The sequence below is a fragment of the Schistocerca nitens genome, chromosome 8 (assembly GCF_023898315.1).
Source record: "Schistocerca nitens isolate TAMUIC-IGC-003100 chromosome 8, iqSchNite1.1, whole genome shotgun sequence".
Lineage (NCBI taxonomy): Eukaryota > Metazoa > Arthropoda > Insecta > Orthoptera > Acrididae > Schistocerca > Schistocerca nitens.
The window spans coordinates 136,731,318-136,875,496 of record NC_064621.1 but is presented as its reverse complement, the minus strand read 5'-3'; the positions used below and the strand labels follow the sequence as shown (position 1 = coordinate 136,875,496).

Here is a 144,179-nt window from a genome sequence, read left to right as displayed (position 1 = left end):
GACTAAAAGTAGCAATTGTATCTTGCGCTTCCATCAGTTTTGAGGAATAATGTTTTTAGTGGTCAATTTCCTCTTAAACTCTTCGTTTTTTGCTGAAGAAAGCCCGTATATTTACCGCGGAATCGATCAGTCATCAGTTCACGGCAATAAATGAACTATTGTGTCGTTAACTGACCGAAACACTGTCCTACACTGCACTAACACCACAGACAAATATCCTCTGATTTTCTTGTTTTAGTCTAAAAGGGGAATCCCTGCACCATACGTTTGCAATAAGGGCACAGCTCCCAAAAATATTTCAGATGTCATCTATGGGCAGAATAAAGAATTATTGTATATGATACTGACAAACCGTAGTTAATTCGGAATTGTTTAGATGTCGCAACGCTGGTAGTAAATTATTATTTTGTTCATTGTATCATTCTATGAATAAACAACTTACTTTGCATATTTTCGTAGTTGATGGTATTTTCTAAGGTAGAGCATTGGTGTTTTAAGTTAGGGCACTGCCCCACAATGTCTCTCTACCTCAGTCCGTGATTATCTTCCGCTTTTCGATTTCAGTATTATTTTAGAGTCGTACAATGTAATTTCGTTGTTAATCAATAATAGAATATTGAGACGTTACAAAGAATGAATATGATTATGAGGTGAATCTGATTATAAGGTAAATGTTTCAACTACTGTGGGAAGAATAGAAATAAGCTACTATCGGTTTCCCGAAGACAGCAACTGCTTCACAGAAATTACGATGATCTCCCATCCCATGAAATTACCATTAGTTTATTTTGGTTTCATGGTATCCAACGAAAGTGCTGAAGAAATTTAATACTCCTTGTGTTATTTGTGTTTCCAAAAACTTTCAAATCCTTTATCATTCTGGTTCGATATTCTTCATTCGTAGCCCTTATTTACTTTCTTAAAAATCAAATTTGTGTTAGAAACATTAGAACAGAAAAATGCTTTTTTCAATGTCTTATATTTTACAGTTACACTCCTGGAAATTGAAATAAGAACACCGTGAATTCATTGTCCCAGGAAGGGGAAACTTTATTGACACATTCCTGGGGTCAGATACATCACATGATCACACTGACAGAACCACAGGCACATAGACACAGGCAACAGAGCATGCACAATGTCGGCACTAGTACAGTGTATATCCACCTTTCGCAGCAATGCAGGCTGCTATTCTCCCATGGAGACGATCGTAGAGATGCTGGATGTAGTCCTGTGGAACGGCTTGCCATGCCATTTCCACCTGGCGCCTCAGTTGGACCAGCGTTCGTGCTGGACGTGCAGACCGCGTGAGACGACGCTTCATCCAGTCCCAAACATGCTCAATGGGGGACAGATCCGGAGATCTTGCTGGCCAGGGTAGTTGACTTACACCTTCTAGAGCACGTTGGGTGGCACGCGATACATGCGGACGTGCATTGTCCTGTTGGAACAGCAAGTTCCCTTGCCGGTCTAGGAATGGTAGAACGATGGGTTCGATGACGGTTTGGATGTATCGTGCACTATTCAGTGTCCCCTCGACGATCACCAGTGGTGTACGGCCAGTGTAGGAGATCGCTCCCCACACCATGATGCCGGGTGTTGGCCCTGTGTGCCTCGGTCGTATGCAGTCCTGATTGTGGCGCTCACCTGCACGGCGCCAAACACGCATACGACCATCATTGGCACCAAGGCAGAAGCGACTCTCATCGCTGAAGACGACACGTCTCCATTCGTCCCTCCATTCACGCCTGTCGCGACACCACTGGAGGCGGGCTGCACGATGTTGGGGCGTGAGCGGAAGACGGCCTAACGGTATGCGGGACCGTAGCCCAGCTTCATGGAGACGGTTGCGAATGGTCCTCGCCGATACCCCAGGAGCAACAGTGTCCCTAATTTGCTGGGAAGTGGCGATGCGGTCCCCTACGGCACTGCGTAGGATCCTACGGTCTTGGCGTGCATCCGTGCGTCGCTGCGGTCCGGTCCCAGGTCGACGGGCACGTGCACCTTCCGCCGACCACTGGCGACAACATCGATGTACTGTGGGGACCTCACGCCCCACGTGTTGAGCAATTCGGCGGTACGTCCACCCGGCCTCCTGCATGCCCACTATACGCCCTCGCACAAAGTCCGTCAACTGCACATACGGTTCACGTCCACGCTGTCGCGGCATGCTACCAGTGTTAAAGACTGCGATGGAGCTCCGTATGCCACGGCAAACTGGCTGACACTGACGGCGGCGGTGCACAAATGCTGCGCAGCTAGCACCATTCGACGGCCAACACCGCGGTTCCTGGTGTGACCGCTGTGCCGTGCGTGTGATCATTGCTTGTACAGCCCTCTCGCAGTGTCCGGAGCAAGTATGGTGGGTCTGACACACCGGTGTCAATGTGTTCTTTTTTCCATTTCCAGGAGTGTATATGCAATATGCAGGGGACATATTGAACTCAAAAATTTAACAATATAACTTTTTTCTACTAAATATCTTGCTTTTCTCTGATTACTGCAATGTGCGGAATGTCTTTGCTTTATAAGTGGCAAGACCTTTATCGACTATACACGCGCTCTACGCGCCTCTTCCGTTTCTTTCTGTCGTGCGCACTGTTCGTCCACTCCGCGTTAATGTTTTCTTAGCTGGGTCCATCCAGATATTATCTCGGCGCCTGAGTCTGGGTCTTCTTCTTCCTCTCATTTCATCTGTTGACCTGTAGAATGCTATTCTATCTCGTTTTTTGTTTTGTTTGAGGCATCAGTCTCCTGACTGAATTGATGTGGCCTTTCATCAGTTCCTCTCCCATGCCAACCTTTTCGTCTCAAAGCAGCACTTGCAGCTTACATCCTCAATTATTTGCTGGATGTATTTCAGTCTCTGCCTACCTTACAGTTTTTTCCCTCTACAGCTCTTTCTAGTAGCATAGAGGTAATACTCAGATGCCCAGTTGCCCTTCCATCCTGCCTTTCTTCTTCGCAGTGTTTTCCGTATGTTCCTTTCTTTGCCGATTCTGCGGAGACCTTTCTCACTCATTATCTTATGAGTCCACCTAATTTTCAACATTCCCTTGTAGCACCACATTTCAAACGATTCGATTCTCCTCTGTTCTGATTTTCCAATTGCCTATGATTTACTACCATACAATGCTGTGTTCTAAAACTACTTATCAGAAATTTGTTCCTTACATTAAGGCCTATGTTTCATACTAGTAGACTGCGTTAGGCCTTGAATACCCTCTTTGCCATTGCTAGTTTGCTTTCTATGTCCTCCTGGGTGCGTCCGTCATGGGTTATTTTGCTTCTAAGGCATCAAAATTCCTTAATTTCGTCTTCTTCGTGACCACCAGTTTCACGATAAGTTTCTTGCTACTCCCATTTCTGCTTATTCTCATTACTTTGGTCTTTTTGTGGTTTACTCTCGATTCATATTCTGTATTCATCAGACTGCTTATCCCATTCAATGGATCCTGCAAATATTATTCACTTTCACTGAGCATAGCTATGTAATCAGTGAATCTCATCATGATATCTTTTCACCCTGAATTTTAATCCCATCATTAAACTATTTTCTTATTGTCGCCATTGCTTCTTTGATGCACAGATTGAAAAGTAGGGGCGAAAGACTGCATCCATGTCTGCGTTTTTAATCCGAGCATTTCGTTCTTGGTTTCCCAGCCTTCTTGTCTCTCTTTGGTTCTTCACATACTGCTTATTACCTGTCTTTCCCTATAACTTACTGCTGTTTCTCTCAGAACTGCGAACATCTTGCACAGTTTTACGTCCCGAACGCTTTTTCTAAGTTAACATATAGCATGGACATGTCATGATTTTTCTTGAGTCTTGCTTCCATTATTAAAGGTGACGTTAGACCCACGTCTCGGGTGCACTTACGTTTCCTAAAGCCAAGCTGGTCGCTACCTGAAAGGTCCTCAACTGTCTTCTCCAGTTTTCTGTACATTATTCTTGTCAGCAGCTAGGATGGATGGATAATTAAGCTGATTCTGCTACAGCTCTCACATTTTTCGGCCCTTGCTGTCTTCGGAATTGTGTGGATAATATTTTTGGTTGGTGCTTGATTTGTGGAAGGGGAACAAACGGGAAGGTGGTCGGTCTCATCGTATTAGGGAAGGGTGGGGAAGCAAGTCAGCAGTGCCTTTTCGAAGGAACCATCCCGACATTTGCCTGAAGCGATTTAGGGAAATCGCGAAAAACCAAAAGTGGGATTGCCGGATGTGGGTGATGATATTTTTGCGAAAGGCTGATGCTACGTCGCCGGTCTCATCGATTCTACAAACCAATAGTCAGTTGGTTGTCACTTCCATCAAAGATTTAAGGAATTCCGCGGAGTATTAACTATCCCTTCCGCTTTATTTGATCTCAAGTCTTCCAAAGCTCCTATAAATTCTGATTCCAATACTGGATCCGCTATGTTTTCTATACCGACTTTAGGGGCCTAGTTTATTTTCGGTCATTATGAGTATGCGACAGAACCAATTCAGCTTTCTCTTGTTTAGCATTTAGGTGATATTATGGTGTTTGTACAGCTCTCGTAGTTCTTCATTTTTTCTTATCCTCCATTCCATGTTATTTTCGTCAAATGCATGTCCAAAAACTCCGCTAAGTATTTTCCTTTCGAGTTTTAACAGTATTTCTTAATCTATCTTTCTAAATGTTAAAGCTTCACATCCGGATAATGTTAACAGTATAATAGTTGTTTGATAAAACCGAATTTTGAAGATAGTACTGTGTGATATTTTCCTAACTGTAATTACACGGTTAAGAAGTGTTTTGTTTGCTGCTGCTCGATGGGTATCTATTTCTATATCCGTTCTTCCTACGTACTTGAAGCGGTCAACTGTCTTGAAAGTGAATCCGTCCAGTCAAAGATTCATAACTTCGTATTGTCATAATCACTATCGGATGTTCTGACATCATTCACACCTAATCATGCTTTCTCAGCTATTTTGTAATAATCTTGCACTATTCTGATTCTTTTTCTATTTTGGAACTATTTATTAGTGCTACATCATCTTCGTAGGCAGTTTAGGTAATGTTCACCTCCTGCAGTTGGAGCCCTTGTTGGTTAGTTTTAATATATTCGCTACCTATCTTCTCAAAGGTGAGATGAAGTAAAATATATGAAATGGCGTCTGTCTCAGACCAGTGTACTCATTAAAATTTTCAGTTTCTCCTCCAGGTATCCTTATATGACATAAATTTTCGTCTATACACATTTTAACTGTGCCAGTGTGATTGACTTCGAGGGGGCTTCAAATTCCCTCATTACAATTAGGAGTGTTTCCAGGTGTATACTGTCACAGGTCTTTCTGAAATCTACGCGATCTAGCCACATTAAGATGACCACCGACTGTGTTCAACGTCAACGTGCAATAACCACCCTAAGACTGTAGGTGGCAGCACTAGCAGTGGAGGGTATATAAAACGTGTCAGGGGGACGCGGACAGCAGTGTCATAGTGCACAAACGGAGCGGTTTATTTGATGCAGAAAAGGGCACGATCATTGGCTTTCGGGCCAAGGATGGAAGCATTTCCAAACTGTTCGCATGGCGGCGTGCTTAAAGGACGCCACGCACGGCAAAATGACGCTATCCAAAAACGGCGCCGAGGCAACTACGGTGCGCAACGTGTCATAGATGACAAGGTTGGATAAAGGCTGCAGAGATGCGTACCGGCGAATACACGTGCAACTGCTGAGCGATAGACCGCTTAGAGAAGCGGAGCGGCAAGCGTGAAACCTCATGTAATGCAGAGGAATTGCGTTACTGGATGTCACTTATTGGTGCCGACTTACCATCAGACTTTGGGAAAAATGTCATCCACACAGTTCCCAAGATATCAAGGGCCAATAAGTGAGAGAAATGTCACAGAATCACCTCATATATCCAAGATGCTGAAAAGAATAATATACGGAAGAATGGAAAAGAAAAAAATGGTTCAAATGGCTCTGAGCACTATGGGACTTAACATCTATGGTCATCAGTCCCCTAGAACTTAGAACTACTTAAACCTAACTAACCTAAGACAGCACACAACACCCAGCCATCAAATGGAAAAGAAAGTTGAGGATGACGTCAACATATTGCTATCTGACAACTATTCAGCCATCTTCAGGTGAGTCTAAAACTCACTTGTGACCGACTAACAGTTTTCCAATCTGCGAACATGGCTTCTATCTTTCAAATTGTTTCCATTGAAGACTGTAGTTCTAATTCCGGTTTTGTCCACCCTCTTATAATCCCTATGCACAAGGCGCCTGAATTATCTTATAGAGCACAGCTATCAGTGGAAGCACTAGCAAGTCCGTAATGAATAGCACACCATATATTCCAGTCCTGATACAGATGGAGGTAGCGCAGGAAGAGATTGCCCTCAGACAGTGACAGCGTATTTACACTTCAGCACAGCTCGCGGGATTCGCCACGTAACTCTCTGTCGTGGCATGACCATACAGGTAGCGCCGTCTACAAGGATTTTGTCTCCATACATCTTCAGGAACTATCCGAACTGCTATCAGACTAAGAAAATACTTTTCCCCGAATTTTTTTCCATTTTGATCCTCAGTGTTTTTTGGGTCATCAATTTTCTGACTGATTTGATGCGATCCGCCACGAACTTCTCTCCTGTGCCATCCTTTTCATCCCAGAGCAGGACTTGCAATTTACGTCTTCAGTTATTTTCTGGATGTATTCGAATCTCTGTCTTCCTCTACTTTTGTTACCCTCTACAGCTCCATGATAATTATTCTGTGATGTTTCAACAGACGTCCTACCGTCTTATCCCTTCTTCTTGTCAGTGTTTTTCATCTATTCCTCTCCTTGCAGATTCTCTGGAAAACCTTCTCGTTTATTACTTTACCAGTCAAACAAATTTTCAACATTCTTCTGTAGTACCACATCTCAAATGCTTCGATTCTCTTCTTTTCCGGTTTTGCCACAGTCCATGTTTCACTACCATACAATGGTGTGAACCAAAAATACATTCTCAGAAATTTATTCCTTAAACTGTGTTCTATGTTTGATACTAGTAGACTTCTGTTGGCCAGGAATGCCCTCTTTGCCACTGCTAATCTGCTTTTTATATCGTACTTGCTTCTTCCATCATGGATTACCTTGCTGCCAAGGTGGCAGAATTCCTTATCTGCTTCGTGATCACCAGTCCCGAAGATAATTTCTCGCTGTTCTCATTTCTGCTAGTTCTCATTACTTATCCTCGCTGAACGAGATGGGAAAGGTACTGGTATAAAGGCACCTGTGTCTTGTGCTTGATTGCGCCCTGGGAATAGAACAGCATTTCGACCTATATTGCGGGTCACAGCGGCAACGACGGGGCCCAACAATCTAAGGACGGGGAATTGAATAACTAATCTAGAATGAGATTTTCACTCTGCAGCCGAGTGTGCGCTGATATGGAACTTCCTGGCATATTAAAACTGTGTGCCGGACCGAGACTCGAACTCGGGACCTTTGCCTTACGCGGCAAAGGCAAAGGTCCCGAGTTCGAGTCTCGGACCGGCACACAGTTTTAATCTGCTAAGAAGTTTGAATAACTAATCTGCTGCGTGGGATGCGGGATGCAGGAGTTCAAAAATTTTCGCTTCAAACCTTTCGTTTCTTGTATTGGCAAAGGAGTTTTTGCGGACCATTTTGTGAACGTCGTTTAGTTCCCTAAAAATTCAATCAAAGTTTGCACTAAATTTTCATCTTTCTGTTTAAAAAGACTTGTGCACTACGTATTGACCAGTATTTACTTTACTCTTTGCAAGATAATCACTAGGAAGTATTGCTTTTGCAACCCAGAAAACTTGATCATAAGCTTTCAGACAAATGGAAATGTTTTCGGCTGTTTGGTGCTGGACCACATTCACCACTAGTTTGCTGTCTATTTGGTGCCGAGCATGAAGTGTTAGACCCAGATACCTGTCGCATTAATAGAGTGGCACAATAATCTGTTGGATGATTTCTAAAATATTACATACATTGCCGATAAAGTGAATTTTATCCATACTGATGCAGTTGAACGCTGTGACAGTTGCTTTGTAGGATGTAGAATAATAACTGTTACCAGTCGCCATAGGTGGTGACTTTATTTAATACACGACCAGTTTCGGGCTTGTGTCAATCTTCAGCTGGTTTTACATTCCATAAAATGCTACAGTGCTCAATCTTGGAGATCACTATTTAAATAAAAAACAAATATTGTGATGATGGCTAAACAGGCCCAACTGTGCAACTGGAAACTGCTAAGCCACAAGTGTTCAAAAAATGTTCAAATGGTTCTGAGCACTATGGGACTTAACATCTGTGGTCATCAGTCCCCTAGAACTTAGAACTACTTAAACCTAACTAACCTAAGGACATCACACACATCCATGCCCGAGGCAGGATTCGAACCAACGACCGTAGCAGTCGCGCGGTTCCGGACTGCGCGCCTAGAACCGCTAGACCACCGCGGCCGGCCCACAAGTGTTGTAAAGTATTATAGTACTTACATACAGCTAAAGAGTCCATGCCGTTTCCACATTACTTTGATCAGATTTTTTATAGAAATTCTCGACTTTTTACACATTAACTGTATATTGTACATCACGGTAAATATTAGTAGCTCTGTGTTGATCCTTTGATGGAGTATATATTACTAACGTCAGAAGCACATACATTTACAACAGATAATGTGTTTATGGAGGAAAAGACAGGTTATGGTCAAAGAACATAGATCTAAGAAGTTGAAAAACTTTACACACACATAAATATAACAGATATTACAGATTATGAAAATGAAATTGTTGCACGATTATGGAACCTCATTTATAATATGTAAAATGGTTGCCGGCGAACTATATAATGTTGTAATCATTGTCAGTGTTTTAACTAATTGCGAAGGGGCAACAACTTTAGTTTTTAAAAATTTTGTTAAAGATGTACAGAAATGACTTGTTTGACAGCTCTACTTCTTCATTGAAAATGAGATGTGGTGATCGGAGCTGTGGGTGTAAATTCCAGGCTCTTTAAGAATATACTTTTCCGTTTCTTTCCCGAGAGAGTGTAGTATCTACAGGTTATATATAATGGTTGTGGCTGAGTGGTCATGTTCTTCCACAGGTGCTGATGTGTTGCAAAAGTGGATTTATTAAAGTTAAGCCAGGAGACATCCACTTGTTCCCAGTACCTTATAGTGAAACTCCTTCCTGTCTGGCTTATGTAGAACAGGGGCATAACAGGCAGAACGTGGAAGTACCAATATTTACCATGTATTTACCATGATGAGGAAAAGGCACGTATGCTCCAGCTGTATGTAAATACTGTAATACTTCAAAACACAAGTCGCTTAGCAACTTCCAGTTGTTTCAGTTGGGTCTATTTAAACATCATCACATTATCTGTGTTTTTATTTAAACAGTAATGTCCAGTACTGAGCACTAAACATGTAACTGAATGTAAAACCACCAGAACATGGGTACAAACCCTTCTACATCCTATTGTTGATAACTTAGATTTCTCACCAATTCTCGACAGCGTTCAACAAATGAGGCACCTATTTAGTGCAACATTGTTTCATAGTTAATTTCTCATCCTTATATTCATCTTGTACCCCTTAATATGCCTATGACACTAATTATTCCATTTTCCCCAATGACGAGTCGTACTACGATCTTTGGAGAAGCTTCCATTTGTGGTAGTTTTGGGACTCCCACCCCGTGGATAACTCTAAAGAGTTCTTGTCTCAGTTGATGAGGATACTGACACACAGTTATGTGTTGGTGCACGTCTGGAGGATAGCAGATCCGAATATTGGTGGTGGAAGAAATTATCGCCAGCAGTATTTGACGGCAAAGGCGGAGAGATGACGGCATACAGTTCTGAATTACTATAATTTGAGCCAATTTCCTGCGTAAAATTACAAAATTATGAACAGCATATCATGGGATGAAGGCATGTGAAAATTTTATGGTGACTTCAGTAGCCCCATTGGCACAACATGAGAGGTGTACGCTAAGTGTTTAAGTTTCATTGTCTGCCTACCTGGAACTTCGTTCAACATACAAAGATCATAGTCATCTAGATTAAAAAGTCACATATAAGGGGTAAAACGCTTCAAAGAGGAAAGGTACCAATGGGCATAAAGTGCAAACAGAGAAAGCGTCTCTGATTTACCTGACTATACGTTTAGAGGATATCCCAGTCAATAGTACCACAGTTTTGGGGCAAACTGTGTTCTGAGCCACTCTGCATTGTTGCCAGATGCATCCAAGATGGCGGGGATGACGTCATCCAAGATGGCGGACTGTAGACTTGACAGCTGCAGATGATGTCATCCAAGATGGCGGCTGTGATGTCATTCAACATGGCGGATTTTGGTGGGAAGTTTCAATTTTGGCTGGAAGATAGGTCAATTGGGCTACCTCCACTACTCTAACCTCCCTGCCCACCCCTCCCCCAGAAAATGGCGTAAAGTTCAAATTCCATAATGATAATGCAACACACCTCCACTAACCTAAGAAAACTGCAGGAAGATAGATCAATCGGACTACCTCCACTAACCTAAGTCACCCGACTGCCACCTCGTCCTAATAAACTGGTGCCTGGTTTGAATTTTGGTGGTAAAGAAAGGTCACTTGAGCTATCTCTACTAACCTAAGAAAATGGTGGGAAAGAAATGGAAATAGGGTCACCTACACTAACATAAATCACAGATCGCCACCTCTTCTTAGGGATAGGCGGGGAGAGGACCTGTGCTTAAGTCTCTATTACTCTGCATGCACTATTTTATTTAAACAATTAGATGCACTATCACCATCCAGTGTGGTCGCCAAGGGGTCCAGAAACCAACTGAATTAGTACAAAGTACGACTACCTGAGGTTGCTGTCATCCCTCCTGATGGTGAGGGGAAATGGCGGGAAACAGTGTGGTCGCCATGTGGGGTCTAGACTCCAATTACCCTAGTACACAGTACCACTGCCAGAGGGTGCTCTCATCTGTGATATAATCCAAGATGGCTGCTATGATGTCAGCTGATGACACAAGTACTGTTACCCAAGATGGCAGGAAACAGTGCGTTCGCCACGAGGTCTGGGTCTAGTACACAGTACCACCACCAGAGTGCACTGTCATCTGTTCTATGAAATAATCCAAGACGATGGTCTGGGGTGGGAGAAATGGTGGGAAAAGGACTCTACCTGTGCTGGACATAAGTCTTTATTCTGCAGGCAGTGTCTCCACCATGAGACCTGGAGTCCAACTGACACAGTACACAGTACTGCCACCTGAGGGTGCTGTCATCCCTCCTGTGACATAAGCGAAGATGGTGGGGACAAATGGCAGGTAATTGACTTAGCTTGTGCTGGGCTGCTGGAGAGAGTAAGGAAGGAGTCTACTTTATTTATTTTGGAACAATTTATTTAGGGATGGAGTATATTTATTACACTGACACGAAACACAGGCCCTGATGTGCTTGGGGTCACAATACACAATCTGCAGACCTGCAGTCTACTCGTAAATAATGCAACAGACACGCTTGCTAATTGTAGACTGTCGAAATAATGCATTCCACAGCCTACACACATGAAAACTACTACACCGAAATAATTTCTGGACAGAGCACACAGACCTGCAATCTGCTCCTAAATAATGCAGCACACTGATGTCTAAACATGCCCAGTAATCGTAAACTGTCCAAATAACGCATAGTGCAGCCTACAGATCTGCTCCCAAAACAATGCAACAGACACGCACAGGCACCACATGCCGCCCCTTGTCCACTGGACTGCACACGCTCCCAGAAGTCGACATGGGCCAGCATCCCCAGTCAAATGATGCATGGGCCCCGCAAGCATGTGGCGGTGACACCCTTTTCGTACTCAACACCTAAGAAATTCCTCTCGAAATACGTGATCACCTAAGCACCGTTGCTGACGCGACATTAAGTGAGCAAAGACCCATTTGTATAGTACAGACGCTCCAAGGACGCTCTCGCACCATCTAGAAGACTCCCCAAATAAGCTTGCTAATCGTCAACTTTCGAAATCATGCACTGCACACCCATTCACAAAATAATGCAACAAACACCAAAACAACTACTAAATCCTCAAATCATATTGCATGTCGAACGCTCTCAGTGCTTAAACAGCACGGAAAAAATTCAGTGCACAAACACTCAGGCATGTAAAAAACAATTCGAAACTATCATCAACCGCAGCTATCAGGGTCAGCCAGCGCGAGCCAGCACAGGAGCGTGTGTTATACTGGGGTCACATGTCTGTCTATTTAAATATGCACCAAGTCATCCTCAGGACCGCGCATGTGTGTGAACTCTCTCTCTACCTGCGGTCCAGCGAAGACCTAATTGCCTAGCAACTCACCCTCGCAGACATTACAGAGATCGTTACCAGAATATCACAGCGTCCTTTGTTCCTCACGTTCCTAATGGAACATGCGAGCTGTGTCTAGCTGTGCCTGCGTACCCAGAGTGGCTCACGCTTCACGGTGGAATGTTCGTCCTGCTGTCAATATACCTCTCAGAATCTTTAAACGTTCACACAGCTAAAAGCCTGTGCGCGCTTGCGAAAACACCCTTAATCATAAAAGCATTCTCCTTCCTTGGAAATAGATCACTGTCTAAGCACAGACGGGCGAGATTCAGAACAATTACGCAAACAGAATTTGAAGCAATGTCATACAGAAGACAAGAAAATATAATGAATTTTAAGTATGCTATACCTACAGGTCTGGAGATGTCCTAACGCCACAATGGCGGATGAGTGACAGCATCCCCACCAGAGATGGATAGTATGCTTCAACTTGTATTTGAACACTTGCTTTCTTAGAACTTTCTGTACATACTTTGTCTCCATATTGTTCGAATCAGTTTGTAGACCAATTCCGCATTCGTACGTATCTGTACGTAAGCTATTCCTGTTATTGTCCTCACGGTCATTCTGCTACGAAGATCTCAGAATGTTCCGTGCAAAGATCATTCTGTGAGTGTGTAAATAATTTAATTATCAGATAAGACACTAAATCATTTTAGAAAAGACACTAAATCATGTTAGAAAACAAATACTCGTTAATATCAGATGTACCAACATGCAAAATGTACGTTTGAGAACTAAAACAGTGTCGTATTGTTATTGTGACACGTACTATGTACCACCCCTTCCACGAGGCGCACCTTCTACGAGGAATAACCTGAAGACTGTTTGTGGTAGTGCAGATCGTAAGTTTTTAAGCAGATGAAGGTAGGGCACAATTTAGATGGGAATCTCTCACTTCCTGGTTGAACAGTAAGCACATGAGGAACTTAAGACAGATAGGTCGACCTGACCTCTTTCCGTCAGACGCTTTTGTTGCATTTGAGTAGAAAAGTCATCAGAGATTTTGCGAGATTACGTGTTATTCAGAGGGACTGCAGAAGAAGTAAAAAAAAAAAAAATCTGTTATCTTTAGATTACATTGGAACAGAAGTCCAATTTAGTAATGCTCCATTCTGTACATCACTTCTCAGACGGTCATTCTAAAAGTTTAAATTTACTCTAAAGTTCATTCAGAGCAAACAACATCTGCCAAATGTACATTGCCTGGCAAAAAAGTGAAGCACCCAGATAGGGAGGAGACTACGAAATGAAACTCACCAGGTTGGGAGGATATGTTATGTTACTTCAGTAACTAGAATGGTTTCATACGGACCATCTATTCTGTCCTGAAGCAAAGGGCCCAGAACGGTTGAAAGTGGTCCTTGACATCCCGGATACTGGCATTAGGACGGAGTTGACGTCCGAACTGGTCCCACACATCAAAAGGTGTGCGTCTTTTCGTCCTCTATCATAATTTAAGATTTCATGGATTGTTATAAGTTTTTGTTGCCTATGCTGTCTAGTTGTGGTTGTACCGACATTTGCTAAAAGGATACAGTAGGTCGCTTCTATTTCATTTCGTTTAAGATGAGGAACTCCTTTCATTAACCCTTACCATGCCCGGAATTTCTACGATATGGCTGTGTGGGTGAGTGCGGTATGTACCTGAAAAGTTCTCTTGATTCGGAATTTAGCAATATCAATCTTAAGATTTCCGTTCCACAGATTTTTCTCTAACACAGCATGCTGGTAATTCGGAGTATTTTCACTTTTTCGTGTCTACTTTGTTGACTAGTTGAATGGCGCCATACCCCTTCTTGCAAAGAATGAGGCCCCTTCATCAACAGACGCCTGCAGGCTGGTCGTTTGTCAGTCTTCCGCCCGTCGTTCTGGTGTGAGTATGCCTGTTCCTCTGGAACGTGACTTGGACTAAGTCAGGTTGCTTCGTGCAAGCTAAAGTGTCGATGTTGTTGTTGTTGTGGTCTTCAGTCCTGAGACTGGTTTGATGCAGCTCTCCATGCTACTTTATCCTGTGCAAGCTTCTTCCACTATCTGCTGCAACCTACATCCTTCTGAATCTGCTTAGTCTATTCATCTCTTGGTCTCCCTCTACAATTTTTACCCTCCACGCTGCCTTCCAATACTAAATTTGTGATCCCTTTATTCCTCAGAACTGTCCTACCAACCGATCCCTTCTTCTAGTCAAGTTGTGCCACAAACTTCTCTTCTCCCCAATCCTATTCAATACCTCCTCATTAGTTATATGATCTACCCATCTAATCTTCAGCATTCTTCTGTAGCACCACATTTCGAAAGCTTCTATTCGCTTCTTGTCCAAACTATTTATCGTCCATGTTTCACTTCCATACATGGCTACACTCCATACAAATACTTTCAGAAACGACTTCCTGATACTTAAATCTATATTCGATGTTAACAAATTTCTCTTCTTCAGAAACGCTTTCCTTGCCATTGCCAGTCTACATGTTATATCCTCTCTACTTCGACCATCATCAGTTATTTTGCTCCACAAATAGCAAAACTCCTTTACTAAAGTGTCTCATTTCCTAATCTGATTCCCCTCAGCATCACCCGACTTAATTCGACTACATTCCATTATCCTTGTTTTGCTTTTGTTGATGTTCATCTTATACCCTCCTTTCAAGACTCTGTCCATTCCGTTCAACTGCTCTTCCAAGTCCTTTGCTGTCTCTGACAGAATTACAATGTCATCGGCGAACCTCAAAGTTTTTATTTCTTCAAAAGTGACGATAAACGTGAGTAAATCAACGCTTTCTTGTCGAGCTATAACAGGTAACGATTCAAGTGAGGCTTGCGCTTTCAGTGTAACTAAATGCTCTTATTACATTCGATCTTCCAGATACGCTGTCTCTTTAGTCCGTTGCCAACCACGTGGGCTTAGTATGTTTATTTATTTATTCGTGTCAGAAGCATAAGCAAGTTACATACACTATGTGATCAAAAGTATCCAGACACCTGGCTGAAAATGACTTAGTTCGTGGCGCCATCCATCGCTAATGCAGGAATCACGGTGTTGGCCCACTCTTAGCCTTGATGACAGCTTCCACTCTCGCAGGCATATGTTCAATCAGGTGCTGGAAGGTTTCTTGGGGAATGGCAGCCCATTCTTCACGAAGTGCTGCACTGAGGAAAGGTATCGATGTCGGTCGATGAGGCCTGGCACGGAGTCGGCGTTTCAAAAAATCCCAAAGGTGCTCTATAGTATTCAGGTCAGGACTCTGTGCAGGCCAGCCCATTACAGGGATGTTATTGTCGTGTAACCATTCCGCCACAAGCCGTGCATTATGAACACGTGCTGAGTCGTGTTGAAAGATGCAGTCGCCATCCCCGGATTGCTCTTCAACAGTGGCAAGCAAGAAGGTGCTTAAAACATTAATGTAGGTCAGTGCTGTGATAGTGCCGCGCAAATCAACAAGGGGTGCAAGCCCCTTACATGAAAAACACGACCACACCATGACGCCACCGCCTTCGAATTTTACTGTTGGCACTACACACGATGGCAGATGACGTTAACCGGTCATTCACCATACGCACACCTTGCCATCGGATCGCCACATTGTGCACTGTGGTGTCACCGCTAGACACCACACTTGCTAGGTGGTAGCTTTAAATCGGCCGCGGTCCATTAGTACATGTCGGACCCGCGTGTCGCCACTGTGTGATCGCAGACCGAGCGCCACCACACGGCAGGTCTAGAGAGACGTACTAGCACTCGCCCCAGTTGTACGACGACGTTGCTAGCGACTACACTGACGAAGTCTTTCTCTCATTTGCCGAGAGACAGTTAGAATAGCCTTCAGCTAATTTAATGGCTACGACCTAGCAAGGCGCCATTTGTAACATTGCATGTATCTCAAGATAGTCTCACTTGTATCATCAAGAATGCTGTATACCAAAGGACGAGATAAAAGTTAAGTGTTCTAGTAGCTACGTTCTTTTCTTTATCACATTCATTACGAATCCTGTTCCAGACTTCGCGCCAGTCGGCGTGTGTGTACGTGTGCCCTTTCGGCTACCCGTCACTGTGGACTGGCTGCCTTGTCAGTCCACTACATGTACCGTGATTCGTCACTACACACAACGTTTTTCCACTGTTTAATCGTCCAATGTTTACGCTCCTTACACCAACCGAGCCGCCGTTTGGCATTTACCGGCGTGATGTGTGGCTTATGAGCAGCCGCTTTCACCACCCGCCTAACTGTCATAGTACTTGTAGAGGATCCTGATGCGGTTTGGAATTCGTGTATGATGGTCTGGCTAGATGTCTGCCTATTGCACATTACGACTCTCTTCAACTGTCGGCGGTCTGTATCAGTTAACAGACGACGTCGGCCTGTACGCTTTTGTGCTGTACGTGTCCCTTCACGTTTCCACTTCACTACCACATCGAAAACAGTGGACCTAGGGATGTTTAGGTGTGGGGAATTCTCGCTTACAGACGTATGACACAAGTGACACCCAATCACCTGACCTGTCCGTGAGTTCCGCGGAGCGTCCCATTCTGCTCTCTTAACGATATCTAATGACAACTGAGGTCGCTGATATGGAGTACCCGGCAGTAGGTGGCAGCACAATGCACCCAATATGAAAAACGTATGGTTTTGGGGGTGTCCGGATACTTTTGAGCACATAGTGTACTATAGTCTGTAGAACATTCACACATTATATATATATATATATATATATATATATATATATATATATATATATATATATATATACAAAGAACTACAACATAGATCTGCAGATATAAAAACATGTAACGATTATAGTAAATCAAATATAAAAATAGAAAATACATATCGTGATTTTAAGTTCGAGCTATTATTCATTGCCCAGAAGCGGGCGATACCAGCTGCATTTGGCTCTGTTGCCATAAGATCCTGTAGAGTGCAGTTGTCGAGGTACAGTGGACAGGTGTACATATGAAGCACCTTTTGTAGTATCCCACATTCGCAGAGGTTAGAGACTACGGGGTAGCCCCGTTTATTAAGAGTACCTCTCGCTTATGTGGTGCCCGTATGCAGTCTCTTTAGTGCCTTCTAGGCTCTTTCGTTGCATCTTGGTGCCAGTTCTTCTCCTGGCTCCATCCAGTGTTCATTTGAGATCCTCCTCTAAAGGTCCACATCGGGTTTAGATTCTTCATAATTTTCCGTCGGTCTCAGGAAACTTCGTCTTCATTTTTGTCGGTGGTAAGCTGGTTGGAGACCGTAGAGGAGGTGGCGTTTCGATCCTACTGATTCAAATCGTTCTTTAAGGGGATACGGAATCGGATTTTGGGTTAAAAAATCGAATTTTTTTTTATTGGCGTATTATATTCTGCCATGTTTCCTCTTTAAAATGACGTATCATACATAGCTCTACTACAATTATAACTATTTTATTTTTATATATTTGTGAGATCGGGTATTGCGCTCTTCACAGTGGTATAATGTTCGCTATGTCAAATATCTGGGAGATGGTGACTCTAAAGCATTCAAAGAAGTTTTGGAAAGCAAACCATATGGGAACAGTGTAAATATAAGCAAACTTGAATGTATAGGACATGTGCAGAAGAGAATGGGTGCCAGGCTGAGAAGGTTAAAATCAGTTATGAAAGGGAAAAAACTAGATGATGGGAAAACCTTGGATGGCAGAGGAAGATTGACTGATTCCATAATAGACCACATTCAGAACTGCTATGGCCTTGCAATCAGGCAAAATACAGGCAATCTTGAAGAAATGAGGAGAGCTATATGGGCTTTATATTTCCACACCGCATCCACGGATGAGCATCCACAACATGGTTTGTGCCCCAAAGGTGAAAACAGCTGGTGTAAATACAATAGGGGACTAACAACAGGAGAGAAATACATTCACCACCACAGTCTACCATCAGCCATCATGGCAGAAATAAAGCCCATTTTCAGAGATCTGGCTGACAGAAGTCTTCTGATGAAATGTCTTCACGGAAAAACGCAGAACCCCAACGAGTGCTTGAATAGTGTGATATGGCATCGTCTCCCAAAAACAGTGTTTGTCGGAATTAATACACTACATTTTGGTGTGTATGATGCTGTGGCAACCTTCAATCTTGGAAATATAACTAAATGCCAGGTCCTTCAAAAGTTGGGTATGTGTGTTGGTTCCCGTACGGTACGTGCTATGTTCTTTTTAGATCAGCACAGACTAAGGCATGCTGATAATATAATCAAGACATTAGTGAAAAAAGCAAGACAGGTGCAGAGGGGTGCCAAAAGAAGACTTGAAGATGATTATGAAGACTGTGAAGGGGGTATTAGCTACGGATCAGGAATGTTTTAATCTTCTTTCTCCGTTTCCCGTAAGTTTACTTTTTACTTCATCTAGGAACATTATCTCAGGTACTGGTCAACCTAGAAGTCTGAAATTTTTATGGCGTAGTGACATAGGTCCCTATTACATACTGAAACAACGATTTTTTAATTACTTGATTTACAAAAGACTTAGGGGTGATAGTCTAGTAAAAAGCGATGGAAAAAATTTACTTAAAAATAAATGTACAATATCTCTGTAAGAAAATACTTTGACAATAAACTGTTGTTTCAGTATTGTTGTAACATATGAATGCACATACAGTAAAATTTTTACCTCTCTGTCTCCAGTAGTTTGTGAGAAAATGTTCCCTATAGTAGGCATATATTAACATTGCGGGGATAGGTGATTCCGTATCCCCTTAAGTCCTAATGCCGCTCTACAGATGGCTGGAGAGGCGATGTCACCAACAGCGAGACAGGCAAAATCGTCACCGGTTGTCTGAAGCCGCCGGCCGCTGTGGTCGAGCGGTTCTAGGCGCTCGGATGTGTGGGATGTCCTTAGGTTAGTTAGGTTTAAGTAGTTCTAAGTCAAGGGGACTGATGACCTCAGATGTTAAGTTCCATAGTGCTTAGACCCATTTGAACCATTTTTGTCTGAAGCCCACACCTCTTGACAACATCTATCACCTAGCCGGCTTAATATGTTGCTAAGTTATAACATTTCGTATCTCGGTAGGATCATTCAGTGTCAGTGTCTTTGCAGAGTGTTAAGTTGACGTGGGGTGCTACGTGAATGAATTCGTTCCGATGTAGCGGAATTTTTTTGTGTGCATCATGAATGATGGTTTACCCTGCTGTCCCCATGCAGTCCTAATTTCCACGTATTATTCTTTCATGTAAACGCCTTCAGTGATCTACCCTCGTTATATTTAAGCGCGGTCCTTTCGGTGTTTTGTTTCCGTATTATACGTCTGGTAGTTTGTACCGGGCTTTTATGTGGTACTGTCCACCATGTGGTTTTGAATCGAAATTTTGCAATGAATGATCCTTTCTACTAGAGAGCGCGTTAGTCTTGATACAATTCAAATAAGAACTGAACAGATATCATTAGCAAATTACTTCATTTCCTTCATCGGCGCTCCTTGGCTGGCGACGCATTATAGCCCCGCTGTCGCAGCGCACGCTGCCGACCGCCAGCTGCTGTCTAACCGGCGGCTGCATCGAGCACACCGTGGCTTGTACCGGTAAAACACTTCTGAACACTTCCTCCACTATCATCACATATAAAACTCCCCTGTCATATAGGCCGTCAGGTCTCCGAACGGTAATTTTTATTCCTCCTCCAGTGGGCGCGCCTTTTTTCATAACGAGAACGGTCGTGCAGCGTACTTCGTACACATGTAAAGAGCAGCAGTTTTTATTTTACCGCTGTAAGAATGTATCACAAAAATCACAATTTAGTCTTAGTTTAATTTGAGAATGATAAAACCTACATTATATCAGTTATAACACTATTTATCGAACGATAATGGAACAGACTTTCATTATATCGGTCTATTGGCACGTAGAAATGCTACCCCAGAGTAATGAGCCACTCGAAGCATTAAACAGCGCAGTTGCATCAGATCTCTGCCAACCGCTTATTCGATTACTAATTATCTTGTAGCCAAATGCCTCATTGTGCGATTGTGCTGCTAGCTCGTAATCTGGTTCATTTCCTTGCACAGATCATAATTCTTTTCACACGTAGCTCACTGTTCGTTTTGTATTACTGCTCATCATTCGGACCCATGGCGACACCACTTAGCACTGTCTTAGCTGAAGCAACAATGAAGGAATAGGTATGGGCTCAAAACCGTGAAACGGCAATGGAACGGTACAAGACAATCTTATTTGTAGTTGGCGCACGTTATACATAGGTGCGGCCAGCTCTATGGTTAAAATTCTGCTAATCTGGCCACGTACATAGGAATTAAAACGAAATCTTAACTGGCGCAATAAACGATCTGTTACAATGTTCCCATGCATTACTACATGGGCCCACTGTCACATCCGAATGCCCAACAAACCTGGATATTGTTCGATTCGATAAGCTGGCGAAACAGAGGCCCGCAAAGAAGCTCATCTGCCACACGAGTACGCGACTTCCCCATACCTGAGTTATCAGTCAACGTCTGACTTTTTTTTTTCTTTATTGTGATTTTAAACACCAACGGAAACGGAAACGTTCATGGTTCATGGGGGTAGACGTAGTAATGTAGAGAAAAAAAATCAAAGAAAAAATTCCTGAAGAAAAGGTTGAAAGACTGGACAACTGTATAGCTTTTGTATCAAACATAGAAATAAACATGCAAAATAAAAATCCAGAAGAGGGATAATTTTGCAACTATTGGGCGGCTAATACCAATGAGAAGATATGAAAATGTAATACGCCATAGTGCTAACGATAAAAAAAAGAAGCATCGTGTTAAATTAATTACTGAACTCAGGATTGATTTCTGTTTAATCAATCCTGTGTTCAGTAATTTAGCGTTGGACGCCATATTATCGGTGTCATCACTATTTTTTCCAATTTTCCTGTTCGGGTATTTTTTCAATTAATTTTGAAGTTTCCACTTAGTTAAAAGGATTGCAGCTTATTTAGAAATACTAATAATTTCTTCAGTTATTGGAATGATATGCTATTCCTCCCTCTCGACATGCAGAGGAAACTATGTAACAGTATGAAGGCGGGCTGTCAGCAGCACAATACGCCGCTCTTCAGCCTTGAGGTTGACAACAAGTAGTACATAAAGGTGGCACAGAGTAGACAGTAAAAACGGTGGGCAAAAAATGTAGACACTAAAAATCGAAAAAACATGGAGCCGTTCACGCTGGACGACAAATATCACTAACACTAGGCGACACGGTGCACAAAACATGGATGATGGCGACGGCACGTGAACGGTGGTGGCGTGACGGCGAACAACACTACACACAAACGAAGTCACACACACGAAACACTGATGGCGATGATCTCCGGCGCGCGAATGTTCACTGAGCGTGTACGAGTCCGGGGACCTGCCAGGAGAGGAGGAGGAGAACGTCTGACACTTTTCACGCCTATTATGTACGCTACCAGTCGTGGTAGCACCAAGAGACACGAAAACACTAACGCGCTCTGTTGGTCAATCTATCTGTCACATACACTCCTGGAAATGGAAAAAGGAACACATTGACACCGGTGTGTCAGACCCACCATACTTGCTCCGGACACTGCGAGAGGGCTGTACAAACAATGATCACACGCACGGCACAGCGGACACACCAGGAACCGCGGTGTTGGCCGTCGAATGGCGCTAGCTGCGCAGCATTTGTGCACCGCCGCCGTCAGTGTCAGCCAGTTTGCCGTGGCATACGGAGCTCCATCGCAGTCTTTAACACTGGTAGCATGCCGCGACAGCGTGGACGTGAACCGTATGTGCAGTTGACGGACTTTGAGCGAGGGCGTATAGTGGGCATGCGGGAGGCCGGGTGGACGTACCGCCGAATTGCTCAACACGTGGGGCGTGAGGTCTCCACAGTACATCGATGTTGTCGCCAGTGGTCGGCGGAAGGTGCACGTGCCCGTCGACCTGGGACCGGACCGCAGCGACGCACGGATGCACGCCAAGACCGTAGGATCGTACGCACTGCCGTAGGGGACCGCACCGCCACTTCCCAGCAAATTAGGGACACTGTTGCTCCTGGGGTATCGGCGAGGACCATTCGCAACCGTCTCCATGAAGCTGGGCTACGGTCCCGCACACCGTTAGGCCGTCTTCCGCTCACGCCCCAACATCGTGCAGCCCGCCTCGAGTGGTGTCGCGACAGGCGTGAATGGAGGGACGAATGGAGACGTGTCGTCTTCAGCGATGAGAGTCGCTTCTGCCTTGGTGCCAATGATGGTCGTATGCGTGTTTGCCGCCGTGCAGGTGAGCGCCACAATCAGGACTGCATACGACCGAGGCACACAGGGCCAACACCCGGCATCATGGTGTGGGGAGCGATCTCCTACACTGGCCGTACACCACTGGTGATCGTCGAGGGGACACTGAATAGTGCACGGTACATCCAAACCGTCATCGAACCCATCGTTCTACCATTCCTAGACCGGCAAGGGAACTTGCTGTTCCAACAGGACAATGCACGTCCGCATGTATCCCGTGCCACCCAACGTGCTCTAGAAGGTGTAAGTCAACTACCCTGGCCAGCAAGATCTCCGGATCTGTCCCCCATTGAGCATGTTTGGGACTGGATGAAGCGTCGTCTCACGCGGTCTGCACGTCCAGCACGAACGCTGGTCCAACTGAGGCGCCAGGTGGAAATGGCATGGCAAGCCGTTCCACAGGACTACATCCAGCATCTCTACGATCGTCTCCATGGGAGAATAGCAGCCTGCATTGCTGCGAAAGGTGGATATACACTGTACTAGTGCCGACATTGTGCATGCTCTGTTGCCTGTGTCTATGTGCCTGTGGTTCTGTCAGTGTGATCGTGTGATGTATCTGACCCCAGGAATGTGTCAATAAAGTTTCCCCTTCCTGGGACAATGAATTCACGGTGTTCTTATTTCAATTTCCAGGAGTGTAGAATTGCAAGTCCTAATCATTGATACTGACTGATCGGAAATTCCCGTTACAGATTTCTAGGACGTGTAGAGTGAAGTGAGTAGATAATATTTTGAACAGGAACCCATGTCCGGAAACGTACCTTTTCCGTTCAGATGTTTCACTCATGCACTTCTGCTTGAAGAATTAGACGTGACGCAGTACAGTTATTAGGTAACAAATCGTAAGGGAACATATTGAAACATCTACGATTATTTATCACTTAAGTACATTTGTTTGTATTAATACTTAAGCGTTACATGTTTACATTATTCCAAAACAAAAAAGAACCCAGTATTCTATACGTACAGGACGTAATGTTTAAGTGTTAATACAAACAAATATCCTCAAGTGGTAAATAAATGTTTTGTTATGTTTCCTTTACTTATTGATTGTACTGCGTCACGCGTAACTCAATGCCTCAAGGAGAAGTGGATGAGTTAAACATCTGAATTGAACCCGTTGGGTTCGTAGTCAAAATATTACGTACTCACTCCGCTGTACAAGTCGTATAAGTTTGTAAAGGGAATTTCCGAACACCCTTTATACCCGCCGATGTAGTGTACGTGGCCGAAGTTTCACTGACATCCGATAGTGACTTCTGGACGATTCACTTTTTTGTCAGGAAGTGTATCAATCCTTCTTTCATTCAATTCATACTGTTACATCGTTTCCTCTGCATGTCGAGAGGGAGGAATAGCATATCATTCCAATAATTGAAGAAATTATTAGTATTTCTAAATAAGCTGCAATCATTTTAACTAAGTGGAAACTTCAAAATTAATTGAAAAAATACCCGAACAGGAAAACTGGAAAAAATAGTGATGACACCAAGTGATAATATGGCGTCCAACGCTAAATTACTGAACACAGGATTGATTAAACAGAAATCAATCCTGAGTTCAGTAATTAATTTAACACGATGCTTCTTTCTTATCGTTAGCACTATGGCGTATCTTCTCATTGGTATTAGCCGCCCAATAGTTGCAAAATTATCCCTCTTCTGGATTTTTATTTTGCATGTTTATTTCTATGTTTGATACAAAAGCTATACAGTTGTCCAGTCTTTCATCCTTTTCTTCAGGAATTTTTTCTTTGATTTTTTTTCTCTACATTACTACGCCTACCCCCATGAACCATGGACGTTGCCGTTGGTGGGGAGGCTTGCGTGCCTCAGCGATACAGATGGCCGTACCGTAGGTGCAACCACAACGGAGGGGTATCTGCTGAGAGGCCAGACAAACGTGTGGTTCCTGAAGAGGGGCAGCAGCCTTTTCAGTTGTTGCAGGGGCAACAGTCTGGATGATTGACTGATGTGGCCTTGCAACACTAACCAAAACGACCTTGCTGTGCTGGTACTGCGAACGGCTGAAAGCAAGGGGAAACTACAGCCGTAATTTTTCCCGAGGGCATGCAGCTTTACTGTATGGTTACATGATGATGGCGTCCTCTTCGGTAAAATATTCCGGAGGTAAAATAGCCCCCCATTCGGATCTCCTGGCGTGGACGTCGTTATCAGGAGAAAGAAAACTGGAGTTCTACGGATCGGAGCGTGGAATGTCAGATCCCTTAATCGGGCAGGTAAGTTAGAAAATTTAAAAAGGGAAATGGATAGGTTGAAGTTAGATATAGTGGAAATTAGTGAAGTTCGGTGGCAGGAGGAACAAGACTTTTGGTCAGGTGAATACAGGGTTATAAATACAAATTAAATAGGGATAATGCAGGAGTAGGTTAAATAATGAATAAAAAAAATAGGAGTGCGGGTAAGCTACTACCAGCAGCACAGTGAACGCAATGTTGTGGCCAAGATAGACACGAAGCCCATGCCTACTACAGTAGTACAAGTTTATATGCCAACTAGCTCTGCAGATGATGAAGAAATTGATGAAATGTATGATGAGATAAAAGAAATTATTCAGGTAGTGAAGGGAGACGAAAATTTAATAGTCATTGGTGACTGGAATTCGAGAGTAGGAAAAGGGAGAGAAGGAAACATAGTGGGTGAATATGGATTGGGGGAGAGAAATGAAAGAGGAATCCGTCTGTTAGAATTTTGCACAGAGCATAACTTAATCATAGCTAACACTTGGTTCAAGAATCATAAAAGAAGGTTGTATACATGGAAGAATCCTGGAGATACTGGAAGATATCAGATAGATTATATAATGGTAAGACAGAGATTTAGGAACCAGGTTTTCAATTGTAAGACATTTCCAGGGGCAGATGTGGACTCTGACCACAATCTATTGGTTATGAACTGTAGATTCAAACTGAAGAAACTGCAAAAAGGTGGGAATTTAAGGAGCTGGGACCTGGATAAACTGACTAAACAAGAGGTTGTACAGAGTTTCAGGGAGAGCATAAGGGAACAATTGACAGGAATGAGGGAAAGAAACACAGTAGAAGAAGAACAGGTAGCTCTGAGGGATGAAGTAGTGAAGGCAGCAGAGGATCAAGTAGGTAACAAGACGAGGGCTAGTCGAAATCCTTGGGTAACAGAACTATTGCATTTAATTGATGAAAGGAGAAAATATAAAAATGCGGTAAATGAAGCAGGCCAAAAAGGAATACAAATGTCTCAAAAATGAAATCGACAGGAAGTGCAAAATGGCTAAACAGGGATGGGTAGAGGACAAATGTAAGGATGTAGAGGCTTGTCTCACTAGGGGTAAGATAGATACTGCCTACAGGAAAAGTAAAGAGACCTTTGGAAAGAAGAGAACCACTTGTATGAATATCAAGAGCAGAAGGGAAGGCAGAAAGGTGGAAGGAGTATATAGAGGGTTTATACAAGGGCGATGTACTTGAGGACAATATTATGGAAATGGAAGAGGATGTAGATGAAGATGAAATGGGAGATACGATATTGCGTTATGAGTTCGACAGAGCACTGAAAGACCTGAGTCGAAACAAGGCCCCGGGGGTAGACAACATTCCATTGGAACTACTGACGGCCTTGGTAGAGCTAGTCCTGACAAAACTCTACCATCTGGTGAGCAAGATGTATGAGACAGACGAAATACCCTCAGACTTCAAGAAGAATATAATAATACCAATCCCAAAGAAAGCAGGTGTTGACAGATGTGAAAATTACCGAACTATCAGTTTGATAAGTCACAGCTGCAAAATACTAACGCGTATTCTTTACAGACGAATGGAAAAACTGGTAGAAGCCGACCTCGGCGAAGATCAGTTTGGATTCCGTAGAAATGTTGGAACACGTGAGGCAATACTGACCCTACGACTTATCTTAGAAAATAGATTAAGGAAAGGCAAACCTACATTTCTAGCATTTGTAGACTTAGAGAAAGCTTTTGACAATGTTGACTGGAATACTCTCTTTCAAATTCTGAAGGTGGCAGGGGTAAAATACAGGGAGCGAAAGGCTATTTACAATTTGTACAGAAACCAGATGGCAGTTATAAGAGTCGAGGGGCATGAAAGGGAAGCAGTGGTTGGGAAGGGAGTGAGACAGGGTTGTAGCCTCTCCCCGGTGTTATTCAATCTGTATATTGAGCAAGCAGTAAAAGAAACAAAAGAAAAATTCGGAGTAGGTATTAAAGTCCATGAAGAAGAAATAAAAACGTTGAGGTTCGCCGATGACATTGTAATTCTGTCATAGACAGCAAAGGACCTGGAAGAGCAGTTGAACGGAACGGACAGCGTTTTGAAAGGAGGATATAAGATGAACATCAACAAAAGCAAACCGAGGATAATGGAATGTAGTCGAATTAAGTTGGGTGATGCTGAGGGAATTAGATTAGGAAATGAGACACTTAAAGTAGTAAAGGAGTTTTGCTATTTGGGGAGGAAAATAACTGACGATGGTCGAAGTAGAGAGGATATAAAATGTAGACTGGCAATGGCAAGGAAAGCGTTTGTGAAGAAGAGAAATTTGTTAACATCGAGTATAGATTTAAGTGTCAGAAAGTCGTTTCTAAAAGTATTTGCCCGCATCTCGTGGTCGTGCGGTAGCGTTCTCGCTTCCCACGCCCGGGTTCCCGGGTTCGATTCCCGGCGGGGTCAGGGATTTTCTCTGCCTCGTGTTGGCTGGGTGTTGTGTGATGTCCTTAGGTTAGTTAGGTTTAAGTAGTTCTAAGTTCTAGGGGACTGATGACCGTAGCTGTTAAGTCCCATAGTGCTCAGAGCCATTTGAACCATTTTTTTTTTAAAGTGTTTGTATGGAGTGTGGCCATGTATGGAAGTGAAACATGGACGATAAATAGTTTGGACAAGAAGAGAATAGAAGCTTTCGAAATGTGGTGCTACAGAAGAATGCTGAAGATTAGATGGGTAGATCACATAACTAATGAGGAGGTATTAAATAGAACTGGGGAGAAGAAGAGTTTGTGGCACAACTTGACAAGAAGAAGGGACCGGTTGGTAGGACATGTAGTGAGGCATCAAGGGATCACAAATTTAGCATTGGAGGGCAGCGTGGAGGGTAAAAATCGTAGAGGGAGACCAAGAGATGAATACACTAAGCAGATTCAGAAGGATGTAGGTTGCAGTAAGTACTGGGAGATGAAGAAGCTTGCACAGGATAGAGTAGCATCGAGAGCTGCATCAAACCAGTCTCAGGACTGAAGACAACAACAACATTACTACGAGCCTTCCTGATTGCTGCAATCGATTGCGTTTAGTTTCTCTACACAAAACAGTAATTTCCCTTAAAGGATGCCGGCCGCTGTGGGCGAGCGGTTCTAGGCGCTTCAGTCCGGAACCGCGTGACCGCTACGGTCGCAGGTTCGATCCCTGTCTCAGGCGTGGATGTGTTAGCTGGGTTTAAGTAGTTCTAAGTTCTAGGGGACTGATGACCTCAGATGTTAAGTCCCGTAGTGTTCAGAGCCATTTGAACCATTTGAGCCTCAATGGATGTTCTCTGCAATAATTACACCCAGCTGTCAAGTGTCAGTCACTCCAGTCGCTATCTACTCTTCTACGAAATAGCCTTGAGGAATCCCTTACCGAGATATCTCCACCATTTTCAGACTTTGAGCAGATGGAGTTAAGATCTGGAAGAAAGCAGTTATCACCTTTCATATGCAAACGCTTGCGTTAACCAAAACCAAGGACACCAGATGTTACTCGGAAAATACAAATGCAAGCGATTATTCCGCACCGTTCTGCTGGAAGATTTGGATGATACGTATTTCCGATTTTTTGTTAGAAAACCGCTGACTGATTGAACGATGAAAGGAAAGATATCGTACGAAACTGTCAAAAACGTTTCCACTGCTGCCGAACAATTACTTTGTCGAGGCTGCTTTATTCTCACTGGATATACAGGGTAAACCAGAACGCCACCAACAATCTTTCAGAAGTTGGTCAGGGATACCTTCTGAGTATTTTTGACACTGGACTCGCATTCGGGAGGACGACGGTTGAATACCGTTTCCAGCCATCCTGATTTAGGTTTTCCGTGATTTCCCAAAATCGTTTCAGGCAAATGCCGGGATCGTTCCTTTGAAAGGGCACGGCCGATTTCCTTCCCCATCCTTCCCTAACCCGAGCTTGCGCTCCGTCTCTAATGACCTCGTTGTCGACGGGACGTTAAACAACACTAACCTAACCTGAGTATTTTTGGTATAAGTGGTCTCCCCGCCGTTTGGTTTGATTTATTGCTCCAGGTAGCATTTCATCTGAATTGTAGTGCACAACAGTGCAAATGTCGATGGTATGCGCCGTATGTCTTGTTTCCATTCATTCAGGACACTTGCTGCCGAGGACAGTAATGCCGTCTTCAACTAGTTGTCCTCAAGTTTGCATTCAGTACTGCTCGGTTCCGTGTAGTGTTTTGTTTACCGGCAGTGTATGCTGTGCGACAACAGTGGTAACAGAGCAGTATTATGGATAGGTTTACTGATGGAGATTTCGCCAATATGCACGTTGTGTTTGAGTTCACTGAATGCTGTGGAAGAAAGCACAACAACGCAAGGTCGATCTGTTCCCGCAGCGACGCGAAGCGCGTAAACTGTACGTAGTCGCCTACGACAAACCAAATCCTGTGGTTCTTGTTGTATGTTTTGGCAATTACGTACAGTATTACACACTTTTTCACGTTGACAAATGTCATTTCTCAGGGACAAAAGTAACTGGAGTAACAAACTGAATAAATCATAACATTCATATCCCTGAACAACATCTGAAAGTGTGTAGGTGCGCTTTTGATTCAAAAAAGGTTCAAATGGCTCTGAGCACTATGGGACTCAACTGCTGTGGTCATCAGTCCCCTAGAACTTAGAACTACTTAAACCTAACTAACCTAAGGACACCACACACATCCATGCCCGAGGCAGGATTCGAACCTGCGACCGTAGCAGTCGCACGCTTCCGGACTGCGCGCCTAGAACCGCGAGACCACCGCGGCCGGCACTTTTGATTCACCCCGCGTATTTCCATCCCGACAGTGTAGTTGTTTTCTACGAGTATTTCTTATAAACATTTCTGCTGAGAATAGATCGCGTCTAAAATATCTCATTGGTCGAAGGTATCCAAGCATAGAAGGAAGGACGAAAGTTTGGAACTTCCCGTAAATAATGACGTCATTAGAGACGAGGCGTTAGTTGAGTTACATGAAATTAAATAGAACCCACATCACTGTAAGATCCGTCCACCATACGCCTGATGTGTTTCAGAGAAACAACGAAAAGAGCCGCGCGGGATTAGCCGAGCGGTCTGGGGCGCTGCAGTCATGGACTGTGCGGCTGGTCCCGGCGGAGGTTCGAGTCCTCCCTCGGGCATGGGTGTGTGTGTTTGTCCTTAGGATAATTTAGGTTAAGTAGTGTCTAAGCTTAGGGACTGATGACCTTAGCAGTTAAGTCCCATAGGATTTCACACACACAATGGAAAGAATAACTCAGGATCTTTGATATTTGCAAGCAGTTTCAAATCACTGAGTCACTACGATCTACGTACCTAAAATTATCTGGAAATTGAAAACAGTAAAAATTGAAGCCACTCTTTTCAAAGTTACCATAACCGCTATTGTCTCTAAGACGTGCCACAAGTCACCAAAGCACAGGTGGCAAAACTTCGCTTGTGGTCGCCGCCTAAATTCGTAGTGTGAAGTTTCTACTGTCGAAACGTGACCAAATCGTGGGAGAAAGTTATGTTCATAATGGAAGAAGAAGTGGCGTACAACCAGTAGTTATCTCTGTAACTGAAAAAAGGCCCTGAGCCAATATGCGTTTAGTGAGCAATTAAAGTGTACATGAAGCTTAAAACTGGCGGAAGATGTCCTTCACAAGCCGGTTAGATGCAGACTGTATTCCAAGTTATACACGGGATAGGTGCCAAAACTGTGTGTGAAGACGAAAAATAGCCACAGCCATCCTATACCCTGAGCTCTCTCTTTATGTTTTTATCTTAGTTCTAACATTTAAAAACTACCAGCTGGAAACACTATTGCATAGGACAGGGACGTCTAAGGGTGGTAATAAATTGCAATTCGTTGCCCAGTTCTGAAGTGAAAAGTTGAAAGTTTGTGGCTGTACACTCTGTATTATTTTCTAAATAAACACTACTATGAGATGTTATAATTATCTTTCCAAATACATTTCGAAGAAGAACAGCTTTCTCTTCAAGGATGATTACCTGGTGCTTGGAGCTTTGATAGACTACAGAGTTGTTTTCATGTTTTAGCAAAATATTACACCGCTTTTTTCCTTTAGTGCTATTCGCATGATCTGTTCTTTTTCCTTATTTTAATTTGGTATCTGATGCCTGTGACATGAATAAAAAGGTAGCACGGGAGGATATGTACTTTCGTAATACCTTTGCTTTTAGAGGAATTTCTGAGGAATGACACAGATATTCGCATTTCGTGAGATTTTTATGGTTTTTTGGTAATGCAAAAAAATTTCCAAGTCTTTCCGTGAATTAAGTTTTCATCTTTTTCGATATTATGTAGAAATTTAAGTCGTTTTTTTGCATCAGTAAATTAACGCCGCTTCTCGTGTGCAGCTTATTACAGCTGAATATCAGTTCCTGCCATATACCTATACCTGTTCATGTTATTTCCTCTGGAGTTACTTTCCACGTAGTACACAGCACACTGAGAATACTTTTTTCTTTTCTTTTTTTTTAAAAAAAGAAACACATCGTAATGTACAAAGCTGACTACACTTCTGCGTATATTGTATTTCAGTTTCTGAACATGATAGTTTTCATCTTACTATCTGAGTAAGTTTGCTTCTTTTTGTCATATTTTTGCTAGATATCGTGTGGAAGCTTCTGTGTTGGAAAATTAGTCTGTATGCGGAACGTTTTGGGTGCTTTGGTTTAGTTTCCTTTTTATTTAATTATATTTTTCACATGTTTCCTATTACGCCTAGTAGTATTTTAACAATATAAAATTATTTCTTTTGTTCTAGGTCTGTCAGCGGAATGTTCTGTGTTCTATACATCATAGCCTTATAACTGCTTGTCTGTGGAAATTTGGTTGACGTCACGTTAATGGAATTGTCACATTTCTTGTTTAGTTTTGTAAAGCTGCGCCTCTGAAAAACACCATATTTTTCCTTTTTTTCCTTGTCATTTACCCACTTATGTCTTGATACCAGTGAGTCATCTTCTCTTACTCTCGCTTCTGTTTCTGAAACTGCGTTAATTTAAAGGTAGGGTAGCAGAGAGTAGACTAGTGTTTTATATTTTAATCTAGGTCTATAGCATGTCATTTTTTCTCATACTGTCGATCCATAGCGTGTTTCAAGGAATGTGATTATACGCACTGTAAACCGTCAAATAAATTTCTTTTATACAGCTGGTTACTTATTATTTCGTTACATACAACTACAGTCCCTGAGGATACATAAAATACCACACTGTTCTTCACATCCTTCGGGACTTCACTGTTCACTGGTATCACAAATTTTCATTAGCAGAGCAAACTGAAAAGGGATGCAAAAATTCGAAAAAAAAACATGACGTGCTGTTGAGTCACATAGGGTTAAGAGCAGTCCACATTCTGCAAACCAAGCTTTAAATTAATGCTGCTTCAAAAATACATGTGTACATAAAAAAAAAGAAAATCGTTGCGTTTTTGCAGAAGGTGACTTTCGATTCCCAAACTATAAGAAACAACTGGAGCTTATAATCACAGCAAGATTGTTAAATATGAGGCTGCAAGTTTACTGAACATTTTTAATTAAAGGCTGTCATTTCAGTTAATGTTGTTTAGATTTAATAAGTTCATGGATTTTTCTTTGCATACTGCAGCGTCAGTCCTCGTCTCTTATTTAGTTTGGCTGAGAGAGCAGTCGTAATACTTCAACTATGCATGATTAAAGAAACTCCCATCCACAGTCTCATTGTGTGTCGATGTTGTGGTAAGTATATGGAAAAATAACTACGAATATTTCCTTATCATACATGAAGTTGAAACGTCCCCTTAAAAAAATTTTTACATGACTGTGCTTAAACTGACACACAATATTTTCAGCGCAATGCAATCTGACTTTCAAAAACCCCTACAAAAGAATGGCCCTGACTAACATTAACCTATACCTTTCACAAATCACTTACCTCACCAAAAATCTTCGTTACTCGAACTACTGCAATACAGCGAGCGCCACTACTGCCAGCTAAATAAAAGATTCAAACTACAGAAGGCAGTAACTACTGATAGGCATAGTTAGCAAATGAAAGATTTTAATAGAGAACAAACAATGTATTTACCTTAATAGTCATAATATATATAGCAGTTCATGCCATCTAGTCTTACAAATTCCATATCTCCGCCATTTCTCTCCCCACATCCACCACTGGTGGCGGCTCACCTCCAACTGCGCAACGCTACGCGCTGTTCACATCCAGCTGCCGCTGCCCAACACTACAATGGCAGAGAACAATGCAAACTAGCCACAGACTGCACACAGCACAGCCAGTGATTTTCATACAGAGCGCTACGTAACGTTGCCAATAAGAAAACATAAACAGCCTACTTACATAGCCCCCATGCTCACCACAAAAAAATTTTACAAATTGTTTTGGGCACTGGCCAATACAGATTTGAAAAAATTTTTCATAATTACAGTAAGAAAGATATTAAATGCACACACTTCTTGATACAATGTTGGTCAAAAGCTAAAATTTTCTCACAGTACATAAAGACAGTCCTGATCATTCATCACAGTAACATTGCAGTGTTTTTCTCCAAGTCTGAGCAGTAAAAGAAAATGCACACAGAAGTAGTGGATTTCCATGCAATCTTGAAGAAGTAGTGTTGTCCTTCCAACGGAAAGACAGTGCTGACTCTTGCATTCAGACAGGTATTGGTCCACAACAGAGCAAACCCACAGCAGAGTCAGTCGAAATTTTGAAGAGTATTGGTAGGTAGGTCATCACAGAGCAGACCCACTGTAGTCCTGGTAGAGATTACGGTATTGGTGGGCCACCAGAGGCGCACACCCACTGCAGTCCTTGTAGAAATAATGGTACTGGTGGGTCAGCAAAGACGCAGACCCACTGTAGTCCTTGTAGAAATAATGGTATTGGTGGGTCATCAAAGGTGCAGACCCACTGTAGTCCTTGTAGAGATGGCCAGCAGCCATCTGTTGCAAATGTGCAGGTGCACAATCACCATCGAAGAATCTTGCGGAGAATATAGCAAGTCCATAAGCCACCACTTGTGCACTCACAAAGTTTTTTTTAATTGTCCTTAGAACCAGCAATGCTGTTATCCAGTCCCTTGCTGAATTATTAACACACGTGCAAACACTAACAGTCCCTACTTCTCACATATTGTCCATATACTATGACCAACAGAAACGTGTGCAGTGAAATGGAACTTACAAGTTACTTAATTTGATGATCTGGTGTCAATTACAATTTTATAACATAAGAATACAATTACAAAGGTACAAAATACATCATTAAAGAACATAACAATACAGATAACATTTTTAGTAATACAGGCTTTACAAAATAATAGAAATAAACATATACATCAGTGTTACAGGAATTATGAGATAAGTAAATACATAAAAGATCAGAATAACTTTTGAAATATCAACTTTACACATAAGCATTAAAACAAAACAGAATAAATAATGTCTAAGCATATTTACAAGGTAAATAACATATTATTAATGCCAATTATATTTGAGGATGACAGTATTCCTCATCTTAGTGAATGTAGCTTAGTATTAGAAGAAGAAAAAATTCTATGAAACTACACAGAGACAGGAAGAAAACAAATACACAAGGGTACACAAACACATAGTGGGATAACACAAAAGGAAAGGACAGGGTTTGTTTTCAGTGTAACATTTGGTACTGCAGTCCAACCTAAAACTTCATTCCATAGATTTTTCGTCTTATTTCAACATTTGTTTCCACCAAAAAAATCCTATCCAAGCATGCTTTCTGTATTTATATGTTCACATATTTCTTACCTCATTATTTATTTTCCATTATCTTACCTCATCATTTATTTCCAAGAAAATCCTACCCAAACCTGTTGTCCCTAAACCCTACCTTTTTTGGTTCATATCCTCTTTCAAAATACTTTTTTTTGGCCAAACCATTCTCTTATAGCTTCTCAATGCATTTCATCCAATTCATCGCAACTCATTCTCTTATATAGTCTACCCCCTCTTAAGCTAACTTAAATCTACTGAGCTCAGATGCTAAACTAAAGGACGAGGCAATGCAGCAGCACAAAACAATTAACACAAACAGCAATGATCAAAAATACAAATGGCGAAGCAAGCAGCATAAATTACAACTAATATAAGGCAATGAGCAGCAAACAAGAAAAATAAATCAGTAGTAAACTGGTTTAGCAGAGTAACACAAAGTCAAATTCAGTAACATTATGCCTGGCAAACAGCAGAAGCAAATGCAATACATTATATCTAAACATGACAGAGCTTAAGCAGAAAAATATTACAGTAAAGACAACAATGCAGATAAGGGAAATGTCTATTCACATCTTAATATCTATGTCATTAAAGTGGTGCACCACAACTTATTCTACAAAATAAATTACCAAGTACTTGAAAAGAAAATTATGAATGCAGTTTCTGTGAAGGGAAATGTCTTTTTGTGCTCCCTCATTCTTTTGAAAAAATTATTATTTACTCGATCTGTAGACAGAAAATATTTATATTAGTACATCTATAAAATTTTATTTTAACCAATGCTGCAGTGCAGCTAGAAACTAGATATTAAACAAAATGAGTAAATATATACATAAAGCAAGCCATATGGCATTTTTCTCAATTAGCAAGACAATAGCCGTGAAATGTTTCTCATCGTTTCATTAGGCATTTTAGTAAATATCATAAATTAAGAGCTCCACAGTATAATCATATGTTTTCAAGTTCGACCATGTCGTTTTTTGCGATGCTTTCTACAAAGGAATGTCAATAGCGGGGATAATGGCCTCTTTTTTTTTCACCTGTGCCTCTGAAAGGCACTCACTAATGACTTCTTTCCAGGCGACTGTCGCCCATCTGGGTGCCCACGACACATTACGTGCAGGTGGTCACTTAACTTTCTTACGGAAATATTTACGACAGCAGTTTCTGCTACAGTGACAGTCTCATATAAAAATATTCCACAGGTCAAGAATTTGCGTTACAAGTGTGTAGAAAAAAAATCCTATTGATATAACAGAGTCCAAAAAATTTTCGTCAGTATTGTAATATATTCACGCATTTACATACATTTCATAACTCTTAAAGTACGATTCTTGGTTTCCAACAACCTGTTTCACAAACCAGAGTCCCTAACCACTACTCATTATTCCTTACCTTATTCGTCGACACTTCTTCAATATTTCATCATAACAGATACGTAGCATACTCAAGTAACTCATATAGCATCAGCTTATTGATCATAAACATACCGCAACAGCATAATACACATAGTCATCGTAATAATAACATCATAACACCTCAGTCAACTCTCAAAATCGTCGTAGCTTCCTCCAATAATTTCAAAACCTAAAAAAAATTCTCTGCCCATGTCAAAAGTGTCATCTACCTCAAACGTACTTTAAAATCATGATCCCATACCAAATACATCATTCAAAGCTCTCATAGTATCACAATGGTTCCGGAAAAATATGAGCATTTCACAAAGTACAGACAAAATACAATTTCATAAGTGTGAAGGTATCCAACGGTGTAATTACGTAAACATCTGTCACTGATGTAGTAAAAAAAATGTTTATCTCTCAGTTACATGATCAGATAGCTATGTAATTTGTGTGTTAGAGAAATATGGTACCAATGTGTAAAATTGTATAAGTAAATACCATATTAGCTAGGGCTCCTTGTGCTTGCCAAACACATGGTACACAAAGTAAGCGTGTACCCCCCTGAGGATTAATGTAATTATACCCTCAGGTGTTGCAGATTATGGCAATGGAATGAAATGTATCATGGAAAACTTTCTTTGTAATTCAAAAATCTTGAAAAATAAATGGCTTAAGTACAAAATTAATCTCTCAAATGCGTGTCCTGTAGCGCTAAATGTGCATCTTGCTGTAAGATAACTCTGTGGAAGTGTCATAGTTATCGTCCTCTGTAAGCAAAGTTCTGCTGAAGTCAATATACTTACCAAATCATAAACGAAAGTGAAATGCTTTGCATATGGATACCATAGTTATTACGTACCTTACCGTGATCAAGAAAGTACTATAATGTAACGTATTGTTGTGCTACGAAAAAGGCTGTCTCATCGTAGCTATACCACAAAAGTTACTACTAAAACATGTTTTACTTTCCAGAATAATACAGAAAAACTGTGCAGAAATAAAACAGAAACACTGCAAAAGCAACATTGTATATTGTCACTCATTAGTAGTATCGTGATAAAATCGTGTAGCTGTCACATAAACTAACCACTGTGTCATCTGGTATCTCACAGAAAGTACTTTAAATCCAGAATGTATTTGCAAGTAAACCAAAATGTTGCATTAAAATCTCATTAGCAGTACTGGCAAATGTTCTAAGTATGTAAGCCTTATAGTCATTACGTAATCGTGCAACTAACAAGCAAGAATGTACACACACAATAACACTGTGACGTCTGTTCACTATAACAATGCATTCGTAATTTCTGTTTAAATAAGTTCTCTTGGTTCTTGATTGGATATTTAACTTCAAACATTGTTGCATGGTAACAGTTTCTAAGTCTGACAAAGAGTACTAGTAGCGTGAAGTGAAAAGTTTTATGGCAGAGACAAAGTTAAAAAGCAGATTATCTTTCAAAAAACGGTTTTACATGTGAAATGAGGTGTAAACCTTTACTCTTCCTAGTATGCAGAGCTCCAGCTTCAGTGGAATTATCATGTGGTATATGGTACATCGGTAAAGAATGCTAAAATTTTTCTCAAGGTTAGCGTCTATGTTATTTTTCTCAAGCCCAGCCGGCGCTCGTGACTGCCTGCGATGCGAGTCATTGTCTGTTTCTTTGTTGGCGCGCGTCGTTATTAGGAGACCTAACTACTACAAATTCACCTTGACGAGAAGGCCCTGCCTTGTTTGAAGCTCGCCAGTTCTGATGCAATTCAGGTCTGTCGTTACGATTATATCGTCTGTCGTCATGTCGGTAGATTCCATAGTTTCTTTCTTGTCGGTCACGTGGTGGAGAATTTCTCCCTGAATCGTAACTGCGCGCTGGACCGTTGCGTCTAAAGTTATTCTGTCTCCCTTGATAATAATTATTTTGGTTCCGAAATTGTCTATTTCTCTGATTGTCTCTGTGATAGTCACTACCGCGGAGAGGTGATCTTTCCCTGTAATTATTACTACTCTGCCAACGGTTGTCATACGGGTGGTGTCTGTTTTGGTCACGATATGTGTTGTGAGAATAGCCTTGTCGTGTCCAGTTATTATTTCTTTCATCGTGGAATTGTGACAGATGTGACCTGTAATTGTTGTGCTCCTGTTTTCGCGTTCCGCGATTGTCAGTGTCAATTTCGAGTTCTTGTAACAGTCCCTGAAAAGCTTCAATGTCGTCTTTGCAACGTCCTGCTAAAATAATATGACGTAAATGTTCAGGCAATTTGATTAAGCAAATGCGGATGAGTTCTGAGGGGCTGTATGTGTTTGAAAGATATTGATTCTTATGCAACATGTCTTCAAAATATTTGACAAGACTGGAAAATTCAGGTTGTTCAAAGTGTTTCATCATCATGATGCTATGTTTTACTCGGTCTTGTGTAGCTTGAGACCAATATGCTGAGAGGAAGGCATGGTAAAATTCTCCTTCACTGTGACAATCGTGAATGACCGATCGCATTCTTACAGCTGGTTCATTCTCTAAATAGCCACACATAAATTCTAATCTGTGTTCTAACGACCAGTTGGGTGGAAAACAATGAGAGAATTGATGGAGCCATGCTTGTGGATGAATGTCGTTGCCAGAATTCTTAAATGTTTTGAATTTACGTGTAGTAATGAACAGCTTATAGTCAAAATCATCGTGTCGGCGAGTCGCATGTCGGTCATTGTTGCGTCGTTTCGGCGGTTCCATTCCAAAATTCGGTGCACCTTGCGAATTTCTTTCATAATTTCCGAAATGCTCTGTGTTATTATTTTGCGGCTTTTCCGTATTTCTAAGTCCCTCTTCCCGTGTTGGAGCGCGAGTGTCCTCTGAAATACGCAATTCTTGTATTACCTGTGTCAACTGATCTTGTACTTCCCGGATTTCTCTTTGGTGTTGTGTATTAATTTGATTCTGATTTTGTTTGAATTTCCTAATTTGTTCGCACTCTTCTGTGTCATTAAAGACTACCGGTTTTGTGTCATTCAGATTATCATCTACCTTCGTAGATAAATTATTTAGCTGATCCGAAAGTTCGACTACTTTCTCTGATAGTGAACTAATTTCCTCCATGTGTCTTTCTGAACCAATTTTCAGAATATCTACTGTGTCCTTTAAGTTTTCCTGAGTTTTTGCAAGTTGCGTAACCGAATCGGTAGATGCAACTGAGTCAATTTTAGCTTGCAAGGTCTCATAATTTTCATGAACAATAGTTTGCAGTTCTTTTATGGCTGCTTCGTGATTCTGTAATGCATTTTCATGCCGCGAAAAAATAGGTTGAAAATGCTCACAAAATTGAGTTTTTACGTCATTACAGACTTGACATTTCGATTCAATGTTATGTAACTCAGTAGTTAAATCTTCACGTGTTTGTTCAAGAGTTTGTTCCAATGAGTCTAACTTTTGAAGCTGTTGCTGTGTTTGTCTCTGATTTTGTTCCATCGTGTCTAACTTTTGAAGCTTTTGCTGTGTTTGTCTCTGATTTTGTTCCATTGTGTCTAACTGTTGCTGTGTTTGTCTCTGGTGTTGTTCCATTGTGTCTAACTTTTGAAGATTTTGTTCCATTGTGTCTAACTGTTGCTGTGTTTGTCTTTGATTTTGTTTCATTTGCTGCATTAATTGCAATAATAATGTATTAGTGTCTGGAATCTGTTCCTCTATGCTTTTCGGCAGTGCATTTGCACCGGCAACATTTACATTCTGACGAGCAGAAAATGTGTCTTGACTTATTTGAGAAAACGGTGGGGACCCAAAACCTGAGTCTACAGTATTTGCAATATTGTGTTCTGTCATTTCGGATTCCTGAGGCGAGCTGTTGCCAACCGATCGATCGATAATGCTTCCCTGTTCACTAATTGTTCCACTGTCTACGCCATTATTTGCCGCCCGCTCCATTTCCCTATGCACAATTACCAAATTACCACTTTCAAAAATGGTTCAAATGGCTCTGAGCACTATGGGACTTAACATCTGTGGTCATCAGTCCCCTAGAACTTAGAACTACTTAAACCTAACTAACCTAAGGACATCACACACATCCATGCCCGAGGCAGGATTCGAACCTGCGACCGTAGCAGTCGCGTGGTTCCGGACTGCGCGCCTGAACAGCTAGACCACCGCGGCCGGCCCACTTTCAATGACTGTTAATTCATTACACAGTGGTGCTGATAAGCTACGCTCGTCGTCACTATTATTTCTCAGTTTACTTTGTAGCCTAGTGTTACGTTTTTCACACGCCATTATTGTCACAATATTTCACCCGATAACACAGAAAAGCACAATTTGAAGAGCAAAAATAAGAGAACACATTAACATAGCACTGAAAATAATATCTAGTTAATTGCAGCTGCGAAATACTTGTTGCAAATCTACATGCATGCCACAACTGTTTTACTGTACAACAATGAAAAACTACAACTACAAAGGAAATTCTCTCTATGATTACGCGCTAGCAATAAACAATAGCTACACTAATTACACAAACTACAAGAAAAAATCAGAAGATTCCAGTGAGGTATCCTCGGCTAAGGGTCGACATATGAAACGCCCCCTTAAAAAAAATTTTACATGACTGTGCTTAAACTGACACACAATATTTTTAGCGCAACGCAATCTGACTTTCAAAAACCCCTACAACAGAATGGCCCTGACTAACATTAACCTATACCTTTCACAAATCACTTAACTCACCAAAAATCTTCGTTACTTGAACTACTGCAGCGAGCGCCACTACTGCCAGCTAAATAAAAGATTCAAACTACGGAAGGCACTAACTACTGATAGGCATAGTTAGCAAATGAAAGATTTTAATAGAGAACAAACAATGTATTTACCTTAATAGTCATAATATATATAGCAGTTCATGCCATCTAGTCTTACAAATTCCAAATCTCCGCCATTTCTCTCCCCACATCCACCACTGCTGGCGGCTCACCTGCAACTGCGCAACGCTACGAGCTGTTCGCATCCAGCTGCCGCTGCCCAACACTACAATGGCAGAGAACAATGCAAACTAGCCACAGACTGCACACAGCACAGCCAGTGATTTTCATACAGAGCGCTACGTAACGTTGCCAATAAGAAAACATAAACAGCCTACTTACAAAGTTAATACAAACATACAGCGCTGCAAAATGTTTTCAGTGGGATAAATTTCTATTTTCCGGACAGGCATCGTAAAATGTGAGTTTCGAAAACAGTGTGGCAAGTTCCAGCCGAAGGTGATAGGTCATGACTTGTCAGGCCATCGTTCACGCGGTACACTCAAGATTTAAAAAAATCGATTGTATCTGTAGCCTGTTTAATAATGATAACGTAACAGGTGTCACTCCGACATTTATCTTATCTACAGAGCTATGCGCGAGCTAACTGTTGATGTCCTCGACGCGATGAGAGGGTTCTGTGGCTTCTACAAGGTCACCTTCTCGTGAAAAGGCCTCACGTGGTAGAAAGAGGCTTCACTCTATCGACTAATGATTATACCTCCGCCCCATTTTGGATCTGCTATGACGTACTCTACTTGGAAAAATGTCACCCTTTTTAACGCGAGGAAGAAATACACTCCTGGAAATTGAAATAAGAACACCGTGAATTCATTGTCCCAGGAAGGGGAAACTTTATTGACACATTCCTGGGGTCAGATACATCACATGATCACACTGACAGAACCACAGGCACATAGACACAGGCAACAGAGCATGCACAATGTCGGCACTAGTACAGTGTATATCACCCTTTCGCAGCAATGCAGGCTGCTATTCTCCCATGGAGACGATCGTAGAGATGCTGGATGTAGTCCTGTGGAACGGCTTGCCATGCCATTTCCACCTGGCGCCTCAGTTGGACCAGCGTTCGTGCTGGACGTGCAGACCGCGTGAGACGACGCTTCATCCAGTCCCAAACATGCTCAATGGGGGACAGATCCGGAGATCTTGCTGGCCAGGGTAGTTGACTTACACCTTCTAGAGCACGTTGGGTGGCACGGGATACATGCGGACGTGCATTGTCCTGTTGGAACAGCAAGTTCCCTTGCCGGTCTAGGAATGGTAGAACGATGGGTTCGATGACGGTTTGGATGTACCGTGCACTATTCAGTGTCCCCTCGACGATCACCAGTGGTGTACGGCCAGTGTAGGAGATCGCTCCCCACACCATGATGCCGGGTGTTGGCCCTGTGTGCCTCGGTCGTATGCAGTCCTGATTGTGGCGCTCACCTGCACGGCGCCAAACACGCATACGACCATCATTGGCACCAAGGCAGAAGCGACTCTCATCGCTGAAGACGACACGTCTCCATTCGTCCCTCCATTCACGCCTGTCGCGACACCACTGGAGGCGGGCTGCACGATGTTGGGGCGTGAGCGGAAGACGGCCTAACGGTGTGCGGGACCGTAGCCCAGCTTCATGGAGACGGTTGCGAATGGTCCTCGCCGATACCCCAGGAGCAACAGTGTCCCTAATTTGCTGGGAAGTGGCGGTGCGGTCCCCTACGGCAGTGCGTAGGATCCTACGGTCTTGGCGTGCATCCGTGCGTAGCTGCGATCCGGTCCCAGGTCGACGGGCACGTGCACCTTCCGCCGACCACTGGCGACAACATCGATGTACTGTGGAGATCTCACGCCCCACGTGTTGAGCAATTCGGCGGTACGTCCACCCGGCCTCCCGCATGCCCACTATACGCCCTCGCTCAAAGTCCGTCAACTGCACATACGGTTCACGTCCACGCTGTCGCGGCATGCTACCAGTGTTAAAGACTGCGATGGAGCTCCGTATGCCACGGCAAACTGGCTGACACTGACGGCGGCGGTGCACAAATGCTGCGCAGCTAGCGCCATTCGACGGCCAACACCGCGGTTCCTGGTGTGTCCGCTGTGCCGTGCGTGTGATCATTGCTTGTACAGCCCTCTCGCAGTGTCCGGAGCAAGTATGGTGGGTCTGACACACCGGTGTCAATGTGTTCTTTTTTCCATTTCCAGGAGTGTATATTATTTAATGCAGAACAAAGGATTTCTTCTACTAACTTTTTTCCACGCAGCTGTGTGCGAATTTTTATTTATTTGATACAAATTTTAAAGCAACTTCGACTTCATCTTCGACTACCGCAATAGCCGATGAGATATGCCACCACAAGTATATCCGGTTGACGTACACAGCGTCCTAGGTGTGGAAACCGTAAGACCCAAGTCGTAGTTGCTTTGAAACTGATAGTGAATAAATAAAAAATAATAAACACAGCTTTGTGGAGGAAGCTAGTAGGAGAATAGTTTTTGTTGTCCATAGTAATATATTATACAGCTGACTTCCCCATTTTCCAGCACTGTAAAAGCAACAAGGTAATAACAGCACGAACGTCTGCTTCCCTTGCCGCAGAAAGTTCTCTGAAATATGCTTGAACTGTCAGTACTTATTTTCCTTTTATTGCCTCCCTAAAATTTAGTAACTTTGCTGTATGAAATGTACATTCATTGGTTCAAATGGCTCTGAGCACTTTGCGACTTAACTGCTGAGGTCATCAGTCGCCTAGAACTTAGAACTAATTAAACCTAACTAACCTAAGGACATCACACACATCCATGCCCGAAGCAGGATTCGAACCTGCGACCGTAGCGGTCGCTCGGCTCCAGACTGCAGCGCCTAGAACCGCACGGCCACCACGGCCGGCTGTAGATTCATTGTTTCATATTATATGCAGAGTGCGAAAATTGCAAGTTAAACAAAATTTCCAATTAGACAGCTGTGAGAAGATAACTGAAAGTAGTTGACATACCTTGGAAAGCGTAAATTGGTTGTTATAGTATGAGAAATCTGAACTAAGGAATTAAGAAAGGGATTTATTAGCCACTTGATGGCTCTGAGCACTATGGGACTTAACATCTGTGGTCATCAGTCCCCTAGAACTTGGAACTACTTAAACCTAACTAACCTAAGGACATCACACACATCCATGCCCGAGACAGGATTCGAACCTGCGATCGTAGCAGTCGCGCAGCCACTTGATGCACATACGTTGTTTGACTTCGAAAACATATACACTGGTTAGCCAGAATGTGATAACCACCTGCCTAATAGCCGGTATGTCTACCTTTGGCACGGGTAACAGCGGCGACACGTCGTGGCATCGAAGTAATGAGGCCTAGGTAGGTCGCTCGAGAGAGTTGGTACCAAATCTTCATACAGAAGTCTCTTAATTCCCATCAATTCCGGGGAGGAGGGCGATGAGCTCTGATGTCACTTTCTACATCTACATCTACATCCATACTCTGAAAGCCACCTGACGGCGTATGGTGGAGAGTACCTTGAGTACCTCTATCGGTTCTCCCTTCTGTTCCAGTCTCGTATTGTTCGTGGAAAGAAAGATTGTCGGTATGCCTCTGTGTCGGCTCTAATCTCTCTTATTTTATCCTCGTGGTCTCTTCGAGAGATATATGTAGGAGGGAGCAATATACTGCTTGACTCCTCGGTGAAGGTATGTTCTCGAAACTTCAACAACAGCTCGTACCGAGCTACTGAGCGTCTCTCTTGCAGAGTCTTCCACTGGCGTTTATCTATCATCCCCGTAACGCTTTCGCGATTACTAAATGATCCTGTAACGAAGCGTGCTGTTCTCCGTTGGATCCTCTCTATCTCTTCTATCAACCATGTCTGCTACGGATCCCACACCGCTGAGCAGTATTCAAGCAGTAGACCAACAAGTGTACTGTAACCTACTTCCTTTGTTTTCGGACTGCATTTCCTTAGGATTATTCCAATGAATCTCAGTCTGGCATAGATAATTTATGGAATTAACTGCTTCCAGTTGCTGACCTGCTATATTGTAGCTAAATGATAAAGGATCTTTCTTTCTATGTATTCGCAGCACATTACATTTGTCTACATTGAGATTCAATTACCATTCCCTGCACCATGCGTCAATTCGTTGCAGATCACCGTGCATTTCGGTACAACGCCAGTGGAAGACTCTGCAAGAGAGACGCTCAGTAGCTCGGTACGAGCTGTTGTTGAAGTTTCGAGAACATACCTTCACCGAGGAGTCAAGCAGTATATTGCTCCCTCCTACATATATCTCTCGAAGAGACCACGAGGATAAAATAAGAGAGACAGAAGCCAATAGGCAGTTTGTCAACAAGTGGCCACGAAAGCCTCAACAATTTTGTACAATTTTCCATTGTTACAACCTCTCGATATACCACATCATCATCCGCAAAAAACCTTAGTGAACTTCCGATGTTATCCACAAGGTCATTTATATATATTTTGAATAGCAACGGACCTACGACACTCCCCTGCGGCACACCTGAAATCACTCTTACTTCTGAAGACTTCTCTCTATTGAGAATGACATGCTGCGTTCTGTTATCTAGGAACTCTTCATTCCAATCACACAATTGGTCTGATAGTCCATATGCTCTTACTTTGCTCATTAAACGACTGTGGGGAACTGTATCAAACACCTTGCGGAAGTTCAAAAATGTTAAAATGTGTGTGAAATCTTATGGGACTTAACTGCTAAGGTCATCAGTCCCTAAGCTTACACACTACTTAACTTAAAGTATCCTAAGGACAAACGCACACACCCATGCCGGAGGGAGGACTCGAACCTCCGCCGGGACCAGCCGCACAGTCCATGACTGCAGCGCCCTAGACCGCTCGGCTAATCCCGCGAGGCCCTTGCGGAAGTCAAGAAACACGGCATATACCTGGGAACCCGTATCTATGGCTCTCTGAGTCTCGTGGACGACTTTCAATCACATCCCAGATGTGTTCGATCGTGTTCAGATGTGGCGAGTTGGGGAGCCAGCGCATCAATCGGAACTCACCATTGTGTTCCTCGAACCAGTCCACCACAGTCCTGGCCTTGTGGCATGATGCATTATCTCGTTGAAAAATGCCACTGCCGTCAAAGATGATAACCATGAAGGGCTGTACGTGGTCTGCAACCAGTGAACGATGCTCCTTGGCCGTCGTGATGCCTTGCGCGAACTCTGCACAGAAAGAGGATCCCGTCCTGTAGTATTAGATTAGATTAGATTAGATTAGATTAATACAAGTTCCATGGATCATAAATACGATATTTCGTAATGATGTGGAAAGAGTCGAATTTTCCAATACATGACATAATTAGGTTAATTTAACAACATACTTAAGTTAATATAACAACTTTATTTTTTTGTGTTTTTTTGTTTTTCTTTATTTTTTTATTTTTATTTTTATTCTTTTAATATATTTTTTCTTAATTTATATCTAAAAATTCCTCTATGGAGTAGAATGAGTTGTCATTCAGAAATTCTTTTAATTTCTTCTTAAATACTTGTTGGTTATCTGTCAGACTTTTGATACTATTTGGTAAGTGACCAAAGACTTTAGTGCCAGTATAATTCACCCCTTTCTGTGCCAAAGTTAGATTTAATCTTGAATAGTGAAGATCATCCTTTCTCCTAGTATTGTAGTTATGCACACTGCTATTACTTTTGAATTGGGTTTGGTTGTTAATAACAAATTTCATAAGAGAGTATATATACTGAGAAGCTACTGTGAATATCCCTAGATCCTTAAATAAATGTCTGCAGGATGATCTTGGGTGGACTCCAGCTATTATTCTGATTACACGCTTTTGTGCAATAAATACTTTATTCCTCAGTGATGAATTACCCCAAAATATGATGCCATATGAAAGCAATGAGTGAAAATAGGCGTAGTAAGCTAATTTACTAAGATGTTTATCACCAAAATTTGCAATGACCCTTATTGCATAAGTAGCTGAACTCAAACGTTTCAGCAGATCATCAATGTGTTTCTTCCAATTTAATCTCTCATCAATGGACACACCTGAAAATTTGGAATATTCTACCTTAGCTATATGCTTCTGATTAAGGTCTATATTTATTAATGGCGTCATACCATTCACTGTACGGAACTGTATGTACTGTGTCTTATCAAAATTCAGTGAGAGTCCGTTTACAAGGAACCACTTAGTAATTTTCTGAAAGACAGTATTGACAATTTCATCAGTTAATTCTTGTTTGTCAGGTGTGATTACTATACTTGTATCATCAGCAAAGAGAACTAACTTTGCCTCTTCATGAATATAGAATGGCAAGTCATTAATATATAATAAGAACAACAAAGGACCCAAGACTGACCCTTGAGGAACCCCATTATTGATAGTTCCCCAGTTTGAGGAATGTGCTGATCTTTGCATGTTATGAGAACTACTTATTTCAACTTTCTGCACTCTTCCAGTTAGGTACGAATTAAACCATTTGTGCACTGTGCCACTCATGCCACAATAATTGAGCTTGTCTCGCAGAATTTCATGATTTACACAATCAAAAGCCTTTGAGAGATCACAAAAAATCCCAATGGGTGGTGTTCGGTTATTCATATCATTCAAAATTTGACTGGTGAAAGCATATATGGCATTTTCTGTTGAAAAACCTTTCTGGAAACCAAACTGACATTTTGTTAGTACTTCATTTTTACAGATATGTGAGGCTACTCTTGAATACATTACTTTCTCAAAAACTTTGGATAAAGCTGTTAGAAGGGAGATTGGACGGTAATTGTTTACATCAGATCCATCCCCCTTTTTATGCAAAGGTATAACAATAGCATATTTCAGTCTATCAGGGAAAATGCCCTGTTCCAGAGAGCTATTACACAGGTGGCTGAGAATCTTACTTATCTGTTGAGAACAAGCTTTTAATATTTTGCTGGAAATGCCATCAATTCCATGTGAGTTTTTGCTTTTAAGCAAGTTTATTATTTTCCTAATTTCAGAGGGAGAAGTGGGTGAGATTTCAATTGTATCAGATTGCATAGGTATGGCCTCTTCCATTAACAGCCTAGCATCTTCTAATGAACACCTCGATCCTACTATATCTACAACATTTAGAAAATGATTATTAAAAATATTTTCAACTTCTGACTTTTTGTTTGTAAAGTTTTCATTCAATTTGATGGTAATACTGTCTTCCTCTGCTCTTGGTTGACCTGTTTCTCGTTTAATAATATTCCTAATTGTTTTAATTTTATTATCAGAGTTGCTGATTTCAGACATGATACACATACTCCTGGATTTTTTAATAACTTTTCTTAATATAACACAGTAGTTTTTATAATGTTTGATAGTTTCTGGGTCACTACTCTTTCTTGCTGTCAGATACATTTCCCTTTTCCGGTTACAAGATATTTTTATACCCTTAGTAAGCCATGGTTTGTTACAAAGTTTCTTACAAGTATATTTAACTATTTTCTTGGGGAAGCAGTTTTCAAATGCATTTACAAAAATGTCATGAAATAAATTATATTTTAAATTGGCATCAGGTTCACGGTACACCTCATCCCAGTCTAACTGCTGTAGGCTTTCCCTGTAATTTGCAATTGTCAAATCGTTGACTGAACGTACTCCTTTGGAGGACTGTTTAGTATTGCTGAATGGAGTTATGTCATATATTGTAACTAGCTGTGCACCATGATCAGAAAGACCATTCTCAACAGGCTGAGCATTTATCTGGTTAAACTTATCTTGGTCTATAAAGAAGTTATCTATCAGTGAGCTGCTATCCTTTACCACCCGAGTAGGAAAATCAATAACAGGTGTCAAATTGAAAGAACCAAGTAATACTTCAAGGTCATTTTTCCTATTACCCTCTTTAAGAGAATCTACATTGAAGTCCCCACAAATAATAATTTGCTTCCCTCTGTCTGACAGATAGCACAACAAGGAGTCCAAATTTTCCAGAAATAGATGAAAATTTCCTGATGGGGACCTATATACAGTTACAATTATAAATGTGCCTTTATTTAATTTAAGCTCACAGGCACATGCTTCTATATGTTTCTCTACACAAAACTTTTTTGTTTCTATACTTTTTGCACAATGATAACTTTTGACATATATGGCAACTCCTCCTTTCTCCATATTTTCTCTCATTACATGTGCAGAGAGCTTATATCCACTTACATTTACCTTATCCATATCAGTAACAATGTGATGCTCAGACTGGCATAGTATATCTATTTCATTCTCAGCTTCTAAATCTTCTAAACAAACCAGAAGCTCATCTACTTTATTCTATAAACTCCCAATATTTTGATGAAATATACTTACATTATTTTTAATTGTACTTTTATGAGAACCTTTCCTTATTCTAACATTTGCAGTACTCTCCTGTCTGAGTTTATCATTGTGCTTAGGTCTAGTTCCTATACCAGTGGTCACATGGTGTTCAGAGAGGCAGATTATGTCAATTGGGTTGGGTGACCTTAATTCATCAATGCAATTACCTAGGACTGAGATACAACTTGGTGGAGATAAAATTTCTGGTGATTGGTGAAAATTTATAATTGACAGCTGTGATTGGTGATCCAATGTGCTAGAATTGTGCTGTTTAATTTCTTTCCTAAACTGAAGATTTGTTTCAATCCTAACCTCTCGTAGAACTTGATATCTTTCTGTCTTACCTATCCTAAAAAAGGTGCTGCTCCAACACCTGTAACCACTGGTATTTTACCATTCATGGCAGTGCCTCCCCCCCTTAAATTTCCTGCTATTACCCCAGCCAGTTTCCCCTTCCCTTTCCTGTTGAGATGTAGGCCGTGCCTGGTATAGCCCCACCTACTGAGATAATCAACAGGAACCAGAACCACACCAATATGAGCCCCCGCACCCGACCCAAGCAGCCGTTCCAACTCCAAATTAACTCTCCCAACAGAAGAGTTCAAATGAGACCGGTCATGGCGTCTCAGGACAGATACAAATTCAACATTGGTGTGTCTCGATGCCGACGCAATCTTTACCAGGTCACACTCTATACTGTACCCAGGATCTCTGTCGATGCTGTTCCCTGGCCCTCCCACAATAACCACGGTGTCCTCCCTGGTAAATCCTTTACAGAGTGAACCTAAATCCTCTGTCACCTGATCCAGACTAGCACTTGGTTTGAAAAAATTTGTGACCTGGTATTCTGGTCCTAGTTCCTCCTGCAGAAGTTGGCCTACACCTCTGGCATGAGAACTGCCTAACAACAAAATTTTCTTCCTTTTCGATGACTTTCCTACATTCTTTTTCAATTTCCTATTGAAAGTTTGTTGTGTCCTGTCTACACCTACCTCTGCTTGAGGCTCATCAGTTTCTAACTGAAGCAACAGGTCAAACTTATTTTTGACATTCACCACAAAACTGTCAGACTTAGTTCTAGGCCTGTTCCTTCTGCTACCTGTTGCCACTTCCCACCTCTCTTTGCCCTTCTCCCTCCTTAACCTGTCCAGATCTTCCCTAGACTGATCTAGCTCAGCCTGAAGGGCAGCAATTTTCCCCTCCTGTTCCACTATCTTCCTATCTCTGCTGCAAATCCTACATAACCACTGATGAGCCTGATCCACTTTCCCAACACCCACGCCACTGCATTCCCCCCAGTGAAAAAAACTACTGCATCCATCACACCAAACCCCGGAACTAACAATTCTACGGCAAGTCAGGCACTTCTCACTCATGGCAAAAATAATACTTTAGCTCGAATAAATCAATTAAATTACCGAAAATCAAAAAAGACGTTACAAGAATTAAGCCTATTCACAAATGTATATAAGCAAGCTTCTGATTTAAAATTCCGCTGTTTTTCTGAGATCTGTATTAAAACAATGAAGGTATACGCTATTTATTATATATTTCACTCTATGGAATGAAAAAAAGGACAATTAAACGAGACACTTTAACTTTGATTCTCCAAAAACGTTACGAGAATTAGGCCTATAAACAAATGTATATAAGCAAGTTTCTGATATAAAGTTACGCTGTTTTTCTGAAATCTGTATTAAAACAATGAAGTTATTCGCTATTTACGGTAGTTTACTTATTTGTTACCGAGAAACTAGTTAAATTACCGTGAAACAAGAAATAAACACGTTTACAAAATTTAAGCCTAAGCGCGACTTCGCGAAGTTACGATCTTTTCGTGTTTTCTGAAAAAATACGCAAAGAAAAGTCAAACCTTTAACGGCAAGACTAAACGATACACTAATGCACGTATTTAATTTGTTGTCGGCGTTAAACTAAATTATATTCCTGTCTAAATCACTTAACTTTCTGGAAATGGTTTCTGGCGTCACTTACTCGGCGGCCATCTTGCTCAGACCAGTGTCAAATAGCTATTCTCCTGGAAGGCTGCAGATTCGCGCCGTCCCATTGGCATGCTGAAGAAGGTATGAGGAGTCATCAGACCGTGCAACGTTATGCCACTGCCCCAATGTCCATTACTGACAGTCACGAGCCCATTTCAGTCATAGTTGCCGATGTCGTGGTGATGCATGGGTCATCGGCTGCGATGGCCCATCGTTAGTAGTGTTCGGTGCAGTGTATTTTCATACATACTTTTACTCTGCCCAGTATTAAAGTCTTGTATTAGTTTGGCCACATTTTGCCGTCTGTCCTGATTTATCAGTCTGCCCAGCCTACGACGCCCGACATCTTTAAATGAGGCATGGTCACCCAACACCACGACATCTGGACGTGGTTTCACCATGTTTTCGCCACGTTTTGAAGACACTCATCACAGCAGTCATTGAAGACCCGCCAAGTCGTACAGTTTCCGAAATGCTAGTGCCGAGCCTCAGGGCCGTCACAATCTGCCCTGGGTCAAACTCAGATCTCGCGCCTTCCCCTTTCTACACAGGGACAGCATGCTCATTGATACTGTATTCACCATGAGTGTGTCTGACTACCAATCATTCCTTGCCAGGTGACGCTGCCGACGCCTGGACGGGTTTATACAGGGTGTTACAAAAAGGTACGGCCAAACTTTCAGGAAACATTCCTCACATACAAATAAAGAAAATATGTTATGTGGACATGCGTCCGGAAACGCTTAATTTCCATGTTAGAGTTCATTTTAGTTTGTTCTTCCACCTACGCTCAATGGAGCACGTTATAATGATATCATACGGGATACTCTACCTGCGCTGCTAGAACATGTGCCTTTACAAGTACGACACAACATATGGTTCATGCACGATGAAGCTCCTGCACATTTCAGTCGAAGTGTTCGTACGCTTCTCAGCAACAGATTCGGTGACCGATGGATTGGTAGAGGCGGATCAATTCCATGGCTTCCACGCTCTCCTGACCTCAACCCTCTTGACTTTCATTTATGGGAGCATTTGAAAGCTCTTGTCTACGCAACCCCGGTACCAAATGTAGAGACTCTTCGTGCCCGTATTGTGGACGGCTGTGATACAATACGCCATTCTCCAGGGCTGCATCAGCGCATCAGGGATTCCATGCGACGGAGGGTGGATGCATGTATCCTCGCTAACGGAGGACATTTTGAACATTTCCTCTAACAAAGTGTTTGAAGCCACGCTGGTACGTTCTGTTGCTATGTGTTTCCATTCCATGATTAATGTGATTTGAAGAGAAGTAATAAAATGAGCTCTAACATGGAAAGAAAGCGTTTCCGGACACATGTCCACATAACATATTTTCTTTCTTTGTGTGTGAGGAATGTTTCCTGAAAGTTTGGCCTTACCTTTTTGTAACACCCTGTATTGATAGTAAGTCGGTGGTCATATAGTTCTGGCTGATCAGTTTGTATTGAGCGTGATATGTAAAATATAGAAAAAATGGTTCAAATGGCTCTAAGCACTATGGGTCTTAACATCTGAGGTCATCAGTCCCCGCGACTTAGAACTACTTAAACCTAACTTACTTAAGGACACCACACACATCCATGCCCGATGCAGGATTCGAACCTGCGACTGTAGCAGCAGCGCGGTTCCGGACTGAAGCGCCTAGAACCGCTCGGCCACACCGGCCGGCGTAAAATATATAATTGATGGTTTATGGGAAATAGATATGGTAATATAATGTATATATGAATGTCACAGGACTAGACCACCATATTTTATAACTTTGCAGAAACATATTCAATTATACAGTAAGCTCTTTCTGGAGATGATCGAGACGTAAACTCCAGGAAATATATACCAACCCAAAACTCGTGCACACTATGAGTAACCAGTGCCTCGGTGTACGGGATACCGCACACGGAAAAAATTTGAGCTTATTTTTTCTTTATCATAGGAAGACACAATCTGGAAGAATGAGAGATGGAAAGGCAGATTATTCCAAGATCAGACATACATGGCGGTGAGAAGTACACTGCGGAAGGGAAGCGAAGTCCCATAAGAGCATTCAGTCCCCTAGACCAGAGAAACTGAAATATACAAACGAATACTGAACTAGAATAACTTTCTCCCTGCGACACTAAGTCGTCAAACAAGAATACAATCGTGCAGTATGTGGTGTTGAACACAATGTATACACAGACATATATACAGGGACAACTTTAAAGGATCACGCTTGTAAATACCAACTTACAACCGACCACCACATCTTACGCCAAGGGCAGGAAGGAATAGCACGGTTTTAGATGTCACTGACGTCACGGTCATTTGATACGAAACATTAGCTCCGTTTGAGGAAGACCGTCTGCTCTTCTAAGGAAGCATCACGACGGCGACATTTGCCTTAAACGATTAAGGAAAACGGCGAAAGACATAAATCAAGCTGGCCGAGTGGGTATTTGATCTGCTGTCTTCCCGAACGTGAGTTCACATCACCATCTCTCTACATTCCTGCGTCAGCTCGATGATGACATGAAAGTAGCTGATGGAAACCCTGTTACTGGAATAAAGCTTCATCAGCAGAATTTGAGTGTGAAGATCAGGAGAGGTGATGACGTTCGCCGCGCGGGATTAGCCGAGCGGTCTATGGCACTGCATCCATGGACTGTGTGGCTGGTCCCGGCGGAGGTTCGAGTCCTCCCTCGGGCATGGGTGTGTGTGTTAGGATAATTTAGGTTAAGTAGCGTGTAGGCTTAGGGACTGATGACCTTAGCAGTTAAGTCCCATAAGGTTTCACACACATTTGAACATATTTTTGTGATGACGTTCAGTTAAACTCCAAAAAGTTGTATGTTGTTTTAGGCTTCAGCCAGAAGACTACTTTGATGCTGATCGACCCGCTAGTCCTCGCATTCGGGAGGACGACGGTTCAATCCCGCGTCCGGCCATCCTGATACAGGTTTTCCGTGATTTCCCTAAATCGCTCCAGGCAGATGCTGGGATGGTTCCTTTGAAAGGGCACGGCCGACTTCCTTCCCCGTCCTTCCCTAATCCGATGAGACCGATGACCTCGCTGTTTGGTCTCTTCCCCCAAACAACCCAACCCGACCCGCTAGTCAATCCTGTGCAAACGTCTTCATCGCTCCATGAATGTGCACGTACGAGGGCGTTCAATAAGTAATGCAATGCATTTTTTCCGTCAGTTTCGGTTGAAAAATGCGGTATTCGTTGTGGGACATTCTGAAATATTCCCACTTTAGCCCCTACAGTTTCATGAGGTTTCAATAGGTTGCGGCGCCGCACGTAGCCATCATAATTGCATCTGTAACGGAGGTGCATCCCAAGATGAAAGCTCTTACTTTCTTTTGCGGAAAAGCAGAGCATCGCAAACATTCATAATCTGCACGGAGACCTGCCAGTGAACAAAAGCACCTTGATTCGTTGAGAGAAGCGTCTGTCATTGTCGCAGCAGCGTCACTTAAACCTGTCCGATCTCTCGCGTGCCGGCCGGCCTCACACAGGTGTGACTCCTGCAACAGTGGAACGTGCGGACACTCTTATTAGAGGTGATGGACAGGTCACAATCAAACACCTCATTGTCCAAGTGGACTTCTCTGTTACTAGAGCTGACACACTCGTACGCCAGTTGGGGACTCGACGATGTATGGCCGCTGGGTTTCTCACTGCCTAACAAAAGACCATTAAAAGGAAGGACAATCTGCGTCGAATTGCTTGTGCGTTATCAGGAAGATCGTGATAATTTTTTGTCGAACATCGTCAAGGCGATGAAACATGGATGCAGTTGTGTGAGAATCCAGTGTCTCCAAGTAGTATCATATGCCTTACCGATAAAGTGATCGTTGCGTAGGAAAGACTGCTGCATAGCCACCTCTAGAAGGGTCAGGTTGTCGACAGTGGACAAAAATCTTCAGAATCCGCACTGAAAGGAATTGTCTGGTCTCTAACAACCAGACCAGACGACGGTTAACCATTCGCTTCAGGCTCTTTCCTATGCAGCTCGTTAAGGCAATACTCCTGTAACTGATGGAAGACATATGGTCCTTCCGTGATTTCAGGAGAGGTATCAGAACCGCCTCCCTCCACGAGTTCGGGAAGTTGCCTGTCTGCCATATAAGATTAAAGCATTTGAGCTGGATTTCGTTTGACGCCTCTGGAAAATGGCAAAGCACGCAGTACCTGATTTGGTAGTGATGGGGTGCAGTGTCATGAGTGTCAGACAGTGCCGATTCGAGCTCCCACATGAAGGAAGGAGAGTTGTATGCCTCAGAACAGTTGGAACTGAAGTGCGACTCGCCCCTCTCAACAGATTCATGGTAGTGACTAAGTGCTGGTTCCTGCCTTGCATCGCCTGTAGTATCGGCCAGCGTGCCGGTGTTGTTTGGAGACACCCCTGTTTCAGCAGTGCTGCTATTTGTAAACGACTGTGTTTACTGGATATCCTCTGGATGTCTTCCCATACTTTAGTAGAACAAGTGGAACGCTTGATGGTGTCAGGAACGCTAGCCATGACCGTATTCTGGTCTCCTTAACGATGCGGCGATTCGAAAGACTGTGAGGTTGTCTGCTGCCGGGCGGCATTTAAACTGTTGAAGAGCTTCACGTCTGTTCCAGATGACCGAATGGCACTATTTCGTCCACCAAGGTAAGGTCACCTCCTAAGAGGACCGAAAGCGTTTTGTATTAATGAGTCAGCAGCATGATGGGCGCTGTCACAGTGTTCCAACACAGTCAACTGGCCGAACAGCTCCCACCTAGACCTGCTAAACATATTTGTTGGTGGCTTCTGTTACAGAAATCCACCGTCTAGTAGGTTAATATGGATTGTGCAGTAGTCACTGGAATGAAGGTTGTCAATGATCTCCCAGTGAACAGAGTCATTGAGGGCTGGAGAGCAAAGAGATTGGTCGATGGCCGAGAATGAACCAGTAGCAGCACAGAAATGAGTTGGAGTACCAATGTTCAGGATGTACAACTTTCGAGATATCAGGCGGATCTGCAAAACTCGACCTCGAGGGAGGGTATAGGTCCAAGCCCCATAGTATATGATGTGCACTGAGTCTCTCGGGAGGAGAAATGGTCAGTGGAGTTGTGAGAGCCTTAGAGTCTACTTCATCCAGCGGAAGTAAATACAGACAGCAAACTATAATCCTCCCCCCGGGGGGGGGGGGGGGGAGCAGAGGAGGGGGGAGGTGGGAGGGCATTATTGACAAACACTACAACCGTCCTCTGGTCCTTTCCCCAGTCAGGTCATCCTTGTGATATAACGTATAGCCCCATAGTACAGTGGCATCAGATGCTTTTAAATGTGTTTCCTGTAAACACAAGCACAGGGGGTTTTGCTGGGAATCAATTCATGTTCCATTGTATAGTGAGAGCCATCAATCACAGAGGAGTACTTTCATCCTAACCTCCTCCTGCGGAGAGGAGCCCGCAATGACTGGAGGCTCAGTCTTGGGGGCGAGATGATTGCCCCAATCAGACATCAAGCTGCACCACCTCTGAAGAAGATTCAAGAGAGACGTCAGATAGGATGACATCAACATCATAGCTCCTCTCTCCTTCGATTTTTTGGTCTGAGGTGGCTTTGGACTCAAAATTTCGGAAGTGGTAGTGGTTTTAGCAGCGTTGGACAGTGCAAATGATTCAAATGGCTCTGAGCCATATGGGACTTAACAGCGGAGGTCATCAGTCCCCTAGAACTTAGAACTACTTAAACCTAACCTAAGGACATCACACACATCCATACCCGAGGCAGGATTCGAACCTGCGACCGTAGCGGTCGCGCGGTTCCAGACTGATGCGCCTGTAACCGCTCGGCCACTTCGGCCGGCGCTGGACAGTGCACAAGAGAAGATCTATGGGGGGGGGGGGGGGGCAGGAATTTCCACAAGTCAGCGACCATGGCTTTTCCGGAAGTTCTGGGGGAAGGGGCAAGCTGCAAAGGAACTGCAGCATCACAAGTGCAGTGTCAAACACAGATGCTAGCACAGACAGTGGAAACCTCCGTTTGTGTAGAGGCATTAGTTTTCAGAAGTGGTTGTTTCAGAATGGAAGAAAAGGAGGCAGCGAATGTGGGCGGCTGCATGGACTTTTATAACTTTTTGGCTTCACCATACAGGATGCACTTTGTCGCTTTGATCTCCTGGGTCTTCTGTCCCTCAAGCAAAACTCTACAGTCCCTGCTCCACACAGGGTGATCCCCTGGGGAGGTGACACCCTTTGGAGGAGAGGAGCAAGCAATTCTTTCACGGGCGGCTCTACCACATTTCCCACAAGTGGCTTCTTCTTTACAGCCAGGAGTAGCGTGCCCAAAGTGCTGGTATTTAAAACATCACATTGGATCTGGGTAATAAGGTCATACGCTTAGGCTTAGGAAGCATGTCTTCTCATGCTCTAGTAGTTTGGTGGAATAATTTTGAAAAACACAGCTCTCACTCGCGAACACAATTAATTTGTGACCTATATTTCGGTGTCACAAATTAATTGTGTTCTCAACTGAGGGCTGTGTTTTTCAAAATTTTGTATTATACAACAGTCGGTGATTGACAGCCATGTTAAAAACCTTAAGAATAAAAGAGTTTGATTTTACAAGATCGCTTTCCACCTGTTCGACAGTGCTTTCCCAGGACCATTTGGCTTTCATTCTTCTCAGGGAATGTCAACTAGATCCCTGCAAGTCACAAGACCTTTCCTGTAGTTCAAGTTATTGTGGAATTCAGTTTCTATCGCATACTCCCCGAGGCATTGAGCTTTCTGAAGGTTCATGACTTGTTGGTAGCTAGATGTTTCAATGAACAGGGTCCCATTGCACAAGCGCTTAACAGACTTTTAGGGTGCCAGAAATGTCTTCTAAGCCTTTCTGTACGTAAAATGGCGAAACTTTCTCAAAACTACCCTCTCCTCTTTCAAGTTAAGAAACTCATTCTGCAAAACATGCATTCTGTTACTAACGACTGACTGAAGAGGACTGGCTACACGACCCCTCTAGTTGGACTTCCAATGTTCCATTTTTCCGGTGGGAGGGGGAAAAGAAAATTTCGGAGGATCCATTTCGGTCCCACAAGCGGCTGGGGATATAGAGCCCCACTCAGACTGCTTGCCTGAGTAAGCCTTACACAACTGAGATGCGGCTGGTTCCCGACAGATTGCCCACTAACGACTGTTCCATGTCAACAGCCATGCATCCCATCAGCGACCAGCTCACCTTGAGATTGAGGTTTTTCTTTGTAGAGGTTTATTCCGTTCTCACGTTGAAGGTGGTCAAGCCGAGACCCCGTCCTCTGAGACACACAACATTCCACCATTGCAACACACAGTGGTCGGTGGAGCATGCCCAGAGGTTATGGTAAAAGGGACTGGCGGCGCTTACCTGTCCCCAGCTCAGGACCCTGGTGTCGCGAAGGTGTACCCAGCAAATGAATTCTGAGTCTCTCAGGGCTCCCCCCAACTAGAAATTTACGGGAAAAAGACCCATGTGACCGGCCTTTTGACGGAAAATCGATTGCAGTGTATGAAGTATTGTTTAAACAATTTAGAGAATGTATGGAATATTGTTTATTTAAACAATGTATGAGTTGAAGTCGGTATTTGGAATATAGTTTACTTATTTAGTTAAATAATATATCAGGAAATTGACTGCAGTGCATGGAACACTGTTTATTTAAACAATTTGTGGGTGACAAGGCAGTATCGAATATCTAAAAAAAAATTCGGCGCTTTTTGATTATGACGCCCACAGAATGGCTGTGTGAGGTAAGTTTATATTCGTTTCTGGAATCACGAATGTTTAGGCTATTATTTATTATTTTCCTAATTTTTTGATGCACGCTGAAGTCTAAGCACAGATGGAATAATCAGAATAATTACATATCAAAAAGTTCATGACATATTTCGAAACCCGCCGCCACTTTCTGCAGACGGACAAATTACTACAATATCAGCGGCAAACTATTTTGTACAGGTCGAGAAACAAACAGCATTCGTACTGACAGTTAAACCCTGCAAAAGTGGTCTACAGATCACGAATGGAATGTAGGGCAGTGTAGTAGCCACCGTTTGGAGTCTCCTGCGCGTATGTCTATAGTCAGGCCGCCACCACGAAGATCAAAACCACACAATATCCTAGTTACAGATCATGTTACTAAATACCACCGACCACGGTGCGGATACGGGCCTCCTTTGATCTCGCGGACCCCCAAGAAAGCATCAAGTGGCGGCATTCTGTCGATCAGGAAATTTCAGACTCGCTTTCTGGCTCTGCCTTTCTCAAGAGGCCACTTCCTTTTTGTCTGTGTGAACCAATGTCTCGAAACACGCAGACGAAGGTTTTCATCTCTCTCCAGAATATTGTGTTCCTATTGGCTATTGCTGCAGATGAAGGGAGAGCTGACGCAATTTCGATATCAAAAATAAAGTGAAATAATCCATTTGCACTACCACATCAAATTAATTGTTTACAATTTATAGGAGTCAAATAGATCGCTTAAACCACTCACCTCCAAATTACGCTGATCTTACTTCACAATAAAACTTATTTTCAACGTCTGAGTATAACATGCAAACATAATCAAGTAATGAAATTTCCACCACAGATAGTTCGTAGTGCTAAATATATCCGAAGTCTTGCACGCACCGACGTTTGAAAGCACAAACACACTCCATCTCCAAAGGTTTACACTAGACATATCTGATGGGAAAAAAATTCTGCGATAACACAAACTCGCGATCGTGAAGCGTGCGTCGACCGCAAACTGGAGCGCAACCTCACGTGCACTGGCTGGGAGAGAAAGGCAATTCCTGCCTGTATCGAATGCGTGCCTGCTCGGAATACAACCATCAGAAACTATAAATCCATCAGTCGGGAGTTTCACGTTGCGACTGGGTTTTTAAAGCACTGTAGAATTTCTAAATTGGTCCGATGCGCTACATTCGGAATGAGGAGGAAGGGTCTACCATGTGATAGGATAGTAACAACAACAAATGCCTCTGCAAGAGATAGTCCACTGCTATGTATTGAGAGCCATTAAACATGACACATTTAAACTGCGATCTAATCTGTAGTTTTGACTAGATGTCAGAGGCCGCTATCAATCGGGTAAAAAGCACTATAGAATTACTAAATTGGTTCTCTCCGAAGAAGAAAGGGCCGACTACGTGACAGAATAGTGACAACAGCAAATACCACTGCAAGACAAAGTCCACTGCACTGTATTGAGAAACACTAAACACGACGTACTTAAACCACGATCCAGTCCATAGCAGTAGTTGAAATGTCGTGTGGCTAAGGCCTCCCGTCGGGTAGACCGTTTGCCTGGTGCAGGTCTTTCGATTTGACGCCACTTCGGCGACCTGCGCGTCGATGGGGATGAAATGATGATGATTAGGACAACACAACACCAAGTCCCTGAGCGGAGAAAATCTCCGACCCAGCCGGGAATCGAACCCGGGACCTTAGGATTGACATTCCGTCACGCTGACCACTCAGCTGCCGGGGCCGGACATAGCAGTAGTTGTCATACCTAGATGTCAGATTGCAGCAGTCGCACATCCCATGCGCTTATATCCTGATGTCCACATGCAGTGCGCGAACCTTCTCATATGTCGCCATTCCACCGCTCAGAGGTCGGTGAAAACTACTGTCTAGGGCGCAGCCACAATGGTGAACGCATTTGCCACCAGGGGCATCCGGGGATGATTGGAATTCGGATGTTACCAATAGGTCCAGTGCAAACACCTGCCGTTTTGAATCTTTTCTCACGCAACACATACGTCCACTTCTATCCCTGCTCACCCAGCACACTGGTCACTTTGCTACTCCCCACTACTGTAGACAAGAGCAGACAGATTCGTACATTCTTTCTATCTAACTGCCCATCACAGGCTGAGCTAATCCATTACATCCAGTAGCATACTACCCCTGACCACCGTTGCAGCCAGCCATGGTACATAGCCAAACAAACCACGGCGGCTTGGATGTAGTCTGTAGATCTAACCAATTTCACCCCGACATAGACCCCTCTCCCCAGTTTAAAAAAATCAACTTTACACAATCCATGACAGCAATGTTGTTGGCCATACACCAAGTTATTTTCGAAGACCGAAGAAATCGGGTATCGTTACTTGATGTGAAAATCTTGTGACAGTATGACATAGCCAACATTTCATCTTAGTATTTTCTCATCAAGTAGGAAAAGAATCTGTTTTAATCTGCTTAATTTAAGCCATGTGTCACAGGACTAGAATATTAAACTCATTTTTGGCTCTTGGTGGAGTGTAAAGGTGTATGTCCTCCTTTCGAACTCTCTCTTAAAGTAAGCAAATGCCTCACCACATATGAATTCTCTTAAGGTAACAGCACAGAGAAGTTGTAAGTATCAGGATTACTAAATTCCGTAATACAGCTGATTTTATTACGATGGTCGTTTCTCTCTGCATAAGTGGGAGGGAGCCGGCCGCGGTGGTCTCGCGGTTCTAGGCGCGCAGTCCGGAACCGTGCGACTGCTACGGTCGCAGGTTCGAATCCTGCCTCGGGCATGGATGTGTGTGATGTCCTTAGGTTAGTTAGGTTGAAGTAGTTCTAAGTTCTAGGGGACTAATGACCACCGCAGTTGAGTCCCATAGTGCTCAGAGCCATTTGAACCATTTTTTAAGTGGGAGACTGAAATTTCGTTAAAAGATATCGCCGCAACAAAAAGAAACGCCTGATTACCACTCCAAGTCAAGAATCATGTTTGTGGTACCCTAGCCATCGCTTCCAACTTAAAGGTGGCACGTCATTGATACCAGTTGATAAACTAATTAACTTAGCATGGCGAGTAATTTTTTTTCAGCAGTTGGGCTAGACTCGCCATGCAGCTCTGCTCTCAGCAACATACATTTTGTGCAAGGTCTGTGCGATCAAAAACATGATCACAATGACTATGTACCGACACCCTGCGTAAAATGTGGTCTTGGTTCTACGGGAACACATAAGAGTTGCTGATAGTATTACGCTTTCTGGCAGAAATGTGTCTGTTATTTGGAATCAAGTCTCTCCATTCAACCACATACTTGCGATGGATCCTAAGGAGATGTCTTTTAATGACAGCCACAAGTGAATCATGTTCGTGACACTCTCATATCTCAAAACAGATCAGTTTTCTTTTTAGCCGGCCAAAGTGGCCGTGCGGTTCTAGGCGCTGCAGTCTGGAACCGCGAGACCACTATGGTCGCAGGTTCGAATCCTGCCTCGGGCATGGATGTGTGTGATGTCCTTAGGTTAGTTAGGTTTCACTAGTTATAAGTTCTAGGGGACTAATGACCTCAGAAGTTGAGTCTCATAGTGCTCAGAGCCATTTGAACCAAGTTTTCTTTTTTTTCGGTCATATCTGCTAACGATCCCGTACAGAAAAACTCCAATGTGGTTTCAGACACTCCCTCTGCATCTTGCAACTGTTCCTCTTGTAACCGTTCCTCAGTCTCTGTTCCGCCCTCCCTGCAGGTTTGTCCATGTTATTGTTCCAATTTAATTCAGAAGTGAGCAGAAATCAGACAGTGCTATGCCTACCACCTTCATCGTCCCATGGAGAAACAGGGTAGGCTGAGTTAATGCATCAAGAAAATATTCCGACCACTCAGTGGAAATGGGAACATGCTGTCATAGTTCCATCTACGGTCTGTAAGGCCTGTGCCAAACGAAGCTTTCTCCTGCAACACAAGGTAGCAGAAAAAAGACAGTAAGAACAGTTATGGTGGCTCTCCTTATCAGCAAAATTAGGAAGACTCTACATCATAAGGGAACTGAAAGAAGGACAAGGATTTTGCTACTGCATTATGGTGTGTCTCCAAACTACATACAGATACTGCAGTGTGAAGGAGATCTATGTCTCTCAGGGTGCATTCATGTCCGTCACCCAAAAGATTCTCTCTATCCTCGTTATTTTGTGCCATCAGACAGAGAAACACTATAAAAACTCCACTAATGTCACCTGGTAGAGAACTCAATAAGATATTACCATGTCCATCTCTTCCGATATGTCAGGAAACAAATATCTCCTGCATGCTGACATTGAGCAAATGTCGCCATCCCATTAAATATACAGGTATACTGGAGCATGTGGCCAGTGACTCTAGTCGCTTGAACAGACTGTAACGCCGGAAATGCATATCCTCCTATTTCCATCTATTGTACCATAATTTTTTCCTTATTTTGTTACCTGAAGATATAACATTTCTGTGTCTTTATATATTGTAATTGTTTTACAATATATATATATATATATATATATATATATATTTGTGAATATTATTTGTATCTATACGCTGGGTCTTGCCTAGGGAAAACTATGCTATCGAACGAATACATCGATAGGTCGTGTGAAGAATGAAAGTGTGTAGGATCTTTGGTAGTGTTAACTCTGCCGCGTGGAGCGCGAGCAGCGAGTGTGAGTCTGGTTGGAGTAGTGCGATTGAGCAGGTGTGTTGTGTGACGCTCCCGCAAGTTGCCGGGTTTTCGGGGTTTGGCAGCATGTAATTGGGATCGACTGGCTATGGTAGTTTCTAGCACGGTGTCGCGGACGGGAAGCATTAACTGGCACACATCAAGAGCCCGTTTCGCCTGGTGACCGTGTCGAGAAGAAGGCGCGCCAGCATCCAGCTTCTGCAACAGCGACGGCCGACAATGAGTGACTGTCGCCACCTCCTCGATCGGCGACTTCAAACCTTCAATCAACCAACAAGGAAGACTAAAAGCACGTAAAGTTTCAGAACTGTATGGCAGACCTCAGCTTTTAAAATTGTTGCATCACAAAGTTACAGCAACTTAGCATGAACCTTTGTTGCTCATTGTCCCAATTGCATTGCCAAGCAGGGTCCCTTCCTTTTCCGAAATGAACCCGAGTGTCGTTGAAATTCAAACGCCAGCATTAAAATAATATAATTCAATTTCACTGCCTTAATTTCAAAGTTCAGTTAAAGTATTCATAGCTGGCTACAATATTTAGATTACACGAGCACAAATTAAGAGTGCGAGTTTTGTTAGCATATTTTAGCTTACCTGTGACTGCAGCTCAGCTTGGTACGTACTAAATTTTACTATTGTTAATTGTTCAGAATCATTTAATTCAAGTTCGAAGTTAAATCTCTTGTTTCTAAATTGCGTAGATTCAAGTAGCCTTTGAAATGATTGTTGAGGTAGTCCAAGGCTAACCGTATTTTACTGAATTTCGATGCGCTTCAGAAAGAAAGCTCACTATTAACTTCATTCGATTTTCCGGTTTTATTAATTCTTTTGCTAAATTAAGTCAGAGTGTAGCGAAATTTATTACTTCTGACAAACTTTCAGTTTTCACACTACACGTGTCAACCGTCAGTTGCCACGCTTCTAGTGCTAATTATATGTGTAATAACCTTTCTTTTTCAGTTACTATAGTAATTGTCCTTAGGACTGGCGACCGTAATTTCCCCCAAATCTCAAATATCTAATTACCGCTAGTTAATTGTTAACGTAACGGCCGCACATTTACTTTCTTTATTAACTTTACCCCTTTTCAAAATTAATTTCCACCAGTTTCATTTGCATTTTTCCTTTCATTTAGATGTAACCCTTTCCTCCCTCTTTACCGACAGATTAACTTCGGTGACGATTGCTTTCCCAAATTTCCATTAGGTACACGCGGTTTAATTTTTCACTGTCATTAAGGTCGATAAGTGAGGGGGAGGTTACAAGACCAGTGTAAAGTTTCATAGCCTGTACTGTAGGAGGGCCATATCCGACAGACTATCAGTCACAAGAGAGGGTCCATGCATTGTTCTTTCATAGGCAGTTTGATGCATTGCTTTTTTTTCTGCTGTAACACATCCAAGCACTGTATGACTACAGCTTTGTACAACGCCATACATTTTGTTTTTCCATTATGACTTCGAGGTCTGTGTCAGGCGCTAAACCAACATTAACACGTTTCGATCAACTGGCTCTCACAGAAAGCTGGAAATTGCGGTGTAAACTGTGCTGCTGCTCCCACAACGTACAGGATGATTGAAATAAAAGACAGGGGCGATGCTTCTTATTGACAAAACTGCAGATGACATCAAAACATATGGAAAATGGAAGAGTCTGCAACATAGTGTGGCATTTCCAGATGCCCAAATGTAATTGATTTAAACTCATCCTCCACAGTGATATGGTAGCAGATGTCTAGGTATTCCATTTCGATTGATTCCTTATATTGCAGTCATGTATGTGATCACTGTTTCGGTGCAGACCATACCCACCAAGACTCTCTCTCCATCTCAAACAAGTGATGTCAGCCAATCATTATGTGGTAATCAACAGCATATAAGTGTATGGATGGGATGGAAAAGACACTGTCGACATGGAGCGATGTGCTGTGATAAGCACCACAGTTGATAGTGCGATGAATTTTAACAATTGCACCAATTTTTCCTTAATTTCAATGCCGACCAATGATGCGACACCAAGCTTCCCAATTTCTGTATAATTGATAAAGCACCCTTGCCCTACTTTTGGAGCAACTTATAATGGATTGCGAATGTAGATAGATGACTGTGCAGTTCATGGTTAATTCTGAAACACATACACCATAGTGTACCAGACAGCGTCTTTTAGCGATCTACATATTTGCAGCACTTCGATCATACTGAATAATTTACGATTATGCTTTCCCATCTTTCCTTACGCAGATGGGAGTCACAGAGCATTGTCGCATTATTGTTGAAGACTGAAAGGCCGCCTTGCACTGTCTACCCAAGTGCACTAGATCCATGCAGATCCATATGTCGAGTAGATTAGCACCGGGTATCGGTGTATAGTAGGAATGAGCGTATTGTGGTGATATAACAGGCACTTATGAAGAAGAAACGCGCAGTTTATGCATGATTGAGCTCCAGACGGACATAGCTTGAAACGTCTTACGTAAATCAGCTGTGCTATCAATTCTGAAGTATTGTTGTAGACTGTTGTGACTGTTCTAGGTTTTTTATTACACTATTGCAATTTTGGCCTTAGGCCATTATCAAGTGCTGATATTATGGCTTTAAGCCATGTCAGCGAAATGTAAGCTGACACATTTTTGTGTCGTTGTCAATCCTGTTAAATACATTCGTGTCGTTGTTCCATAGTACTAGACGTATTCAGACATCGTAAAATAAGATAATCTATAAATGCACATGTTCGTTACCACGTCACTAATCACACACACACACACACACACACACACACACACACACACACACACAGAGAGAGAGAGAGAGAGAGAGAGAGAGAGAGAGAGAGATGAAGACGGTCAATGATCTCCTCAGTGAGGATGCAAACCAGGCTCGCACTCTAGGTCGAGTGATGAGGATACCAAGATACCAGGCAAGGGGCACTACATTCGTTGTGTGTGGTTGAGACTTAGGATGTGACGGAATGTGTGGTAGGGTAGTCTGTGCAGTTGCGATGAAGGGTAGTCTGTGCAGTTGCGATGACCACTGTGTCCTCATGGCTTACTCGATGTCGGCACGGTAGCTCAGTGTGTTTGTCGGAGGGCTGGCTGCCTTCTGCAATAATAAAAAAAAAACTGTGAGAAATATTCAGCGGTCAAGAAGAACAGCTTTCATATGACGTCCGTCCTGGCCAACTGCAAAGAACAAAAAAAGAAAAAAAAGAGTGGTCTGAGAAACGTCCTAGTAAGCAGGAGAACCGGGTTCGAATCCAGGTCTGGCACAGATTTCGACTTTCCCCACTGATCTACATGAATGGCCAGTCGCAGCCAATGCCTGTAAATCTTTTGTGAATTAAATTTACATTAGATGTTACAAAAATTCCCCTTTTTCGTAAATATGTTCTTCTTAAAGACAGTTTGTATTTTATACCCTCTCTGCTTCAGCCCTTATGAGTTATTTTGCTCCCAAACAGCAGAACTCGTAAAATACTTTTGATGTCTAATTTGCTAATTTCCTCATCATTCCTTGACATTATTCGAATCCATTTGATTATTTTTGTTTTGTTCATTTGTGTTTTATAATCACCTTTCAAGTCATTATCCATTGCGTTCAGCTGCTCTTCCAGGTCCTATACGCTCTCTGACGAGATTAAAACGTTATCGGAAAACTTGAAAGTTTTCTTTTTGTCCATGAAATTTAATTCCATTCTCCCAATTCCTTCTTACTTTCCATTTCTGCTTAGTCATTGTACTGACTGAATAACATTGGTGATGTCTCGTTCCCTTCAACGACAGCTTTTCGTTGATGTCCTTCGGTGCTTATTACTGTAAACTGGTTTCTGTACAAGTGCCAGTATCATCAAGGCGACACTGCACTACTGCAGACCTCGATGTCACCTCGTGTTGAGACAACAGAATGCTGCTGACCTTCTGTGACCTTTGTACAGCATTGCCCCTCGATGATTAGAGTAGAAGACTTGTAATGTTATGTGAGCCTCACTGCCATTTTTTAAAACTAATTTGTGCCTGATTTTATTCTGAGAAGCGCAGTAATGTATGTAAATACCGTAATTGCAAATGTGATTCAAAAAGGACTTAAAGTTTAGTGAAGCGCAGCTGGACAGCAAGAAACTCTTTAGCGCGCAATCCCCGCAACGATAGTAGTTGTGAATCTTTGAGTATGGACTCTAAAAGAAAAAGACAATGGATTTATTAAAAAAAAGTGGACTTTTAATCTGTATCTTGTGGAAAGAGGGCGTGTTGCTAGGCCGTCGCTCAGAACGTATTGTTGCATGTAATGAAAATTGATATTCTAGTGATAAAACCGAGTAAAGTATGTGTAAGAGTTGCCAAACATTTATGTATACAAATTTTCTGGAAGTGAAGAATAGAAATATCTTGTTTTTGGAGAAGGAGGTGAACTTCATTGTCGTTGCCGTCTATCAATCGACAAATTGTAAGTGAACAAAGTTCACTAAAATACAGGAAAAGAAATGCTTTCTCTATAGTTTTCATTCAATAAGTAACAACCTCTCATAATTTCTTAATTACAGTAACTGGATTATGTTCTTGTACAATAGTATGGTGCTGAACTCCACTGACCAATTTTGATGTAGCAGAACGTGTAATTTGAAGGAAGTTTGTGTGTCAAGCACTCTCCTTTTCTCACGAAAAGCAGATTGCTGTTTGATCTTATTTACTTACAACAGTGGTCCCTTAGGTATGAAAAGCTACGAAAACTTGGACTCAAAGCTATCCGCTACACGGCCAAATAACTAACAGAGTCGTATTTTAAACCTTAAAGAACAATAACTGCCTCCAAATTATAATACGTCACCAACTGGTACAGAAGCTGATCATTCAAGGAGGCAGTAACCAAAATTCCGGTACCAGTAACGACTTAAAGTAAAAATCTCAATCAAAAATCAATCTCTCTCTCTCTCTCTCTCTCCAAACACATATATACATGTTCATTTATTAAGATAAAAGTCATTTTATAGACTATGTGGCGACAGTGGGGTGAACCGTGTCCCCTCTTTATCATCCTCATCAACAGCCCAGACAGTACAACGAGAACAACATGTACGATTAAATTGAGCAAAATCCTCAAAACACCACGGCATGTTGTACCTGGTTGTGTATTGTAATCAGTGTCACCAACATTTCGAGATAATATCTTCCAACTGGTTTCTGGCCTGTTCTGTGATGCAAGAGACTTTTGTCATTTAGTAACCTTGATTTCATAAAGATAGTGGATGTGTGGAATCAGAGTGCTGGACCTGAGCCATTGTGCGCGCCACCTGCGATGTCAGACGTGACAGATCACGTGACCGCACTTGAGATGATAACGGCACTGACTGTAGTGCCGGCACGAGCCACCTATCTGTAGAGCCACTTGACCCAGCTCTCGACAGCGATTGCCTCGTCACATTTCCAGCTGGCGAGATACCATCACTATCTCGTATGTAGATATTGTGACATTCTCTATTTCTGGCCATCGCCTTTGTAGTATAAAGGGCGTTCCTGCAGCATTTCACCACAGCTATTTGGCAGCCACCGCTGACGCTCTGTTCTCCAAATCGAAAGCGAGAATGACATTCTCGACAGAGGACAAAATTGTGCGTGGGCCCGAGGGCAGCGTACCGCTTCCAGACGGGCTGGCCCGCTACCTGTTCGGCAAGATGCTGCAGCATGGCGACAAGGTCGCACAGGTGGGTCGCTTCTGGCAGCGTACGGAATTATTACTGATGACAGCTACTGTGTTCCATTTTTGATGAACACTCGTCTGCGAGAATTCTGCTGAACTTGCATGTTTGAAAATTGAAGAGTGTCAGTCTGATCAGAATAACCTGATGATTACTGATTCGATTGGTTTGACGACTAATTCTCCCTCTTTCTATTTTGTCTAAATTTTTCCATCTGTCTGTTATAATGCACCTGAAATCCTTTGTAACATTATTTACAGGGTGGCGCACGAAATGTGTTACTATTTTGTTTTTGAATATAAACTTTATTGTCAATACAATCTGAAAGGAACATATACTACAATGAAGAGCCGTCCATGGAGATTTGTTCTAACTCGGCACATGCTCAATATGTCCACCATTTCGTTTCCTAACTTCCTTCAAACGATTACTGAAGTTAGTGATTACCCTACGCACATGTCTTCCGTAATTTCACTGCAAGCTTGAAGAATAAGTCTTCTGAGCTCCATTAAATCACGTGGACATTTCGGGAAAATTTTTTCCTTTAGGTACCCCCAAAGAAAAAAGTCACATGGATTGAGGTCTTGACTATTGGGGGGCCAATTTTGTCTGTCATTGAAGCGACCTGCAAACCTGAGTGAAATGATCCGCATGTCGAAATGCTCGTGTAAAAACTCCAACACAGTGTTTGCAGTATGTGGCCTTGCTCCATCTTGCATGAACCACTGCGTGTTGAAGGGCAAGGCAGTAGCAAGAAGCTGTGGAATGAAGCTATTACGAAACATGCTCAAATAACGCTCGCTGTTCACAGTTTCTTCAAAGAAAAAGGGTCCAATAAGTCCGTGACTGGAAATTGCTGCCCACGCTGTAATCCTCGGAGCATAATGTTGTAGTTCATGAAGCACTTACGGGGTTTCAGTGGCCCAAAAGCGTACATTTTGTTTGTTAACCACACCGTCTAAATGAAAATGCGCCTCGTCTGAAAACCAAACGTTGTTGAGAGTTTCTTCCCTACCCTCAGCCCACTGAGCAAACAGTAGTCTCTGCTGCTTGTTTCTTCAGTGAGCTTCTGTGCACAGGTCACCTTGTATGGGTACATATGGAGGTCACTTTTAAGAATGCGTTGAACGGAACGTCTGGATATTCCCAGTTGCACTGCTGCCTTTCTAGCCGATTTCCCGGGACTTCTCTGTACAGCAACTAGTACCGCTTTATTCTCCGGCGAACAAACAAGCTTAGGCCGAGGTGGCTTTGCTTCCAATACTGTTCCTTCCTGTACAAATTTATCGTACAACCTGTGGATGGTCTTCTTGCAAGGAACCCATTGTGTGTTAAACTGTTGTCGAAAACGCCTGAGTCACAAGGCTTTTGCTTCATGAAAAAGTAACACAATTGCCGATCGTTGCTGTGTCGTCAGTCTTCCATTGTCAGCCATTGCTGCTTACTAGTATCCTATCGTATCGTGAATTACACGTCGTTTCATAACTCATTTGTATTTCCAAGCTCTGCTGGTACTGCTGTAGAGATCCCAGCGGGATATCTGATGTGCGTCGTAAATTGTGAAAGAAACAATTGATAACACATTTCGTGCGCCACCCTGTATTATTTATTGTGTGTCCATCTCCACACATGTTAGTCTCTACTCCTCCTCCCATGACCTTCTGTGATGGGAACACTCTAGCCCTCATGTCAGCATAGTAGGCGCTGCCCGTAACTCGTTTATGCAGACAGCAGACGGCCCGACCTAGCATCTGCAGCCTGGACAAGTCCACCTTACACCGGACACCGGAACGTAGCTCTGGCGACCACACTGGACTACGATGCAGCTCTGTGATGTGGCCAGGAAGTGATACGTCTTGGTTTCGGAAGGAGTTTCCAGAGAGTGAGTTAAAGCCTGGTGTTCTCGACCCGTGACCCGCAGGAAGTCTCGCCTGAAGATCGTCATTGGATTCTTGAAATCGCTGAGTCCTCAGTCTTTCAGCCGTTTTGTTGTAGCTAAGAAAGGCGGCCGTTTCCTGGGCATTCTCATTTGTAATCGAAACGAAATCAGAACGCAATAAGTAGGTAACGAAATCACAAAGCAAACACGATAAATTCAAATATAAATAAAACCTAACGACAAAAATGTCGTTAATCCGTAATACGCAAAGTGAAATCAGTAAAAATATTTGCATATTAGCCAAATAAATTCAATATACTTCATTCTGATACTAACATGAACTTCCAAAAATACCTTTATTACAGGGTTTTTTTTAAAAAAAAAAAGCTTACAGCGCCATCTGTTGGTTCCTTGGTCAACTTCGTAACTAACAGCTTCATCTGTTGGTTCTTTGGTCCAGAAACCGTGATGACTGTGTCAATGATGTAAACATGTGGACTACTAAGATGAAAGGACTCCGCCGACCGGTGTGGCCGAGCGGTTCTAGGCGCTTCAGTCTGGAACCGCGCGACTGCTACGGTCGCAGTTTCGAATCCTGCCTCGGGCATGGATGTGTGTTATGTCCTTAGGTTAGTCAGGTTGAAGTAGTTCTAAGTTCTATGGGACTGATGACCTCAGATGTTAAGTCCCACTGTGCTCAGAGCCATTTGAATAATTTGAAAGGTCTCCCAAGACGTTTTTCTTCGTGCTGCCCCAAGCTATGCTCAAATTACTATGACGTGAAAACCTCATGAAAATTCATCTAGTAGTTTTGGAGACTAGCGTGTTCAAAGACACAAACAGACAGACAAACAGGCAGACGAAAGTTTTAAAAATTCAAGGCCTGACCAATAAAGTGAGACTATTTCCTGTTGCTTTCATGATAGTTTGCCATCTGTTCCATGAATATCTGAAAAGAGCACATTTGTATGCACAGCATAATTTTCGTAGGCGGAAGAATTCACGTACGGTCTTTGCCATTCGCGTATCAAACAATGGAGGTGACCCTAAAGGAGCAGCACCGCGCAATAAAAGTTTTTGTTCGCTTAAGTCATACAGCCACTGAAACTTACGGAAAGCTGCAGCAGGTTTACGGTGAAGACACACTAACTACCTTGTGCAACAGTGTTTAGGTCTTTCAGGGACTTCGAATAAGGCCGACTCGTCTTGTGTTAAGCAAGGTGGGCCTAGTGTTCGGCTTTTGGTGTGACTGAAGTCAACATCAACACAACTGCTGTGATTGTTCGTATCGGCGGATAACATAAATAACGTAATTTCAGTGAAATGTTGCGAATTTATTATGGCTGTGCCTTTACAATTATACATTTCCATATTATTCGTGTTTGTGGCCATTGGGTGCCACGTTTGTTGACTCCCAAACACAAGCCTGTGCGAATGGAGACAGGCTGCGAGGTGTTGCGTCTCTTTGTTGATAGAGGGGAATCGATTATCACCGAAGAAGACCCATGGATGCATCCTTACGATCCTGAAGGACAACGAGCCAGGAAAATGTGGAAATCGCCAGGTTCTCCAACACCAAAAAATGCGAAAGTTGTTCGATGTGCAGGGGAAGTGATAGTGATCACATGTTTTGACTGTCATGGAATGATTTACCAACATGCAGTTCCCCCTCACACTGCTATTGCAGCAGCATACTATACGTCAGTATCGGCCGAACTGAGGAAGCAGAATGTAAGGAAACCACTAGAACTTTCTCGGATCAGATTGAGATTTCATCATGACAATGCGTGGCTTCACGTCGCAAATCGACTCACGCAATTTCGGGCTCAGTTCAGCTACCATCTAGTACCCTGCGATTTTTTTTTAATTCGCATCACTAAAGGCATAGTTTCAAGGCACTGGATTTGGAAACTCTTGAGCAGTGCTCAGGAAAAGTGAGGCGATACTCAACGACCTGACAAAGAATGACCTGCACCATGGTGGTGTTAAGTTTCTATGGGACCAAACTGCTGAGGTCATCGGTCCCCGAGCATCATGTGTTCCAGAACTGGCAAAGATGATTCAAAACGTGCATTCAAATAGAAGGGGAAAACTCTGAAAAAACGTCATTTAAACATTGAAATTGAGTAATAAACAACTGCGAAAGAAAGAAGAGTCTCAGTCTTTGTTGATCAGCCCTCGTGAATTTTTAACTAGTTTTATCGTATTCTGTTGCTCTACCTAGGTCACTCGCAGTCAGTTTTTGGCAAATATTTTCAGTGAAAAGACACGACAGGTTTTCTATTTTATCATTAGTATAGGTATAGATGTAGACTTGGAGGGTACTGGGTAGTAAGCAGAATTAAAAGTACCGGGTAATCAAAAAGTCAGTATAAATTTGAAAACTTAATAAACCACGGGATAATGTAGATAGAGAGGTAAAAATTGACACACATGCTTGGAATGACATGGGATTTTATTAGAACAAAAGAAAAACAAAGTTCACAAAATGTCCGACAGATGGCGCTGGACAGCAAAACTGCTACCGTGACGAGTGAGAGGTACGCCGATATGTTACAGAATCGCGTCATCCCCAGCCTGGCTGAAAAACACTTGCTGGAACGTACGATGTTTATACAGGATGGCGTTCCACCCCACATTGCTAGACGCGTGAAAGATCTCTTGCGCGCGTCGTTTGGTGATGTCGTATGCTCAGCCGCCACTTTCGTCATGCTTGGCCTCCCAGGTCCCCAGACCTCAGTCCGTGCGATTATTGGCTTTGGGGTTACCTGAAGTCGCAAGTGTATCATGATCGACCAACACCTCTAGGGATACTGAAAGACAACATCCGACGCCAATGTCCCACCATAACTCCGGACATGCTTTATAGTGCTGTTCACAACATTATTCCTCGACTACAGCTATTGTTGAGGAATGATGGTGGTCATATTGAGCAATTCCTGTAAAGAACATCATCTTAGCTTTGTCTTACTTTGTTATGCCAATTATTGGTATTCTGATCAGATGAAGCGCCATCTGTCAGACATTTTTTGAACTTTTGTATTTTTTTAGTTCTAATAAAACCCCATGTCATTCCAAACTTGTGTGCCAATTTGTACCTCTCTATCTACATTACTCCGTGATTTATTCAGTTTTCAAATTGACTTTTTGTTCACCCGGTACTTACTGAGATGGCCGGCCGCTGGTGGCCGAGCGGTTCTGGCGCTACAGTCTGGAACCGCGCGACCGCTACGGTCGCAGGTTCGAATCCTGCCTCGGGCATGGATGTGAGTGTTGTCCTTAGGTTAGTTAGGTGTAAGTAGTTCTAAGTTCTAGGGGACTTACGACCTCGGCAGTTGAGTCCCATAGTGCTCAGAGCCATTTGAACCAACTTACTGAGATGATAAATTGAGACGATTTGAGCACCCCTTGGGCACACTACTCGTAAGCTGTCACTGGTAAGACGGGCGGACGTTTTCGACACGCAGGTGTACCCGGAGCTGGGCGGGCTGCAGCTGACGTACGACCAGCTGCGGCGGCGGTCAGCCGCGGCGGCGGCGCACCTGCGACAACTGGGGCTGCGACCCGGGGACGTGCTGGCCGTGGGCACTGCCGGTGGCCCGCACTTCACGCCGCTCTTTGTGGGCTCCCTGATCGCCGGCGTCGTCGTTGCGCCCTTCAACCCAGACTTCGATCAAGGTGAGCAGTCTGGCAAGCAGTCCGCGACATTTCAGCTACACTACTGGCCATTAAAATTGCTACACCAAGTAGAAATGCAGATGATAAGCCGGTATTCATTGGACGAATATATTATAATACAACTGACATGTAATCACGCAATTTGGGTGCATAGATCCTGAGAAATCAGTACCCAGAACAACCACCTCTGGCCGTAATAACGGCCTTGATACGCCTGGGCATTGAGTCAGAGCTTGGGTGGCGTGTAAAGGTACAACTGCCCATGCAGCTTCGACACGATACCACAGTTCATCACGAGTAGTGCCTGGCGTATTGTGACGAGCCAGTTGCTCGGCCACCATTGACCAGACGTTTTCAATTGGTGAGAGATTTGGAGAATGTGCTGGCCAGGGCAGCAGTCGAACGTTTTCTGTATCCAGAAAGACCCGTACAGGACCTGCAACATGCGGTCGTGTATTATCCTGCTGAAATGTAGGTTTTCGCAGGGTCGCCACGGGTCGTAACACATCTGAAAAGTAACGTCCATTGTTTAAAGTACCGTCAGTGGGAACAAGAGGTGACCGAGACGTGTAACCAATGGCACCCCGTACCATCACGCCGGGTAACCGCAGCTATGGTCTCCGAGCTGATAGTCCATGCTGCTCCAAACGTCGTCGAACTGTTCGGGCAGATGGTTTTTGTCTTGCAAACGTCCCCATCTGTTGACTCAGGGATCGAGACGTGGCTGCACGAACCGTTACAGCCATGCGGATAAGATGCCTATCATCTCGAGTGCTAGTGATACGAGACCGTTGGGATCCAACACGGCATTCCGTATTACTCTCCTGAATCCACCGATTCCATATTCTGCTAACAGTCATTGGATCTCGACCAACGCGAGCAGCAATGTCCCGATACGATAAACCGCAATCGCGATAGGCTACAATCCGACCATTATCAAAGTCGGAAACTAGATGGTACGTATTTCTGGTCCTTACACGAGGCATCACACCAACGTTCCACCGGGCAACGGCGGTCAACTGCTGTTTGTGTATGAGAAATCGGTTGGAAACTTTCCTCATGTCAGCACGTTGTAGGTGTCGCCACCGGTGCCAACTTGTGTGAATGCTCTGAAAAGCTAATCATTTGCATATCACAGCATCTTCTTCGAGTCGGTTAAATTTCGCGTCTGTACCACGTCATCTTTGTGGTGTAGCAGTTTTCATGGCCAGTAGTGTAAAAACGTGATCGGATGACAACTGAGCAGCGTAACTCTGCTTCTCTGAAGCATAATGTTCTTACCATACCCTACAGCCGATGTTTATATGATTGACGGCCTCTATGGCCATTGTCCTGTGGTCTACGGTTTGTTTCGGTGTCTAACTTTTCGTCTCTCAATGTTGAAGACTTCATCAGGCTATAAAAATGTCGTTATTTGGTTTTCAAACTAAAACAAACTCAACAAGCCGTTGCGCAGTGTCTTGGTTAAGTCTGAGAAACTACGTCTCCAGTAGGCGGAGACGAAAATTTAGGAAACGTAGAGAGGTTGGTGTGCTATTACCGTCATTCTGAGGTGGGGAGCCGATTTCCCGGCTGTCAGAATGACACTCTGCTCTCCCAAGGGAGCGTTGTGGGTTCGATGGGCTGCAGGTGTTGTACTGGACTACATGGAAGTGGAGAAGGCTGCACAAGATAGATGTTCAAGAAAACTCTTTGTTACACTCCTGGCCATTAAAATAGTTACAACAAGAAGACTACGTGCTACAGACGTGAAATTTAACGGACGCGAAGAAGATGCTGTGATATGCAAATGATTAGCTTTTCAAAGCATTCACACAAGGTTGCCGCTGGTGGTGACACCTACAACGTGCTGACATGAGGAAAGTTTCCAACCGATTTCTCATACACAAACAACAGTTGACCGGCGTTGCCTGGTGAAACGTTGTGATGCCTCGTGTAAGCAGGGGAAATGGGTACCATCACATTTCCGACTTTGACAAATTGCGGTTTGTCGTATCGCGACATTGATGCTCGCGTTGGTCGAGGTCCAATGACTGTTAGCCGAATATGGAATCGGTGGGTTCAAGAGGGTAATACGGAACACCGTGTTGGATCCCAACGGCCTCGTATCACTAGCACTCGAGATGACAAGCATCTTATCCGCATGGCTGTAACGGATCGTGCAGCCACGTCTCGATCCCTGAGTCAACAGATGGGGACGTTTGCAAGACAAAAACCATCTGCACGAACAGTTCGACGACGTTTGCAGCAGCATGGACTATCAGCTCGGAGACCATGGCTGCGGTTACCCTTGATGCTGCATCACAGACAGGAGTGCCTGCGATGGTGTACTCAACGACGAACCTGGGTGCACGAATGGCAAAACGTCGTTTTTTCGGATGAATCCAGGTTCTGTTTACAGCATGATGACGGTTGCATCCGTGTTTGGCGATATCACGGTGAACGCACATTGAAAGCGTGGTGGTATGGGGTGCCAGTGGTTACACGTCTTGGTCACCTTTTCTTCGCATTGACGGCACTTTGAACAGTGGACGTTACGTTTCAGATGTGTTACGACCCGTGGCTCTACCCTTAATTCGATCCCTGCGAAAGCCTACATTTCAGCAGGATAATGCACGACCGCATGTTGCAGGTCCTGTACGGGCATTTCTGGATACAGAAAATGTTCGGCTGCTGCCCTGGCCAGCACATTCTCTAGATCTCTCACTAACTGAAAACGTTTGGTCAATGGTGGCCGAGCAACTGGCTCGTCACAATACGCCAGTCACTACTCTTGATGAACTGTGGTATCGTGTTGAAGGTGCATGGGCAGCTGTACCTGTACACGCCATCCAGGCTCTGTTTGACTCAATGCCCAGGCGTATCGACGCCGTTATTACGGCCAGAGGTGGTTGTTCTGGGTACTGATTTCTCAGGATCTATGCACCCAAAGTGTGTGAAAATGTAATCACATGTCAGTTCTAGTATAATATATTTGTGCAATGAATACCCGTTTATCATATGCATTTCTTTTTCGTGTAGAAATTTTAATGGCCAGTATTGTATTAAGCAGGCCAAATCAGATATAGGTGGCGGTCCTCGTGTGGTATGTGGAGTCCGTCGTCGATGTGTCTTTGTATCGCTGCATCTGCGTCAGTTGTCCCTGCTGGGAGGCAGCTGAGTTACGCCGGTGGCCAACTGAAGCTAGCACAGCATTCTCTCAGGATAAAACGACTGCTTTTAGCACAGTCGTTAGTGGCTAGACGAAAGATTCACCGAACTGCACTGGCAGTCGGACGGCGTCAAACCTCGGACCCCGAGGGATGTGGCCGGTGGCGGCCAGTGGAGACTGCAGTGCGGAGATATTGCGATGTGGTGCTCCAAGCTCCGAACTTCGGTATACGGCTGGGGAGCTGATGACTGCTGAAGGCACTAGCAGCATGGGGGCATCTGTTTGCGGCCGTAAGCCAGAACACACAAGGTGGCACTATCGGTGCATGAAGAGGTTGTCTCAAAATTACACCGACAAAATTCGAGGAGCTGTAGAAAGTGTCTTGAACAGCAAAATGAGGATGGGAACTCGAGTCCGGAAACAGAGTCGCTGTGGAGAGTCGAAGTTATAGGCACTGGCACCTCTATGTGTATATACAGGGTGGTCCATTGATAGTGACCGGGCCATATATCTCATGAAATAAGCATCAAACGAAAAAATTACAAAGAACGAAACTCGTCTAGCTTGAAGGAGAAGCCAGATGGCGCTATGGTTGGCCCGCTAGATGGCGCTGCCATAGGTCAAAAGGATATCAACTGCGTTTTTTTTTTAATAGGAATCTCCATTTTTTATTACATATTCGTGTAGTACGTAAAGAAATAAGAATGATTTAGTTGGACCACTTTTTTCGCTTTGTGATATATGGCTCTGTAATAGTCACAAATATATGGCTCACAATTTTAGACGAACAGTTGGTAACAGGTAGGTTTTTTAAATTAAAATGGAGAACGTAGGTACGTTAGAACATTTTATTTCGGTTGTTCGAATGTGATAAATGTACCTTTGTGAACTTATCATGTCTGAGAATGCGTGCTGTTACAGCGTGATTACATGTAAATACCACATTAATGCAATAAATGCTCAAAATGATGTCCGTCAAGCTCAATGCATTTGACAATACGTGTAACGACATCCCTCTAAACAGCGAGTAGTTCGCCTTTCGTAATGTTCGCACATGCATTGACAATGCCCCTTTTTTCATTCCGTGATGATGCTACAAGCTTTTAGGGAGGATGGACGAGGATAAATGTAACCATATGAGGCAAGGGACCCTGGTCCGGAAATGAAAATCGTTCTGAAACCACTGACAGTGGAATACATGCTAATATTACAGGGTAGGCAATTTTCTGAGGTTCTAGTATATGTAGATGGGCTCTAATATGCATACCTTAAGAGCTTTCAGCACTTGTTTAATAATGCTGACGTGTTCACAACAGCGAAGATAAACAAGAGCTCATAGCGCCACAGGTACACATTTTAGATCACATCTTTATTAGACTTTTTTTTCTTGTTTTCGTCCATGCAGCCACCGTTGAAAGTTTGCTACCCGACAGTCTTGGCAAGAACAGTACTGGTACATGTTCTCTACTATTGGAAATTTCAGAACGATTTTCGCTTGTAACTTTCGACTTGTTCGTTTCCGGACCAGTGTCCCTTACATTTATCCATATTCGTCTCCGTCACCTCTGTAAGCCTGTAACGTCCTCACGGAACGCTGTGTTTCGGATTTCCTTGGCGTCAGAGCATTCCGTCCACACCGCAACATCGCCGAAACATCACAGATTCATGATGAAGATAGTGTGGGTGTAGCTCGGTTTTTAGCGCTTGTTCTGTGATAGGATGAGACGAGTGTGGTTAATTGGCACAAAATTATTGAGATCTGGAACTACAAAGAAAAGATAAATAACGCCTTAAAACTTACGTGCATGTATGCATGTACACGCATACACAAAGATACGTGCTGCGGCAGACAGGAAAAAGTAAGAAGCAGGTAAAAGGATTAGAATAATACAGCTGTGGCAGGGTCATAAATGGAACAACAAAGATGACCTAGTCATTCTGCAACACGCCAAAATCCCTAGCCTGAAAGTTTAGGCCTGAGGAAAGTCACGCCACAAAACTTTAAAATCCTTACCACACTTTTCACGTCCTCAGCTAAAACAGAGGGCAGATCTACACCGAAATTCATTTCTGTCCTCTCAACACAATACAATACAAAAGCCTTTGTTAAAATGTGGTGCAATTGATCTGAACTCCACAGACTGGGGAGGGAAGGGGGAAAAAGGGGGGTGAGCAGATCCTTTCGCCAGAGTAAGAAGCCATACGTGAAGTGACATCACCCAGTTCAGAGGTGGGTCAGAGTCATTTCGTATCGGCTGAGTGACCAGCAGGACGAACGCCACAGCCACCAAACTTAGCTTACTGTCCCTCACTGTCAGTCGCTTCCTCCTCCAATAATTGCGATCTCTGACGCAATAGTGGAGCGGCAGCGTGCAGGGGAGTAGTACATTGTGTCGCTGCGTATCCCTTGCAAGTCCTTGACGGGTAGAAGTGCTTGTACACCTCCCCAAATTCCCACAGGCCCGTAACCAGCAGAATGATGCTTGCTTCCCCTGCTGTACAGTGACACATCACTTACACCACGGTCTAATGCCTGTAAAGCACAAATCACCAATAATGTTTTCATTTAATTATTATTATTTACCTACAGAGGTGTGGTAACCTGGGTGTCATCTTCTATGGGTGTCGCTACACATTTTATGACCTGACAGAGTGTTAGATATTTTGATTTCTGTGCATCCTTCATATCTTCAGTGGAATGTAATTATTATATACACTGTGTTTCACACCTTTTCCTGCTTCACTATTACTTTGTTCGAGGGCTATTCGGAAAGTAAGAATCGATAGGTCGCAAAATGGAAAGAAGGCAGGCGTCAGTGCTTCCCGCCAATTCTCTACGCTGGCCTACAGGTCGTTGACTGTGTCAAAATGTTGTCCTCATAGCCAGCAGTTCATGTTAGCAGAGATGAAACTCAGAGGGAAATGATTGCGGGCTATATTGTGGGTAATCAAACATTTCCAACTGAAAACGATGCAGGAGCATCTTCATTGCCCCTTCAGAATGCGGCTGAGAATTGTCTTGAAGAAGAAAATGCACGACAGTTATGTAACGTTGTCTGCATAGCTTCAGGCGAAATTTCTCACCAGGCCCTCCTACTTGGCTGCAGACACTATTGTTCTAGGTATATCTATGTGCTCCCTGTGTGATCAGAAGTAAAACCAACGACGTAATGCGCATACCTTTATTTATTTATTTCCAGATTATAGACCTGTTACCCGATGTTTGAAACAGGTCATACATCTTACAATTTATGTTTTTCATCTTTTTACAGTTTTCTTTCCTTTTGTTTTATCTACAACATTTACAAAGAATGGTACTTTTTAAAATAACAATAGTTTAAGGTTGAAATATAAATAAAATTTTGTTGTTTTTTAAGAAGATAGGATAGATGAGAGATTTGTTAGAACCATCACCAAATGTGACTGACGGTCAATACCTCGGAATGGTTTCTTCGAGCCGTTGACCGCCAGTCATACTCACAAACACACACACACACACACACACACACACACACACACACACACACACACACACACACACACACACACAAATGGTTATTAGTAGAGAAACTTCATCGGATTTTCACTGTGGTTTACATTTCGCGACCGATCGCTCCTTACTTTCCGAATAACCATAGTAAACTACAGGCCATTTAAATCGCTACACCACGAACATGACGTGCTACACATGTGAAATCTAACCGACAGGAAGAAGATGCTGTGATATGAAAATGATTAGCTTTTCAGAGTATTCACACAAGGTTGGCACCGGTGGCGACACCTACAACATGCTGACATGAGGAAAGTTTCATACCGATTTCTCATACACAAACAGCAGTTGACCGGCGTTGCCTAGTGAACCGTTGTTGTGATGCCTCGTGTAAGGAGGAGAAATGCGTACCATCACGTTTCCGACTTTGATATAGGTCGGATTGTAGCCTATCGCGATTACGGTTTATCGTATCACGACATTGCTGCTCGCGTTGGTCGAGATCCAATGACTGTTAGCAGAATATGGAATCCGTGGGTTCAGGAGGGTAATACGGAACACCGTGCTGGATCCCAACGGCCTCGTATCACTAGCACTTGAGATGACAAGCATCTTATCCGAATGGCTGTAACGGATCGTGCAGCCACGTCTCGATCCGGTGAGTCAACAGATGGGGACGTTTGCAAGACAACAACCATCTGCACGAACAGTTCGACGACGTTTGCAGCAGCATGGACTATCAGTTGGGAGACCATGCCTGCGGTCGCCCTTGACGCTCCATCACAGACAGGAGTGCCTGCGATGGTGTACTCAACGACGAACCTGGGTGCACGAATGGCAAAACGTCATTTTTCGGATGAATCCAGGTTCTGTTTACAGCATGATGACGGTTGCATCCGTGTTTGGCGACATCACTGTGAACGCACATTGAAAGCGTGATGGTATGGGGTGCCATTGGCTACACGCCTCGGTCACCTATTCTTCGCATTGACGGCACTTTGAACAGTGGACGTTACATTTCAGATGCGTTACGACCCGTGGTACTACCCTTCCTACGATCCCTGCGAAAGCCTACATTTCAGCAGGATAATGCACGACCGCATGTTGCAGGTCCTGTACGGGCATTTCTGGATACAGAAAATGTTCGACTGCTGCCCTGGCCAGCACATTCTCTAAATCTCTCACTAAAAAAACGTCTGGTCAATGGTGGCCGAGCAACTGGCTGATCACAATACGCCAGTCACTACTCTTGATGAGCTGTGGTATCGAAGTTCTGTTTGATTCAATGCCCAGGCGTATCAAGGCCGTTATTACGGCCAGAGTTGGTTGTTCTGGGTACTGATTTCTCAGGATCTATGCACCCAAAGTGTGTGAAAATGTAATCTCATGTCAGTTATAGTATAATATATTTGTCCAATGAATACCCTTTTATCATCTGCACTTCATCTTGGTGTAGCAACTTTAATGGTCAGTAGTGTATAACGAGATTGTGTTAACAAAACGAATTTATAAAGGCTTACGGCGCTGCATTCATCCAGAGATTTTACGTTATAGTGCGTCAGTGTAACTGTTCCTATGTTGACTTTCATTATGAAAATCACTGCTTTGCGTCAACAGACGAGATGCGCCACGTACTCGCCATCCTCCGTCCACGGGTGGTGGTATCTGACAAGCCGAACGCCCTGTACGAGCAGTCGGCAGCCACTGTGCTCAGCAGTGCGGACGTGTTCAAGTGGTTCGAGGAGGAGGCGAGCGATGCCGCCGAGCCCCAGGCAGAGGCGGGGGTGGAGGTGGAGGTGGAAGAGCGGCCGCTAGACTCTCCAGCCGTGGTGCTCTGCTCGTCCGGCACCACTGGCTACCCCAAAGGCGTCGAGGTCTCGCACCGGGGGCTGCTGCAGCTGCTCGCCATCGGCACGTGAGTCTTGTCTTCACACCTCTCCCTCTATAACTGCGCCCAGGTCAACTGAGGCGCTAATACGACCGATTGTTTTCACTACACTACCGAAATAGTGATAAAATTCTCTCTAGCATACAGCAATGTCAAGTGTTTTAAAACAGAAAAGCTTACGACAGAGCACTCCTTGGCCATTGTCAAGTGGTGACTCTCCGTGTGGGTACTGCTGTCTCAGAATCCCCGAGGAAACAGGCAGATTTCACGATACTCTCGCACCTTTTCAATACTTAACTGTGAAAATATTCGGTATTATCTACACTACTGGCCATTAAAATTGCTACACCAAGAAGAAATGCAGATGATGAACGATTATTCATTGGACAAATATATTATAGTAGAACAGACATGTGATTACATTTTCCGCAATTTCGGTGCATAGATCCTGAGAAATCAGTACCCAGAACGGCCTTGATACGCCTGGGCATTGAGTCAAACAGAGCTTGGATGGCGTGTGCAGGTACAACTGCCCATGGAGCTTCAACACGATACCATAGTTCATCACGAGTAGTGACTGGCGTATTGTGACGAGCCGGTTGTTCGGCCACCATTGACCAGACGTTTTCAGTTGGTGAGAGAACTGGAGAATGTGCTGGCCAGGGCAGCAGTCGAACATTTTCTGTATCCAGAAAGGCCCGTACAGGACCTGCAACATGCGGTCGTCCATTATCCTGCTGAAATGTAGGGTTTCGCAGGGATCGAATGAAGGGTAGAGCCACGGGTTGTAACACATCTGAAATGTAACGTCCACTGTTCAGAGTGCCGTCAATGCGAACAAGAGGTGACCGAGACGTGTAACCAATGGCACCCCATACCATCACGCCGGGTGATACGCCAGTATGGCGATGACGAATACAAGCTTCCAATGTGCGTGCACCGCAATGTCGCCAAACATGGATGCGACCATCATGATGCTGTAAACAGTACCTGGATTCACCCGAAAAAATGACGTTTTACCATTCGTGCACCCAGGTTTGTCGTTGAGTACACCATCGTAGGCGCTCCTGTCTGTGATTCAGCGTCAAGGGTGACCGCAGGCATGGTCTCCCAACTGATAGTCCATGCTGCTGCAAACGTCGTCGAACTGTTCGTGCAGATGGTTGTTGTCTTGCAAACGTCCCCATCTGTTGACTCACCGGATCGAGACGTGGCTGCACGATCCGTTACAGCCATGCGGATAAAATGCCTGTCATCTCGACTGATAGTGATACGAGGCCGTTGGGATGCAGCACGGCGTTCCTACGGAACCCACCGATTCCATATTCTGCTAACAGTCATTGGATCTCGACCAACGCGAGCAGCAATGTCGCGATACGATAAACCGAAATCGCTATAGGCTACAATCCGACCTTTATCAGATTCGGAAACGTGATGGTACGTATTTCTCCTTACACGGGGCATCACAACAACGTTTCACCAGGCAACGCCAGTCAACTGCTGTTTGTGTATGAGAAATCGGTTGCAAACTTTCCCCATGTCAGCTAATCCTTTGCATATCACAGCATCCTTTTTTTGTCGGTAAATTTCGCGTCTGTAGCACGTCATCTTCGTGGTGTAGCAATTTTAATTGTCAGTCGTGTAGTTGTAGCTAGGGTTACAATATTGTTTTACCTATTTTCTGTGCATAATTTCTTACAAAATTGGAGAAATGGCTGTAAATGGCGTGAATAAAAACTAAAAGGTAGATGAAAACTGTGTGCACACCTGGATTCGAACCTGGTATCTTTGCTTTTCGTGATTAAGTACTCTACCGACTGGCTATCGAACCACAACTCTCGCCCTCATATACAGTACTTCCACTAGTACCTCATCTCCTACCTTCCAAACAACACAGAAGTTGTCGGGCACACCTAGGAGGAGTAACACTTCCTTCTTTCCGCAGTGTTAGTCCCACAAGCAATGGAGTAGAACTGTGAAGTTTGTGAAGTAGGAGTTGAGGTACTAGTGGCAATAAAGCTGAGTAAGGGTGATGAGCTGTGGTTAGACACGTCAAGTAGCAGAGCGCGCGCCCGCGCAAGGCAAAGATCCCAGGTTCGAGTGGTAGTAAGCCAGTTTCTTTAGCGATTTTGAGTTCACAAACCGAGACATCTGCCTCGAAGTCTTCGCTATAGTATTGTGCATATTCGTATCTACTACAAATATATTTTATATTCCTTTTAAACTTCAACTGCGAGAGACAGGTAATGGCCCACCTTCTATTACAATAGCCATTTCTCCCATGTACTAGTCTGCAGCTCTCTCTCATCAATTCCCTCTTCCCAACATCCCCCCCCCCCCCCCCCCCAAAGTCGGCCGACTTCTTTTTTAAAATTCCGTTCTTTCCTCTAAATAACGGGAATAAAAACCTTCATGGCAGATTAGAACTGTGTGCAGACCTGGACTCCATCCTACCCTTGTCAATGCCATATCATTCTTTTCCTCCTTCTTTATCTCTTCCGGTTCTGATAATACTAACCATAACTTCTGTAACGTTCTTTAAAAATTCCACTTTAGATTACGTTGAATGAAAGTGTAACGTTCTTTAAATATTTATTGAATGAATGCGTGACTGAGGAACGGATAGAAAACTGGCGTTATCGTTTAGCTTGATGCAACTGCAAGTGGTGTACTTACTCTGTGATATTGTTAGCAAAAACTTCATACGAGCTGATTGGGAAATGCAACTCCCAATACCAATAAAGAAATGCAGTCACTGCAGAATACATGCAGCCCCTTAGGTACTGAATCCTCTGACCCTGTTCAAAAGTGATAGCTTTGGTACCTGTGCACGTAACAAATAAATAAAATTGTCTTATCTCTAAAGCAGCAACGGTGGAACGCGATATGTTCTCGTCTCTCATGGAGAAGAATAAAATATACTTGGTACAGGCTCAGCGGTGTGCAATGCTGGTCCTAATACATTGAAATGTACATGAAATTCTTTTGGCGGATAAATGAAAACATTTAAGAAAAATTCAATGTCTTTGAAAAACATGTGACCTGGGCGGGGAGGCGCTACTGATTTCGGTGAATTACTAACACTGTATTCGAAGTTAGGTTTGGATTTCCAAAACATCTGACAATTGAAATTACGTTACTCAGAATAACTACATCCTTTTTAGTAATTGAGTCACAACAATGAGATGTACACAGCAAGAATTATCTAACCTCACAAAAAAGCATAAATACAAATCATTGAATTACATATACCTTTGTTAACAGGTCTTAGAAACATTACAAAAGGGAAATATCTAACTAGCTTTTACATCAAATCTGTTTACGTACATTCTGGAGTTACTCAACAATTTCCAATTACAGCCAACTCTTCTAGACTAACGCGGTGACAAAACGAGATTCATAAATATTTCACCTCTTTACCCTGCTTGCAAGAAGACTTCTGCTTCCACATTCATACCTCCAACAATACATGTACTCCTAATTCCTACATTACATTCTAAGCTTCACAGAGCACACCATAAAAATCGCCTACGCCACCCTCTCGCTCACAGACAGCTACCTGCTACTGTGCGCCAAGCGATCTCTTACTCCAACACTACAATCTCAGACCGGAATCAGTATCTTTTGTTTTGCGGTCGTGCATAGTCATCGATCTGCTTTATAAAGCCTGTCAGACACATACATCGTTTATAACATAGTAGTTTCATTTTAGTTTACATTAGTATTATTATCATATTCGGGTGCCACATACAAGTGTGCCCCAGTAGACTCCTTTCAGTTCAAATGAGCTAAAATAATCAATAGCATTCTTAATGTCCTTTATTATAGTTATTTGTGTCAATCATTATTATTACTAATATTATTTTTCTTCTGAATATGTTTGGTTAGTGTTGGTCCTGATCAGATGTAAAAGAGAGCCTTAAGCAGTCATCCGATCAGCCTAAATAAGCAATAAATAAATACGTTTCATTCGGTATGTCAACAAATACTAGTTGATGTCTGGGTAAATAAGACTGAAATCACTGCTTTAAACTGATCCTCGATTGCTTAACCGAAACAGTTGATACTTGTGAACTACGGGGTGGGCAAATTAAAACTGGCCCAGAAAAAAATTTCATACACCTTATGATAGCAACCGAATGTACATCATCCGTCCCGGATGTGTAGAATGTGTTGCCTGTCGCAAGGTGCAGTGACTATTTTGTCGGGCATTGTACAATAACAGTCATGAATATTCTTCTTTTGGCAGAACCATCTCGAGTTTTACAGGTGCCAATCGGATTAAGATTAAGCAAAGTACTATTTGATTTGTTGTCATTTGAGGCAGCACTGTCCAGTCCATTAAACTAATTAGATCTCATACGAGTTGCTTTTCTCTGTGGTAGTTACCTGTATGAGTGGTTTTCAGAGAAAAAGTTTCCAAACGAATATGTGAAATCTGCTTAATTTTTGTCAGCCTCTGTGGCCAGATCTTGACAATTCAATATTTCAAATGCTCCTTTTCTCCTAATGATAGAGAGAAGAAGCTGATGATGATGCTGGGTGATGGATCATTTTTGGTGCTGTCTCCTGCCTTCTGGATATCCGCAGTCGCACTTCTACTGCTGTCCATCAACGCCGGCAGCAGGATAGTCACCATGGCTCAGTTCAAGGAATCACTTTTCTTGAAGACTCTGCGCGAGCACAAGGTCAGTTGCTGTATTCTTGCACGTTCCATATCTCCTAGTGACCCATTACTCGCAGTTATCGGATAACACCATCATTGCTCTTTCATTGCCACTTACTTATTTTACTTCGAAGTACCGGAAGTACTCCAGCCGCTGCGTCCATTTCAAGTTCCTCAACTGCAGAAGTAAAAATGTGAGGCAAGTAATATAAATGACATTACTATGGTAAGACATCCAGGTAAATGCTATTATACGTCACATCCACTTTGAGATACTGGGAATACAACTAAATAACATACACAAATACACATGTTGTACCCCACTGTCGTGGGCAAAATAAAACAGACATGGTAAAAATTTCATGCATCTTTAGATAGGCAACCCATCTTACATCACCTCCATCGAGGAGAGATCATGTAAGTTGGGTTGTATATCTTAAGGTGTGTGAAATATTTTCTGCACTACATTTATTTTGCCCACCTTAGATGAACGCAGGCGACCATATTCGCTGTGTATGCGGGCTAGTCGCAAGTAATCTCCGTTTTCATGCAGCTTCAGAAAGTAGGGAGTGGAACGGAAACACAATACACTTAATACGCAAATGTTAAACTGATGCGTAATACGGTTTTAGAGGGGAAAAAATCCCAATACTGTAGATCTTTACTGGAAAATTTGTGTCTTAAACGTACTGACAACTGATAAATTAAGGTAATGAGGGTTACTAGCGTCATTTGTTTAACTAGTGTACCTTACATTCTGTGCTCGTTCGATTCCGAATTTGTGAAGCAGCAGAATTGTATGCACAGGAAAATTGTTAACTCTTTAATACATTAGCTAACTTAACACGAATGAGGACTATATGGGGAAGCAATACAATGGTGTAATTTTAAGATTTTCATGAAAAAAATTGCTTCAAATATGAAAGCATTTTACACCCATTAAAAAAAAGTTTGCATGCCCTGGTTCCCAGAACTCCTGAAGATAGACGAAAGTGGATATTGTATCACAGACACAGTCCCTTTGACTGTTAAGAGATGTCACTAAACCCGCCCAAAAATGCAAACAACCATTCATGAGCAGCACCTATTAGACGGAGAGGGTCTGACAGCCGATCAGTTCCAGTCATTCCACCAGGAAGGAGGTACACTGCTCACGTTGTAATTCATCAATGCCTAGACGGTCAATACCTCAGCTCGATCGCGCCCGCATTGTTACTTTGTGCCAAGAAAGGCTCTCAACAAGGGAGTGAACCAAAGCGATGTTGCTCGGACATGAAGAAGATACAGAGAGACAGGAACTGTCGATGACATGCGTCGCTCAGGCCGCCCAAGGGCTACTACTTCAGCGGATGACCGCTACCTACGGATTACGGCTCGGAGGAACCCTGACAGCAATGCCACCATGTTGAATAATACTTTTCGTGCAGCCACAAGACGTCGTGATACCACTCAGACTATGCGTAAGAGGCTCCACGAAACGCAACTTCACTCCCGACGTCCATGGCGAGGTCCATCTTTGCAACCACGACACCATGCTGCGCGGTACAGATGGGCCCAACAACATGCTGAATGGACTGCTCAGGATTGGCATCACGTTCTCTTCACCGATGAGTGTCGCAAAGCCTTCAAGCAGACAATCGTCGGAGACGTGTTTGGAGGCAACCCGGTCAGGCTGAAAGCCTTAGACCAGGGCTTCACAACATACGTGCTCGCGGAGCAAGCTGTGAGCAGCAAGGCGCGAGCACGGAGCAGCGCGAGCACGCTAGCCCCACTACCGGACCAGAGCGGAGAGTGGGGAGATCACGTGGTGCACACAACAGCTGCCGCCAGTCAATGTGAATCCGCGGCCACCTGCAGGGATATCACTCACGAATTATTACTGTGACAAATGAAACAAATAAAGGAGAATGTACACGTGCCACATAATTTTATTAGCTTAGTGTATGCCTCTACATTCGTACTAATTTGTGAACTGTTACACAATAAAAGGTGTCACTGAAGTGTGGGATTCTCTGTTATCTTGTACTTTTTGCCCTTTACAATTGCGTCTATGTTCGGAGTAATTGTTCTTGTGCATCGTAGGCGCAGCGTGCAGTTTAAATTTCGATCAGACAATGCGTTTCTCAGGCGCGTCTTGTTACATTTTATTGCAGAGGACAGTTATTCACAAACATATATGGAACCGAACATTGATATTATTGTAGCCGCCAGTTTGTGCAAATGAGGAAATCTATCATGAGGGAAGTGTCTGTAAAATTCCAAAATGTTTTTCTTGTTCTGATATTTGTCTCTGTATTCTCTGTCACACTGCAGGTCAATAATTTCTAGTTGCAGCTCAGGACGAATCTCTTCAATATTCGCTGAATATGGAGAGGAGAACAGATCAGAATCACTGTCTAGTGCTGTCAGGTCTTGAAAGCGTTGATCAAATTCTTCCTTAAGGGCAACTAAACTATGTGAATAACGTACACAGTCTTTGTGAACATCTTGCATGGATGATAATTTAGGAAAATGAGCTAGATTTCCTGTTTCCAGCTGACTCACCCAAAGTGTCAATTTCATTTTAAAAGCTCGTATTCGATCTATGAAATGAGTAATTAGCAGATCTTTACCTTGTAGTGAAATGTTCAAAGCATTCAGGTGGCTAGTTAAATCTGCTAAGAACCCGAGATCACATTTCCATGAAGGCTCTTTCAATTCAGGAACACACATGTTATTTATTTCCATGAACATATTTATCTCATCTAATAGGCAAAAATTCGATTTAATAATTCGCCACGACTAAGCCAGCGGACCTCGCTGTAATAAGGCAGGCTACCATACTGGCTTTCTACATCCTCAAGAAAGCTTTTAAATTGTCTGTGTTGTAGCCCATGCTTCCTTATATAATTGGTTGTACGAACAACACTCATCACATTTTTTAGAGTGATACTCTTTGCACATAAGTTTTCCTGGTGGATCACACAGTGAATGCCCCTTATTTCATTCGGCACGGTCAGTTTTTGCATTTTCTCCTTCAACAGCGCAACGAAACCTAATTTTTTCCCTGTCATCGCTGGTGCACCGTCTGTAGACACTGAAACTAAAGAATTCCACGACAATCCTATATTTTCAACACTTTCTTCAACACTACTTAAAATATCACCTCCGGTTGTAGTGTTCTTCATGGCTACTACATCGAGGAGCTCCTTCCTCACCTGAAGATCTCTATTAACACCTCTAATAAATATGGAAAGCTGCGCTGTTCCAGTGATATCAACACTTTCGTCCAGAGCTAGAGAATACGCCATAAAATCTTTATAGATATTTGCAAGCTGGCTCTGGACGTCGTCTGCCATGTCCTGTATGCGACGCATAATGGTCATGTCAGATAATGGCACAATCCGAAACTGTTCAACTTGAGATGGACACAAATGTTCCGCTGCAACTAACAAACATCTTTTATTAAATCGCCATCAGTGAAGGGGCGCAGGGATTGTGCTAAAAACAAAGCAATTTTGTTGCTCACTCTGAGAGTGCCTCAGTTGATTTTTCTTCGTCATCCAGATCTCCTTCGGATAGCTTCCTTTTAAGTTTAATAACTTCCTGTGCACGATCTGGTCCATCACATTTTCCACTTCCGTAGTATTTCGCGTGCTACGACATATAATGTCGCTGCAAATTAAATTTCCTAAAAGAATTCAGCGTTTTGTGACATACTAAACATTTTGCAACACCATCTTTTTCTGTAAACAGATAAAATTCCTCCTAATGGGGGTTGAACTGCGAAAGAATGGTTGGGGTTACACAACGGCGACTTGACATGATTCTTAACCAGCGAAGTGACTGTTAGAGCTGATCGTAGTACTTTTAACGTTACACAGTCGGCGCGAATTCAATAGGCCCGCTGCGGTCCTATTCATAGGTGCGCGCGCATTTCCCCTCCCTCCCTACTCCGCGACCTTGCACCTTCTCGCGAGCACGTGCCTGAGCAGACGCGAGTACTCGCGCTCAAAACAGGCCAGTTGTTAAGCCCTGCCTTAGACACACTGTCAAGTGAGTACAGCAAGGTGGACGTTCTCTGCTGTTTTGGGGTGGCAATACGTGGGGCCGACATGCGCCATTGGGGATCATGGAAAGCTGTACTATACGTGAATGCCATCCTGCGACCGATAGTGCAACCAAATTGGAAGCATATTGGCGAGGCATTCGTCTTCATGGAAGACAATTCGCTCCCTCATCATGCACATCTTGCGAATGACTTCCTTCAGGATAACGACATCACTCGACAAGAGTGGCCAGCATGCTCTCCAGACATGAACCCGATCGAACATGCATGGGATGGATTTAAAAGGGCTATTTATGGACGATGTGACCCACCAACCAAACTTTGTAATTGTTTCCCACTGCAAGGTGTAAGTTTGAAATTGGGCTTAGAGGTGCTTAACACTCTCTCCTGTGGTGGTACAAATGCACGGCGCCTTATGACATTATCGTTGGGCTAGGAGCGCTTCAAACAGCAAGATATGGACATATGCGAAAAAAAAAGGCCAGAGGTCAGAAGTGCATGTGAGCTTTAACGTGAGTTAAATGGTGTCACATTGGCACCCAATTTTACAATTCTGCCCAGTGCCACAGTGGACGTGTCGCCTGATGGGAAGGTCGTCTCTGCCTCTCTTTCCCACATTTACCCATTCTCTGGATGTCTCCCCGGTGGATGTCAAAGCTGAGTGCCCAGAAATGTTTATGAGTGGCGAGGAAAGCATTTCCAATACACGAAAAGCCTCAAGAGGAGGGATAAAGAGCACCAATGAAGCCAGAGCTTCCCTTGAGGCGCTGATTCCCACACAATTTGCGAGGAGCAACAGAAACACTTTCTTGGCAACCTTTGACACTGCTGACATCCTACAGATGCTTCAGCACTTCTCTAAGGACATCGTGGGATAGTCTATTGAAGGTGATCGTCCTCCTTTGAAGTGCAGTGCGACCACAATTTTTGCCGAATTGTACACTGTGGAACCAAAAGGCACCGTTCAAAACCACTCAGCCCTCCCGCTCCCGCTTTGCATCCTCTTGTGGCGTGTTCTTGGAAGTGTGCAACACTGACACATGCTTAAACAAGTAGTCCCTCTAAGGGCTCCCAGTTCGGCACTACTGCCTGTGCCATCTACTCAAGTCTGTTGAGCACTTTAAAAACTCACCTGTACAAAAAAAAAAAAAGAACCGTGAGAGGGTCCTGCACATCTGCTAGTACACATGCTGGAATGGAGATGTGTCAAGTGGTTGTCTACATGCAGGCGCCGAGGATTCTGCAACAGGTTTTCTCCATACAAGTACATTTTTAAAGTGCTCAAGAAATGTGGATATATGCAACTGAGTGTTTTGCGGAATCGGAGATTCCTGGAAAGTCCCTTTGCCATTTTATTCACACATGTGTCAGTGCCAACCCCTCTGTGGTCACGCCAAAAGAGGGCTCAAAGCAGGAAGTCTGAAAAAGCATAAGCCGTATTTGCTGCTTCGTATCGCGTTCAAATTTCGTCGAATGGTTTTGAGTTGTCCCTTGTGGTTTCATAGTCTACTCGATAGCAAAAATTGCGGACTCACTGCACTCCAAATGGTTGTGAACACCTTCAGTGGGGTTGCTAGGCCACGATGTCCTTAGGGAACAGTTATAGCGTCCGTGGGGTGTTATCTCTGTCAAAGAGCGTCAAGAACGTAGTGCTGTTGCTCATCGCTCTGTGAACTGTCGTTTTCGACCGCAAAATGTGTGGGAATCAACGCCTCAAGGGAAGGGGTTCCACTGACGTCCCCTATGCCACACCCTTATAGCTTTTCGTGTCGATTCTGACCGGTGGTGTGCTGAAACGCTATCCTCGGCTGCACGTCAGGAAACAGCATGATTTCAACGCTGAGCTTTGCGATTCTGATCTCAGTCGCAGAGGCGGTAAAAAAGGTGAAATGTGAGTAAAACAGGATGTGTCGACCTTCCCAACCTGTGAAATGTCCACCGTGCCATTGGGCATTGCTCATCGCTCTGTGAACTGTCGTTTTCGACCGCAAAATGTGTGGGAATCAACGCCTCAAGGGAAGGGGTTCCACTGACGTCCCCTATGCCACACCCTTATAGCTTTTCGTGTCGATTCTGACCGGTGGTGTGCTGAAACGCTATCCTCGGCTGCACGTCAGGAAACAGCATGATTTCAACGCTGAGCTTTGCGATTCTGATCTCAGTCGCAGAGGCGGTAAAAAAGGTGAAATGTGAGTAAAACAGGATGTGTCGACCTTCCCAACCTGTGAAATGTCCACCGTGCCATTGGGCAGAATTTTGGTGAAATTCGGTGCCAATGTGACATCAGTAACCGACGTTAAAGCTCACATGAACTTCTGAGCTATGACCTATTTTCAGCATGTGGCGACATCTTACAGTTTGCAGCGTCGTGTAGACGAGAGTGATGTCGAAGGGGGCCACACTTTTGCACCGCTGCACAGGAATCTTTAGGCACCTTTGAGCCCGATTTCACACTTACATGTTGCACTGGCAAATAATTACGAATTTTCAAAAAAAAGTAGCCCTTTAATTCTCTTGTTCAGTGTACTTAACAACAGGACTATTCTAAATGCTGTCATCTGTGGATGTCTAAGACTGCATCTTGGCTTAGAAGAACTGCGATTGGCTTAACAGTATATCTAAATGATTTCTTCTGTTCACCACTTAAGACTATATATATATATAGACACAGCTGAGAATTATATATATATATATATATATATATATATATATATATATATAATTCTCAGCTGTGTCGCAGGCAAGAGCGATAATGTGTAATCTCACAGTGACACAGTTTTCAGGGTCACATGGAAAGTCTTCGATTATATGTTTGTCAAACCAAGAACACTGTGAACGCGACAGTCCTTGTGATTTTATGTCAACGGTGTACTCATATGTGGAATTAAAGCAAAACGTAGTTACCTAGAATGTTGAAATAAATATCCTGATTCGTGTTCAAGGTAACGTGAATGAGTCTGTTCAAATCATCGGGCCGAAACGTCACAGAACTTCTTCTGGTGGGAACAAAACAGTCCACTCACTACGGATTAAAAGATTGTTGGACGGCACTTGAATCTACGCCTCGCACCGTTCGAAAAGAAATAAAATTGCGATTCGTCGGACCACACAACGAACCACCAGTCAGTCACTGCTCGATTTCTATATTGTTTGGCCCACTGAAGGCGTCCATCTGTATGTGCCACTGTGAGTAATGGGCTTTCGCGAGGTACCCGACCCCAAATGTCCATAGCAAGCAATGCCCCACGTAATGTTTTTTCGGAACCTGATTGAGATGGACTTGCATTCACCTACAGCAGCAATTCCTGTCGAGTTTGAAATCTGTTGCAGTAGATAAAACGTGACACTTCGTCACCAGTTCCTGTTGGTTAGGCCCTTTGTACGACCACTGTTCACATGCGGTGGGACTGCGAGTGGTATACCATCACTTGTAGAAACGGTGGAGAGTCCGCATTGATAAACCAATGATCACTGTGCAACGTTCCCTCCCTTAAATGTTCTACTTAATCAAATCAATGACTCAAGCCAGCTTTTATAACTTTTATTATTTTGGGTCACCAGCCTCGCTATGAAAGGTTCACCCCGTGAGACAAGGGGAATTGTTCTAAACCGCAGCTAGTGACCTCTCCGACTGTCCCCAAGACTCAGCTTCCGTTGAATGGTAGGGAAACCAATGCAGAAATATACACACAAACCTAGGCTATCATCACACAATGATTACTATGGACGCTGAAAACGGAATGACGGCACATTTATCACTAACTGGCTCAAATGGCTCTGAGCACTATGGGACTTAACAGCTGTGGTCATCAGTGCCCTAGAACTTAGAACTACTTAAACCTAACTAACCTAAGGACATCACACACATCCATGCCCGAGGCAGGATTCGAACCTGCGACCGTAGCAGTCGCGCGGTTCCGGACTGCGCGCCTAGAACCGCTAGACCACCGCGGCCGGCAGAGACTAACTGTTAAAGTTACATAGCAATATAATCAGAAGTGGAATGGGTATCTGTTGACATCCTTTATATCTATTTCCATCCTTTTACACTTTGAGAGCAAGATCTCCTCTAGTTTCTGCATTTATTTGGTCTAGTAAACGCCCTTTCTTTACACTATTACAAATAAAGTTTAAACTATCTTCTTTTATACCTTTAGATATTATCATTGTTCCTGACATTTAGTAACACCCACAAACTACCAGTCCTGTAGCCTTCGACCGATCAGAATTATTTGCTACCACCAATAAATAAAACTGCAGGAATTTCACTACGGCGCTTCACCTTTGACAGTGAGCAATGCGCCTCTCCATTCTCCACCGGTCTTTGCTGAACTGCCCTCTCGTCCTCCGAGCTGCTTCCGACTCCTCACGCCTCTTCCTTCACAATTGAGGCGTTCCATGAGAAAACAACTAAAGGTCCATTAAGTCGTTTCTCCGTTTCCTACAGCAATTTCATCTGTGGGAACCAGTCTTTGTGCTCACAAATTATTATTACTCTCCGACAGACGTAACACCCTCTAGAAACATTTGACGGCCGTGTTGCACCAAGTCGTTTTTCCACCGACCGCCGAAGCCAGTAGACTACTTACAAGCCGCTCGTACCAGTGCAGACATATTTGTCAGCGACAGGATGTCCGTAGGGTGGAATTTACGTTTGTCAACATCGCATAGGAAGTGAATAGTGAATACAAACAAAATATGAGAAGTGATTGTGGTAGTATATCCAATACGGAGAGTGATTATGAGAACCACTTAATTGGAAGGAAACGTACAATTCAGAAAGAGAAGAAAGAGGTCGCGAAGAAGAAGAGAAATTCAGCACAGGATTATATTTCGCCTAAAACCGGTAAGAAAATCTGTCTAAGAAGTTTGCAGTCAGTAAGAAATGTCGCACAAAGGAAAGCTATCTAAAAGTATGCCCAACAGATCAACAACAGATGCATGAATGATTTAGGGATTTAGGTGAGAAGAACACACAAGATACACTGATGTTAAGTTTAATTGAAAAGAAAACACCATCTACAACATCTAATGCGCCTAAGTCTGGTCGGAATAGTTGCTCCGCCTATATATACCACATAAAATGCAACAATTATAAGACAGTAGTTTGTAAATTGCTATTCCGAAGTATCTTGCAAGTTACCGAGAGTCGTTTGAAAATAGTTTTAAGGGCTTTGAAAGCTACAGCTCTTACAATAGTAGAGGGAAACACAGCAACAGACCGCACAAAAATGCAGCGGAAATCTGGGACGCGGTCTGCTTTCACTGGGACCCGTTTCCTTCCGAACTATCGCATCATTGTCAAGGCAAGTCCCAGAGGAAATATTTTGACAACCCTGAGCTCAGTGTTGCAAAATTATTCACTTTGTTCAGGGATCATTTTCTTCATGAAACGAATACGGTACTCCAGATAAAGTATAAGACTTATCATAAGTTCTTTAGAGAAAATAGTCCGTATTCGTTTCGAAAACCAAGAACTGATAACTGTGGTTTCTCCCGGGAGTGTGAAGTTATATTGAGTGTCAGTGCAAATGAACTTCACAAAGAGGTATATGAAGAACCCAAACTTAAGGTTGCGGAGTACAATAAACTCAAGTACAAGTATCTGAAGTCGGCAAAACTTGACAACATATATACCTTAGCGCTCGAGTTTCATTAAGCACAGAACCTGACTCTGCCTAAACTGAGAATTACTGCTGCCTTGGCTCTATGTATTTAATGTTCACTGTCACAATGACCAATCAAGTACATTTTATTGGTTTCTCGAAGGTTCACCAAAAAAACTTCAAATTCTCTTTGTTTCTCTTTACATGACGTCATAAGTAAGGAACTCCAGAAGCTAAAATGCATTAAGACTATTGGATTCATCTGAAGGACAAAACAAAAATATGATCGTGGTACGATTTTGTGCTTCGCTTTCAAAATCAAACAAAGTAATCATACAACACGTATTTCCAATTCGGGGATACTTATACAGTCAATGCGAATAAGGTCTATATGGAAAAATGCTAAGGATTGTTTAAAACTTTGAGAATGTACGCCAATGTACTTCAGTGCTTCTGAGCTGCAGAAAGAATCCACCACCCTTTGAGGGGGTGGAAGGAGTGGATATTATTAAGAACTGGGCATCAACTTTGTCATTATGCTACGTCACAAAACCCGAAGGAAAGACACTATTTGGAATACAGAAATATGTCATTTTTTATTACTCATTGTCCGTCTGGTCTACTTATGCAGGAACATTCAGCCCTTACCAAATAAAGAAACGAGGACGTATATCGCCAATAAGGAAGACGGACATGGTGATGGTTCAAATGGTTCAAATGGCTCTGAGCGCTATGGGACTCAACTGCTGTGGTCACAAGTCCCCTAGAACTTAGAACTACTTAAACCTAACTAACCTAAGGACAGCACACAACACCCAGCCATCACGAGGCAGAGAAAATCCCTGACCCCGCCGGGAATCGAACCCGGGAACCCGGGCGTGGGAAGCGAGAACGCTACCGCACGACCACGAGATGCGGGCGACATGGTGATAGCGAAGTCTCGTTCTGGTATTACGGACGCATAGAAGAAAGATATATTCGCAATACTCAAATTCCTTCGAGACGACAATGCAGAAATGCTGAAGAATACTGTCGACAGACAATGACTGCTCAGGAAGCGAAAGAGAAATATGATCAGTAGTAACCACGCATAGACTGTTGCAGGTCATTGTTGATCATTGTTGCGTCCTAAGTATGTTTGTAATTGAATAAATGCATTTATTTCATTTAATGGATGATTATGTTACTACTAGCTTCTTATAGAGGATTATTACAGGGTGACATATATTGAACTATATGAAAAAAAAGTAAATTAGTAACAAACTACGACATGCACACACTTTCACACTTTATTCAACATGTAAACGTTACTATAGATATTCGGATTACGTTATGACATGCTAGATACGCCTGCCATCATTGGCGGTGATGTGGCGCAGATGAATAGCGACATTCTGCATGACTCGCTGAAGTGTCGGAACATCGATGCAGTCGATGACCTCCTGAATGGCTGTTTTCAGCTCAGCGATGGCTTTGCAGTTATTGCTGTACACCTTGTCTTTAATAATGCCCCACGAAAAGGAGTCGCATGCGATGAGATCGGGAGAATATGGCGGCCAATCGAGGCCCACGGCAGTGGCCTCTGGGTACCCCAGAGCCAGAATGCGATCCCCAAAGTGCTCCTCCAGGACATCAGACACTCTCCTGCTTCGATGACGTCGAGCTCCATCTTGCATGAACCACATCTTACCGAAATCAGGGTCACCTTTGATAATGTAGATGAAATCATCTTCCGAAACCTTCACGTACCGTTTGGCAGTCACCGTGCCATCAAGGAAAATCGCACCGATTATTCCGTGACTGGACATTGCACGCCAAACAGTATCCCGTTGAGGAGAAGAGACCTCGATTGCGAAATGCGGGCTCGCAGTGCCCCAAAATGCGCCAATTTTGCTTATTGACGTACGCATCCAAATGAAAGTGGGCTTCATTGGTAAACCAAACCATATATACTATACTAATTCCCATCATGCCCCGCAGTCAACTATGCAATTTCAACGTCCTAACGCAACCGTTCAGAATTTATGACAGTTTTATTTTACATAGTTCTATAATTGTCACCCTGCATGTGTTATGTTCGTTGGTGTATATCATGGCTTCAGGAACACCTTTAAAATGTAGTGTTGCTTTGGAAACTTATTATGTTTGTCGAATAAAAATATATTGTGTTGCTTTACGGTATGAGCACGCTAGTTTTAGATTTACTGACTCTTTAATTGTTAAGTAAGGAAAAAGTTTGTTTTTTTGTTCGTGTTATACAGTGATCTGTGGAAAAACAACTTACGTGCGGTACCGTATTATCAGCTCATTCAGTATGTAAGTCGTACGTAATACACTATAGCGTCATTTATTCTGAAACAACCATAAGTTGTCCATGTACGAGGGATTACAATGAATGAAACGACGACGTCATTGATACTCTGTATCTCTATTACCATATATTGCTATTAAGTCCTTGTTTCAGACAACGCCTCAGTTGCGCTACCAGCTCGGACTCCGCACCAACACTCATTGCCTTTACTACTCTTTCTCTTGTGTTTCTCTACAACACCTGTTGCCTCTGCCCTCTTATGATTGGCTGTCTCATAAGCAACCTTCCAGGGCTGTCACTGGTCATTCTGTTCCCTTCTAAGTCCACTGCCTATCTTGCAATTTCCAGATGCATTTTCCGGTATAACAGTGGCGTGGGAATTACAGCTTTTACTGTCCACGGGAAAGCAACATGCGGCAGCCGGGGTTGGCAAAACAGCCTCGGAGTTCCCAGACTCGCCATGGTTCTGCAGCGACTCTTCTGGGAACGGCCCAACGTGGCCGCGTTCGGCTTTTAGATGCTCCCGAGAGACCTCCGTTCTATTTCTGCAAAACAGGGTCTGTGTTCGCAGAACCGCTATGTACCATAGCGACTACAGGGGTCGCAAGGCGTCTTGACAAACATTTCCGAGGATGGGACAAAATCTCTGTGTCGAGCCTTCACAGGGCTCTCGTAACCTTCCCCAACGCAGGAAACCACTATCCAGCCAGCCACTCACCACGCGTCCGAAGCAGGAAGCTTCCCACCCGTTGCCTTTGATTAAGGCATGACCGATATCGAGGCTGAGTTTATTTCCAACCCGTAGTCCCAGTAAATGCACCGTCGCAACTGGAATGTTCAAACACGATACTTCCTTTCTGTCATTCTGCCACGTCTCCTCAGTGACCTGACTTAGAGCACTGATTTGATAAACGAACGCATCATTTCTTCACTTCACGGCCATGACTTACGTCAGTGGTGGAAAGTCACTTACCCACCGATGGTACCAGTCCTTTATTATCTGTTGTTCTCCTGGCCTTCAGTACGAAGACTGATATGGTAGAGATCTCCCCGTTAATCTGTTGTGAAAGTCTCTTCAACTGTGCTTAGCAACTGCAGTTTACTTCCATTTGAAATTGTTTACTCCTTCCGTCTCTACAATTTTATCCGCCACAAGACCCTCCACTACCAAATTCATGATTACTTGAAGCCTCAGTGTGTGTCCTGTGAACTGATCACTCCCTTGGGTTGTGCCGTAAATTTCTTTTTCCACAATTCGATTCAGTGGTTTCTCGTTATGCCAACTAGAGGACTCCAAAGCGACCGGTAAGTTGTTTAGGGGGAATGATCAATATTTTGTACGGTGAGATAAAGTGAGTATTATTTTTAAGACCGACGCGACAGTTACGTCGTATTTTACGGACCATTGGCGGCAGGTGGTGGGCACCCTGATGGCGCCCTTCCTGGGCGTGAAGCTGCTGAGGATGAGCCCGCAACCGGACCTGACGCCGCTGCACCTCATCGTCTTCGGCGGCTCGGCGCTGGACCGCGTCACGCAGGCCCAGCTGCAGGCCAAGTTCAAGTTGGCGGCCACCCAGATGTACGGCATGACGGAGCTGCTCATGACCCTCTCCTCCGAAAGGACCAAGCCCTCACCTTTCGGCTCTGTCGGCCTCCCGCAACCCAACGTCGAGGTCAAGGTAAGAAAGAAATGATCGAACTGTGCACTTTCTTGGATTTGTCAGTCTGTAGCAAGCATGCCGATATGCATACGGAAGTCAGTTACTGTATTAAGTTTCAGTGACCACCTTGAACGTATGAAGATGTGACCGCGAAGTTGATGATGGTGATAACTCTTTTCTTCATACGAACCTTCCACTGCGATATGCCTGTATTACTAAACGACAAAAACGGTTTCCACACCATCTCGTCCCAGTTGCAGGTTGCCTATTTCACGGCTTCCAACAACAACGGAAAACTGTATTGGGTACTTAAATAAATTTAAAATTATCTTACGTTAAAGGTTTAACAGAACAAGTCGAGCATTAAAGTTAGACCGAGCGAGGTGGCGCAGTGGTTAGCACACTGGACTCGCATTCGGGAGGACGGCGGTTCAATCCCGCGTCCGGCCATCGTGATTTAGGTTTTCCGTGATTTCCCTAAATCGCTCCAGGCAAATGTCAGGATGGTTCCTTTGAAACGGCACGGCCGACTTCCTTTCCCGTCTTTTCCTAATCCGATGAGACCGATGACCTCGCAGTTTGGTCTCTTCCCCAAACAACCCAAACCAACCCCAACCCATTAAAGTTAGAAACAGTGTATATGACGCTAGGAAGCGTAGCTCCCGGCACGCAAATTACACAGACTATATTGATCCAGTATTTGAAAATAAGTGGTTCCAAATTATGTGTAAATTTCCAACAAACTTTACAAATAATTTGGAACCTTTTCTAAACCTTTTCTCACGTAATCCACCATCAAATACTGAAAGGAAAAAAGTTATGCTTTATTACATTTTCGCTGCCCATGCAGTATAACTTCATCATCACGCATGACCTTTTAATTTATTATTTCTTCACTACTAACTGTGTTCGCAACACATTTTACATACAGTGTACACCAATACGGTTAAGTGAACCTGCAAAATTATATCACGCTGAAAGAAAAACAAATCGGTGGCAGGGGAATGAATACGTTTATTGACACGTTTCGCCCTTCTGGGATGTCATCACAAAATTTTAATATTCTGCAATTTTCAATATACTGAAAATTTTCTGATGATGCCCCATAAGTGTTAAGCACGCCAATGAACGTATTGTTTCCCTGCACCCAAGACTGTTTTTCTTTCGGAATACTATCCGCGGTCGCTGCACCAGGAACGTCATGGAGTGGGGAGAATTGTATATTATATCATTGTACGTCATAAATGCTGAGATGAGTGAAAACTAGCTTTTCTGACAATGGTGCTGTTTTATACATGGGTGTTGGATTCTTTAAAGTATTGCGATTCGGGTGGGTTTACTGACTTTTCCTAACGTTAGATGGAGTGCTGGAAACCTTGGTTTTAAAAATCTGTATTTTGCCTGTTCGGGAAATACTCCTCCAAGAAGCAGCATATGTGACAGTGTATTTTCCAGAATGAACTGGGGAGTTTTCTGGAGAAAAACCGCACCTTTCTCCAGATTTCTGCAGCGCTTCTTCTTGGCAGCCTTCCGTAACCTCGTCAGATGATTTCGGTAATTTATCCTGTGACGGGTTACCCGTTACGAGAATACGATGGGCGTTTGAAAAGTCCGTGCAAAGTCCGAGAGATGGCACCACCCACGCGTATCGAGGTCATGTTTAGTTAGTAGTATCTTTGGAAATAACGCACACCGAGTTTCAGCCATATGGTCTATTTCTTTGTGTTTGGCATTCGTGTGAACCAAGGAAGTCGAGTGACTGTCAAAAAATGGACGAAAAAGAATTTGGTGTGGTGATTAAACATTACTTTATGAAAGGCAAAACGCCTCAGGAGACTAAAGAGAAGCTTGATAAACATTACGGTGACTCTGCACCTTCGATTAGAACAGTTTATAAGTGGTTTCAAAATTTTCGGAGTGGCTATATGAGCACAAGTGATGTTGAACGTTCTGGATGCCCTGTGGAGGTTACGACTCCAGAAATCATTGATAAAATCCATGATATGTTGATAGATGACAGAAGAGTTAAGGTGCGTGAGATTGCTAGTCCTGTGGTCATCTCGAATGAATGAGTACATAATATTTTGCATAAACATCTGGACATGAGAAAGCTATCCGCAAGATGGGTTCCACGATTGCTCATCGACTATCTGGAAAAGTATAAAACTATTACAGGTGCATATTATTCATCGTTACTGGACCGTTTGGAAAACGAGCTATAAGAAAAACGCCGGCGATTGGACCGCAAAAAAGTCCTTTTTCAGCATGACAATGCACCAGCACACACCTCAGCAGTTGTGGTCGCAAAATTAATGGAAATAGGATTCCAACTCGTTTCATATCCCCCCTGTTCTCCAGACTTGGCTCCATCGGACTTCTATTTGTTCCCTAGTTTGAAGAAATGGCTGGCGGGACAAAGCTCCTATTTATTCAAACGAGGAGGTGATTGCAGCAACTAATAGCTATTTTGCAGACTTGGACAATTCCTATTATTCGGAAGGGATCAACAAATTAGAACAACCTTGGACGAAGTGTTTAAGAGGAAAATATGTCGAAAAATAAAAAAAGGTTTACCCCAAACACGTAAGTAGTTTTTATTTTTGCACAGAATCTTCAAACGCCCCTCGTAGTCTGTCAGCAGCACGCCATGGCAGATACTTTTCCCAACAAAGATTGGGTCTTCGCCTTTTCCGTGTTCCTGAATTCCATTGTTTCCAGTGACTGTTTTGTTCCTTTATCTCGGGGCCATATTGATACACCCAGCTATCGACCAAGGCGTTTAGCCACCCAAGGACGCGTGCAGCGACGCGCCACACTTTCAACAATGCCCCTGCTGTGTCGCCAGGCTGTGATTGTTTGTGGAACCCATCCTGGGTGGCAACCTTTGTCATGTACAAGATGTCTCCGAAGATACTGAAAACTGATCCTCCAAGTGTGTGTCATTTGTACAACACATTTTGACGGTTCGAATGCAGATGCTGATATTACGACCCGTTTAGAGCCAGTTAGTAGTCTTTCATCGAGGTTGATTTCTTCTTAATACCTGTCTTGCCATACGTGCACATTTATCTTCTTATTTATTTGTGAGTGATGCTTTCTCGCAAGGAGGAATTATTCGCCAAGTCGTAAATGTTGACTGAACATTGTCTCGCCGCATTCCCCCGTGACACACGACATGTTACCCTTGATAGCAGAGCTCATAAATTGTGTGTACCCTTTGCAGGTGGTGGACACAGAGTCTGGCGACGCCCTGGGTCCGAATCAGGACGGAGAACTCTGCTTCAGGGCCCCAACGGTAACGCGCGGCTACTACAACGACCCCGTCGCAACGGCTGCAGCAATCGACGCCGACGGCTGGTTCCACACGGGTGACGTCGGCTACTACGACGACGCGGGGCACTTCTACATCACAGACCGCATCAAGGACTTTGTCAAGTACAAGGGGCACCACGTGAGTATTTTATTTTTTATTTACATGTCAAGTTCCATAGGACCAAATTGAGTAGCAAATCTCCAAGCTCATGGAACATGTCAGTCCGTGTAATTACAACATAAAATAACAGATAAAAATAAATTTTCATGACCATGAAAAAAGTCAGTCCATAAGTTTAAGTAAGCGCTATCAGCAATACGATAAGAATCAGCTTAATTTTTCAAGGAACTCCTCGACAGAATAGAAGGAGTGACCCATTAGGAAACTCTTCAGTTTCGATTTGAAAGCCCGTGGATTACTGCTAAGTTTTTTGAATTCGAGTGGCAGCTTATTTAAGATGGATGCAGCAGTATACTGCACACCTTTTTGCACAAGAGTTAAGGAATTCCGATCCAAATGCAGGTTTGATTTCTACCGAGTATTAACCGAGTGAAAGCTGCTTATTCTTGGGAATAAGCTATAATTGATAACAAGAAATACTGTTAACAAGAAATGACAGTAATATATATATATATATATATATATATATATATATATATATATATATATACAAAGGCACAACTGGATGCCATAGAAGAAAATTTCCAAAACTATAATACAAGAGACTTCTACAGAACTTTCGCAGATAAAATACGAGGATATATCCCTCAAAATGTATGTTTCAGAAAACCAGATGGTAAATTAGCCCTAACAAACCAGGAAAACTGTCAAGTATTGGCTCAATATTTTTCTAACCTACTAAATTGCCCAGAACCTAGTTTAAGGTTTCCCAAAGAAATCTGTGCCAACGCTCAACCGGATTCATTACCACCAACACAGGAAGAAATCAAATGTCACATTAAAAACTTAAAAAATAATAGAACATCTGGCGAAGATGGCATTGTTGCAGAACTATTAAAAAACCTAGGACCAAAGACGTTGCAAGAGCTCACAAAAATTATAACAAAAATATGGGAAACAGAAAAATTACCAGAGGAGTGGAAATGTGCCCTTATTCACCCGTTACATAAAAAAGGAGACAGAACAAATGTCAATAACTACAGGGGAATCTCACTTTTACAAGTCACCTACAAAATTCTCTCAACATGCCTGCTGAAAAGAACACAAGAGCAGCTGGAATGCCAAATTGGTGATTATCAAGCAGGCTTCCGCCCCAGTCGCTCATGCATAGAACAAATATTTAATTTAAAGACAATATTAAAACACAAAGCAATTAGAAATGCCCCCATAATTTGTACATTTGTAGATTTTAAGAAAGCCTATGACTCAATTGACCGGCAATCTTTGTTTAACATTTTAGAGGAACTTGGACTTGACTCCAAAACACTAAGGCTTATCAAAGAATCACTGACAGACACTGTATCTAAAGTTAAATTCAGGGGAGAAATCTCTGAACCTTTTCTCATAAAAACTGGAGTACGTCAAGGTGACGGGCTATCTCCACTTTTGTTTAATATAGTCCTGGATAAAGTCATTAAGGAATGGGAAAAAGGATTAAAAAATTAATCTTACTGGAAACCAAACCATCTTGGTAGAACCAAAGACAACGTGGAGATATCTTGTTTAGCGTTCGCAGACGATTTGGCCATACTTGCAGATGATGAAGAAATCGCCACCAAACAAATAGAGATCCTTAAGGAATGCGCGGATAAAGTAGGTTTACAAATTTCGTTTCAAAAGACAGAATTTTTCTGTACAAAATTCCATATACACAGTTTGAACACAAAATATGGAAAAATAAATAGAGTAAAACATTTTAAATACCTAGGTGAAATTTTGGAGCCAACCGGAGGAGAGAAAGTTGCACAGAAGATCAGACAACAGAAAATGAAGAGAGCATATGGTATGACACATGAAATATACAATAAAAAATGCATCTCCTCGAACACAAAAATCAGACACTACTGCGCAGTAATTAAGCCAGCAGCACTATATGCTAGTGAAACGCTCACACTCCACACAAAATGTGATTTAGAAAAAATACTAAAAGAAGAACGAAAAATTATGAGAAAGATTTTAGGTCCAAAATTAACAGAAGAAGGATACCGGATACAATCAAGAAGAACCACAGAAACTATATCAAACCTGGCAGCAGGCATAAGAAAGCGAAGATTAAAATTTTATGGACATGTCACTAGACTTCCCCCCACACGACTCACCAACAGAATTCTCACTTACATAGAAAAAGTCAAATCAACAACACCATGGATTAGCCAAGTAAAATTAGATTTACAAAAAGCAAATATTGAACTTAAAGATTTCAAAGATAGAAAAACTTTTAGAAATAAGGTGGAAAAGTGGAATGTATTGTCGGAGAAGGAAGCACTAAAGAGACCAGGAACAAAATGGACAGAAGAAAGAAAAAGAAAACATGGAGAACGAATGAAAGAAGTGTGGAAGAAACGACATCAGAAAGCTTTGCGTGATCCTTCTGGGTCCATTCGCGATAAGTAAGTATATATATATATATATATATATATATATATATATATATATATATATATATATATATATATATATATATATTGATATGCCAATGTCAAAATACCCAGACTCGTGAACAGAGGTCGACAAGAGGTTCGTGAACTCACACCACTTATTGCCCGAACCGCCCGTTTCTGAGCCAAAAGTGTCCTTGTAGAATGGGAAGAGCTACACCAAAATATAATACCATACGACATAAGCGAATGAAAATAAGCAAAGTAGACTAATTTTCGTGGCGAAGTATCACTCACTCCGGATACCATTCGAGTGAACAAGACCCTGAACGTGGGCTTTCCACGACCGTTTACCATCCATCTGAATACCTAGGAATTTGAACTGTTCAGTATGACTAACCATATGCCTGTTCTGTTAAATTAAAATGTTAAGTTTTGTTGAATTGTGTGTTAGCAACTGTAAAAACTGAGTCTTACTGTGATTTAATGTTAGTTTATTTTGTACAAGCCATGAACTAAGGTGATGTACTGCAGTATTTGAAACCGAGTCAATGTTGCACACAACATCCTTTAGTACCAAGCTAGTGTCGTCAGCAAACAGAAATATTTTAGAGTTACCCATAATACTAGAAGGCATATCATTTATATAAATAAGGAACAGGAGTGGCCCCAACACTGATCACTGGGGCACCTCCCCCCCCCCCCGCCCCCTCCCATTTGACAGTACCCCACTCACATCCCACATCACACCCGTTATCAACATTGTGAATAATGACCTTTTGCTGCCTGTTGCTAAAGTAAGAGGTGATCCAATTGTGAGCTACTCCCCGTATTCCGTAATGGCCCAACTTCTGGAGCAATATTTTGTGATCAACACAATCAAATGCCTTAGTTAAATAAAAAAATACGCCAAGCGTTCGAAACTTTTTGTTTAGCCCTTCCAGTACCCCACAGAGAAAAGAGAATATAGCATTTTCAGTTGTTAAACGACTTCTAAAGCTGAAATGTACATTTGATAGCAAATCATATGTTATAAAATAATCAATTATCCTTACATACACAGCCTTTTCAATAACTTTTGCAAACACTGACGGCATTGAAAGGTCTAAAATTATCTACATTATCCCTTTCTCTCTTTTTATAAAGCAGCTTTACTACTGAGTACTTTAATCACTCAGGAAACTGACCATTCCTAAAGGAAAAATTACAACTATTGCTAAATACAGGGCATACAGGGGATACATGTGCAGCACAGTACTTTAATATTCTGCTAGACACTCCATCATAACCATGAGAGTCCTTAGTCCTCAGTGATTTAATTATTGACTCAATCTCCCTCTTGTCTGTATCACATTTCCTACAGGAAATCGTAGAGAAGACTAGGGCCAGTTGGCGTAGATTTTCGTTTCTGATTTTTATATTGCTTCGTGCAGTTCTAGGGGAAATTCTGGTGTATGTGGCGGATAGCTTAACCTTTTGGCTAAAAATTCACATTGGACCCATTAAGTAAATACGAGTCTAGGTAACCTCAGAAATACTTTAGGTACAATTTTGCATCTATGTCAATTAACCTTGGGTGCTGGGTTAGCTGCCATACCTCAAGTAGGCGAGTTGACATAATCTGGTGCACATAGGGATAATTTACCGAGCGAGGTGACGCAGTGGTTGGCACACTGGCCTCACATTCGGGAGGAATACAGCTCAAACCCGCATCCGACCATTCTGATTTCTGATTTATGTTTTCGTGATGTCCCTAAATCGGTTCAGGTAAATACCACGATGGTTCCTTTGACAGGGCACGGCAGATTTCCTTCCCTAAACTGATGGGATCTATTGAGAGGTGGCATGAGCCCCCTCTCATATTTCTATCTTACGATTTTCCTCTCTAATTGCATGTGGTGAAAAGTTGCTATTCCTTCACACGCGGACTTCCCGCACAGTGTCTCTCGTCACCCAGGTGGTCCAGTGACAGGCGGGCTCTACTGATCTTGAAAGGGTAAGCCGACGGATGTGAGGGAGTCGAGTGAATGCTTTCCAGACGCCGACATTGTCAAAAGACACGCCCGGAGGGGCCTGAAGTAGCGGCTGGGCTAGAGGTTCCGTTACTTCGCAGAAACTTAGCGAAAACACTTTCTAGCGGGCTACCAGCGAGGCGTGGGAATGACTTGTGTTCCCAAGCAGCCTTGGCGCGCAAATTCCCGCGTTTTCTGCCGTATAGTAACTGTGATTAGCTTGCTCAGGGCATAGCTCCGTGACGTAGCAAAATCGGCGCAGAAATTGGCGCCAAGAATCTCCATTGGTGGAATGGTAGTGCTCTGGCAATAGAGTGGAATTTTCCGCCGGATTTCGAGTTGCTGATTGGAACGGTTAACCACGGCCACTGTCGTGGGGGCGGGAATGTTCTGTATTCGGTTTCTACGGGTGCTCTTGTGGGGAGTCGGCTCTCGCCTTTCAGTCGGAGAAGGTTACAACACTGAGCACTCGCTGCTCTGGACAGCCTGTCCGTTGGATGTCTAATGTACTTTTATTTGATTGTAACTGTTTAACGAAGTTGGTGAAGTTTCGACTTCAACTTAACTTTCCGAGTACAGTTGGCAATTGAGCGTTCTGCGTACAAGCGGCCTATGTTGTCTGTCTTGGGCAGTTTTGGCTAAAGTTGACTGTATCAGAGTTACTGTGTGACTTCGCTTGTGAAAATCAATCACTGTACCGTCAGTGGTTGTGTGGGGAGCCTTCTTCGTCTCCCTCAGAGGCGCATTTGTATTGATAGGAAGTCTTTAGTCTGGAACCACCAGACCAGGACAATTTGTTTCGGGCTATACTCGCGACATTATCATCACCACGATGGGACGTTGAAGCAACCAGCCATCGCTTCCAGTACGCCAGATCGTGTCCTTGCAGCTAAGAAGACAGCTTGGTAATGTACGTCCGCAGCACCGGCAAAGCAGGCATTTTTGCTAGGCGATAATCAGAGCTTAGCAGAGCGCGCCTGTTAGTCTGTTCTAACTTTGTTCTATCTTGGGCGTTCATTGTCTGAGTTCTCACTAATGCAGCAGCAATTAGTGTTGGGTTAGCTGTGTGTCTCTCTTAAGATTTGAGTTGCAAGGAATTGGCTCCACATACCACTTCGTCATAAACGTCACAATCTAGTTTAGGGACAACTTCACCTTCACAGTGTTTATTTGAGTATCCAATTTGAGCCAATTTGATGTATTGTAAATGTTTCATGTGTTTTTGTTTATTATTTTGTGTTTAGTCTTAATAAATCATATTGTTATTTTGGACAGAACTTTCATTCTGTTAATCGGTAGAGCAACCCTATCATTTCTCACTACGTTAATGAAACCTTCCTTTATTTAACTTATTTATCAAATTAAATTATTGCAGGTGCCAAACTCTTTTCTACTCCACTTGCAGGGTTGATTACAGTCAGTTCGCGTACCTTTTTAATCCATGTGCAACAGCAAAAGTCGGAGTTAGAATAGGGGGCCTTAGAGGATCATTTACATATGTAGATTCTAGAAGAATTTAGTGTTAAGTACACTGCTAGCCCCGGCACCTCGCACTATGAACTCGCTGTTTTGTCCCCTAGCCTTCCATGTCAACCTACCATAGGGATACTTAGAAAGAACACAGAAATTTTCGCCGAAAAATATTTTATTTCTTCAAAACTTAGGGTAACTTCCTTTTCAAAAAATAAATAATCCAGAAAATAAATTCCTCGTGAAGGTATAGCATTTGAACAAAAATTAATTCTGCTTCAATGAACAAGCAACAGTATGAAATCAAATATGTGAACAAACAATTAATTCGCCAAGAAAAATAAATTCTGATTATTATTATAACTACCTATATTTGGTGAAAATCGCAAGATTGTGGCACTTGTATGTTTGAGCAGATGGGTTGAACTTCTGCACAGTTTTTCTCTGGTACTATCCGATTGTATTATCCTCGTCTGCTGTCTCCAGTTTTGTCTTCTTTGACCTTGGTGGGTACACGAATCGGATGTCGTAAGTTTCGGCTCTCTTCCCAGGTACTGGAGGTTTCGGCTCTTTTCCCAGGTACTGGCGGGGATGGTATTTCATCCAAACAAAATAATTTACCTGATTCAGGGTACCTAGCGAGGTGGCGCAGTGGCTAGCACACTGGACTCGCATTCGGGAGGACGATGGTTCAATCCCGCGTCCGGCCTTCCTGATTTAGGTTTTCCGTGATTTCCCTAAATCACTCCAGGCAAATGCCGGGATGGTTCCTTTGAAAAGACACGGCCGAATTCCTTCCCCATCCTTCCCTAATCCAATGAGACCGATGGCCTCGCTGTCTGGTCTCTCTACCCAAACAACCCAACCCCAACCCTGATTCAGGGTGATAAGGAAGCCCTTGAGGCTACGGAGAATTCGTTGCTAGTCTTGTTAGATTTGACCTGTTGGAATCTCTTTAAGCATCTCCAGCATTCATGGGAACTGTCGAATGAGAACCTTCACCTTCCTTTAGGCAGGAGGCTGACGATGAAAGCTCTCCACCATGGAGCGATTCTTCAGCCTCTGAACTGTCATTAAAGAAGTCCAAGCTGTCGTCATCGCCAGCATACTTCAATACCTACCACGCCTTCATCGTTCAGATCAGTTTTCTGGGAAGTTTCTTTTTTTCAGCCGTGGTTGGATTGCTGTCATGACCTGGATTTAGGAAAATACGAGTTTATTCTGTGGTGATGTGTATTATTTATTCATTTTTACAGAAAATGTTTCTTTTTCAATGAACAGTAATGGAGTGTTTAGTTGGCATCATAAGTATTCCAACGGATCCCATACCTAAATATGCCAACTAGCTATACAGCGATATCAAAAACAAATGGATAGAGGAGAGCGGGGCAAGATGGGGTACTGAAACACTTAACCATTTTTGTAAGCTTACAAAATACTCAATAAAAATACCAGATATTCCACCTTAGACTTCAGTATTTCTACAGTTTATAAAAAATTAGTACCAAAAATGTTAGTATTTACTATAAAAATATATTTTTTTAGGGTTTAGCAAGTACCCCATCTTGCCATATATTGAGGACGTCATGGGGTACGCAGGTGGGGGGCAAGATGGTTTACCTCAATACTGTATAAGGCAAAGGTTATTAAATGATTCAATGAACACAGGTTTACAAATTTATAAACGGTTTATTTTAATATCTAATGAAAATGCATTAAGTAATTATATGACGTTGAAGTTCAGTAACTATTAACTTTAAAATATTAACTTTAAACATTAACTTTAATTACTAACGATACCTCCAATAATTAAATACAAATCATCTTTTTACATTTTATTACGAAGAAATTATATAAATAGGCTACTAACTTAAAAAAGTAATTGAATAATAACTTCAATACCTAAAACACTGTATGATAAAAAAGTTATATTAGTTACTCAGAATATTAAGTTCAAAGGGCCTAACTAAAATAATTCTTGTTAATCCAGGACAAAGATGTTCAATCATTTTTACTTTAATCGCTAGTAAGTTTAGTTTGTTGTTATTCAATGATCATCGTCTTTCTGTAAGCAAAATTCACAGACATGATGTACTTCAGCATCCTCGTCCTCTTCTCCCATACATGAACAGTGAGCCCACTTTTTACAAGAGATGCATGACACCCATCCCTCTGTTGACTGGGTAGAAATAGCCACAATACAGGCACCTAGTGTCATCTGCTTATGACGTGCTTTCTTCTTCATCTTTCCTCTTTTTTATCTTCTTTGCCAAGTTTGTCATTGGTTTTCTCTTTCTCCCACTTTTTCCTTTGCAAACAAAGAGGGATTTTTTAACATTCCTCTCAGATGCTCTCTTTCCTTCTTGTTCCTTCTTTTTTCCAGGCTTAAATTTACTTGCACTCGTCAGACGTTCTCTTTTGTAAGGGGAGCTAGTAACAACAACAGTTTTTCCTTTTTTGTGGCCTGTTTTTCGGATATTTTTCTTTCCGACATGAAGACTCGGGACAATTTGTTCAGGTGAAACAGCAATTGACCTTAATTGATTAGTGTTGTTCTCAGAAGCCTGCTTGTTTGTAGTGAGGTAATTGGGGTTATTATCATTCCAAAATGAGCACTTAGGTCTTAGGCCTGGAGCAAGCACATCTTGCTCTTTAGAACCGGCTTGGTTAACAGGACCATCGGTTATCTCTGGCATTACTTGCTTATGTGAGACAACTGAAGCCATTGGTCATTATTGACAGTAACGTTAGCGGCCTCACTTGTAGCTAAAGGGGTGTCTGTAGTGAGACAAGCTTCAAACACTGAATCTGGGAAGATGTTTGGTTCTAAAGGGCAGATTCCTGTTTTTTCTTTTTTTTAAAACCGTTTATGGCAGTCAACATGGTTGCAGCTGTGAGACAAGTTTTGCTCAAAATCTCTGCAATCTGAAATATGGCAACAACTTTACCAGGATTTCATCTTAGCCAGGTGGCTAGCTCTTGATTATAGTACCTCTGAGAGGCTTCATGAATAGAACATCTAGAGGCTGAAGCCTGTGGGTACAATAGGGTGGACAACAGAGGATGACCACACCATTATCCCTTGCTCTATCAATTACAGTCAGGCTCTGCATATGGGTTGAATGTCTATCCAACAATAACAACACGCGTTTCTCTTTATTTGCTTTAGAAAATTCAATGAATTTGTCGAACTATTTCTCAAAAATGTCTTTTTGCATCCAACCCGAGACATGACATTCGACCCACATTCCAGGTGAACAATTGTTAAGTAGTTCCAGCTTCCTTCACTGGAGAGGATACACTAACATGGGCGGCATAAAACCTCCAACCACATTCATGCAAAATCCAACAGAGACAATTTTTCCTCTTTCGGCAGGTGATAATGAGCCTAATTGTTTTTTCCCCTTCGATGCCAATAGCTTGGAAGTGTTCTTTGAAACAGGAGAAATCCAATTTCATCACAATTATAAATTCGATCTGCTGTAAATTTGTGCTGACCGTATAGTTCCCCTAATAAACCAAAGAATTTGGACATATTAACTTTGTTAAGTCATCTCTCTAGCTGCGGAGGTTTTCTCAGCTTTCCTAAATGTTAACCTGGGTTTCTTTGCAAAAATCCCCTAAGCCAATCCTTTCTGGCTGACTCTTTGGTCTGGGTAAAATTAAGCTGGCCGGTGTGGCCGAGCGGTTCTAGGAGTTTCAGTCTGGATCCGCGCGACCGCCACAGTCGCAGGTTCGAATCCTGCCTCGGGCATGGATGTTTGTGATGTCCATAGGTTAGTTACGTTTCAGTAGTTCTAAGTTCTAGGGGACTGATGACCTCAGATGTTAAGTCCCATAGTGCTCTGAGCCACTTGAACCATTTTTTTTTTGGGTGAAATTATGCTGCTTGTTATTTCTTACAGCTAACTGGTATACCAGCTGCTTTACATCATTACCAGTCAAACCCAACAAAGGCTTTCCATATTCTTTGTACAAATAACTAATTCTTGTTCTTCTTCAGGGCTAAATAAACTTTTGTAAGGTCCCAGTTGATCCATTGCAACAAAAGATTCACTTTTTTTAACTTCATTAGATTCTGATTTGAATTTTTTTACCATACATTCCAGAGTTGTTTGAGGCACCTGAAATGCTGTTGCTGCTCGATAATAACCGATTCGCCCGTTGACTACTTCAGTAACTTTTTTTTTTCATATCTTCTTCACTCCATGAACCCCTCTCTGTTTTCCTTTTGTATGTCCGAACCATTTTCCGGAAATAAAAAATATAATTAGGTTTCTTGCATTATGTGTTATGTCATGTGGGGCACCTCATCTTGCCCTCCCACTACGTACCCTGTCTTGCCCCCAGGGGCTATTTTTAGGTTGGGTTAATATTATAGCACAAAGAATATATTCAATTAGTTATTGCATGCATTAATTTATTGCTAAAAACGCTTTTTTCGATGATAATGCTAAAGAGTTTGAGAAACAATTACTTCTCTTACTTTTTCACGTCTGGAAGCGACGAAAAATTTCATCAGTACAGATGAAAACACGTTTTCATGTATACACTCCGAATGGTTTGCTCAAAATGGCTGCCAGCATAGCAACAGCCAACTAGTTCAACTTTTCGCCGCTAGGTTGCGACATTGCCGTGACATCTCTTATCTTCTTGCCCTCCACCCCATCTTCCTCCCCTCTCCTTACCATACAGTCCGAAACAACAGAAACGAAAGATTATGATGTATGCATGCAACAAAAGTTAGCCTCTCTTTTGAAAACCTCTGTCAGGAGCTCCTCAATTCGGTCTACAGGTTCAACAGAACAAGAAAATTTACGATGAAAAATTTATTCACCAGTGAGAAAAACGATTCAGCTGGGGTCCTTCCATCATGACGCTTCCAAGAAGATTGAACTTACTGTGGCTGTTGCACCTTTACATACACGCCCCACTAGCAGAGTGGCAGCAAAAGCTGTGTACCAAGTAACCCCTTACGCGAACTAACCCAGGCCTTCTCTACATTAGCCTCTTTTGAAATGCTCAATGGCACAGACGGTAAATACTCAGCAAAATATTAGTCACTATCTTAAAAAGAGACCTTTGGAGAGCTGTAGGGGGTGTAGAACTAATGCCAGGGAGCCGTAAGCCACAGCCCACAGCCGTATAGAGGATTGTCTGCGCCAGCTGGCTGTATGGAAACAGTGCACTGAGATGGCTCGACCTGGAGACGTGACAGAATGGCGGAAGGCAGCTGTCTTTCTGGAAGTTTCCATCAACACACGCTGACTATCACTGTGTCCACCACTGATATCCGTGCAGCGCGGTGTACGAACATCGGTCCTAACTGACACGGACAGGAACTAGTGTAACGGTTCGTCACTGACATTTGGTATTAAACCTGAAAGGAACTGCTGCTGCCGGTGCATGCAAGTCCATTTCAGGAAGTTTCCGAGTGAAAATCACTAAACAAATGGCATGAAATGGACATCTGACTTCTCGTACCTCGCAGAAGACCGCTACTCATAGGGGCACATGGAGCGGCACGTCTTCGGTAGGTCCCTTAGGACACAAACTGGGCAGTAGCTGATTGGAAACTCGCATTGTGGTCAGAAGAAACGCCACTTTGCCCCTTCTTAAATGACGCAAGGCGTCGTGTGTATACCGACTGCCCTACGTAGCAGAGCACTTGACCTCGAGGTTCCGGACTTCCGGAAAAAAACTGTCCTTCATTTAGCCGGCAGGGAGCTGGATTTTTTATGAGTCCGACACAAAAACGTGTAGAATAAATCTGGACGTGGCTTATAGAACGTACTTCCTAGAATGGTAGTTGAAGGAACGTCTAGGGATACCGGCACTGATGATTGTCGTGAAGCGTAGCGAGCATATTACGAAATGAGAAGCTACACTATTCGCTTAGGTCAGGGGTACCCAGAATTTTTTACCTACCTTCCACTGATGTGTATCTATTACGAACGACATTTTCTAACAACCCACCGGTTCCACAATAATGGTGATTTATAAAGTAGAGAAGTAATTTTACTTTATGATATATATAAAGCAGAATTACAGCAAGTTAAATCATGATAATAATGACTTACTAAATACTTTATGTTAAAATTGTATGAAAACCTAACGAAAAGTCTTTAAAACCTCTACAGCCTACCGCCCACCACGAAAGGTGGAACGCTCACTAGTTGGGTAGTAGGGACCAGTTAGACTACCTCTGGCTTAGGACAAAAGGTCGCTCATGGAACATCGATACATGAAATTTTTATAATTTATGCAGTTGATAATCTGTACACTCATCCCAAGCTCTCATGGTTAAGACACTTTGCGTCTGTTTTCAAACTGGTTTCTTTTAACCATCTACTCCCTCTATTTCCAAATCGTAGAAATGAAAACTCTCTAATCCTAACTTACTGAAACAATAAACAACAAAAAATCAAAGGAAGGAAGCCCTTTCAGTTTATTTCTTTTTTACACTATTCCAAAATTTGACTCCAGACGAGCACAAAAATTTTCGGATGAAATCTTTTGCGATCGAGATAGTACGTGCTGATTAAGAACTGAAACTTCGACCGTCGGATTTTATGAATTTTGCCATTGAGGTTGACTTTTCTTTTGGTCTTGAAGATATTTAACTTAAGTCAATACACGTTTATCCGTGAGAACACGCTGTATGGGAAAAGAGTTTATGTTCTGTTTGGAAGTTTGAGCTTGGAATTTATTACGCTACTGACAATCAATTACTGGAAAATTTTCAACTGTTAAATATCTAGGAACAGTTTATAGGGAAACGGTCACATAAAACTAGTTGCAAAAAGGCAGACGTCAGACCGAGATTCACTTTAAAAAATCACAAGGATATGTAACTTCCTCGCGAAGGAAGTTCAACCGTTCCTTGATTATGCCTCAGGTCTCTGGGCTACTTACCAGTTAGTACCGATAGACGAGATAGAAAAGATGGAAGGGAGAGCCTCGTGACGGGCCACAGGTTCTTTAGTAAGAGCGATAGCGACACGGAGACGTTCAAGTGACGTCAGTTTCAGACACTGCAAGGGAAGCGTAGGGCATGATGAGGAGATTCACTGTCAAAACCTCAAGAACATACGCTCCAAGAATAATCAAGCAATGTATTGTTTCTTCCACAATCATTGCGCGAAAAAGTCAGAAACATTCGTTCATATCCGGACGTTCTGTGCCCAGCATTAGTGAATGGGAAAGAAAAAGTTGTAATCTGCAGAGGTATACGAACTGTTCTTCGGCTTTGTACGACTTGCGGAGAAACGATGTAGATGTTACAGAAAGACAGACACATGAGCAACAAAAAAGATGAAAAAAAGATCACAAAATTCCGAAAGCTCACACTCCAAATCGAGCCAAGAGACAATTACTTTCTTCAACTTACATAATGACCAAGAGTGTACAGTTAAAGAAATCTGGGCTTCTCCCAGCATACTATCCACTAGCAGAATAGGAAGTACATAATTCACCCACCGCCACATAGTACGTTGACGTGCGGTGTAAAGATGCACATTACATTTACGATTTTCAAAATTATTTTACAGCACAGCTATTAACGCAGTTAGTAGGTCCAGGAAGTATGATATCATTCACTATTTCTGATAAGCGAACGTAGTTCACCCAGTTTCTCAGCAAGTAGAATGGGGTTCTCATATTGTGGGCAGTCAAACATTATCGAGGAAGTGGAAAAAAAGTCTTTTTGCTTTAAGTAATGTTTCACGTGTATTAGTTACAGCGAGGAATATTTAGTGGAAGAGAAAGAGATTTGTGACACATATGCTGTATTTAATTACAGATGACGGAGATAGAAAATTGGTGGCTGGTGAGGAGAGCTCATCATTTCTTTTAGAGATACACGCCAAAGTCACACGCACTCCTCTCGGCTTTCGTATCTAATTAAAGCCTCTCATAACAGCTCCCATACCAGTTCCCACACCCGTTCACACACTTCAAAAACCGTCATCTGAACTACGCCTCCTGTAAAGACAATCCTAACATTTCAATGTGTTGTGTGAACACGACAAAATGTACCACCAAAGCACATTTATCCATGTTATACAGTAGATTACTGAAACAATAAGCACAGTTACACATGTGGTTTAACAAACAGAATTTGGAACGCAAAATTAAGTCATATTGTATAATATTCACTATTTTGTGCGTTTCATTTGTAAACTTATAGTATCACCCTCATTTAAAATCCTATCTTTCCGCATTGTCTATATGACCACATATCACCTGATTTCCATCACCAAATACTCCACAGCATTTTCCGTGACAGTTTTGATCACCTCCAGCTTCCACACTGTGTAGTAACTTATGAAATGTGCCCATCATTTCAACAGTAATCTGTCCACACTTTCTGTCGCAAAGGAACATTACCGCTCCTCTTGAGTGCCGCCTTGCAGTATTATCTATTTTCTAACACCTACATCTCATTCAATATCTCTTTACGAATATTCACTGTTCTTAATATAAAATTTTCTCCAGTCTCCTACTCCATTTAGAGCCCTGTCCAAAGCGAACTACCAAGAAAAATATTACTGTCATGTCACGCATGTCACCACCATTGTTTTGCGTAGATGAACTCTGGTTTATATATTTTTAATTTAAAAGCTGAAGAGTGGAAAGTAGGCTGCTGCCAGCCCACCAACAGTATGAAAGGAAAGTAAAAGAATACCCTCGCAGGAGACGTCGGTAATTTGCGTGAGAAAGTTCCAAGACTTATCCCTATGACTGCATCTTGCAGGGCATTTGACTTGTAGGCTCTCATTGATTTTCGTCATACTTGTAATCTTTAGAGATCCACTCCTAGACATTAGTATACTGAAGCAGAACGACGCAATTCTAAACATAGAAAAAACCTAGAGAAAACTATCTGTAAAATTTTTGAGATTTACAAGCAAGATCAAGTGTAAAACATTTCAAATACATTGACAGAGTGGCTGGTAACTGGCTGAGTTGTGTTTATGTGCTAAGTTGATGGCTAGACTCTTGCTGGAAGCAACTTGTTTTTGCTTTTATTTAAATTCTTTATTTGTTATGAAATAAAAATATTAATTGACAAACACTCAATCATATTTTTGATAAACAGATCTTTTTAATTTTATAACTCATTGCTTAAAATTAAATCAAAATTTGGTACAGGGCACCTTATTATTAAAAGAAAAAAATTGTATTCATCAATAATACTGTTGAGGTTCTGGAAATGAAGAAGTATTTATTTCCTATTTTCTTTTTCGCATTTTTGTGCCCAATTCTAATTCATTTTAATGCTTGAATTTTTCTTGAATTTAGGGGTAACAAATAAAAAGTTATCCTTCTTATCAAAATATATGATACAATATTTGTTAATTAACATTTATATGTCTTGATCAATATAGAATATAATCAATATTTTGTTAATTAATATTTGATGATTAATGTGCAAGTAAAAGTAAAAAAAAATTGCTCATATCAAAAACTGAACAAGTGATTTCGCAAATACGTGAGTCACACATTGTGCTTGTGGCGCTTCTACTACTGCACTGAATGAGTTTAACAGAGGGAATTCATCCTTCATTTCCCGAGTGTATCGTAAAAAATTTAAAAGTTTTTTCTTTCGAGTGAACCAGCGCCTTTACGAGTCTTGCATAAAAATCGCGTGAAAATGTTAATGTTGCGGCACGATATTGACGCCTGGGGCTCTGAACTTAATATCTAACAGCGTATGAAAAGTTTAACTCGCTACGAAAAGCAAGTTCCACCGCTCCGGGTGCGAGTCAAGGAAATCAAATAATAGTCCAAACCAAAATAAGAATAAAGACCGGCCCTAGCTTCATGCAGCAATCACCAACAAAAAGAAACTTCACACACTGTAGTTATTTTAAAACACCAAGTCACACGATCACACGTATCCTCTCAGTATACGATAGAGAGCACAGCACTAATATAATAATATATTCTTCAAAGAGAAATATGTAGAAACTGTGCTTTACACTGCTAGTTAATACCATTAAAAGGAAATCAGTCCGTATTAAAGGCAATAATCCTGGCCTGGCACAAGACTGGTGCATAAATTCGTAGCGTTTTTGTTTCGTATTCTGGTATTTCGGTTGTTACTGGTTTATTTACTGATTGCCATTTTTATCTGTAGTTAACTGTTGCCATCTGGGTTAAAACGTTGCCATTTTGCCATTTGGAGATAGTGGAGCTATGGATGTTAGAAAATGGAGTGCCAAGTGGAGAAACCAGAATATTTACGACGTAGTCTTCTGTTTGATTTTAATAAAGGGGTGACAAGCGAAGGCAGCCAGAAACGTTTCTGCCGTGTATGAGGATAGTGCCACTGGACGGCAAGAAAATTGGTTTCTCGTTTTGAAGAGTATCATTTTGACATAGGTGACCCTTCAAGTTCAGGAAGACCTTGGGGGTTTGATGAAAATCGTTTAAGCGCATCAATCCACAATAAACCACGTCAGTGTATTCTAGAACTGGCAAATGATCACTCCATCATCGTGCGACGTTTACATCCAATGTCGAAGGTTCAAAAATCGGATGTATGGGTGCCAAATGCTCTAAGTGGGAATCACATGAATCAGCAGTATCTCTGCTTGCCCGTCATTTTATTGGCTCGTGAACAACACCGCCATTCCTGCTCTGTATCGTTACTGGTGACGAGAAACGGTGTCTTTACGTCAACATAAGGAAAAGAAAGGAACGGCTGAGCCCAAACAAAGAAGCAACTCCACGCACAGAGACATGCGCGCATCCGCGAAAGATAGTGTTATCCACCTGGTGGAACAGCCATGGTGTGGTGTACTACTAAGTGCTTTGCTTTTCCGAGGTATAACCATCACTGCTGACATTTGTTGTCAACAACTGAGACGTCCTGCAGACGCAGTCCAGGAACAACGACCAGTAAGACTGCATGAAGGGATGCTACTCCAGCCGCTGTGGCCGCAGTGGCCGAGCGGTTCTAGGCGCTTCAGTTTGGAACCGCGCGACCGCTACAGTCGCAGGTTGGAATCCTACCTCGGGCATGGATGTGTGTGATGTCCTTAGGTTGGTTATGTTTAAGTAGTTCTAAGTTCTTGGGGACTAATGACCTCAGATGTTAAGTCCCATAGTGCTCAGAGCCATTTGACCATTTTTTGATGCTATTCCACGAAAACACTCACACGCATTCTGCTAGACTGACAAAGACACTGTACTGGAGCTGGGTTGGGAAGTCATTCCACGCTCACTTTATTCACCTGCTCTTGTGGCCTCAAATTTTCACCTTTTCCAGTCACTATCGAACAACCTTCAAGGAACTTCTTTCCACATCAGAATGTGCTCCGAACGTGGCTCGACGAGATCTTCGTCTCAAAAGCACGCGATTTCTGGAGTTGCTGAATCGAAAAGTTTCTCCAGCGTTAGCAGTATGTTGTAAACAGTGAAGGAGAATATATGTATTTTTGATGGCTAAAGTCGCTGTTATGTGTGTCCGTAGTGTCTATTAAAGTTATGGAAAAGGCCACGAACTTATGAACCGACTCTATAAAAAGGCGTCAGTCAGAAATGAACAAAAATAAAAAGAACAGGCGGATTTGTTAGTTACAATCTTCAAGCTTTTTTTCCCGACAGCAGCGCGTTGTGGTTTCCATGTTGCTGTCCGTAGTTCTGTGCCTCCCCCTTCCTCGCATCCATCATCCAGGTACTTCTTTCCCCAGTGCGTGAAGATCTTAGGCGACGAATACGAGGGTTGCAACTTAACAGTGGCAACTATTTATTTACAGCTCGTACAAAATAGACACGTGTTTCAAAGTTTTACTGATCTTCAGAGTAGTCACCAGCATTGTATATAACCCGTTACCAGCGATGTGGAAGTCGTGCCAGTTGTGTTGACACTTCGAGCGGCGCGGTCTATTGCCCGACGAATTTGTAGCAGTTATGAAGCGAATGCCATGAAGTGTTTTCTTCAGTTTAGAAATCGAGTTGAACTCACGAGGGGTTAAGTCAGGGCAGTGCAGTAGATGGTATAGCATTTAGCAGCCCCATCAGTCAAGAATGATTGTCAGGTCCTGCAGGAAGCGTCGTAACTTATATCTCTAAGCTGGAAGTAGGTTGTGTTCGAAAAAAGAACAGCTTAGAGACAGAAGCGATGACACTTTCTGCAGGACCTGACAATCATTTTGCAAGACAATGCTGAAGCACGTACAGTGCAAGCTATTACTGATTTGTTTGACTGATGGGGCAACAAAGTGCTATACAACCTATTGCACTCCCCTGACTTAAGCCCTCGTAAGTTCAACTCGATTTCTAAACTGAAGCAAACACTTCACAGCATTCGTTTCAGAACGGTTACAAATTAGTCTGGCAATAGGCCGCGCCGCTCAAACTGTCGACACAACTGGCACTGCTAAGAGTATCCTACGATTTCCACATCGCTGGCAACGGGTTATACACAATGCTCGTGGCTACTTTTGAAGGTCAGTAAAACTTTGAAACACGTATTTATTTTGTACGAGCTGTAAATAAATAGTTGCCACTATTAAAGTTCCAACCCTCGTACCCACATTCGCTTCTTCCCTCTAATTAACTGCAATTACTTATTACAATCATATTTGCATCTAGCTCTACATATATTCTTCGTAAACCACTGTATGATGTATGGCAGAGAGTTCCAGGTACCACCAGCCATTTACTTCAACTATTACACTCGCAGACAGGAAAGAAACAACTGTCTGTATGCCTCAGAACGAACCCTAACTTCTGTTCTCTAATCTTCGCTGTCCTATAGCGAAACGTACGTTTGCGGCAGTAGCATTGTTCTGAAGCCAGCTGCAAGTGCCTGTTCTCACACTGGACAGCTGTGCAATGTGGGGCCACGATTAAACAAATAGCTTAGCAAATCTTATGACGAGTACTGACCGCCAGTGGTTGTGTACGTGTTCTTCCAGGTGTCGTCGGTGCTTCTGGAGGGTCTGCTGTACAAGCACCAGGCCGTACTGGAGGCTGCGGTGGTCGGCGTGCCGGACCCTCTGGCTGCAGAGCTGCCCAGGGCCTACGTCGCCCTGAAGTCAGGGGAACAGGTCTCTGCGGAGGAACTGGCAAACTTTGTCAACGGTGGGTAGGCTCACAGTCGCTATAATGTTGTTGCGTCCTCTTTGTTGTCCATCACGCTTGAGTTATAGAATTATGAGTGGCGAGTGCTTTCCATCTTATCTTCATCTAAATCTGACATTGTTTCTGTATAGGCACTATCTTTTGGATATCTTGATTATTTGCGTGTCGTAAGCTTTCTCTCACTGTTAGCAGAAAGGAGAGGCCGAATAGGTGGAAAGAGTGCATTGGAGACCTCTACTAGAGTGAGGAGTGGCCTGATATCGTGTTTAAAGAAGAACGGGAAGGCGATACGGAACACATACGGGTTCCAGTATTAGAGTCAGAGTTTAATATAGCTTTGGAAAACTTGCAAATAAGGCAGAAGGGAAAGATAGCATTTCTTCACAGTTTTGATATCGTTGGGGGAAGTGACAACCTATTCACGCTGATCTTTCGAATCTCTGAAAAGAAAAGAATGTAGATTAGAATGTAGCTTCCTTCCGGCTGTACGGTTATAAGGGATGGGGCACAAGTTCGGATTAGAGAAGGATTGCGAAGGAAACTGGCTATGCGTTTCAAAGGAACCATCAAATCTATGAGCCTGGGGATATGCCATTAGACTTTCGGAAAATTATAATCACCAAAATACCGAAGCGCTTGGACCAAAAAGGGTGTAAGACACGGATGTAATCTTTCGCCTGTACTGTTCAATCTATACATCGAAGAAGCAATGACGGAAATAAAGGAAAAAAAAAGAGTGGCATTAAAATTCAGGGTGAAAGGATATAAAGGATAAGATTCGCTAATGACACTGCTGTCTTCAGTGAAAGTGAAGAAAACTACGGGACCTGTTGAATGAAATCTACAGTCTAATGAATACAGAATTTGGATTGAGAGGAAACCGAAGAAGGTGCGAAAGTAATGAGCAGTAGCAGAAATGAGGTTAGCGATCAACTTAACATCAACGGTGATGACCACGAAGCACACGAAGTTAAGAGATTTGTGTGTTTTGGAAGCAAAATAACACATCGCTACGAAGCAAAGAAGACATAAAAAACAGATTAGCACAGACAAAGACGACATCAGTAACCAAAATAAATCTACTAATGTGAAACATTGGCCTTAATTTGAGGAAGAAATTTCTGAGAATGTCGGCTTAGAGCACAGCAGGTAGTGGATCAATGACTGTGGAAAAATCAGAAAAGAAAAGAACTGAAGAGTCTGAGTTGTGGTGCTTTAGAAGTATTTTGAAAATTAGATTTAAGGGTAAGATAATTAATGAGGAGTTTTGTGCAGTGACATAAATTCAGCTACACGTAAGTCGTTACAAATACACTCTGTGTTACTACCTCAGCAATTGAAACTTATTTATCTTAGCAGTTAAGAGTCTTTCGAATAATGCAAACATCTGTATGCGAAAGTGTTAAACAGTGACGTGTTTGTCACTGTGCTTTGTGTGCCAGACAACTAAACTTCCAATAAAAATATGAGTAAATACACTAATGAAATGATTTTTAAACACGTAAGTCACTTCATGTACACACTAAAATACCTGTTTCTTTCTGTACAGAATTATATACATACATAATGTCACTCGCACACACAGCGGGTGCACCCAATCATGCTTCAGATTAATGTAATGTATATGTGACTGGAATGAATCTGGTGATTTCGACATACTGTCGAAACGCGTCGTGCTAATTAAATATTAGTAAATGAGTGACTGAAGCAGTAGAAATTATTTGATAAATTTACAAAACAGTCGATCTCCTCAGAACATTCCTTATAAGATGCATAAACTGAAATTCCATGTTAATATGTCTCTCTAGTAGAGCTCTTTTGTTGTGTCATCTACTCCTGTTATAACCTACTATTTACCTCTATCTGACTGTATTGCTTCACCGCATTGAGTGGCCTGCCTCTACCTTCCTTAATAGCAGAGTTCCGTCAGTTTTGCTAAAATGTTATTCAATTTTATCCCTTGACTCATGACTATTTATCGTTTCTATGTATCTTCTTTGCTTCTTGTTTCACTCTGTCTCATCTGTAAGCCAAATTTTGTGCCGAGATACCTATAGGTTTCGTTCAGAAGTGTTTTAAAACTTCAGTCTTCATTATCTTTCGTTAGAAGAAGTATGTAATTTTCTAACTTTAGCGTCATATATAACCCCAGCAGTTTTATTTCTGGCCTTAAATGGAACTGGTTTCATTTGACAGTTTTAGTAGTAGCTCTGGTCTGTCATGAATGCTGCAGTTTTTCTTTCGCCTCTCTATGTAACTGCCGTTCGACAACATCTCTTTCTCAAAACTATTCGTCAGACCATGCTTTCTAGTCCTTTCTCCATTTGCGTGCTAATGTTCCTTGGCAGAGGTAAGATTTTTCGAGATAGTTCTTTGTCGCGGGTGTTCATTGTACGTGGTGGTAGCCAAACTAGGTAGATGAAGTTGCTTATTGAGTTCTGACTAACTTGTATAGGATTAAGACAACTTTCCCCTTGTAGTTTCCCTTTGATTTTCTGTACTCGTGGTTAACGAGGATGATCTTGGGATCATTGTCTTCCACGACCGCTTTTTACATCCTTGGTGCGATGCGTTTTCTGGGAGTTGGGTCATGCTCTAGTGCATATTTTAGTGTCTAACGTTCCGTCTTCATTTGCGGGAGACATCATCCCGAGTCTATGAAGAGCTGATCCGCAGTAGGATTTGGCAAGGATGGGTGACGTCACGGTGGCAGATAAATGGTCTGGCAGCTTCAATTTGCTTGAACAGTCAAATAACTACATCTCCATGGCCTCGGAGGGTATCTCCCAAAGTAGGAGAAGAGTCATTAGGCACTAAATTATGCTTTAGAGTGGGGGTTAATTTCTGGAGGCCAATGTCACCAGTAATGATGTGTTTTTTGTAACTGTTATCATTCACACTGAAACTTATTTGCAAAGTTGTGTGTACGTTCTCTCGAGGGACTCAAACGGACACAGAAACATCCGAATGAAAATGCTGTACTCCAGATGACAGGTGTTCCTCTTATTTAGAAAGTCTATACCAGCAACACCCCTGTGCGTATGTCAGTGTCTTGCTTTTTGTCTGTTTCATCTAGATGTGACATTAGCCTCAGAAATCACGAAATGTTTTTCGCTTGCTGCAGCTGAAGTTTCCGACCACAAGAAACTGCGCGGCGGTGTCGTCTTTCTGGAGAAACTCCCAATGACCTCGACAGGAAAAGTGTGCAAGAGGATCTTGAGGGAACTGGCCAAGAAGGAAGAGAGCGGAAATTAGAAACACTGCATGTCTATGCAGTGTACTTTGGTGTGTCTCTACTGCACATGTATCTGAGATCTGACACTCGTGGTTGAACCACCAACAGCCCTGACTGACTACTGGAACTCATAATCGAGCATATGAAACGGTACTGTGGTGGGGCACAGACCGTATCCGTGGCAGCCACTATTACTATATGAAAAATGTCATAATACTCTTTGAAGTTAGAAGTGGGCCATACTAGCGCAGGAGACTCATTTTGTTTGTAGTTGCGCATTATTCTTTGATAGTATCGGGCGTTTTGTCATTTTTTATTCATTCTAATTTTATTCGAATATAATTGTTGTTGTTCAACTATAATATCTTTCCAATATTTTTAGATGCTTCGTTTAGGTTTGTATTAATGAGAGCTGAAAGCAGGTTAACTTAACTAAAAGCAACAGAACTCATCTAAAAGTAGAACATATCATTTAATTTCATTTTTCTTTTATGTCTTCAATGATATGAATGAGAACAAGTCACCTTTCCTTGTAGACGTAAGTTTCATTTACTTTGTAACCGATGAACAGCAGTAAAATATATGAGAAACTTCTTATTTGGAAGAAAACGGTAGGCGTTCTCACAAAAGTGAATAAGCTCAGGTTAATTGTGAAAAAAATCTTGCATTTCCTACGAAATTTGTAGTGTACACGATAATCATCAACATATTGTTACAAATGAATAGTAATCACTCATTATTGTTAGTAGGTATATTGTACAACGAATTATTTTGTAAGCGTGGTAGTCATTTACGAATAAAATTATTATTGATAGTCACTTAATGATTTTTTTTCTTTCCTTTTTGGTACCATTCTTGCAGTTGCCTTTCTGTTGGTCTGCTTCTTTTTCTTCGTTTCATTAAATTTTCAATTCCGTACACAACGCACACAGCAAGATAATCTGTATCACGTGTTACAAAATTCGTCCATCTCTGCAAGTATTTCTGTGTCTCTCGTTTTACAAAATATATCCATCTCTACCAGTATTTCTGTCCACTGCACATTTCAGTACCAATATGACTACTCTGCTATTGCTGGATGGCCTTAAATACACATTATCTGATGAAAAGTATTCGTACATCTCTTTATAGTGTTCCATTGACCACTAGATGTCAGAAAAGGCTAGCCCGCTATTACAAAAGGAGTTGGGGAGTATTGTATTGACAACAGAGAAGCAGTAATAGCACAATGTGTCAGGCGGGAGAGCTTTGTGACTTCGAACATAAAATAGTCACTGGGCATCAACTGAGTAACAGATCCATCAGAGACATTCCAATCCTTTTAAAGCTGTGGAAGTCGACAGTGAAGTGGAAAAGTTAAGGAACAACCACAGCCGAATCAAGACCAGCCAGACCTTAGTGTACTCATGGATATCGACCGTCGACCGTAACGGAGGTTGGTGGTAAAAAAGGACGTGGAATTAGCGGAAGGAATTAATCCTGAGGTCCAAAGTACAACGAGCAGTCCAGCTAGCACAATGACTGTCCATGTGGAGTTCAGAAGACTGGGGTGCAGTGGTCCAGCAACATCTCGTAAGCCAGAAATTCCTATAGTCAGGGCTAAACGACTATTTGAGGTGATGTAAAGAGCAACGCCACAGGACAGTGGATGACTGGTAAGGAGTGGTTTTCAGTGATGAATCACGCTGTATCTCATTGATTGGCGACTCCATGGAGTGTTCTGTGCACCACGACCAGATAGTGGATATACCTGGAAGGAGAAACAGCATTGGTCGTATTTTTTTTATTATCCGCAAAATCAATTTTCAGTCACTTAGTGACCATCCTCAGTGCTGTAATATACAATTTAAATTGGTAGGCACTGAGGATGGTCACTAAGTGACCGAAAATTGATTTTGCGGATATAAAACAAAAAAAAAAAAAAAACAAAATACGACCAATGCTGTTTCTCCTTCCAGGTATACACGCTGTATCTTGTGCTAATGCGATGGACAACGTTACCTGTAATCATGTATAGCGCCAACAGTGTAGTACGGAGAAGGTGGTCTTGTTATGATATGGAGGCGTTAGTGTGGTTCTCTTACTGCCCTACGAAAACACTAAATGCTGAGGGATACGAAGACATTTTACAGTATTGTATACTGTGTACAGTTGAGGAACAGTTCGGAGACGACGATTGTACACTACTGGTCATTAAAATTGCTACACCACGAAGATGACGTGCTACAGACGCGAAATTTAACCGACAGGAAGAAGATGCTGTGATATGCAAATGATTAGCTTTTCAGAGCATTCACACAGGCTGGCGCCGTTGGCGACACCTACAACGTGCTGACATGAGGAAAGTGTTCAACCGATTTCTCATACACAAACAGCAGTTGACCGGCGTTGCCTGGCGAAACGTTGTTGTGATGCCTCGTGTAAGGAGGAGAAATGCCTACCATCACGTTTCCGACTTTGATAAAGGTCGGATTGTAGCCTATCGTGATAGCCGTTTATCGTATCGCGACATTGCTGCTCGCATTGGTCGAGATCCAATGACTGTTAGCAGAATATGGAATCGGTGGGTTCAGGAGGGTAAAACGGAACGCCGTGCTGGATCCCAACGGTCTCGTATCACTAGCAGTCGAGATGACAGGCATCTTATCCGCATGGCTGGAACCGATCGTGCAGCAACGTCTCGATCCCTGAGTCAACAGATTGGGACGTTTGCAAGACGACAACCATCTCCACGAACAGTTCGATGACGTTTGCAGCAGCATGGACTGTTGGGAGACCATGCCTGCGGTCACCCTTGACGCTGCATCACAGACAGGACCGCTTGCGATGGTGTACTCCACGACGAACCTGGGTGCACGAATGGCAAAACGTCATTTTTTCGGATGAATCCAGGTTCTGTTTACAACATCATGATGGTCGCATCCGTATTTGGTGACATCGTGGTGAACGCTCATTGGAAACGTGCATTCGTCATCGCCATACTGGCGTATCACCCGGCGTGATGGTATGGGGTGCCACTGCTTACACGTTTCGGTCACCTCTTGTTCGCATTGACGGCACTTTTAACAGTGGACGTTACATTTCAGATGTGTTACGACCCGTGGCTCTACTCTTCATTCGATCCCTGTGAAACCCTGCATTTCAGCAGGATAATGCACGACCGCATGTTGCAGGTCCTGTACGGGCCTTTCTGGATACAGAAAATGTTCGACTGCTGCCTGTCCAGCACATTCTTCAGATCTCTCGCCAATTGAAAACATCTGTTCAATGGTGGCCGAGCAACGGGCTCGTCACAATACACCAGTCATTACTCTTGATGAACTGTGGTATCGTGTTGACGCTGCATGGGCAGCTATACCTGTACACGCCATGCAAGTGACTCAATGCCCAGGCGTATCAAGGCCGTTATTAAAGCCAGAGGTGGTTGTTCTGGGTACTGATTTCTCAGGATCTATGCACCAAAATTGCGTGAAAATGTAATCACATGTAAGTATTAGTATAATAAATTTGTCCAATGAGTACCCGTTTATCATTTGCATTTCTTCTTGGTGTAGGAATTTTAATGGCCAGTAGTGTATTAGCGTGACAATCCTCCCCGTTATAAAGCAGCATACGCAAGTCAATGGTTTGCGACCAGTAATATTCCTGCAATGGATTGGACAGTTCAGAGTAGCGGGATTAATTAGGAAGTCGACTTAGCTCCATATGCCATGATCTTGAGGTAGAATACGCTGACATCCCGCCACAGACATTCAGACACCTCACTGAAACTGCTCCGAAGAGAGTTCAAGCCATCATAAAGGCGGAGGGTAGCCACAACCCATTGTAACGTCCACTATCATGTATCGCATATTTTTGACTGGATAGTGTATATCACTAACATATCCGTTCCTGGGTGAATGTTTGCTCTCCTCATTTTATGCATTTCGTACATACACACAAAACTGCACGTCTTGCTTCTGCTTCATATTTCAGATGCTTCCAGATGACACTGCCCGACGACATTTTAGCATCGCGCAAATACACACCGTTTACCACTTACTTAGGCACTCCTTATAGATCATCAACTTGTGCTTCATATTATCGAGGACTGAGAATCACTGTAAATAATAAAATATTTGTATGTCCTTTCAACGGCGTGTTGTAGAACACCCATCTTCTGACTAACATATAAATGAGCGGTCTTTCAAAGAGCTGAAAACGCATTACAAATTTATCTGTTAGTTAATCACTGTCAACAGTACCTAAAGTAGAAATCTCGGTTCCTTAGTCCCGAGTAGAATGCAGCACTCCCTCCTCCCCTCTCTTCCGCACGTCATATCTCTCTTGTGCTACACAGTCTCGACCGAGAAAGCTCTGTAATGAGATATCTGTTTACGTACTAGTTGGTGTAGACGTCTTGAACAATGCAAAATTAAATAGAGACCGTTACATATGGTTGAAAAATAGTACAAAAATGAAAGAATTCGTAAAAATATATTTAAAGTTTGTCGTCCTTTTTCGTAGATCTTGAGCCTGCAACAAGAGTTCACAATCGGTGGCTGCAGCTTGATTTCTTGTCAGTTTGCTTGCTAAACACTTCAGTTCAAATAGAACTCATTACCTGCCTCTGGATGTAAATTCTTTATTACAAAGTGGGACTGGCTGGGTTGACTACAATATCACTTCTAAGACCCTGTGAAAATATTATTTTCATGCTTACTTGGAAGTGGAGTATCAGTCTGTGTCGGCCGACAGAAAGTTTTCACAATCAGAAATAACGACTTCTTTTAGCAGTTTGTTATGATTAGTAAACCAAATGTTAATAAATTTTTTAGACACAAAAAAATCATTGTTTGACCATGCAAGTGCATAGTATGTAAGCTTCCATTGCCAGTCTTCTTCAAATAGTGAAAAGGATTAATTAAAGACAAATGGAATTTATTTAATTTAGGGAGAGGGGGAGAACACACACACAGATAAACAAGGAAGTCAAGAACAGTGGATGTGTGTCCATTTTAGTACAATTTGATTATTGTCCATTGCCGTTTAACAGATTGTGTGTACTATGCATATGGTTTATGTTTATTGAGTAATAAGAAACAAAGTACGTAAATACAGTCAATGTTTATTTGACAAGCATTTCAACCCTAACAATTTCACAGTGCTATTTTTCATTCTGGTTAGTGTCATTCTAGACTAAGGATTAGACGACACATCGTACAGGACAATAAATGTATCTCCTCATTCGCACACCACTGATAACCGTGACCTTCAGCCATTTCAAACAAAATATTCGAAACAACACTATTCTTCAGTTTTCTCCCTCCACTAACGACACGGCAGACATGTTTACGCTGACCACTAGCGAATGCATGCCCCCTCGAATGGTAAAGCTCATACTGTCAGCACTATAATGCTCACGGGATACCTATCTTTCACGTAACTTGCCTCTGGTGTACATGGTGCACTTGCAAGTATGGGGGAAATACATAGCGACAACCGTTTACGCCAAAGAGTCCCATTCCTCGTTTTCACAGTACCAAACTATATTGAGGCGATGGTTCCTGAGCACTCCAGGAGCTCTAGATATTTCACGGAACGGTGTCATTCACGATATGAGGGAAGAAACACTGAGCCACTTAGTGCTACAGTGGCCTCTGCCAAAAATTCTAGTCAATCGGGTTAACTTTGTAGCCCTTCTTACCATTTTTTGAAAGTAATGGCCGAAAAATAAATTACACATACCAACAGACAGTGTAACATTTTATATTCATAGTTATTGAGTGTTGGGAAAAGTGAAAATGTATACTAACTCAGTTTTAATGCTGGTACAAAGCTACATTGTCATTCAGGTTAAACTTAAAAACAAACAGTGTTAATTCAGTACTGCAGGTTTGCTTCGAAATATAAAGATATTTGTATCAAACTGGCATTGTTAAACTTAAATCACTGTTGGCAGAAGCTCTCTTCTCAGCTATCACAAGGATGGACAGCGAATTGGTCGACAGGAAATTTTGTGATTTATTCTGTTATTCATTCTGGTCCAGTCACATACCAACTAAAGATACTGAAGGAGACTTTTATGAACAAGAACTAAAAAAAAATATGTTGTACGAAACACATGTAGAATAGTTTCTTGGGTTCTTGGAAAACATTGTTAATTTATTGAGAACTTGTTCTTTAAACCTTTATCATATCAATAGCTTGTAAAATTAGTAAGTAATTAAATAACAAAATAATAATAAAGATAATGGTACTATAGGTAATAATAAATGCTTTTCTGCAGTTTTTTTGCTGGAGTCCACCCAGATAAACACTGCTCATCATGTCTTTCATGCAACGCCCAGTGTCGATGAAAAACATCGATTGTTTCCATTTACAAACAACATGGTTTTTAAAGTGGAATTTTTACAGCCACACTCTTTCACCTCCATCGTGAAACGAATATTCGGTTAGATTGAATTCAAATGTTCCAAAAATTCGTTCAAATTCTTACTGTCACGAGGACAAACAACGAAAGTATTGTCTACATAAAACACACAGGTTTCAAAACCGCCAACACCAAGGCACATTCCTGGAAGTATTCCATGAACAAAATTGACTATAATCAGTGACAACAGGCCTCCTATTGCAACTCCACCTGTCTGCTCATAGTACTGGCCATTGAATAAAAAGGAAGTGGAAGCCAACACATGTCAAAATAGGGTTTGTTAAATCAGCACCAAGACCAACCTCAATCAATCATAACAAATCAGAGAGAGGAACACAAATAAAAAGAGAGACCACATCAAAACTTAATAGAATATCAAACTCATTCAACTGAACTCTCTCTGATAGACGTAAGAATTCCACCGAGTTGTTAATGTGGTGGTCACAGCAACTTACTATAGGGCTCAACTGTGTAGCAACATGTTTTGCTACATGATATGTTAGAACATGCATCTTACTCACAATTGGATGAAAATGAGCCCCTTTCTTGTTGACATTAGGGAGACTGTATAAGCTAAGGGGAATCTATTAATGTCTATTTCTTCAAAGAAAAAATTTCCACATATGTGTCACATTACGTGTAAATGTGTTAAAAATAACAAAATCTAATAAAGAAAAAACATTAATTTTTAATGTTTTAAAAAGAAAATAATTCGCACTACTGTTAGATAAAAGATTTATCTCGACATGTTTCCAGTTAAACTGATAAAAATGCACACCAAAAATTTATTTATGATTTGTGTTTATTACATTTTAATAAAGAAGAAAAATTAGATAATTATTCAAAAAATTCCTTAATTAACAAATCAATAAAAGTAAAAAAAATATGTAAATACATACCATTCAAAAACCATGAGTTAACACAAATAGTTCCTTTTGCTATTTGTTCAGCTTCTGAGACTTTATTGTCAAAAATGGCTACCTGTCAGCTCGATCTAGAAAATTCTTTCACTATAAAATATCGACAAAATCAGTGAAGTAGGTTTTGTTATTATATCAAACATAAATTGATATTACAAACATAATGTTGTTTATAGAGGACCAAACTGTCGAAAAAAATTTGTCGAATATATTAAAAAAGAAGTTGAGAAAATTTATTCTCAAACTGAAGAAATGAAAGCCTCACCTTCTGAAGGACAATCAGTAAATAATAAATCTAAAATACATTCTTTATATAGAAAAAATTATACAAAAAATAATAACAAATTCGTCAACACACTCATTGACTAGAAAAATTTATAAAATTATTGTGTAATAATTGTAATTTACACGTAAACATCCCAATTATATATGAATTTACTTACATTTATCAGGAGACAATTCTCATTTATCTGTAAAAGAACTTCTTAAGATGAACAAGAAATAAATTTCCACCAAATAATGAAAATAGATATGTTAGTTTTGGTAAAAAATTGCAGAAGTTGCAAATGAGATTTATTGATACATTTAAATTTATAACTACGTGCCATGATAAACTATCTTCAGTTTTAAGCAAGAATCAAATGAAAAATATTAACATACTTTTCCAGAAGATCTAAGAAATTTAATAACACAAAAAAAGTTTATCCTTATAGTTATATAATTGGGAAAAATGTGAACAAACAAAACTTGTGCTAATTGAAGAGTTTTGTAATAGATTAAATGAATGTGATATCAATTAAGATGCTAAACTAACTTGGTAAAAGTTTAATATAAAAATTTAGGAGAATAACATCCTTTATATTCAAAAACTGACATATTATTACTACCAGATACTTTTAAAAATTCTGGAATAACATGTATAAAAGCATATGATTTAGATCCCTCTTGGTATTATATAGTACCTAGTTCATCTTTTGATGCGATGTTGAAAATGACTGATCAACCAATTAAATCAATACATGATTATGATATGATTTTAATGATAGAAGAAACAATAAGAGGTGGGATATCACAATGTAATAAAAGTTATTTGAAAGCAAATAATAAGTGTCTGAAAATTTTTATAAAAAAGGGTACCAAATTATTTAGCATATTTCGATGAAAAGTATGGTAGGTAAGGGTATGAGTCAATATTAACTATATGGAGGTTTAATCAAAACATTTTGATTCTAAAACAAATAAATGAAATTTCGGACACTTCTAGAACTTGCTGTATTGTAGAAGTAGATTTAGAATATTCAGAAAGTTTACATGATTTCAATAAAGAATTATCATTAGCCCCCAAAATAAATTTGTTCCTGGAACTAAAGAAAAAAACTATAACTACTAAGATAAGAAGTATAATGATATTTTTGATTACAGAAGTCTTAAATTATATTTATCTCTAGGAATGAAAGTAAAAAAACATAAACTTTTAAAATTTAAACAATCTGATTGGTTAAAACAGTATATTGATTTAAGTTTAGAAATGAAGACAAAAGCACAAAATGATTCCGAAAATTATTTCTACAAATTGATGAATTTTTCAGTATTTGGAAAATCAACAGAAAATAAACGAAACAGAGTCAATATAAAATTAGTCTCAGTTCCAGTTAAATGTAATAAATATTAGTAGCTATAGCAAGTTGTAAAAATAGAACAATATTTAATGAAAGCTTAGTTGCTATTCATAAGAATAAAACAAAAATACCTATTTACTTGTATATTGATATGAATATACTCGATTTATGGAAAGAAGCAAAGTATGATTTTCACTATAATGTTATGAAACCAAAATATGGAGAAAATATTAAAATTTGTTATCAAGAGAGTGATACTTACAACTAAAATAAAAAAATGTATATTTTTTGAGGATACATTATGAATGATTAATTATTTTGATACAAGTGATTATCTATAAAATAATATTTATAATATACCTCTAGTAAAAAAAAGTATTAGGAAAAATGAGAGATGAATAAAAAGGAAAAATAATGGAAGAATTTTGTAGTTTAAGACCGAAAATGTATTCTTATATAATTGATGATAAGGAAGAGAAAAAAATGAAATGAAGAAATGTGTCATAAAGAATAAAATATGTCTTCATGACTACAAAGATTGTGTGTTCAACAACACTGAAAAATACAGAACATGAGCATGATTCAAATCAGAGAACATGAATTCTATATAGTTAAAGTCTATAAGAAAGCACTGAGTCCACGTAACAGCAAGGTATATATCTTGGAAAATAAAATAGATACATTACCAAATGTATATTATAAAATAAATAATTAGGTTTAAAGTTCACATTTAATATATTTATGTTTACAATAATAAAAAATCACAGTCATGACTGCGTGTTAATTTCTGAAACAAATTTTTTGCATTTATTTCCATATTCATCCTTGTACATATTTTATATAAACGGGGGCATAGAAACGACGGAGAGGCTCCATCCTCGCTGCAGCTGCAGTGGTCCACAAACCCATAATGATTACCGCAGTCTACTTAACTCCTCCACCGCCCCACCCCGAGGCACTGTTCCAGGGTTATTGTGCAGTCCAGCCCCCAGTGGACCCACCTCCAGGGTACATCTCACACCAGATGAGTGTAACCCCTATGTTTGCTTGGTAGAGTAATGGTGGTGTATGCGTATTTGGAGAACTTGTTTGCGTAGCAATTGTCGACATTGTGTAGCTGAAGCAGAATAAGGGGAAACAGCCTGCATTCACTGAGGCAGATGGAATATCGCCTAAAAACCATCCACAGATGGGCCAGCCCACCAGACCCCAACACAAGTCCACCTGGCGGATTTGTGTCAGGGACCAGGCGCTCCTTTCCAATCTAGAAAGCTGTGCATTGCACAGCATGGCTAACTGGGTGGACATATTTATCCTTACAACTACGATTCTCATAAAAACCAATTTAATTATTTAATTTCTTGATAATTTGCATATTTTTTGAATTAGGATCACCCAAAGCACACTTTTCATTACCATTTTAATGGTTCTCATAAATAATAATATTGTTGTGTGTCATTCACTCGGAATTCGTTTTAATGCTGTTTGTAATAATATTATAAATACTTTTCCACAGACACAAAAATTTGATTTTTATTACATAATTTTATGTTTATTTGAGCAGAGTTCCATAACAATCCATTGTAAATTTCTGTGAATCTTGATTTCTCAACCCCACAATTTTTACAAATTTTGGATTGGATGCCCTCCATTTAGTTAGAAAAAGATTTATTAGAGAAACAAAAAATAAAGATTAATTTTACAAATCTTTTTATATTATAACATTATTTTTTATGTGTGGCAGTTATGAGAATTATTAAAACCACACCACATAACAAAAAATTATCATTTTTCTTTTTTTATAATTGATTCTACAAAATATATATCTGGAAATTTCGTTTTTTTAGTTATTATTCATAAAAATTTCCTTCAACATCTTTTAATTTGTGTGTGATTGGATTAGAATGAATCACAGAATCAGTGTTGAAGTTTTCTGTCGACCAATTCGCTATCTACAATAAGCACAGAAGCTGAAGAAATGAATTAAAATTCATATCACAACTAGGATTTGAACCCAGATCTTCTGGCCTAATAGGCAGGAAAAGTAGCCATTACACCACCACAGAACTATAGCTAACATGGCAGCATGGACTAGCCAAGGCCAGTTCATTCGCAACAGAAACTTCAATTCAAATCTTCAGCTTATTTTCCCCTTTTTAGATCGTTTCTATTGCTGAGCCTCTCTAGCACTGGAATAGCACCCCTGCATTGGACATAATGGAGAAATCTCGAACCTGTACCTGATCTATAGATCTTAAACTCATTTTCCTCGAGATGTTTGCCTCATCTTCATGTATGATAATGATGGAAGCAAAAGAAGTGAATTAGAATTTGTGGCATGGCCAGGACTTGAAACCAGGTCTCCTTCGTTACTATGCAGGAATACTAGCCATTACACCACTGTAGCACTATAGCTATGTAGATAATATATATTCAAACACTGGAGAGCCTCAGCAGTAGTGGCAATCTAAAAAGGGGAAAATAAGCTGCAGATGTGAATTGATGTTTGTGTTGGGGCAGACATTGGACATGGGTAGTCAGTGCAGCAATATTAAGTGTAGTGTTGTGGTGCAACCGCTAGCATTCCTGCCTAGTAAGCAATGAGACCTGGTTTTAAGGCCTGGTCATGGCACAAATTATAATTCATTTCTTCAGCTTCCGTCTTTACTGTAGATTAGGTGCAGTGGCTGCTCGCTTATAATATTTGTCATTACCTTCCATTGGTTTCATTTTTATTGTGATTCTTGAGTTTCTCCCGGCGTATTTGATAATCAAAATATCCAGGGGTGTGCTGCCGGTCTATAGTGTCCAACGGACACAATATTTCGGCGATCATACATGTCGCCATCATCAGGTGAACTGACGGACTGAGCTCCTGTGAACGTGCCGGCACGGAATTCCGTACGCTATGGCTGCTCAGAGGGAACTGGGTTCGGTCGCGGCGGCGGCCGATTTAAATACCCTCCGCCCGCGGCGCGCTCCCTCCGCCGTCCGCGCCCCGCGCCACGGTCGCGCGGTGGAACACATTATGACGGCGTCTGAGATGACGTCGGTGTGATGGATCTGTCCGCCGTGGTCGTCACAACTATACGTTTGCTCGATTTACTTTTGATTAACCCAATCGCTGGTTCCCAAGCCTTGCTAAGATTATAGCCACAGTCACGGTTTATGAGGTCGTCATTGGTGCGAATTTCGATGGCCTCTCTAACAACGCTGTCCCAGTATCTCGACGTCTGTACCAGAATCCTCGTGCGGTCATACTCCATGGCGTGATTTTCCGACAAACAATGTTCAGCGACCGCCGAATTGCTCGGATACATCAGTCGAGTGTGCCTCTGATGTTCACGGCATCGATCCTCGACGGTACGCATCGTCTGACCAATATACGACTTGCCACTTCACAAAGAGGGGGTACCATTACGCCCCATTGTCAGCAACATCAGGGCACCTACATATTTGTTGGCCAAAAACCTGACGGGAATATTAAGTCCTTATGTGGGTAAATGCACTCATCACATCCGTAATTCCGTGGATTTTGTTAAACGCCTTGATAGCTTCAGGTTGTATGAGTCAGATATCATGGTGAGTTTTGACGTCGTTTCCTTGTTTGCGAGGATACCCCTGCGAGAGTCACTAGAATTGATTAGTCAGAAGTTTGACGAGAAGACCACTGAACTTTTTAGGCATGTCTTGTCTTCCACTTATTTTCTTTTTAATGGAGAATACTACGAACAAACGGAGGGAGTCGCCATGGGTAGCCCACTCTCACCGGTGGTAGCGAATTTGTACATGGAGAACTTCGAGGAGGAAGCCCTGTCGTCATCTGTATGGAAACCTACTTGCTTTTTCCGTTACGTGGACGACACGTTCGTCATCTGGCCACATGGTATGGATAAACTCCTTGACTTCCTTACACATCTAAACTCCATACACCCCAACATCAAATTCACTATGGAGACTGAAACGGAGGGTAAATTACCTTTCCTTGACGTCTTGGTCAAGAGAAGGGCTGACGGCACCCTAGGTCATGGGGTGTATCGGAAGACAACGCACACTGATCTGTATCTGCACGCAGACAGCTGCCACCACCCTTGACAGAGGAATGGGGTACTTAAAACTCTAGTACATAGGGCGCGCACTATCTCTGACGCAGAGAGTCTACCCCAGGAACTGGAACATCTGAGAACTGTATTTCGAAAAAATGGGTACTCAGAGTGGCAGATTCAACGTGCTCTCCGCCCAACCACTGCAGCACTGAGATGGATGAAGTCACGAGGGAGGAGGTAGGCACTGCATTTATTCCATACACAGGCGCACTCTCGGGGAAAATCGCCCGCATTCTGAAGAAACACCGGGTCGGAACTGTGTTTTGTCCTCCAAATAAAACTCGTGCACTGGTGGGGAGTGCCAAAGATGACCTCGGTTTGAGGAAGGCCGGCGTGTACCAGATTCCGTGTCAATGTGGCAAGTCGTATACTGGTCAGACGATGCGTACCGTCGAGGATCGATGCCGTGAACATCAGAGGCACACTCGACTGATGTATCCGAGCAAGTCGGCGGTCGCTGAACATTGTTTGTCGGAAAATCACGCCATGGAGTATGACCGCACGAGGATTCTGGTACAGACGTCGAGATACCGGGACAGCGTTGTTAGAGAGGCCATCGAAATTCGCACCAATGACGACCTCATAAACCGTGACTGTGGCTATAATCTTAGCAAGGCTTGGGAACCAGCGACTGGGTTAATCAAAAGTAAATCGAGCAAACGTATAGTTGTGACGACCACGGCGGACAGAGCCATCACACCGACGTCATCTCAGACGCCGTCGCAATCTGTTCCACCGCGCGACCGTGGCGCGGGGCGCGGACGGCGGAGGGAGCGCGCCGCGGGCGGAGGGTATTTAAATCGGCCGCCGCCGCGACCGAACCCAGTTCCCTCTGAGCGGCCATAGCGTACGGATCTCCGTGCCGGCACGTTCACAGAAGCTCAGTCCGTCAGTTCACCTGATGATGGCGACATGTATGATCGCCGAAATATTGTGCCCGTTGGACACTATAGACCGGCAGCACACCCGTGGTTATTTTGATTTCATTTTTATTGTTTCCACTTTGCATTATTGTATTCATTGCCTAATTTTGAGACTATATCCAGTCATTTAAAAGTTCCTTGATGGGCAAATCACTTCCGCATTTTTTGTTTTCATGTTCTATTAAAGCTTTCTACAACAGATGCTTTCAATTCTGTGCAAGTAGAGTACTGATTAATGTTACATTTTTTTCATTCGTTCTTGAAAATCATTACTGAAAATTTTCCATTATTTGTTTATGAAGTTTGTTGAGTTCTTTCTCTAAATATATTTCCAATGCATCAGCTACTTTTTTATCTGTTTTATCTTTAACTGGAATATCCAAAGCCATTTTTGAGATGGCATTGATGACAGTTAATAAATATTTATATAATTCTATTTATTTTTGAAATTACTTTGAAATTTCCAGAATCCGTTTCTACTAGCTCTGCTTACGGAAATACTCAACTTTTCTTCTTTTAAAATTTTTCTCATTGTTTTATGTCATTCATTACTAATTTCTTCACAAATATTCACTCTGTTACCAACAAATCTTTTTTAAAAAAGTCACCCATTTAAGGTGTGCGAAGACAATCAATCCTCTGCCTTTTATTTTCAGTGATGACTTTTTGTGGGTGATGAGTCACAGAAAATTTTCTTATCTTCAAGCATCAGATATGTTCATCCATTTATATCGATAAAATTAGTTAGTTATTTAATTGATTAATTAATTTTATCACCTTCATTTGATTGTAAAAACAATTAGCCATATAAAATAATTTTTGCATCTACTGGTTTGTTTATCATGGATTTTATAGCACTTAATTGATTTAATATGTGAAACTAAATTGTTCAGCTGTAGATAGTCTGTTATTGCTTTTTCTGTTCCTTTATTATAAAGTAGTTATTTACTCACAGACTAAGTTGCTGACTGAAGTCACTGGTAGCTGATGCAAAGTCTGTTTTATGTGACTCTAATTCTTGTTTGGCAACATAATTATTGGATTATGTAAGAGTACTTATTTATTCAGCCTTTGTGATAAGATCTTTTGTTTTTCTAATTATTGTTTAGCAACAGTATCATAACCATTTAATAATAAGTCTTCCTTTAAAAGTAATATATCTCTTTTGGAAATTGTTTAATCATGTGTAGTTTTTGGGTCAAATGTTTCTGTTATTGGATCTAATGATTCTACAGTCGATTTTATTTTTTATAATTCTCACATATTTATTTGGCAGCCTTTAGGCTGTGCCATATTTCCAAAAATGTAAATTTATTGTGTTCAAAATGTCATTAAATGTATAATTATCTGACAAGAGCTTTAGCACAAGTATGCAAAACTGATTCCATATGATTTCATAAAAATTTTTTATTTGATGCACATTATAAAACACCTCACTTGAGCCAAGATATTTAACCAAATCTTAGGAAAAATTTCTTCTAACTGAAAAAAAAATTATAATTATTCTTATAATAACATACTCAGTGACTGCTTACATTATCAGAAATACCTAAAGTTACTACTACAGATTCAAAATGTTTTGGTTTATTAGGTAATTCATCGCTTACAAAGACACAATAAAAGTTTTTGATTTTTAGTGGTTTAGCAAGATTTTCTGTATCAAAATTTGATATAAGTTTATTACATTTTTGACCACTTTTTGGAAATTTTTTTTGTTCTAGTGCCTTCTCTATTACTAAATTATTGGCATTGCTTTTCTCTTCCACTTTTTTACACATACAAACGATTTACTTTATTCCAGTTTAGCCTTCCTTCAGCTAAAATATAATTATCAATCATTAATGTTGTTTTTCCTCATCCACTTGGTCCTTTTGTTGTACATTTAATATAATTTGATAAAAGCTAGCCATGATTATCCTTTTGTTTGTTCTATGAAATAATTTTTTGATCCAATCAGTTTTATTCATTTAATTATATAATTTTTATTAATATGAACTGGTCGTCTGTTTCAATTGAGTGGTAACTCACCTGTTCTAAAAAAAAGATTGACAGTATCTATAAGAGACCGCTATAGTACTGTTTCACTAGTCAGTTTTTATACAACATTTGTAACGTCAACTGTCACAGCTAAAAAATTTGGTTGATTGCACACCTGTATGTAAATTTTTTCTATGTCATTCTGTCCTTTATATAATAGTAATTTCACTATTATACTTAATCTGATTGACTACTGTGCAATTCCAAAAAACCATGATGCTCTCTTGATACTATATTTTTAAAAGTTAGCTGACATTTTTTAATTATTTTTGCTATAATGTTTCTAATGGGCACATGTTACTGTCTGCACCTGATAGGTCGTGCAACTCGTATTGTACCTAACATTTATGTGCAACCAGTTGGCTGTTTAATCTTATGTTGAAACTAATATATGGTTGCTCAATAACAGCCATGTTCAGATCACTGACATCTAAAAATAATAATTTATTTGTGATGGGGAAATGATAGAAGTTCCTGTTAGACGACATAGCTGAAAAATTTAGGAAAAATGTATTCACACAAATAGCCTAACATACACATTAAACCCAATGAAATTTTAAGTTGTGTTATTATTGAGATTGGTGTTAAATTATATATGGAGAGAAAGAGTAGCATTGGAAGTGTTTTAGGATTTAATAACCAAATTATTGAAGGCAATAGAAAAACTATTGCCAGTGATGGGCATAAAATTATTCCATTGAATTAATAAATATAAATTTTTATTTGTCTAATGGAATATATGTAATGCATAG

At 42.1% G+C, this 144,179-nt stretch overlaps 1 protein-coding gene across 1 annotated transcript; it reads left to right on the top strand.

Moving 5' to 3' along the window:
* The first annotated feature begins 83,169 nt into the window (after positions 1-83,169).
* Positions 83,170-127,430, top strand: LOC126199448 (uncharacterized). Its single transcript, XM_049936367.1, has 6 exons — positions 83,170-83,462; positions 87,892-88,123; positions 101,437-101,745; positions 104,951-105,178; positions 124,010-124,175; positions 127,300-127,430. Exons 1-6 carry the CDS (start codon positions 83,170-83,172, stop codon positions 127,428-127,430), a joined length of 1,359 nt encoding a protein of 452 aa, XP_049792324.1.
* Positions 127,431-144,179: the final 16,749 nt, after the last annotated feature.

Coding starts and splice junctions, on each gene's coding strand:
- LOC126199448 (XM_049936367.1), top strand. CDS start 83,170: ATGCGCCACGTACTCGCCATCCTCCGTCCACGGGTGGTGGTATCTGAC. Junction 83,463..87,891: donor CAGCTGCTCGCCATCGGCAC/GTGAGTCTTGTC, acceptor AATTTTTGTCAG/CCTCTGTGGCCAGATCTTGA. Junction 88,124..101,436: donor AGACTCTGCGCGAGCACAAG/GTCAGTTGCTGT, acceptor ATTATTTTTAAG/ACCGACGCGACAGTTACGTC.